Raw genomic sequence first — 142,062 nt, 5'->3', positions numbered from 1 at the left:
ACTTTGCACTACAGTCACTACTTGACTGTAAGTCGATGACAAGTACAGTGTGGTTTTGTGGTTTTCTCTGACAGTAGCAGGTCACATTGGATGACTTGAGTTTTCATGTTGTTGCAGTATGTCTCCTTCTCCCTAAATAGACAATAATTTGCATTTCTCTCAGTTTCCCTATGCAGCATGCCTGTCTCTCCGTCTGTCTCTCTGAGCTCACCAGGCAATGTGCTCGTGAGCTCGTGCATGTGTCATCTTATTCCGCCTAAAACACCAAGAGGCACTTGCGGATCAAGAAAATTGTATTGGAACAATACTCCATAATAGACTTTAGCTGCATGCTGCCTGTGGTGTGACACCCCTATTATACAGACAAGTGGAGCAAGTCGCAGAGCTGTGTCAGCACAGCAACACCGCTTCGAAGTATAGACCCGCCGCCAAAAACAGAAATGGAGGTGCCATGTGCAAAGATGTGGAATGGAATATGTATTTTCTCGGGTGCAGTGCGAGTCCAGAATGTGTCATATTTAGTTTTCTCCTGCAGATGCTGAAACGTGTAAATGAAACTACATTCCTCTTTTTTTTTTTCTTCTTTTTTTTTTTTGTAACATTCAAAATGTTTGGTACTTAGATGTTAATAATAATACAAACAATCTTAATTTTATTGTTGCACTGAATACAAATAACCAGAATTTCAGTGATGAGTGTTATTTGAAAGGTTTGAATATTTCTGTTCTGTTACTCAGTTATAGCTTTAATTACTTTATTGCAAATGTAATTGCATCAGTAATGTCTTAAATTGCATCTATGCGTTAATAGGATAAGCGCCAGTCTTCGGTGACCTTGAACATGATAAACAGGTCAGAAAAACTGATAAATGGATGGGTATGCTATCTTGTATTTAACTTCTTGCATTTTAATCCACATTTCTCATCTGCATACATTATAATGCAAAGCATCAAATTAATCCAAATCCATGATTTGTTTTTTAATTGTGCATGAAAACAGCCTTGATGGTTTTTGATTGTAGGAGCTTTCAGTCGTAATGATGGATGATAACCACACATTTTTTGATTTAATGTGATGATGGGTAGCATATGTGAGTAATAATTACCCAATAAACTCTGAACAAAAACATCCGACAAAACAATTTCATGCCCAGTCTTGTAGTAGTTCTGGAGCTTTTGCTGATATTATAGATATAAATTGACAAAAAGTAATTGTGTAATAAATCATGTGAGATGACTGAAAGCTCCCAGAACAGCTACTGAAGGAACCTGATGGTGAGACTGTTTTCTCAACTCCTGTGTCCAGGCTTAAAAATAAAATAAACTTGGTTGAAGTAAACAAAACTAAAATCATGATCAAAAAGTTCTGAGACTACTCCTGCACCGTGACATGCACTGAAAAGGGGAGCGCTATAACCCTCTTTAACAAGTATTTCAAGTTTCTGTCTGGCATGACACCATAATGACTGGTGAAAAAATGTATTTATGTAGAATTTCATGAGGCCAGTTGAGGCTTTTTGAAAGGGTTCCTGTTGGAGCCGGAGTTTTTTTTTTTTTTAGCCAGCCCCCAGTGGCCCTCAATGTTAGGAGGTCCATTTTTATCTCTATGGAGGCATCCCAGATGCTGTGTTGGTTATCTTCCACAATGGCATACTGCACAGGTTAAAATGAAAAGGTATGGTTCCACCGTATTTTTTGTATTCCCGACACCCCTTGTCTGTCAGCTCGTGTTAAAATTAGGCTGACATCATGCTGTCTGATTTCGGGTGAAGCCATATATTGTGGTTATGGGTCTGGTCGTGATGGGTGGTCATGACGCTAGATAGTGTTTTTTTTCTTGTATTTTCAATATGTGTGGCACCAGATTCTGCAAATTCTCGTTCCAGGTACTCAAACTATTGGTCTCTAGCATTTATTCAAACCAGTAATGGTATTGAAGCAGGATTTTCTACTCAGACAAAGGAGAACTTACACAACACCAGACCTCCTCATGAAAGATGTAGGAAGAGAAGGAGCCTCATTGTGAAGGCAAACGCCTCAACACTTTCAGAGCCGCTGAGCCAAGTTGGAACCGTGAAAAAGATTTAAGCCAATCCCAATAAGAAAATGCTTTAACGTCCCTCAGCTGAAATGGGAATGTTTTCCAAAAGCGGTGGAGTGCAAATCAAATTGTAGGAGGACAATATTTGCATCGATGACAGGCTTGAAACAGATTACTGTACAAGTGTTGCCAGACAAATTATGATGAAAGAAAAAACGAAGGCTGTAATCGTTACATTTATCACATAAAACCATGGTAGTGTATTGAATAATGTGTCTTGAAATAAAAAGTGTTTGATTGTGCATTTTTGCATATTAAACATCCGTGTATGAGTGCGCGCGTTTGGGCGTTTGTTTATCGACGGCCATCCAACACAGTTATGCCGTCCCTCACAGGATTCGTGGCACTGCTGCACCTCAAATGCTATTAACTCCCTCTGAGCACAGCTATTCATCATTTGTAAGATTTCCACGGGGTGTTTTCTTTTTACTTTTTAATCAGGGTTGGATCCCATGCTGAGAGGATTATTCAGCTGTGAAACAAGGCCCTGTCGTCCCCAGCTAACGATACGCATCCTTAACGGAGTGAGCTGCCTGCTGACAAATGAACTCTGCCTGCACACCAACAGGATAGGCCGCTGAGAAATGAACGCAGGGACAGAAATTAAAAGGAGAAACAAATCTTGATGGACAAACACCACCACGGTCCTTCATCTTTTTCCATCCACCAGTCTTTTTATGTACCACTGTGACTGCAGGAACTTTTGATTGTACTTGTAATGCAGCAAAGTAGCAAGGCTTAGAAATGACACTCTTTTGTGGGTCTATGTTCTGCTTAATGAGTATTGTAATGAAGGCTGTGGCTAAAGATTATTTTCCTGATTTATTAATATGGCTTGTCTTGTTACAAATAAGTGTCCAAAGCCTTAAGATATCATTTATATAAAATCTGAAAAAATAGGAATTATTAGCCTCACTTGGGCCGTGTTTCTGGAGATTGTGTCGGTTCACCTCTTTGGTCCAAACTGAGACTGACTTGCAACTTAAAAATGACTCCCTATTTCTCCAGCACTAAATTGATAATGTCCTAAGCTGTATTTTAACCATCAAATGTTTGCAGATGGTGAGCATGGTAAACATAAACATTGTTATGTTAGAGGGCTAACATGTGGTCAAAGCGCAACTATTAGAAAATCTCAACATCACAGAGTCACTAGTGTGACTGTGGATTGTTAATCTTGTCTCTTCATAATTTAAAGAAATAAAAAGGTCCCAAATTGTTTCAGTACTTTATTAAATAAAACACACAATCTGTTTGTGTTACATGTGACGTTCGACAGTGTGTGTGTTCAAAGTCGCTTTTCTGCTATGACCTTGTTTGCATTAATTAGCATTAATACGAATAGTAAGTTAATCAATTCAATACATTTAGTGAGTTTTATATTACTTTTTTTTAAACATCTTTATCTTATCATTAGCTCACACCTATAGTTAATCATTTTGTCTATTGCCACTGTGGTGTTTAATCCAGTGTTTCCCCGGTTCAAGTAATTATAAGAAAATCTAAGATAGGCAGGGGAGCCGTGTCATGTTGAGGGATGAAGAAGGAGTCCAGGCATTAGTTATTTTCTGTGGCAGGTTTGTCATGCCAGACTGAAGTTTTGAACTGCTAGTCAGTACGTGTTACTGATTCACTGAACGAGGACGTCTCAATACGTCACCAAGTTTTGTAGCAGAGCAACCAGCAGTGGCTTGAAATTTTTGACACTTGAGAGAAACGAAGGTCTCCGCCGTTCTTCACTGACTGACTGCACAATTTTAAATGATCTGATATTTTTCACGTTGTCCGTTAACCCAGTAACAAGATGATGAACTGTAATAGCACTAAAAATAACACTCAGCTATTTTTTTTTTATATTGTTCCCTCTAAGAATGAAAAGGAAAAAAATATTGTTCAGGAACTAGTATATAAGTATAAAAGTCAAGGTATGGTCAGTTATATGGTCAATTTCTTGCCCTAAATAAAACAATGACATTCATTTACGTCAGGTACTAGGCATCATTTCTTCAAATCAAATGATGGAAATTTTGGATAGCCTAATGTGTTCTGAAAAAAAACCACAGATATAGACTGAGATATAAGTATAAAAATGAAGGTAGTGAAATTACCCTAAAAATAGCCTTGGGTTCATAGTGTTAAATAATATCCATAAACCAACAGTATATTAAAGCTTTTAGATAATCTTCTCCTCAGCCAACTACCACATTAAAATTCTACTCACATTAGCATGAACAATCATTTTTATGAAATAACTAATAACTATGCATAATACATACTCCTAATTAGTAAAACTTACAGTTTTTTTTAACTTCAGTACATTTCAATGATAATAAATTCAGGGCTTTTACTTTTAATAGATACGTTAAGTTATTATAATATACTCATGTAATAGCAGCAGATAGAAACTGAACACACCACTGACACTGATAGACCATCACATAAGTTGATGTGGAAAACCTAGCAAACAATTTCCCATTTATACATCCAGCAGTCCCTGAGCTGCATTATCATTATTTGGAGTCATGTTTGTGTCCACCTGCCAAACACAAGTCCAATATTTTCTCTCGTTCTTAAGGTCTGTTTTTGGTTTCTATCTGACTCTTCGGTGGCTTAATTTGACACCATGTGTTAACAAGCCAGTTAACTCTGTCGTCTGAACCAGAACAGTAAAGTTGCTGGTTGTAAAGTCAAAACATTGGGCCTCATTCACCAACCGTTCCTAAGAAGAAATTTCATCTTAAACTCCACTTACGCAGTTTTTACGAAGATTCTGGCATTCACCAATGTTTTCTTATTTGGGATTTCTTCTTGGGTAAGAACAAAATTAAGAGCACTCTTAAGCACCTCTGAGTGCTGAAATGTTTGTGCTATAAATTGGTTAATGAGTTTTCTTAAATTCAACAGTTGTATGATGTTATAGTATTTCACCTCCAATTATATTTCTTGATAATTCAACATTTTAATAATTATTTCCATTACTTTACAAAGTCCCATGGTTCTGAATTATCCCAACGCTAACACTTTGAGGACCGGTCAGCAGATTTGCTGGCCAGGTTTGACAGCAGTGAATTGCTTGTTTGTAAATTAAAATGTATTTGACTTTTACAGTGTGATACTAAATACAGCACAGCCTTCAGTGAACGAGCAATAATCACATGCATCTTTTTTTGTTTTAAATCTTACATCCAGAACTTACGCTACGCTATTAAATATGGCCGCGTTTTTACTGTTCACTCCCTGCAGCAGCACCTCCGTTTCAGAACTGCTGAAGTTGTTCTTCCGCTTGGAGTCCGCTGCTCCACCAGCATTATTTATGTTTCTCTCAACTTTTCTCTTCTCCCTGACTTTCTGTGACTCTGTCATGCATATGAGGCATCAGGCTGTCCAAATTGTTGTTTTATTTCTCTCTTAAAATCTAAAGCTGAAATGAGGACCAGGTTGCAGCTGCAGTAAAAGCAGGACTCCAAAAAGGTATTCTCTGACTTTTCTGCACCTCAGGCTTTTTTTTGCCCATTTTACCTTGTGAAATATTCATGAACTCCAAAACAGCAAGCATGCTTCGCACTTGACTTGATATAAGCAAATTCCAAATGTGTGCTTTGCACAGTATCATCCTGCTGTTCCAGATGTCAGCATGCAACATTTAGGGCAGTTAAAAAAAACAAAACTGAAATGTCATTCCAGTATCTTCAGTTGTAGTTGGAACTAGAGTATATAAAAAGTGTTATTACGTAAAGCCAAAAATATAATCACTTTGGTCCATTTCCTGTCTGTCTATATTTTATTTAACAACTGAAAGTACAAAGTAAAGCCTCCTACTGTTTACACAAAAACATGCGTGGCTTTATGGCAACTGAATAATACTTCTTGAATCAGGGTTAACTCAAAAGCAATATTTTATTAGGTTTTTAGATGCAGGCACTTTAACTTTTGCTGAGACGTTTCTTACCTACTGTACACTTTATCTATTAATGTGTGGACGGAATTGTGGTCTCTAACCTTTGTTTGAACCTATTTGTGGGCGACACCCTTCATGTTTTGTTTGAGTTGTATAAACCACACGTTATTCAACACTGTTAATTATATGAAATTAGTGATATTACAGAAGGTCTTCATTCAAACATAATGGTGCTGGAATTGTTGACATTTAGGCTGAACTCTATTTTTCACTCTCGTTTTCACACACCCTCAGTTGCACCCAAACCCTTCCAACAGTTTTCCGTCCTACTAGTGTTGTTGCTTCTCTGAAACAAAACATGTGGTCATATATTACAGTATCTAACCAAATTATAATTTAAAAAAAAAATGTCTAACTAGCTGACCTATCCCGCTGTCTTTCCATTTACCACTTTCCATACAACGAAGATAAAGTTGTTCAGCGATGCAAGTGCCAGCTTTTGGCACTGCTACTGTTCCACGTGAAACGAGGGCAGCACCGTGATGTTCACACAGCAGGGGGAAGCTATGAGTTAGTATTACAGTAAAATAAAATTACATTTTTAAGGACTATAGGCCAGTTGGAGTGCAATTGTAAGGCCTTTCAATGAGTATTTGTCTACCACCAGTGGAGCTTCGTGTACCGACAGTGGTACAGGAACCAAAGTTCAGTCGGGATCACTTTTGTCAAAGAAGGCTTTTATTGCATGAGCAGTAATTTACATTTGGTGGTATGGCTCTGTTCTGGGACCTCCCCGTCCTTCCATGTGCCTACACGGAAGATTAAGGACCAACAGAGCAGAGCGGGCATCAATGACAACAGAAAAGACATTGATTAAATCCGACACAGGGCTAAGGGAGGAGCTGGGGTGGCAGTGGGTGGCTAGCAGAGGACTCAGAAAGAGTAGGCAGGCTGCAGCAGTTTAAATAAGGCGCCCTGTTTGAGATTTGCCAATGAATGCATGCGGGGAATCAGCTGGTCGTCAGCTGATGTGCGCCGGCCTCGGGATCAACTGATGTGGGCCGGCCTCGCTTTGCTCAATTTTAGGAATTACTGGGTGAGGTTAAAGACACTCACTAGTGAGTAGTTCCTCTGAGTATATTAAATAATTAAATATTTTCAGCATCATACTGCTGCAACATGAGTTTCTCCAAAGCGAGAGAGTTGCAGTGAGTTAATGAATTATTTATGATTATACATTATTCCAGACAGGTAGACAGGACTGGTCAGTATCTCATTATCTAATTCAGTATCTAATTCTAAATCATAACCTGTACTTTTCTATACTTCGGACAGGTGTGGTTTGGGCTGGTTGTTTGAATTTGGCAACCCTGGAAATGAAGCATAAACAAGAATTTGTCGATTTCTGGGCAACTACTTTTAATGTCAGTTTGACTTTTATCTGTATTTTCCCAAATGTTGGGATTCTAAAACTTACAGTAAGAAGAGATTCGTTGGATTGAGCTGAAGAGACCCTGTAACGAAGCACATTTCTGGAGCTGTAAGTGAAGTCAGCTGAGTGAAGGCAAATTGAGAGCAGATCTGGAAATGGAGAGGCCGTGAAAAATGTATGCAGGCATACATACTGTATTAGCACACGTCTTTGGTGATCCTTGAATCTAAAAGGTAAATACACTGCAAGGGGTTTTGCCTTTACTCAACTGACTTCATGTATTTTAGTATATATTATACAACTCAATGCTGCACATCAAAATTAGATGCCTTTTACAAAAATCAGCTCTACTTTGTGAAGAGAATTTTGATTTATTCTCTGAAAACCTTTTACAGGATTCATTTTCACTGTGTGTGTGTGTGTGTGTGTGTGTGTGTGTGTGTGTGTGTGTGTGTGTGTGTGTATAAAATGTGATCTTCTCTCGCTTTAAAAGCCAAACTTCACACAAAAAAACACCAGAGTGTGTGTGTGTGTGTGTGTGTGTGTGTGCGTGTGTGCGTGTGTGCGCACGTGCGTGCGTGCGTGCGTGTGTTTCTGTGTGTACGCGGATGTTGTGTGCTGTTTACCCCGCAACAAACAGGAAATTAACAGACTGGTGATCAGTGGACATCCAGGAACAGAAATGATGACTGTCTTATTAAAAATGTGTCAGATGCAGCTGGTGGCAGATTCAAAAACACATCAGACTGACTCTCTTGGCCACCATTTCTTTTTGAGTTTGAACATTTCAAATGATTGACACATTTTTCTCTTTTTTTTCTGGTTTTTTTTTTTTTTTTTTTGTATGTGCATGTGTTTGTGCACCAAACAGATGTGGTCTCCTGTAATCTGATTACCAACCAGAGCAGGAGTGATGTCACCCTGTCCGGGGAAAAATGAGTTCTGCAGCCTCATCTCACTGCTCTCCTTTGCCAAAAAGGACAGTTTTTGTTTTCATATTGAAAAATTATTTCTAATCAACAACTCCTGATTTTGTTAACGTATATTATATTTTGGTAGTTTTTCTTCCCCACAGCTGCATTAGGTAAAATCCTCTTGAAAGTATGCAGAAGTTAAAACAAACTCTGTTATTTTTAATGGTCAATTAAAACAGCCTTGCAGCACCCACAGCTCTAAAGAATCTAGAACAGCTTTACTTGCCATAAAGATTTCTTCTACAATTCTTTATTATCTTACTGTATCACAGAGTGGATTATTTGTTCTATATACAGTATGTTATAGATTGGCCCTCAAGGAAAAGGCTGTGTGCTTCTCTTTGAAGGAGATGGGGAAGTTTACCAGAAGTACATTTGCAAAACCAGCCAGTTAGGTCTCCCTCTTGAAGTATTTTCAAAGAAAATAGTTTGTTGTGTTGTTTGTTGTGATGAAGCATATATATCTCACTCTTGTGCAGCCTGTCTGAGTCCATCGTTGTCATTAATAGTTGGTGTTTTCTTCCCTAACAGCCACAAGGTGAAGCAATGATCCCATTACACACTCAAAAACAAACTTTTTCATTCTTATTGTCATTATATATATTTTTATTATGAATTGTTTTGTTTTTTTTGTCTGAGGTGGTGTCGAATCACTTCAGATTGTGGTTTGTCGGCTGAAGAGGTCGAGGGTCACCGCGGAGAGGAACGCCGGGGTGCTCTTCTGGTGCTCTTCTGGTGATGCATGACAGAGAATGAAAAAACAAACAGACAAACTAGTCCTGCAACACAAAATGTCCACATACTGACACAAGAGGAATAGATCTATTTCCAATTATTCCCAAAATGGCATTCAGCATATGCCCTCAGCACCCTCTACAGAACCAACACGTCCTCATACCTTGACGAGAACTAGTGTTTTGCCAAAACAATTTACAATATATGACCACTGGTTGCAGTTTGGTTTGTGTTTTACTTACATCCATTAAAATAAGTTAACGTACTTTTGTTTTCATACGGGATACAAACAGTGGTCTCCTAGGTGAAAGTCTTGTTTGATCCATCCACCACCACCTTCCTCTGAACTTTGTCACTCTTCACCTGAGTTCCTCCTTCGTTCTCATCATAAGTAACACCGACTCTAGAAGTCGCAATAACTGTAAATATGGGTGCAATTAAGTGGCAGGCATGCACAGACGACCTATAAGGCTAACAGCCAAGAAACGGAGATAGAGAACAAACCACGGCGCAGGCTAAATAAAATTGGCTGAACTAACGCACGTTTTTTTCTGATTTGAAATATGAGATAGCATTAATCAACGTTAGTAGTTGTGTTTGTTATACCACAAATGAAAATATCAAAATCTAATTAGAGAAGAAAGATCACTGAACTCATCCCGCTAAAAGCGAATTAGCATATTTTAGATAACTTACAAATTGTCCAAACACAATTCTGATTCTTTTCCACGCTTCTTCTTTTTTTTTTTTTTTCTTTTACAATTGATACATAAGTAAGGCAGCTTTAGAACTGACAGTGCAGTTTCTATGGACTGTAAGGCAGAGGAGATCATTCTGCAAATGAAAATATATATTCTTATTATAAAGCTGAAGCCATCTAAGTGTTATCCAAAGGCAACTGGATTTATTTGACTGAGGAGATAGGCAAGGTGAATCTTTCCAAAAGACTTTAGAGCACTGTGATCATATCATACTAACAGAACATTCATGTCGTGTGTTTGAACTTTTCCTCTTTCTCCTTCTCAAACCTCAAAGCTGCCCCAGGCCTGAACCTCTCTGACTGCACATCTTTGATAGCTGTATAATACTTGGTGTAGTTAACCTTGTGCACCATGAAATGAGAGCACCCTAAGGAGATAGAAATGCTGGAGAATTCTAATGTTCACCTCAATGCCCAAAATGTTGTACTTAAAAAAAATACTTGAAATAAATTAACTGTTATTTTTCCAAATCATAAAATATGAAAAATGACTGCATAATGGTGCACCAAGTGCCTCATTTTTTTTTCTTTAACTCCTCGGCATATTTGTTATTTTGTTGTGTGTAGATGTGATGCCTCACACAGGGAAAACAATGATGACCCCAGTCATCACTTTCTGTAGCATCATTATTAATTACTTGGTAAACAATCCAGGGCAGCTTCTAAATCGCAGGAAAATAAAGTGCACTTACAACATGATCATTTTACACTTAAACAAGATGTTTTAGATTTAATGCCAACTTCTACTTTGTATGAAAGACCTCATCGGCCTGCCAATCACTTCCTACTCTGGAAACTGCAAAACTTTTGAAAAAGACAGTTATGTAACAGCTGTCTATGGTCACCACAGAGGTCAATGTAGGCTGCTTCTGCCTCCCACACTTCTTATGCACCTGATTATTTGGCCACCACGATGACTCAAACCTTGTTGTATGGCGACTTGGCATGCTATCACACCCACGCTGCTGTCAGAAGAAAGCTTTGTCCTCTGTTGTCAAACTGTAAACCTCTGAGGAATTTGGAAAAAAACAAAAATTGGAAATCCACCTTATTTCGGTCAGGTTGGCTCCAACAGCCATGAGCATTCTTGCAGCAAGACTTCAACGCTTTGAGGGCCAACATGAGACTGATGCAATCTGTGAAACACACGACTTGGCTACTCTGTTTCCTTCACACGTACAAGCAAGAGACTTTGTTAAATTCACCTTAATGAAATGTGAAATAAAAAAGCAGGTTCGACAGCAAATGGCTGCTCTGTTTCTAAAAACATCAAAGTGGTGGACTTATACTTTACGTCTCAGGGATTTTAGAAAAAGAAATGGCTTTTTAAACCTTTTATATTGATCAGTAAGATTAACCGGGCAAAGGATCACAGGGAGACGAGAACTAGAAATAGCATTTTCCTGTCTTTGTCATTGAAGATCAGGAGGGCACTTTGTTTCACGACCTCTCGACGTAAAAAGAAGAAACAAATATCTTCGAGAAAACCAAACAAACCTGCGGAAGTGAGAGTTTACATTCATGTTTTATCTGTATTTTCAGTAATAAGAGCAAAAACCTGCAATTCCTTTCCAAAAGCAGAGTAGATGGATACACGGTTGAAATTACTGGCACAAGCAAAGATGCAGGTGCCAATCGTTTGTGCTTTGCGGCAACCCACAGAAGCAGCTGTTATGTAAAACAGTCAGGAACTGCAGAGTATTTAATGCAGCTTCTGATTTTGCCCTCCCGTTCACGACCCCATGGCATCCGGGCCTCCAGTTTAGTTTTGAAAGTTTGGTGTTAGGGGATGGATATTTTTAAGCCATGGCTTGAAGGATGTAAAAATTTCTCATTGCCCAGAACTTTGATCAATTACCTGTAAAATTAACAACATTTGCATTGCTCACAGTTTCATGTTGTGTTTATTTGGTAAATAATGGCAGGCTAACACACTGAGATAAAAACGGTAGTTGCTGCTGCAATGGCCGTTATCCACTTACCTGTCAACCACTCAGGGTGCCAAAGAAAGAAAAGAAAAATATATTCAATTTTTCAAATGCGTGGTGACATTTTCTGTAAAATTGTCTCAGAGACAAAAATGGGAATCATAAACAAGAGAGTTAGAGTGACAAATCCATTAATCTGCTGTCATAATTATGACAAGGATAAAAAATAAATAAATAATGGTTCCCACAACGGCTCACAAGGAGTTTAAACAAACAGAACGAGAACACTGCTGGAGCCTCTTGTTGTTTGTACTTTAAGACACTGGAAAATGTCCTCAGGCTGTTGAAAGCTCAGTTAAAAATTCTCAAATGTATCAGGCATTTAGAATTTTTTCACCCACTTGTTGCATTGGCATGTAGTAAATATTGACGGAAGTCAGGATATCGTGATAATAAGGAGCAAATTTCTCAACTATCTAACAGTGTGAATATTACCCCTCTTGTTCATCCGTTAAGATAATTAAAAATATGCTATGAACAAATACAAATTGTGCTATTACCGTAGATGCTTTACACTTCGAGAGTAACTTAATGACAAAATAGGAAAAATAAACATCGCTCATACCTCTGATATTATAGCACAGTTTTATAGGGTAATGTGGTAGCCTACTACAAATAGAGCCACACCACATCACTGCTGAGCCTGTTGTAGAAAAAGACAATCAATAACGAGAATGAGAGTTTCTTAATTATTGATACAAATCATGCTGTTGAAGTTTAGCACTACCAGACTATGTTTAGCTGTTATTTAAGTTTTACCATTCATTTTCAGGATACCGCAACGATCAAGTGTGACTGAGGAAACTGCATCAGTTATTGAATGAACCTCTCATTTTTACACCCATTCAGATACATTACCAGGGTGAGAGTGGTTGATATTAAATCTCAGTCTCTCTGAGGAGGCTGACAAAAAGCGATGAGTTTGAAATATCCTGACACCAAATCCAGATACAGGTAAGAACCTGGAAAATGATGAAAATACCTATTCTCAGACCCATAAATCAGCTTCTGCATTGAATTAAAAGTCATTTAATGAGCACTACTTGCATTATCAACATTATTCTCAAGTTCAATGGTAAAAAAAAATGACACGACAATGATTCAACTCATTCAGAAGCATACACCTTACTGGAATAACCTTTAATTTGTAATTAAATATATATGTAAACATAAATGTTGACATTGAATGTTTTTTCCACTGTTAGGTCAGGGTGCAGTCAGACACTGTATGTTAACAAGTCATCATACTGTACCCATCTTTGAATTCATGCATTCTTCTGATTATGTTTATGTCATCGCTCCTTGTTCTCTTCCCGGGTGCTCAAAGGTTATAAAACATCTCTCATCACTCAGCCAGTTTCACACTGCAGGTCTGATTGGCACCCTCTCTCTTAATTGCTCCTACAGTTCCACAGCTCCAGCATTAGCAGAACTGGTGGTGTGAAAATACCTGAAGGCTCAGACAATTTGAATGACTGATATCCTGCTGATTGAGCCTGTCATACATGACACACATGCAACCAAGGTTATTAAGGCTGCCATTCATTCATTTTCCCACACACACTGGTTATGAAATTCATTCAATTCAATTCACTGAAAACTAGGTCCTGGATACTTAATCAAAGTATTTTGGTCACCAGCGGCTGTAAGAACACGTCCCATCCTCCCACTATTCAATGTCAGCCCACTGCCTGCAGCCTCCACTGTCTCCTCTTTCATGATGCAGAAGCACATTTCTCCTCCCTTCACACGAGGAGGACATGATTTACATTTTAGCACATGCTCATTTCACGATATTTCATGAGTCTACAGGCTGTCTGGAGCTTAGCAAAGAGGAAGACTCTTTGCCGTGCAAGCTGGGCAGAGACAGTCATTTTTTTATTATTATTATTATTCTCATCAACCTTTCTCAATTTAGTGTTTTTAGTTAGTTTCGTTTTTTTAAGTTGAAGTTTATGATAGTTGCAACTGGCTGTCATGCGAACTCGTGCGAGACGCGCAGCGAGTCGATCTTTACCGATGTCCTCGAAAAGCCTCGCATGCTGTAACCCTAACCCTGCATTATGAATTGTTATGTCGCAGTGTGCGCTTGTTTGGGATGTATATGAGTAAAATTCAACCACCTGGAAACTTTTCCCCTCTGCGGTTGTGATACAAAAAGCTGCATTGCTTTGTCTTTTTTTTTTCTATTCTCCTCAGTTTGTCCTTTGTTGCTGCTTCCATTTTTTAAATTGTCAGATGAGATATGAGAACACATTTCCAAGATATGTGTTCTTTGTAAGACAAGCCTCTACGCAGGATGGTGACTGTAGAAGTAAAGTGATTCACAGTGGGGGGTCCATGTATCCCAGGCACGTTCTAATACACAGTACAAGTCATCCTGAGCATTATTTATTAAACCCTGATATAAAGCAATCGGGGAAAACAATAATAGTCGGGATACAGCTCGTGCATTTCTTGGTTTTTCACTTTCAGACCCATTTAAGTTTTGTAGTTAACTTTTTACTTTGTTGCTTTAGTACTTGTGCTCTATCAGAACAAAATTGTAGTTTCTGTCAAGTCTATGAGATACTAAGAGGAGTCCTCAATCTTACGGTGCATTTGCGTGCTGTGATTTTTGTTCGCATTGTGTTGCACTGAGAGATACTACTCTCAAATCATGAGATGCAGGCAGCCTGTAGTAAATTAAAGTAAAGCTTTACCTTCTAAACTAAAGCAAATTCATAGGAAAAAATTGCATTGTGGTGTCAGGAAGTTTAGTCTCAAGGTGAGGAGAAATGTGTGTGAAAGGGAAGATCGTTGTTGACTCAAACAGTGACTCAGGGTGACGAGGAGGCTTAATAAACAGGGCTGTAAAGTGCTCTGCGCAATATCAAAGACTGTTGTATATTCACAAACCATTGTCATTCCGGGAACGTCTGCATGTGCCGCTAACATAAACACACGCAACATCCCTGCATGACTCGCAAATTGACTGCGCTTAAACAATGATGAATGGACATGACGTGTTTCTGTCACCAATTGTTATGTATGTGTGAGCCATGCACACAAATTGAAACTGTTAAATACATCTGGGGTGGGGGTCACTTTCGTCTTGGCTCTTTAAAATGTCTGAAGCCTTTACATGTTGAGGGGAGCTGGTCTGATTTGTTATTCTTCAAGGTCACCCAGATGTTGATACTCTATTCCTCCCGCTAACAATTTATTGACCCGGCTTCTATTTCTTCTCCACTTTGCGCCAATCCGCGTCTAGATTTGGGACCGCAATTACAAAAAAATGTGTCGGTCAAACAGGTAATTATCCCTTCAGATTAAATCTGTTTTCGCACAATTCATGAGAAAGTGAATCGATTCCCATTTTATTTTCTTTACATGCACTCAGTCCCTGAATTTACCTGCAGTAAATCGCTGTGTTTATGTAATACCTACCTTTGTCTTGCTCCAGGCTATCCAGCGTGTGGTTCAGCAAGTTTTTGTCTCGTTGACACCTGCTGTAGCTTCAGAGGTCGAGTCTCTTATCATTTACACTGATGTAGATGACATCCAAAGTCCTCCCTGCATGTGCAATTACTGCGTTATTGACAGTGACTTACTGTATTTTGTTCTTTTTCTACTTTAAGAAACAGATATTCAGGCTCGCTGTCACTGTTGCTTCTAAAGTCCCGTCACATACAGAAGAAGAAAGAGGGCGGGACAGAGACAGACAGAGGAGAGCAGCGCTAATGAGAATGTCAAAGACAGCAAAGCAATTTGCAACGTTCGAATCGCAGACCACAATCAGCTGTGCTGACTAATGGTCTGGATTTGCTTTTCTTTCACCTCGTGGCGCTTCATTTTTAACTCCTCTCTTTCTACAGCTCAAAGAAAAAAAGTTTGATCGCAAGAGCGCTGCAACACAGGAGCTCGTCCACACGCCAATCCAGCAGCACACATAAAACTCAGCGCCAGGAACCGGGCAAAGTACAGAAAGACTGTGGCTACATCCACACTGATACCGTTTTATTTTAAGACTCTGTAACTTTGGCTTTGTTAACATTTTCTCGTAAACTTGCACCAGACAGAGGGTATGCCATAATGCTAAGGAGAAATTACCTGCACACACAAGTAAAACAGCGAAATCCACCGACTAGCCTAGATCAACAGAAAGGGGAAATATTCTTGGAATGCAAAAGCATTGTGTGAATACTGTTTCATGGACAACAAAGGTCAAATTATAAGCTCTTTCAGGCGTGTTAGTACGGACAGAGTTAGTTCTGATACTTTGCTTAACGCGTGGATACATAAAATGCAAAACCTTTATGACATACTTTTATGACTGACTTTTGTGACACAAATGCAGGATTTCTTTAACTCAGTATTTTTTTTTTTTTGTCTTCTCATCTCTGAAAGATAACTTGTTCCGTTGCTCATCATATGCCACTTCTAGAGCAGTTGTAAATGTTATTACCACATATTTCCTCTGTCTTCTTCAATATGGTACACCTGCATTTCTAGAAGACTTCACTGTGAATTTCCAGGTTTTTTATTAATTTTGTTGGCTCAAATTTATGGGCCGGCACAAACAAACTCGATATTGATCTGCACGCTACGCTGAAACAACCGTGAAACCACGAAGCAACACCTTAAAAACAATGAAGCAACACTGTCTGAACCAACCAGTTCTCACTTCTCTCTCACTTCTGTCTCTCCGGGCCAGGAATGAAAACCAAACATGGAACCGCAACATCAGTTTTCCCTACTTCTTCCCTCACCGCAGTTTCCAGATGTCTTTCTGTGAGACCAAAGAAAAGACTTGTTATTTTTCTGACCACGAGGGGGATTTCACGTCATTTAATCTGACCGTGGATTACAGCTTTAAATGGGGCTCGCCTCCTCCAAACACTGTCAAGTTTTAACAGCCGAGGGAGAGGAACTACACTCTAGCTGTTCGTATTTTGTATTTCAGGATTTAGCCAAAAGCAAACGATAAAGACATCAGGAGGAATTCACTTTAATATTTCCATTGAAGTATGAGCTTTTCAGTGAGAACAAACAAAATAAATCTGTCCGTTGTTTTGCAGCAATGGTTCATTTAGCGAGCAGTGAGTATCTGGTCGGAAGCCGTCACTCATCAGTGCTCCTGTGTATGTGCAGTCAGATAGAAGGAGAGGAGAGAGACAGTGTGATTAGCTGCACCTCTCATCATATTCTTGTTTGTTGAGACGAACACTCGATTTGTACAAGGCCATCCCAACATTCCTCACCTCACAGCCAATGATTAAAGCCTTATCTGATGCCCAGAGCACCCTGCTTTCTCCCTTTAGCTCTGCTTCCACAAATATAATTTCACCCAACATTTATGTCCCACTTCTCCTTCTTGAGGTAGCTCTTTCACCTAAAAATTGTATTTCTTTGTGGGCCTTTTACACTGAACTGAGGCAAAAGGGAAAAAAAAAAAAGAGACACATCCATAGCTCCAGTGGAAGAAGCGAGAGAGCGAACAAGCTGCAGTTCAGTTTTAAGTTACAGTAAAAGCAAAGGAGGTGATTCAATGTCATGCCTCCGGAGCTCACCTCGACTCTGCAGAGAGAGAAGTTTGAGATGAGGTTCATTCATAACATGCTGCTGCGGCTGCTACTGCTGATGGGTTATTCATGGAGAGTTTATTCAAGATGAGTTGTTGACTTGCAAGCAACTCATATCATTGAACTCCCACGGGTTATGTCAACTTCTCAGCGAGTGTGGTGATGCTAGTCAGCAGTTTCCACCTTGCACTTGAGCAGTGTTTGTAAATAGAAAAAAAACTCCTATTTTAATCTGATGGCACTTCAGTATGCCAGTCTCATGGTCGAAAAGGCACCCAGATTACTTTTATATCGAGGTCTTTAAGGGTATTTAGAGCCGGCATGAACATACGTACTGCGTGATCCAATCACAAGTTGGTCAGCTCTAAGTACGACAGTTCACACTTGGCGTTATCATGCGTCTCAAGTGACCACTTGTGACAGGACCCCACTTCCACATGGAAATATAGAAGTGAATAAACACGTGAAAATGTGGAAGAAATGGAGGAAAGAGGAGTGGGACACACCGATCAGGGATCATGGTTGGAATATATGAGGTACATTTGGTCAAGTAAAATTTCCAGTAATGGTGTTTTACGTGAATGGAATATGAACATCATTCAGCACAAAATACTATAGTTTTGAATTTATTACTTTGATTAATCAGTTATATTTATCAGTGATCATTTAGGTTTGTAGGTTATCCAAGTGGAAAGAATAAAGAATGCGAAGTTTATCCTGGTAAGCGTGGTCAATAGGAGACCATATAGTTACATTTTCCGGACATTTTGGACCTCATGCGATACAAAGACTTTATTATGACATTTTCAACGACATACTAAACTATGAAACTTTTTTGTTACGTTTTGAACGACATGATATAGTATGACTTTTTTTATCATGTTTCGGACGACATGTTATAGTTTGACTTTTTTATCATATTTTGGACGACATGCTACAGTATGACTTTTTGGTCATATTTTGGACGACATGCTATAAGTATGACTTCCGTTGAAGTTATGTCATGCAACACAATGGTGCAGTTGTCAGTGTCGTCGTCTCACAATCTTGAAGTCCCCGGTTCGATCCCGGCCTGGGACTTTCTATGTGGAATTTGCATGTTCCTGCATAAGTAATAATGTAAAGTATGTCGTCCAAAATGTGGACGACTAACTTATGCATGTAGTCCATGATGTAAAACAAACATCATGCATCTAGTCGTAAATGTGACAAAGTCACGCTCCAAGCAAGAACATGCAATCCACCACAGACAGAGTTCCAAGCCCCTGATCGAAACGAGTACTTCCTGATAGTGAGACGACGACACGAGCAACTGCGGAGTTGTGTGGCCTTTATTGCATGTTTGTCTGACTTACATAACTTATATGACTTTCAAACATTTTACGGAAGAAGGTACTGTGGTGGAGTGGTTAGTGTTGTCCCCTTCCGGTCAGAAGGTTCCAGGTTCGATTCTTGCCCTTGACGTGACTTTCCATCTTGCATGTTAATGTCATGCTTTCCAGAGCGAGTTTCGAACCGGGAACCTTCTGACTGGGAGGCAACCATGCCAACCACTGCACTGTCGATCGCTCTTCCCTAACATGTTTAAAAGTCATATAAGTCAGGCAAGAATGCAATAAAGGCAGCAAAATAGTGCAGTTCCAAGCCAGTGCTGACAGGGGGTCTGGATCCATGTTATGGACGATAAACTGGACTTTTAAGTTATTAGTTTTGCAGAAAGATGCAAATTCAACAAAGACTGTCAGAGGCCGGAATTGAACCAACGACCTTCAGAATGTGAGACAGTAACGCTGACAGCTGCGCCACTCTCCTGGCTACCATAACTTTAACGAAAGTCATACTTATAGCATGTCGTCAGAAATAGCACGTATATCATATTTCTTTAATGTTGTCCAAAATGTGATAAAAAGTCATACTATAGCATGTTGTCCAAAGTATGACATCATATTTTGGATGACATACTATATATAGCTTGACTTTTTTGTCATATTTTGGACGACATGCTACAGTATGACTTTTTGGTCATATTTTGGACGACATGCTATAAGTATGACTTCCGTTGAAGTTATGTCATGCAACACAATGGTGCAGTTGTCAGTGTCGTCGTCTCACAATCTTGAAGTCCCCGGTTCGATCCCGGCCTGGGACTTTCTATGTGGAATTTGCATGTTCCTGCATAAGTAATAATGTAAAGTATGTCGTCCAAAATGTGGACGACTAACTTATGCATGTAGTCCATGATGTAAAACAAACATCATGCATCTAGTCGTAAATGTGACAAAGTCACACTCCAAGCAAGAACATGCAATCCACCACAGACAGAGTTCCAAGCCCCTGATCGAAACGAGTACTTCCTGATAGTGAGACGACGACACGAGCAACTGCGGAGTTGTGTGGCCTTTATTGCATGTTTGTCTGACTTACATAACTTATATGACTTTTAAACATTTTACGGAAGAAGGTACTGTGGTGGAGTGGTTAGTGTTGTCGCCTTCCGGTCAGAAGGTTCCAGGTTCGATTCTTGCCCTTGACGTGACTTTCCATCTTGCATGTTAATGTCATGCTTTCCAGAGCGAGTTTCGAACCAGGAACCTTCTGACTGGGAGGCAACCATGCCAACCACTGCACTGTCGATCGCTCTTCCCTAACATGTTTAAAAGTCATATAAGTCAGGCAAGAATGCAATAAAGGCAGCAAAATAGTGCAGTTCCAAGCCAGTGCTGACAGGGGGTCTGGATCCATGTTATGGACGATAAACTGGACTTTTAAGTTATTAGTTTTGCAGAAAGATGCAAATTCAACACAGACTGTCAGAGGCCGGAATTGAACCAACGACCTTCAGACTGTGAGACAGTAACGCTGACAGCTGCGCCACTCTCCTGGCTACCATAACTTTAACGAAAGTCATACTTATAGCATGTCGTCAGAAATAGCACGTATATCATATTTCTTTAATGTTGTCCAAAATGTGATAAAAAGTCATACTATAGCATGTTGTCCAAAGTATGACATCATATTTTGGATGACATACTATATATAGCTTGACTTTTTTGTCATATTTTGGACGACATGCTACAGTATGACTTTTTGGTCATATTTTGGACGACATGCTATAAGTATGACTTCCGTTGAAGTTATGTCATGCAACACAATGGTGCAGTTGTCAGTGTCGTCGTCTCACAATCTTGAAGTCCCCGGTTCGATCCCGGCCTGGGACTTTCTATGTGGAATTTGCATGTTCCTGCATAAGTAATAATGTAAAGTATGTCGTCCAAAATGTGGACGACTAACTTATGCATGTAGTCCATGATGTAAAACAAACATCATGCATCTAGTCGTAAATGTGACAAAGTCACGCTCCAAGCAAGAACATGCAATCCACCACAGACAGAGTTCCAAGCCCCTGATCGAAACGAGTACTTCCTGATAGTGAGACGACGACACGAGCAACTGCGGAGTTGTGTGGCCTTTATTGCATGTTTGTCTGACTTACATAACTTATATGACTTTTAAACATTTTACGGAAGAAGGTACTGTGGTGGAGTGGTTAGTGTTGTCGCCTTCCAGTCAGAAGGTTCGAGGTTCGATTCTTGCCCTTGACGTGACTTTCCATCTTGCATGTTAATGTCATGCTTTCCAGAGCGAGTTTCGAACCGGGAACCTTCTGACTGGGAGGCAACCATGCCAACCACTGCACTGTCGATCGCTCTTCCCTAACATGTTTAAAAGTCATATAAGTCAGGCAAGCATGCAATAAAGGCAGCAAAATGGTGCAGTTCCAAGTCAGCGCTGACAGGGGGCCTGGAACTTTGTGTGTGGAGGATCCTTGTTGAATGAAATGTTTTACATTATGGGCTACAGGCATAAGTTAGTCATCCATGTTATGGACGATAAACTGGACTTTTAAGTTATTAGTTTTGCAGAAAGATGCAAATTCAACATAGACTGTCAGAGGCCGGAATTGAACCAATGACCTTCGGACTGCGAGACAGCAATGCTGACAGCTGCGCCACTCTCCTGGCTACCATAACTTTAACGAAAGTCATACTTATAGCATGTCGTCAGAAATAGCACGTATATCATATTTCTTTAATGTTGTCCAAAATGTGATAAAAAGTCATACTATAGCATGTTGTCCAAAGTATGACATCATATTTTGGATGACATACTATATATAGCTTGACTTTTTTGTCATATTTTGGACGACATGCTACAGTATGACTTTTTGGTCATATTTTGGACGACATGCTATAAGTATGACTTCCGTTGAAGTTATGTCATGCAACACAATGGTGCAGTTGTCAGTGTCGTCGTCTCACAATCTTGAAGTCCCCGGTTCGATCCCGGCCTGGGACTTTCTATGTGGAATTTGCATGTTCCTGCATAAGTAATAATGTAAAGTATGTCGTCCAAAATGTGGACGACTAACTTATGCATGTAGTCCATGATGTAAAACAAACATCATGCATCTAGTCGTAAATGTGACAAAGTCACGCTCCAAGCGAGAACATGCAATCCACCACAGACAGAGTTCCAAGCCCCTGATCGAAACGAGTACTTCCTGATAGTGAGACGACGACACGAGCAACTGCGGAGTTGTGTGGCCTTTATTGCATGTTTGTCTGACTTACATAACTTATATGACTTTCAAACATTTTACGGAAGAAGGTACTGTGGTGGAGTGGTTAGTGTTGTCCCCTTCCGGTCAGAAGGTTCCAGGTTCGATTCTTGCCCTTGACGTGACTTTCCATCTTGCATGTTAATGTCATGCTTTCCAGAGCGAGTTTCGAACCGGGAACCTTCTGACTGGGAGGCAACCATGCCAACCACTGCACTGTCGATCGCTCTTCCCTAACATGTTTAAAAGTCATATAAGTCAGGCAAGAATGCAATAAAGGCAGCAAAATAGTGCAGTTCCAAGCCAGTGCTGACAGGGGGTCTGGATCCATGTTATGGACGATAAACTGGACTTTTAAGTTATTAGTTTTGCAGAAAGATGCAAATTCAACAAAGACTGTCAGAGGCCGGAATTGAACCAACGACCTTCAGACTGTGAGACAGTAACGCTGACAGCTGCGCCACTCTCCTGGCTACCATAACTTTAACGAAAGTCATACTTATAGCATGTCGTCAGAAATAGCACGTATATCATATTTCTTTAATGTTGTCCAAAATGTGATAAAAAGTCATACTATAGCATGTTGTCCAAAGTATGACATCATATTTTGGATGACATACTATATATAGCTTGACTTTTTTGTCATATTTTGGACGACATGCTACAGTATGACTTTTTGGTCATATTTTGGACGACATGCTATAAGTATGACTTCCGTTGAAGTTATGTCATGCAACACAATGGTGCAGTTGTCAGTGTCGTCGTCTCACAATCTTGAAGTCCCCGGTTCGATCCCGGCCTGGGACTTTCTATGTGGAATTTGCATGTTCCTGCATAAGTAATAATGTAAAGTATGTCGTCCAAAATGTGGACGACTAACTTATGCATGTAGTCCATGATGTAAAACAAACATCATGCATCTAGTCGTAAATGTGACAAAGTCACGCTCCAAGCAAGAACATGCAATCCACCACAGACAGAGTTCCAAGCCCCTGATCGAAACGAGTACTTCCTGATAGTGAGACGACGACACGAGCAACTGCGGAGTTGTGTGGCCTTTATTGCATGTTTGTCTGACTTACATAACTTATATGACTTTTAAACATTTTACGGAAGAAGGTACTGTGGTGGAGTGGTTAGTGTTGTCGCCTTCCGGTCAGAAGGTTCCAGGTTCGATTCTTGCCCATGACGTGACTTTCCATCTTGCATGTTAATGTCATGCTTTCCAGAGCGAGTTTCGAACCGGTAACCTTCTGACTGGGAGGCAACCATGCCAACCACTGCACTGTCGATCGCTCTTCCCTAACATGTTTAAAAGTCATATAAGTCAGGCAAGCATGCAATAAAGGCAGCAAAATGGTGCAGTTCCAAGTCAGCGCTGACAGGGGGCCTGGAACTTTGTGTGTGGAGGATCCTTGTTGAATGAAATGTTTTACATTATGGGCTACAGGCATAAGTTAGTCATCCATGTTATGGACGATAAACTGGACTTTTAAGTTATTAGTTTTGCAGAAAGATGCAAATTCAACATAGACTGTCAGAGGCCGGAATTGAACCAATGACCTTCGGACTGCGAGACAGCAATGCTGACAGCTGCGCCACTCTCCTGGCTACCATAACTTTAACGAAAGTCATACTTATAGCATGTCGTCAGAAATAGCACGTATATCATATTTCTTTAATGTTGTCCAAAATGTGATAAAAAGTCATACTATAGCATGTTGTCCAAAGTATGACATCATATTTTGGATGACATACTATATATAGCTTGACTTTTTTGTCATATTTTGGACGACATGCTACAGTATGACTTTTTGGTCATATTTTGGACGACATGCTATAAGTATGACTTCCGTTGAAGTTATGTCATGCAACACAATGGTGCAGTTGTCAGTGTCGTCGTCTCACAATCTTGAAGTCCCCGGTTCGATCCCGGCCTGGGACTTTCTATGTGGAATTTGCATGTTCCTGCATAAGTAATAATGTAAAGTATGTCGTCCAAAATGTGGACGACTAACTTATGCATGTAGTCCATGATGTAAAACAAACATCATGCATCTAGTCGTAAATGTGACAAAGTCACGCTCCAAGCAAGAACATGCAATCCACCACAGACAGAGTTCCAAGCCCCTGATCGAAACGAGTACTTCCTGATAGTGAGACGACGACACGAGCAACTGCGGAGTTGTGTGGCCTTTATTGCATGTTTGTCTGACTTACATAACTTATATGACTTTTAAACATTTTACGGAAGAAGGTACTGTGGTGGAGTGGTTAGTGTTGTCGCCTTCCAGTCAGAAGGTTCGAGGTTCGATTCTTGCCCTTGACGTGACTTTCCATCTTGCATGGTAATTTCATGCTTTCCAGAGCGAGTTTCGAACCGGGAACCTTCTGACTGGGAGGCAACCATGCCAACCACTGCACTGTCGATCGCTCTTCCCTAACATGTTTAAAAGTCATATAAGTCAGGCAAGAATGCAATAAAGGCAGCAAAATAGTGCAGTTCCAAGCCAGTGCTGACAGGGGGTCTGGATCCATGTTATGGACGATAAACTGGACTTTTAAGTTATTAGTTTTGCAGAAAGATGCAAATTCAACAAAGACTGTCAGAGGCCGGAATTGAACCAACGACCTTCAGACTGTGAGACAGTAACGCTGACAGCTGCGCCACTCTCCTGGCTGCCATAACTTTAACGAAAGTCATACTTATAGCATGTCGTCAGAAATAGCACGTATATCATATTTCTTTAATGTTGTCCAAAATGTGATAAAAAGTCATACTATAGCATGTTGTCCAAAGTATGACATCATATTTTGGATGACATACTATATATAGCTTGACTTTTTTGTCATATTTTGGACGACATGCTACAGTATGACTTTTTGGTCATATTTTGGACGACATGCTATAAGTATGACTTCCGTTGAAGTTATGTCATGCAACACAATGGTGCAGTTGTCAGTGTCGTCGTCTCACAATCTTGAAGTCCCCGGTTCGATCCCGGCCTGGGACTTTCTATGTGAAATTTGCATGTTCCTGCATAAGTAATAATGTAAAGTATGTCGTCCAAAATGTGGACGACTAACTTATGCATGTAGTCCATGATGTAAAACAAACATCATGCATCTAGTCGTAAATGTGACAAAGTCACGCTCCAAGCGAGAACATGCAATCCTCCACAGACAGAGTTCCAAGCCCCTGATCGAAACGAGTACTTCCTGATAGTGAGACGACGACACGAGCAACTGCGGAGTTGTGTGGCCTTTATTGCATGTTTGTCTGACTTACATAACTTATATGACTTTTAAACATTTTATGGAAGAAGGTACTGTGGTGGAGTGGTTAGTGTTGTCGCCTTCTGGTCAGAAGGTTCCAGGTTTGATTCTTGCCCTTGACGTGACTTTCCATCTTGCATGTTAATGTCATGCTTTCCAGAGCGAGTTTCGAACCGGGAACCTTCTGACTGGGAGGCAACCATGCCAACCACTGCACTGTCGATCGCTCTTCCCTAACATGTTTAAAAGTCATATAAGTCAGGCAAGCATGCAATAAAGGCAGCAAAATGGTGCAGTTCCAAGCCAGCGCTGACAGGGGGCCTGGAACTTTGTGTGTGGAGGATCCTTGTTGAATGAAATGTTTTACATTATGGGCTGCAGGCATAAGTTAGTCATCCATGTTATGGACGATAAATATTTTAGACGACATGCTATAGTATGACTTTTTTGTCATATATTAGACGACATGCTATAGTATGACTTTTTTGTCATATTTTAGACGACATGCTATAGTATGACCTTTTTGTCATAGTTTAGACGACATGCTATAGTATGACTTTTTTGTCATATTTTAGACGACATGCTATAGTATGACTTTTTTGTCATATTTTAGACGACATGCTATAGTATGACTTTTTGATCATATTTTAGACGACATGCTATAGTATGACTTTTTTGTCATAGTTTAGACGACATGCTATAGTATGACTTTTTGGTCATATTTTAGACGACATGCTATAGTATGACTTTTTGATCATATTTTAGACGACATGCTATAGTATGACCTTTTTGTCATAGTTTAGACGACATGCTATAGTATGACTTTTTTGTCATAGTTTAGACGACATGCTATAGTATGACTTTTTTATCATATTTTAGACGACATGCTATAGTATGACTTTTTTGTCATATGTTAGACGACATGCTATATTATGACTTTTTTGTCATATTTTAGACGACATGCTATAGTATGACTTTTTTGTCATATGTTAGACGACATGCTATAGTATGACTTTTTTGTCATATAATATGACTAACAAAACAGCAACTGTGCAACAACATTAACCACACGTTTATTACTGTTATGGAATGACAAAGGTCCTATCTCTGTTTAACTGTCAGATATGGTGTTACTAACGGTCCAATGGCTTTAATAGGCCCGTACTAGCTCATGTCATGACAGATTTGTGGCAATGACCACCTATTCAATAGTCTGTCAGTCAAAATAGGTCAAGTAAACACAGTATCTCCTGTGTTTTGTCTATTTGCATGTTTTCTTTAGTAACAGTGAGTTGATCTCTTTGGGAAAAATTATAGAAATGCTCTCGCTGATTAAAGCAGATTGAAAATGAAAAAGAAATACAACATAGAGTATGTAATAGGAGAAAAAAAAATGCAGGAGAAGACTTGGTTGGCAAAACATTTTGTGTAGATTATATTGTCCGTAAAATCTGGTATAGCGGAAACATAAAGACGAGAAAAACATCCGTATTGTCTCAAAATCCACTGAACAATTTCAAAGGTGAAACCACCGAAACAGTTTGATGTTGAGAGGTAATTGACTTTCTCGATGATTCACTCAAGTAGTCCCAATTATTTTTGACTTGGTGTTTCACATCCGTTGCCTGTGCTGACAGTCTGTATGTCTGTCCTCATGACATGAAGGGGGACCGATGTTACGTCTCTGTAAATACAGAACAGAGGAGATTTAATGATGCTTAAAGAAACTCACAGTACAATCTCGGCAGCCACATCAAAGGATGAATGAGAGAGGGACAGAGAAAAGTCATGCTACGTGTCTTTTTTTTGTCTCGAGTGAAACAAAATCTAATTTCCAATAAACTTCACTTTTCAGTGTTCAAAGCAGCCCCTCCTGCTCTTTTCAAATCTAGTGGTATACGAGTTATCACAAAGTTTGAACAAAAAGTTTTTAAAAACAGTTTTAATGTTAATTAATTTTTTTTTCTTCCAAATCTTCCTCGGAGCTGCTCTCACTGCCCTCCACACACAGTACACATCGGATTAAAGAGCTTCGGGCGGCCTGCAGTGCAGCCTCCCTCAAGCGTGCTTCAGAGCGTTTTATCCGCGATGGTGTTTCATCGCAGATGTAATCAAGACAAGATCAGCGACAGAATTCAGCAGTTTTCGACACTTTTGGAAAGTGGTGTCAAATAAAAATAACAAAATGATCATTCAAAATTGGAGACGATGATAAAAAAAAAAAAAAGAAAACACTTCTGGCTCCATAAAGGCCAATGCGTGAGAGGCTTAATTATGCTACTGTAAAGCACAGCAAAGACTGTTTTGACAACAAGACTAATAATCTACCCATGCTTAGTGGCTCTATGAGTCCAAGGCAAAGTGATGCTTTGGATATCGGTATGTCATCATGCGCACAATGACATGCTGACATTTAGCAAGTATAATGTTTCGTGTTGATCTCTTAGTTTAGCATATTAGCCTATCAACATTTTTTGTTTCAAAATGCATTAAAATGTACTTTGTGTTGTTATTCTGGATTATGTAATCCAATTTACATTTTCAGGAAAACAGGCTCTCAGTTGGACAGAAGCAGAATGTATCCATGAACTCTGGGTATAGAGCTAAAACTATCTTTCATTAAAGGACAGCCTGCAGTGCTATGTTAACAAATGAAGACTGGAACAGCATTTCAGTCCATCATGGATCTTCTTCAGGTCAGTGTAAATGGCCACGCTGTCCTCACTTTAATAGTAAATGATCATAAAGAGCTTTTACACCATGTGGGGAACGTCCGTGGTTTTACTTGTACAGCGAACACAGAAATTACACCCCAGTGTCAAATGAGTCAGCGCTGTACTTTTTTTTTTCTCCCCAAAAAGTTTAATCATTAAAAAAAGAGGAAAAAGTGAGGAAAAGAACATGAGGGGGGAAAAAAATAACACTCAGTAAAAAGGAAAACTAAAGAGAACTGAACTGAGAGAAAAGAAGTAGATCCTGATGGCTGTTGCAAGACAGGCCCTGTGCTTATTGGAGAATTGATTAATGGCACTACAGTGAGAACATGGAAAAAGTAGAGGATCCCCTGTGGCTACACTGCAGCACACACTGGCGATAGAGACACTTCTTATTCGCTCATGCAACCCTCCATGATTGTCAGGGAGAGGCTTAAATAAGTCTGGAGACGAAAGACGAGAAAAAAATCAATACTGAACGTACAACTCGGTCAGTTTCATTACTGCTTATCAAGATCAACTTATAATTCTGGGAGTCCTCCTCCGCTCTTCCCTGTCTGTTCTTGTGGATATCATGTTCCTTCATGTTACAAATGAGGAAACGTATCCTGGAAAACGTTCCTTCAAAACTATTTTCTCCAGCTCACAGGTGGGCACGTGGGTGAGTGCAGCGTTTTGCTCCAAGTAAAAGGATACACCGCTGTTCTCAAACAAACCAGCTTGAAAGCCAAAAGAAAGAAGTTTTCATGACCGTGTGGGTGTTTGTATGCAAACATGTTTCTCACTCTCTGCATGTGTCTTCTGAGATTCCCTGAGCTTCATCCAGTGAACAGAAATAAAACCCAGTTTGTCTGCAGCTTGAAGTCTGTTAAACTCTTCTCATTAAAAAATCCTGCCAAAGCTCTTGCTGCTTTTTTCTGTTTCTTAATGAAATGTGCCTCTTCTGCTGCTGTTTATGCATCTAATATAATTAAAACGCTGGAGAGATTTTGAATACATTTCAAGGACGGGTGAGTTTTTGAAATTTTAAAGCTAAGCTGAAACAGTTATGGTGTCAACATCGCTTCTGTAAGTGAATACAGACGCTCATTCATAACTTCTTCCATCAGTATTTCAAATCTGAATCCACTGTAGCGGTTGCTCTAAGACGCTTTGATATTTTCACAAAGTTCAACAACATTTACTTTGTTAGCAGGGCAAACATGCAACAAATACGGGGCAATATGTAGAGTTTAAAGAGTTGTATTTTTTTGAATTTGTTTCAAAATTAATCTTTGAACTATGTGACCCAGTTGTATGAATGAAGTAAACCTCAACCAGATTCTCTGGAAATATTTAAACTGGAATTACTGCCTTGCGGTTGCATGCCCTTGCCAACAAGTCAAGATGCAGTTTGCATTCATGTCAAGACCAAACGATATCAATAGTGACATCCCCCGTCGGTTTGGGAAACGTCGTTATGAAGCCTCAGGTTTGGCCGTTGGCATTTAGACAAAATATATATATATATATTTAATGAGAGAAGTTGAATGGGAGTCTATTTGGTGGTATTGAAGTTTCAAAAGCTACGTCCACTTTTATATACAGATGGTCCAGACTGGTAAGACTTTGAAGGAATCCTTGTAGCCATGAATGTAGACAATACTTCAAATACGAAGGTTGCAAAGCTACAAATTCTGAAAAAAGACCAGACAGCACATGTGAGCTCGGGTATGAATTCTCAAGCTATGGCCGCAAACGTGTTTGTTGATGTCCCACTGACCTTTGATCATCAAAATCGAATCATTTCATCTTTGAGTCCAAGTGAACATTTGTGCCAAATTCAAAAAAAAAAATCGCTCAAGCCATTTCCGACAAATTGTGAATATGAGCATTGGACAGATGGGCTGGCAATCTAAAAACATGATGTCTTCGGCCACCGCTGTCACAAGCACAGTGGATGTTGTACTTGATGATGGTTGGTAACATAAGTGGGGATTCTCAAGAGGCATAACCAAAACACACATATTGTCAGTTAATTTGCTAAACTCTCTTCTGTGGAACTGACTAACATTACAACAAAAAACAACAACAGAAATCACGACAAAGACATCGAAAGGGGAAAGTGGCTCAGGCAGGTCAGGTAATTAAAGTCCTCTTAACAAACACCTGTGTGAGCAGAAGGACTAAACACCATGAACAAGCATTTTTCCAAACATCAAACGTTCTCAACTCATACAAATGTATATCAAATGATTTCGAGGAATGTGCATCATACATACCAACATACAGCTGATGTGTAAACCGCCTACTATGTTTTGCTCTGCAGTCATGTGTGGCTTTAAATGGCGGCTGGATGGTTAGTCGCCCGAAATCACATTTTGTGTAACCACCCTAAAGTCTAAATAAGTCATGAAAAATGTTTTTATATTTTTCAGGGAGAGAAAAGAGGAGAATTTTTTTTGTATCTGAAACTGCTCAGAAATTATTTTGAACAGTTTATGCAGGGTCACAGGATCCTCTTGGAAAATATATTTTTATTTTCACATTTTCGAGAGACCCTTTTATTCTTCCTGTTATATTTTTGTATATAAAAAAATAAAAATATATATATATTGTAAGCTCCTCAGAATGCACAAAATATATCAAACACCACTGCAAATTATTTAACAACAAACCGCTGCCGGGGTCCATCACACATACGGCATGTTATGCAAATGTAATTCTTCAAATAGTGTTGAGCTTCTGAGGGACTGAGCTTCTATCAACTTCTGTCATATGGACTAATGTGAGTGCAGAAATATCCGAAGCCCACATCTCAATCAGTTTAGACAGAAACACACTGCTTGAGTATAAAACACAGATGGCAGACAGTTATAGAGAAGATCATTACGTTTAAGGGTGTTTTTTTTTGGTGGCTTATCATGACCTCGGTGAGCATGGGATATATAAAAAGAGCTGGCACAGGGATTGTCTGCACTCCGGCACAGCTGCTGAATAACCAGCCCACTCGGGGAGATTCTGTAATTGACAGGTTTCTTTACAGCAGTTCCATATCTTGCACAGAGCAGTATATTCCCAAGTGTGTGCATGTATGTTAAGCAGTTGGTAGGTGGGGGAGATGAATACATATTTATGCTTTCTCAAGGAATTTGTCAGGACGCCGACAGAAAGCATGTGTCCCCTGAAAATACCGCACATGCAGGAAGGTGACTGGTGTTTTTCTCAGCTTGTTGCCTCAGCCTTTCTGCATGAAAGTTTATGTGAGCAGTGGTTGTTGACATATTAGTTAGAAATGCGTGTGACATCAACAACCGTACTCAATTTCTGACTCATTACAGGTAATTTCACACAAGCTAAGCGGCCTCCTCAAAAATGCGACAACAGAAACATAATTTATCATTTTACGGCTCACAGTGCAGGGTTCAGATTGATTCATTAGAGATGGAATTTGTTCTGGATGAGCTCCGTCAGTCGAGGTGGTTTGTGTGTGTGCGTGCGCGTGCGTGTGTGTGTGTGTGTGTGTGTGTGTGTGTGTGTGTGTGTGTGCGCGCGTGAGTGCGCTCTTCAGAGGTGCATGGCTGCATCTGAAGCCTTAATGGCTTGCATGCTGTGCTGCTGAGAGGTCTGCCGAGCAGCAGGAAAGAACACATACCTATGTACTTGTTCAAATCCCAGTTTTAAAGTCCCGGTCCTGCTGTCAGAGACAGAGAAAAGGCAGCAGGAAAGCCTTCTAGATGCCTCGGGCAAAAGCCTTAACTCCACGTGAAATACGTTTGTTTCAGATAGCTTCGTGGTAAATGTGACGAGCATATGCCAGAGGAAAGCCACTGAAAGAATCACTTCTTTTAGATGTAGTGTAACATTACACCTCGATTTGCCATCATGTACGCCACCCTGTAAATTCACAACCGAGAAAGGATAGACAGAAATTGTTTATTGTTCCTCAAGAGACCGATACTGAAAATAGTTTCTGTATTTCAGCTTTGATAACCCTGCATGGTTACTGTTCTTTACCCCTCTGTGTAAAGTCCGGTTGTGTAATCACTGGAGCTGCAGAGCAACTCAAGGGGGGAAAAAAATTTAAAAAAATCAATGACGCCAAATGATGAGAGGAGAATGCAAAAGCAATTAAGGCCTCTTTTTCCTTTTCTGCTTGTAACAATATTGCAGCGCTGACAAAGGTGCTCCTTCATTCCTCGTACCTATTCTCATTTACTCTCTTATCAATAATGATCCTCTCTTCACTTTCACAGTCCAGATTGGCAGCTGTACTGCTGAGAGTGTCTTTGTTCTTGCCTTTGCATGCAATGGTCAGTCAGAGTGGGAGTCAAGTGCAGGTTGACCTTTTGTACAGTGGCATGATCTCATGTTGGTTGAAACTTTGGGTTACTACAATGTGACCTTGAGCAGCTGTTTTCTCTGTTTTTCCATCTAAAAGTGATTTCTATTTCTATTCTGTGCCAACATTGCTTTGCTCTTCTTTCTGTTGAATTATCAATAAAGAATGTTTACAGTTGCCCTTGTGGCTTCTTGTGACCCATATTCTTTCCTGGAGTGTAAACCTCTTTTACCTTTTACTATGAATATAAGGCTAAGTGATAGATGTATTCAAGAGCGTATTATGTGAATTATTAACCCTGTGAGGAATATGATTAATAAGGGGTAATTGTTTTAAGAAAATGATCGCTTACAGAGATGTTCATGCAGGAACTCACGCAATAAGAAGGGGATAGTGTAACCCAGGCTATTTTCTGTCACTACAATTTACAAAGGTCCCCCCCCCCCCCCGCCCCAAATGTGTCACATTCAGTAGACACTACAATTTACAGATGTCCCCTAAATACTTTACACACAGACTCAAGAGATGCCACAATTTACCACGTTCCATAAAACTTCACATGGAGACTACTGGTAGATGCCAGTCGGTGGCTGGAGAGAAGCCTCGAGTCGCCAATCAGTAACTGCAGCGCACACAACTTTTATGTCGCCGAAATAGTTTGAAAAAAATTAAACACAAGACTGAACCAATTATATGGACGATGTGGGAAATGCTTGACAGCTTTCAATTTGAAATAAGGACTTTTAATTTGAAACAGATGCAGGAATGCGTGGCATTCGGCTGACTCACTCTGTGATGGACATTTGCTTAAAAGGGGCTGGTCCAGCCAAAAATATTTTATTCATGTTATTTGCAAAATTTATATTCACTCGTTTCTTTTTTAGCTCAGTGTGAGAGTCTGTAACTGAAAAATGTGATCTCGGTGGGGAGCCCGCCCGGTAAAGCCTCTTCAAGTAATCAAAACCAAAGTCCACGTTTTCTTTGAATGGATTAAATATCTCGTGCATTTACGTTCTCCAAAATTCAGTTTGACATGGACGTCATCGGAGGCTTGGGCTCTCCGTTAGAAATTAAAATCCAGTTCTGTAGATTTCATTAATATTTGGTTGTCCTGGATCATCAATATTCAGTTGCCTCCCCTCGAGGAACGCTGCTAGTTAAGCTGATAACTCGGCAAACGTCCTGTTGTCATCATGGATTTCAATCAAAATCTACAGCAGCTGTACGACATGGACCTTGTGTTGAGATTACTTAATCAATTATTAATCAACTTTTCCACGTTTTTATATCCCCAGCGTTTCACTCTTAATATCTTCTGTTACAGTCACCTTTTGCAAACTGGTCCCCAGCGACACCCCGTTCTCCCCCGAGATCATATCTGGTCCATTAGTGCATCCGCATGTGTGTTTACATGAGACATTGACTGCACTGACTAATATACTGCATGCTTAAATGATGCAAGCGCAATCTACGAAGCCCCACGACTCCTACAGGCGGTTGACTCCGGAGCATCTGACATTTGCTTCCTAGACGGCAACGCATAGTTCATTCACATGCAGAAGGCCGCGCGTTCAGTTCAGCATGTCATTAATTAGATGTTATTAAAAAGCTGCACGACCTTAGAATTAGTGTGTATAAAAATTTTTTTTTTAAAAATAAATAAAAATGATTTACTTTGTTGCACCAGCTCACACACTGTTTTGATTTATTTTTCTTGTGCTTTCCCATGAGACAATTGTCCACGTATGTCTTGCCACACAGAAGAAGTGCAGGGGGGGGGGGGGGGGGGGGGGGCGACCATTTGCACCTACTGAAGGGTTTCATTTTGCTCAAGGACCCAACTAACGCGTGTGCTGTCCGTGTTTTAGCGTAAAAGGCGCTTCATTACAGTGGAGCCGATGAAGTCTTCTGCGATCGGTTGCTTTCTCTCCCCGGTTCTCAATTTCTGAATCTAATTTGTGACTCTGTGAGCTCCGTCTCTTGTCTGAATTTTTACAGCTGCTCTTGTCCGCAAATGGATATAATGACTTCAGCGTGACTGAATGAATCGAGCTGCACCGCTGTCCTTCTAAATCATTTCAATTACACTCGGAGGTCAGCGGATGATAAACAAGGCATGGACATGCCCCGCTGCAACTCGTGTTTCTAAAAATGCATTACATGCCACACACCTAGCGCATACATCATGTAAAAAAGAAAAAAAGAGGCTTTTTGAAAGCTGCTGATGACCTGCCATCAAAGGCTTTGTGTGGGTTGAAAACTGTGTGTCTGTGTATTGCAGTGAGCTCTGTCTCCACATGCGTCTGTCTGTACATACGGGTCAACGTGTGGACAATTCTCAGCAGGTCAGAAGGTCATTGACTCGACAGCAATACCGTGAATGCGTTTTACAAATTCTGAGAAGAGCGGAAACAATTAGCCTGAGAAATGGCAACCAGTCTATCGGTGGACAAATATTATGACTTCCAGTCAATTACTCTTTTTTTTCTTAAAGCAACCTTTGAGACTTAAAAAAAACATAGAAGTTTGTCCCCGTTCAAGGGTGACAAACTGGGAAAAAAACAACAACTTCAGCTTCGTGGTTCAAAGAGCACTTCTGTAGAGACCCACATCCTAAAACTGAATAAGTTTTCATCAAGAATAAATTAGATGTGTTATTCAGACTGTGCCCCCCAGACATGCTGCTCTTTTGCTAATCTGATTTTAAAGCTATCTTTGGTTCAAACATGATTCAACAGCATAAGCTTGAGACAGACTCAGAAGAAATGAGACATTACCGAAACATCAAATAGAGGCTTAATCAGGTCTTGCTGGCATGTAAAGCCTTTTTTTTTTTTTTTTTTATCGTTCTCATTACTCACATGCTGTGTGTGTCTTGAATGCACAGGCGTTTAAAAAAAAAAAAAAAAAACATCTGCTATATGAGGTGACTGTGTGTCACTCCGACAAATCAACTGGATAAAGGTTAATACGGTCACACGCGCATATTTTAGAGACTTAAAAGTCAAACCGAAGCTCGATTTAATGTTTGCCGGGAAACCAGACGTGGAAAAATGTACACGACAGCGGCGGTGTCGTGCTGCGCTTCCCAAAAAAGCGAGGAGAATGTAAATTTCCATTCAACTTGAAATGCCATCGTTAGCCCAGACTGTACAGCTCCAACGCTGCCACTCTAAGACTGAACGCCAAACGCACCAGCCAGTAAGGGGATATAGGGGGGGGCGGGGGGTGTCTATAATTGTTGGAGCCCGTAATAGGCCGGGCCTGCAGGAGCAGATTCAGACAATCATGGTCTTTTCAATCTGTTTCAGATGGTGTGATTAGAGAATGATCTACTGCAGGCAGCGGCGTCCAAATATCTCATTTTTTGGAGCCGTCACAGGGATTTCTCCATCTGTTTCGGGGAGGTGTGGGAGGGGGGGCGACCCGAAGTCCCTCCGTACCGCAGGTAGACGGGCACCAGATTGGCCTCCCGCCTGATCCCTCAGCGGGCCAGCTTTCGTGGAGGGCGTGTGCGTTTATGGTGCACGTCCATGAGACGGAGACAGAGGAGACAAAACACAGAAATGACGGCGCGCGTCTTGCCAGCTTTTGGTAACATGAGAGATCCTCCGCAGACCGCGTGCTTTAATCAGGAGGATAAGGACGTTTCGCCTCAGTTGGAGTCACTCAACATTAGAAACGCCGTATGACGCAAATGCAATGCCCACACACGCGCAACTAATCACTTTAAGGCTCGGAGCAAGCACCGGGACGGGCGCGTGGACAGGTTTTTGTTGAAGGATGTCCGTCGGAATCCATCTGCAGCAAATAGACATGAGCTACGCGGGGCTAAAAGCATGACAGCTTTAAGTATATTAAAAAAAATAAAATCTGCACCACACATGTTCTTTTATGCCGTGATGAGATTAAAATGAAGCACCAAACAGGGAAAGAGAGGAGGCGACCTCACAATCCCAGATTATCAACTCAACTCAAAAAAAAAAAAAAAAGTCAAAGCCAACTCCCACTGGCACACTAAAACGGGTTTAGAGGACTCTGGAGCTGCAGACAAACGACACAAATCTCAAGACGTTCCCAAACTTTTAAAACCACGCGGTATTCGCGCACGCAGGCAGTTTGGAATTGGGAAAGTTCCCATTTGGGAATGTCCCAGTTCCCGGTTGAAAGCGTTCTCACAGGGACCCAAAAAAAACAAAACAAAACAAAAAAATCAGCCAACACGGCCGATCCAATCAAGAGTACAGAAAAGTGACCGACAACCTCGTCATCACTCACAGGAATGAAATAAAAGCTCAGCAGGTCAATATTATCTGTTTTTACTATATTTCTACACGTTTAGGTGTACTTGTAGTTTTTTTTTGGAGTTAACACAGGCTAACCAAGTCTGACTAGTTACCCTGACTGTGCGCAGAGCGAATACATTTCGGATCTTTTACTTTAACACCACCGTGTCAAGTAAAGTCAAACCTACATCTCGGAGCTCTCGCAGAATCTCACACTTTCCTCGTGGGAGATTCTCAACGGCGGGAACTTTTCATGAGCTCTTCCTAAGGAAGGCACCACATGTACCCGACCAGATTTCCCACCGCTGATGCTAAAAAGAATTGTATTCAATTAAATTCACTGATTTAACCGCGCAGTACAACCTCAGAAACGCTGAATAACAACACTGCTATTTTTTTTAACTTTTTTTTTTCTTTCACAATTCAAGAATACATTTGAGATCTCTTTATTGAATTAGTGGGGCCCGTCAGTGGCTTCACCGTCGACTCTTAAGACCTCTTCAGCATGGAAAGGTTCATCCGACCTGTCAAGTCGGACAAACAAGTTTCCTATCGACTGTTTTCTGAACCTCGCAGCCATTTAAACTTCCACTCCCTCCTCTTACTACGATCAACGACTGAGGAGTCCAAATCCGATTGCATCAACATCATCCTAAAAACTTCCTTTCTAAAATATTCAAATGATTAACAACACTTTTTTTTTTTTTACATCATTCTAATCAAATGAAATGACAGTTTTTGGGACTTGGGCCGGTTGGAGTACAGCTGTTGGACCTTTCAGAAAGTCTCTCGGTACAACGGTATGCACTGAATTATTTCAAGCATTTTTTTTTTACAGACCAAAAAAAAGCAAATTAAGTTCTGTTCGATAAACTTTTGTTGGCACGGGCAATATTATAACCACTAAGGTTACTGAGACAGCGGTTCCCAACCAGATGATCACAACAACAAACATCATTAAAGAACCCACCAGGCGTTCCCGAGGCCTCTCGAGGGATCCCAGAATCAATCTCAGGGGTCAGATGAAGCTGAGGAACTCTGAAAGATGGTTCCGTTTCTCTTTTCTCGCTTATTTTGTAAGAAACACTTGACTTTTATTTATTTGTTTTCTCTTTAGGTCTAAAAATCCTTCAGATGAAACCATGTAAGAAAAACAAAAAAATCCCTAAGGGGTTTCAAATCTCAAAGGCTGTAAACAAGTGTCCTACATTATGAAAGTAAACCAGCAGCCATTTCCTGCTGAGAGATCTATTTAATTGAGTACTACCTGTAAAAGATGATGTGATGACTGACTGAGAGGACGTGACAAGAGCAAGACAGGTCCACACGGTCCTATCCACGGCAACGCAATTCACCCGTCAATCATCAACAGGTATTTTCAGCCCCACTAAAGTCCCTCTCTTTTTATAGATTGAATTATGAACGAATTTATTTATTTTTATTTTGTTTATGCGCTGTTGAAAACAGCAGCTGAACTGGTTGGCAGTGACCTGACAGTCTGTCCTATTTTAAGTGGAGAAGGTACAGAAACCCCAACAAAAGGGTACACAGAGTGCGACGGTTCCTTCCCCGGAGAGTCGCTTGTTTCAGTACAGAAGTTCTGCTAAATTTTGAGCTGCCGGGGACGAATCGCACTTCTGAAAAACCCAACAACCATCTTGTGTACAGATTACTTCCTGTATAGAATTAGCCGGATTGTATTTTCTGCGGGGCAAATCGTTTTTAAACCACGTTGCAGTTAAAACACTTTGGTGAGAAACCTGCAAAGTCCACTTTTACTTTGCTCCTTTGCTATCCACTATTACATCAGCCTCAAAGTGAATGACTGAAGACACATTTAATCCTGTTGGACTGTCCACATCAAGTTTTAGGACTACTTCAGTACATTTTTAATATATTGTCAGATAGTCTACATAAACATTAAAGTCTATATCTTTAATTAGATTTAAATAATGCTTTTGCAATTACTAGAGGATTTCTACTCATGTCCCCTCATGAAGTTTAGCATCACACTGCTCCCTGCTGGTACAGCGGTCCAACTGCAGCATAAAAAATGTCAGCTCCTCAACGCTAGTCACCCTGCAAATGAATGAATGGTGTATTTATACTGTCATAACATAAAATAAGAAAAAAAAAAACAGGGAGCACGTGTATAAGACCCAAATATCTTCATTAGTTTGAAGTAGATATTTGTAACACTGTGTTACTCCTCCCTCTTCTGCAGGAAGGACAGTTGAAACATTTGGACACCGAGGACAATATACCATCATGAGAAATAATTGTTTTTATCGTGCAAAAAAAAACTTTTGAATATCATTCGCAATCATTTGCTTCCATATCATAAAAAATACACAATCTTACCTCTGTTTCTATTGTAGATCGCTTTCATTGTTCTATTAGGCACTGGTGGTAGAATTGATTCCTTAGACCCTTTTTAAACAATAATTTCCTTTGTGATTAATAGAGCTCCACTTTATCTGATCTTAAATGTATGTTACCCAAAAAAAATTTTTACATTCAAGTGTTACATTTATTCATCTGATCCAGCCGTCAACTTTCCCCATCTTGCTTTTCCAGAAGTGACACAACGTCCAAGTAATAATCAAACTGATTTCTGAAGAGCATGTACTGATCTTTCCGATACCTGGAATTTCCCCCCCCCCTCATGCTCATTTTCTGATGATGTAATATTTCGGAGATGGAAATGCTTCTGGCTGGTTCACTGTTCTTAAGTTTTAAGGTCAGAACCAAAGACTCTGCTCAGCAGTTTTGCGCGTGTACAAAGCAGGTAGTGTTTTTCAGTCACACGTTAAATCAGTTTAGGTCTGAAATTAATGACGCGCATGACACTTTACAAAGAAAAATCCATGTGTGCAATATTTGGTTCTGCTAAAATGTAGTGCTTTCAAATAAAACTGGTGTATGCAACTGGTTCTGCCCTCAAGTGCGAATTCTACAAATACATTAGTCTGCAGTCTAATTAAAAAAACAAAAAACATGCTTGTGACGTTCTCTCCACTGACAACGTAGCCTCTAGTAGTCATATTGCAAAATATTTTATTTCATTTCACCTTCAGTGCAATCCTAAATGATTTGAAGAAATAAAAAAAAAAAAAAGTCAATACACTTTCTATAAACAGTTATTTATCTTTATTGGCCAGAGGAAACCAGCTCAGACAAGGACTCCATATTGTTTCAGAACGTCTGTGTATTTTGCAATTTTGCTCTCTACGTTCTTTTCTGCCTGCTTAGTCAGCTTGATTATTGTCTTTTTCTTGCCGTAGCGGAGCTTGGCCTTCTCCTTTCTCTTCTCCTCCAGAGTGGCTGTGATAGCCTGGTACTTCCAGCCAACCTCATGTGCCAGACGGCCAAGAAGGGCGAACTGAGGGAGAAGAGAAAAAAAAAAAGTGAAATAAATCTGTCAGAATTCATCCCTGGCAAATTTAGATCAATGTTCCACAAGTGTTTGTAGTTATACCCGCTAAAAAAACAAAAACAAAAAAAAAACACTGACAGATTCTTGTTGGGATTTCAGACTATAACCTACATTTTGTCTTGGATGCAATTTATTTTTGAAGGACAGGAGTTTTTAAAGCTTCTAGATTAGGGACAACTTGTCCATGACGCAACTCGGCAATCGGATCTGAGATCCAAGTTTTTCTGTTCAACAGATGATCAGCTTCAGGAAATAGAACCGTCGAGTAAGCACTGTTTTTTTTTTTTTTTTTTAAAGTCCCACTGAAACATTGATTTACATCGGCCCTGATCATTTCTCTTTAGGGAACACATCAACATTGAAGTCACCTTAAGCGTGACCCACTTCCCTTAAACTGACAATTTGAGGCTCACCTTGCGAGTGGGCTTCAGACGCACGATCTTCAGAGCGGCGGGGACGACCATGCGCTTCCTCTGTAGATTAAAATCCAAAATAAGATCGGGAAGAAAAACGGCACGTCCAAACAAAAGTGGGACAGCGTCGTCTCAGAGGTTGTTTCTTTTCAAAGTCATTACTCAAACAAGGGTAGGTAAATGTATGACATCACAGACGGCTTTGTGTGTGGGCCCGAAAGAATTCAAACTCAAAATGTCTGCACACCTTGTCATAGGGAGGGGGGATCCCGTCGAACACCTTCAGCCTCTCCAGAGCAGCCTGGCCTCTTTTGGTTTTGTGGGGCAACATGCCTGGTCAGCAGAGAAAATTCTTCAGTTCAACACATTTTCAAGAAGAAACCACTGCGGCCATCTTAAACATCTAATTATTCAGCACAAAAGAACGCCCTTGCTCAACTCAGACCAATCCGTAAAGTTTTTTCATCAAAGGAAGATCAGCTTCGGGAAAAAGAATCCATCACTGTCAAGCAAAGACCAAAATTGTGCTGGTTCAAACAACGCATGCATGACGACTTAAAAAAAAAAGACCCAGAGTGCTACGGTCACTTAATTTGGTTCTTGTGGTTCACAGGAGACCCACAACAACAAAGATGCGGTATCACATTTAAACACGTTACTTAAATGTGCACCATGTCCACGAGTGGAAACTAATCATTTCGGTGAGAAGAGAATGAAGCTCATGCAACATTCTCCGCATAAGAATCTGTTGTTACTGGAACAAATTCATGTGTCGAGCACGTTTTTGCTTCCTTCTTCGTGCCTCATTCTCACCTCTGACCGTCCTCCAGAAAATCCTGCTGGGAGCTCTGAAGTGGTACGGCCCACGAGAGGGGTTGGTGTTCATCCTCTTGCGCAGGAACGCCAGGTACTTCACTATAGACGTGGACACGACACAGAAATAAAAAATGTTTTTTAAGCGATTTAAATATACTTTCAGGACAGCGGACGCTGGCAAACCATTACTTCGGTGCCTAATGCTGATGTCTCAGATGGTAGTGCATGTAAGCTTGTCTCATGGTCATTTAAACTCGAAACAAAAAGTGGTAAAACATCACCGACAACGAGCACGTCACAATGTTAAATAAAAAAAAAAACGAGACATGTACTCTACTCACACTTGTTACGGTAGAAGTTTCCAGAGATGTTGATGCCTTCACATCTCACCACCACCACTTTGTGTCCTTATAGAAGGGGAAAAAATTAAAAAAAAGTCAGTGAAGAATGTATAAATGTAAAATAAATAAATAATCTGTGGTAATAAATCTTTTGCTTCCCGTCTCAGATGGTAGTGCATGTAAGTTTTCTCATGGTCGTTAAACTCAACCAAGGAGGATAATGGAATCATCATCGACAGAGGGAGGTGACTATTCAATATATATATATATATATAATGTTATAGAGGCCACAGGTTATTGGAAAAACTTCTCCAAACTTACCCAGAAGAACCTGTTTAGCCACAAGGGCAGCAAGTCTACCGAGTAGATGGCCCCTGCCATCAAGCAGCAGAACCTGCAGGTTTAAAAAAGAAAGAAAGAAGGAAAAAAAAAAAAAAAAAAAAAAAGGGATTATTTACTGCTTTGTTGTTCACATTTCTCCCCACTCCCTTTGCACGGTTTAGTCGGGCGGATCCTTCGCGTTTTAAATACTTCCGTCGAAACATTTTAAAGAAAATTACATTTCCCCCCCCAATCTTCATAAATGCACACATTTAAATCCGTCATCGCCGATTGTGAACGCGTCACGGAGAACTTAAAAAGAGAAAAATGTGCTTTTGCCTCGGACCGACCGCCACATGGACAATCGTGATTTACCGGTGGAGATAGCAACGTTAGCTTAGCATGGTCGTCTCAAGCACGCCGACGCGTCCGCTTTTACTTTAGTTAGGTCACGACGGACCGGCACCCGCGTGTAAACAAGCCGTAAGCCACCTATAATATAAAATATAAAATGCTCATTTTACCCCTCCGATATTTACGTGTAACTGACACACACGTTAAAACCAGCACGCTGTAACGGCTCGTCGGGGGAAGCTGCCATGATGAAGGCATGTTCGCTCAAGGTTTTTAAAACTAGGTCTTCCAGAAATCGCAGAAGAAAATAAAAATGACCCTGAGAAGTCACACACAATCACATAATGATTTACTGTATAAAAAAACACGATCTAACTGGCGCTAAAATGCCAAAACACGACAATATTCCTACGGAGCATTTGCCTACCTTATTGAACCGGTCCGCCATGATGCGCGAAAAGAAAGACAAACGGGGTTGCTCGCTCTAAAAGGCAGGGGTGGGCGGAAGTGACGATCTCTGAGATTTCTTTCTCGTGGGATGTGTTCAAATTCAAAATCTCCAGCGCCGCCGTCGTACGGAGGACGTTAGTTCACTGCTTTGATTGTCAGCAATTTCCATAGTACGTTTTGTTATTCGCAGTAAGTCTATATCTAATTTTCATTTGATAATTAATAAAAGATTTGAACCAACAAGACGTTAACTTAAAAAAAAAAAAAAAAAAAAAAAAAAAAAAAAAAAAAAAAGCCTAATACGTTATTTAGGTTAATAGGTTATTTCATCATTTTTTTGGGCACGTGCACCACCCAAAACAGACCATCTGATATGATGGGAGCCTTAAAGAGCAACTTAACACATTGGCTTATATTGTAGAGCTGCATGTAAAAATATACAATATTTTTTCATATGCTCTGTGTGAATTATATTTGCTGCCATAAGTCATGTCATAGTTTCGATTTTATACACTTTATTAATCCCCGAGGGGAAATTTCTCCACTACAGCAGGGGGGCTCTCAGGGGGGAGATGCTGCAGCAGGCTGCCACTAGCGTGGCGCCAGGTAACCTGACCTGAGGTGCATGTTTTTGGATGATGGGAGGAAGCCGGAGAACCCGGAGAGAACCCACGCAAGCACAGGGAGAACATGCAAACTCCGCACAGAAAGGCCCAGGACCGGATTCAAACCCGGAACCTTTTTTGCTGTGAGGTGACAGTGCTAACCACTGCACCACTGTGCCGCCCTCAATTTGTGCCGCCCTCAATTTGTACCGTAATTTGGGTTGAATGTGAAAAATTTGGATCATGGGTTTCCTCACTATATTGACATAGAACAGTAAAAAGCAGTAAATCCCCACATTTAAGAAGTTGAAATTTGACATTTGGTAATTTTTTTTTCTCAATAAATTACTTTCCAAAACAGTTCGTCATCAAAACTATTTTATTTTCTGTTCATCAAGTAATTGTTACAGCACCTAGGACTGCCAATTAATGCCATTTACATTTCTGAAAATGTATTTATACATCACAAACATAAAGCTGATGTTGCTATATGAAGCGCTGACTATATTTGAGTGTTTCCACTTTGGCACTTTGCCCGCAGCATGCAGCACACCGACGGAGCTACGCAAGAGGGGAAAAGGCTGAACAAGCTGCACAACTTGTCACAACATGCTACGGACACAATCATCATTTTACAGCTTTAATAACTTTTCGAGCATTTACAGAACAACAATCACCCACACATTCTTGACTGTCAGTGACACAGTGCATGCAGCGATCCGTGTAATTTATTTCAAGGTGTCTGGGACGGCGAGGACATTTGACGGTTTTTTTTTTTGTGAAGGTTTCATTCAGTCGTCGTGCTTCAGCTTCCTGATCTTTCCCTTGTGGCGGTCAATCTCGCGCTGCAGACGTTCGACCTCCTTTTTGTGGTGATCAATTTCTTCTTGGTGGTGCTGCTTCAAAGCAGTCAGCTGCTCCTGCTCCTTCCGCCTTATGTGCAGGTAGAAAGATATCAGACAGGGCCAGTGAGACACAAAGTAAGGGAGAAGATAAAAAGCAATAAAGTCAGCGTTCTGTGTTGGATAATAATAATAATAAAAAAAAAAAATACATAGCTATTGTTCAAGTCCACGCTTGGTTGGTTGTAGAATATATGAATACATACTTGAAGTACATTTCCTCCTCAGCAGCCTGCTTTTTCCCCATGGCTCCACCGGCCTCTCTGATGGAGCCTCCACCTCCACCGCCTTTCCCTGCACCTTTACCCAGCTCACCCAACTGAGATGAGGCAGGGGAACAGTTTAAAAGGGGGGAAAAAAAAAAAGTTTGGTAAATTCATTCAGCAAAACAAATCAAATAAATTCGAGTTGGAGACATATGTTCTGGAGAAATTACACAATGTCAAAGCAACTTTCTCTGAAGGTGGACTTTGTGAAAACCTGCTTGTGTTGAAGGTCGAGATTCATTCTAGGCTGTTTTACAAAAGGAGGGAAACAGGCTTTTTGTTTGCCAGGTGACAACAGGGGTATTTGTAACAGACCAGAAACTCTTTGTGCAATAACACAAAAACAGACAAACAAACAAAAAACAACAACAAAAAACAATGCACCTACAATCTGAGAGGACAGAAGTACAATTTTTGTTGTTGTTGTGATGTGACCTGCACCTGAACACTAAACCACAAGATCATTTTTGATCTGTTCCATTGACCAGTTTCCCCTTAATTGAATTCCAACTTAATCTGACCTATAATCACACACACCTATATGTACCACTACACAATCCTAAATTATTACTACTAATAACTGTGTTATGACTAAATTACCTGGCTAATTAAAATGATGAGCACACAACGACATAACGGTTACAAAAAGCAAGGTTTTAAATCAAGCGATGCGTTTGCAGGACGCGTTTACCTGGTCGGACGCACTTCTCAGCTGTGAGGTGACAAAACTCCTGATGTTAGGCCTCAAAAACCTCGCCATGTTTGAGTCTCATGAAACAACACGGTCAGTGACAGTGACACCTTGCCCTTGTCCTTAAAAATACGCAACAAACGGGACTGAGCCATTATTAGCAAAATGGGGGAGGGGGGGGGCGACGACACGAGTCGCGTTGCTCTACTGTAGAAGAAACATTTAAACAGCAATTCATGTGCGGATGCATTATTTACAGTAAGATGGTAAATGTATTTAAAATGCGTAACAGATGATGGAATTTAGTTGTTTTTTTAGGGGGGGGAAATAAAAAATCCCGTGCGCCATTTCCTTAATGGTGCAGTCTCAAAAATGGGCAACGTGATACTTACGTTCGTTACGTAGCTGCTGACCCAATGTTGATATCGGACGATTCATTTATTTTTACATTTTTAATTCCTGCACATATAACTATATTTTTTTTAGCCAAATAGCGTAAATGCAAAGAGATATGTTCTGCTACGTATGTTTTATACACATACATATATATATATATATATACACATACATATATATAATTAAAATATTGTGTAACAGTTCAACTATTAAAACAAACTACAGCTGATTAATGACAACACATACATAAGAAAATAATATATTATATATTAATAAAACTAGTTACTAAATCATCGGGGCATTACACTGAACTTGTGACGGTGTATTATTAGAAATCCACGCAGCGAAACCCATGCAAAGATGCAGCCTTGCTGTCATGACTCCTGTGTATAAAATTGGAAGCACAATTTCATTTAAACCGAAAAAAGTAAAACCACCAAAATAAGATAAATGCTTTGAAGAGTTTTATTCAACGCGGCACAGAAAGCATACAGTACCCTCTTCGAACAAACCAAACTCAGGCTCATGTGGTCAAAAGAACCAGGCAGACACCCTCTCATACCCCCCCCCCCCCCCAAGTCCTCCATAAATACTTTGCTTGCCAGGCAACACCTCCCCAAAATCAAGAGAAGAAACTAAGAAACATTGTGTCAACTTAAAATTTGAAATCACATTCAACATTTTTCACAATTCACTTCATACACTATTACTCTAATTACCAAAGTTACATATATACAGGTATGGTTGGACCCATGACGGCAAGCAAGTGCTTTAGAAAACAGAAAATAAGATTCTCCCGTTGCAGGTAGAAAATAAAAATCACAACTTTAACTGAAATTTTCTGCACTGCTCTGTAGACAATGTGTCCGCCTTCAGAACAAAAACAGGGAAAATTAGAGGCACTCACATTTTGTCAATGTGATAAAGCATCGATAGAGGTCCTCTAACAAAATTTTGATTTGAAGTTGGTGACTACATTAATTGATGACTAAAAGTATTGCTAAAGAAGCAACTGTTGCACTTGAGGGACAAATCCAATCCTGGCCTGTGTGTCCATAAAAAGCATTGACACAAGTACAGCTGTTTTTTTTTGTTTTTTTTTTTGTTTTTTTTTAATGCTCAACCAATAAAATTCACAACATACTGTAGAACTAACAACTTGATATTGATTAGAAATGATTCCAATGCATTTACTAGTTGGATGCCAAGTCTGCATCACAACAGTAAAGTATATAGTCCCAAAATGTTTTTGTAAATTATCTTTGTTACTTTTACTTTTAGAGAAAAGACAAAAGAACAAAATCAAAAGTAAATTGTGCAGAAATAAAATAATTTCTAAAACAAAACTATCAGGTCAATCTGCAAAATCTGACCTTTGCCAATAGCTGTTTTACAACACACATTGTCCAGATGTATTGCTCTTAGCAAGTGTGTAACGGGTGTCTCTAGAGGGAGAGAGACAGTACAGGCTTTCAAGCTTTAGGCTGCCCTGTGCTGATATGTTTTGGTTTTGTTTAAAACAACATTTCAAAGGGAACAAAATAGAATGTATGGCAAGTGAGAAAGAAGCTAAAATAAGATATAACTAGATGGGGAGTTGGGGGCAGATAGAAGAAAAACGAGCAGGGTGCATCACAGGGCCAGGAGCGGTCTGCGGAGGCCTTTCGGAGGAGGCAGCGATGGCCGCTCCTCCTTCCGGCCCTGTCAGTCTTGCTTGTCGTTGCCCAGCGCTCTGAGGCGCTCGAGGAGAGGAGGGTGGGAATAGTGCCACATGGAGAACAGCCAGTCGGCCACGGGGAAGCCCAGGTTGTCCTTGTTGAGTTTGGTGAGGGCAGAGTAGAGCGCTGAGGCTTTGCCCATAGCGCGAGCAAAGGCATCTGCCTGGAACTCAAACCTGCGACTCAGGACTGTCAGACAGAAGGACAGCAGCTGTAAAGGGGGAGAGAGAGAGAGAAGGGAAATATCTAACCAACTCCAAACAATGCAATTTAATGATTCAGTGTTCGGTGCTCGTAATCACCTCATTGTAAGGAGAAAAGATGAACTGGAAGATAATCATCAAGCCTATTAATGTGGGTTGGCTGTCGATGAAGCCAAAAGCTACGAACAGCTCCTTACGTCCAATCAGAACAGCAAATAGGGAGAAGCACAGGAAGGAATTCATCTGCAGAGAGAAAAGTCAGCACGTTACATATTAACTCAAGTAGATATAATAATTTGTTTGTTTCGAAAAATATCAAGACGGTCACAGGGCCACTCGGTCACCTGACTGATGACGATGTTCTTTACAGTGTGGCCAAGCTTCCAGTGGCCAAGCTCATGACCCAAGACTGCAAGGATCTCTGGGTTGTTGCATCCTTGTTTCTTGTTCTGAGAGGATTCAAGACAATAATGCTGCTGAATCAAACAATTCAAAATCAATCATCTACAGTCGCCCAAGACATCCAGTTTGAATGCTAATAGCCTCGTGTACCTTTGGGGCGAGATACTTAAGACTTCCCTCACTGTGAGGCACTTTTAATAGAACGTTGCTTGATGTCTTCCCACCTACGGGCCGCTTTCAAAAACTTTGAAACCATTGAAAGTGCAATAAGAGCTAAATATATGGCTTAGCAACCTTGGGCTTGGCTTTTGACTCGCTGGACGCCTCGTCACTCTCCGGCTGCTCGGGCTGTGGCTCTCCAGCCTTGTTGAGAGGCGAGTAGTCTTCCAACAGAGTGTCAAACAGCACAATGCGTTTGTTCTTGAAGAACCCATAGAAGTACGCATTGCTGTGTGACGAACGCTTGGAGCCTGGAAATATGGGAAACATTCAAGACAACAAAGGAGCGGTGAAAATGTGGGCAGAACATTTTTATTTGAATCATTTATATTTGAATAACTCAACTTTAAGCATTAAACATTTGAATCACATAATTTGAATTTGTACAATTGAATAAATGCATTGAAAAGTTGAATTTGAAAAGAATAATTTTCAATAGAATTTACAGGCTTGAAACCAAATTTCAATCAACTTGAAACTGAGTGTAAACATGAACACAAAACATTGATGGTTAAATGGAGCCTTGCAGGCCTTACCTTCAACTACATAGACTTTAGTGAGGGGGAAGCTTATACTCTTGGCCATAGCCTCAATCTCTGTCTTTAACTCTCCTTCTGGCAACGGGGTGAACTTGTCAAACAGGGGAGCAATGTAATCAGCATAGATGGTTACAAGTACCTAAGAACATAGGGGAAAAAAAGAAAAAGAGGGCATGTAATGATGAACTTAAAATACCAGATAATCAGCAATAACCGACGTAATTCTCACAAGAGCGAGATGAATGCAGCACGAACCAGAGAAACAGCCAGGGTGAAGAGCCAAGCGTAGATGAAGAAGTAGTCTCCACCAATCTTGATGATGTACAGGAGCAGCGAGGTGACGGGCAGCAGGATACACTGGGTCACCGCAAACTTCTTCACAGCATCTTTGAAGAAGAACCCCAACGTCTGAGAGGTAGGCCAGACGTTGATACAGATAGAAGGCAACACACAGAGAGAGAGAGAGACCCGTCATGATGTGTGACCAACAGTAGTTTAAGACTTTAATTAGTGATAGTTGTGAGTGTCCAGTAATGCCCGTAGACTTCCGATGTGTTTTGGCAAGAATTTTACAAACCATACTTCTTCCACGACAGCTGTCGAGCCTGTCAGAGGGTGATCGTGTGACACTTTAATTAACGCTGGTTGTAATCCACTGTAATCATCATTGGGGCTTTCACATTCGGTCAATCATAGTTGACGATTAACTATCGTACAAATAATTGTGATTAATGACTTAATTGTCTTTTTTTATGTTCATCATATGCCACGATTATTGTATAAAGGATAATCATAGTTTAATAATACACCTGAAGAAGAAGAAGAGCCAGTGTACCTGCTGATTGAAGCCGTGCTTCTCCTCAATGACGAATGTGTTGTACAGGCTCCAGGGAAGTCCAGTTAAAGCACTGAACAGGGTGGCCAGCGTCAGAAACACGAGGGACTGGGTGATCTCGTATTCTGGACGGAATCCCAAGCGAGCCGTCGCAGAGCCGGCGACGTCCCACAGAAAAGGGATTCCACCCAGCAGCAGGATCAACTAAAAAGGTAAATAACATTTTAACGTGTGTCATAAATATACAGAATGAAACTGACTGTGTTAAACCAAGTATTTGTGGTAAAAAAAAAAAAATAAACTCCTGGAATTATGGAATAACAATTACATGTACCCGCCCCAAGTCCCTTTAAAAAGCCACAAGTTCAGCAAAGACATTTTGACACCAGTGTCCCAATTTTCACAATAACATTTACTCATTCACGAGACTTACTGCGAACGCCGATACTTTTTTTTAAAATTTACATTAAGAAAATCAACACCTTTTATATTCACGAGTTGTCTTACCGTTCCTTCGCTCTCAGAATAGAGTCCAGACCAAAAGCTGAAGTTGCTTTTATCCAGCTGATAAAGACGGGACTTCTCAAATGTGTCAGAATCCATGATCCTGCCCAGCTCCTGTGGTACATGAGTAGTTGATCTATATATCCTCCTCTGCGGGGGGTTGTGGGGAGAGAGAGAGATGAGCACGTTAAAAGTGAATCCATGACTGATGAAAATGCACATATTTGACATGTATTAAGAGACTGTTTGATTCAAACGGTGTCAAATGTCACCCAACAAATGTGTCAAACACTTCTCCAAGATAGCACTTTATGCAACAAAAATAAATGCACTGCAGATACAACACGTTGTGTATGAAAAGTATTGTAGCTATACGATTTGATTAAATTATAAGTAAGCTTTATAACAAAGCCCTAAATTGTCATTTACTTTTCCAAAGTTGGTTAAAAAAAAAAAAAAAAAAAAGGATTTAACGTGTTTTCACGTTTCAAACGTGCCAATTTTTTTGGCTCCGTATATAAACAACTGGTCGGCTTTGTTCCGTTAAATGATTTCGGTTTAATTTAGCTCCGGTTTGAAAGACCTGTCCACGACACGCCGGGTCTAATTCAGACGACATTAAAAGATCACAAATCACAGCAGGTCCACGGAATCACACGTTTCGAGTTTCCTTTCAATGATTTCGTTTTTTTTTTGTTTTTGTTTAATTTCTATTAAAACAGCCAGCGGAGTTTTGACACTGCAACACGACGGACTTACCTGTCTGTAAGAAAGGTACGCCTCCCAAAGGTACACCGTCCACGAAAATCCTAAAACAGCGTAAAATATCTGCTTTTCCACCGGGAGGTCAAAAATACTTTCGACCATCTTTGCTCCGTTTTTAGCCGTGTTGTCAGCGGACTGGTAGTTTTAGGCCAGCGGTTAACTTTTAGCTTCCGCTCGACGCGCAAAGACGAGACAACTCTTTAAACTTGAATCGTGAACAAACCGCTCCCGCATCAAATCGACGGATACCAGACGAAAAAAAAAAAGAAAAGAAAAAAAAAAGAAACAAGAGTTAATATCTGCTATCGGTTTCCATTCCCCAATTCAAGGCTTTTACAGTTAGTATCATCCCATTCATGCGAGAAGAAAAAGCCTGTCGGCGAACCGTGTCAACGAATTCTGCACCCCCCCGGAAACGGCGACTGTAACTTGGTTCCGCGCTGGTTTATTATCCATTTTTGACGACCTCGCCGAGTTGGAATCGTACAAACAAATACGTCGAGGTAACATACCAAACAAGGTCAAGTGCAAAATGTAGTTTACGCAGTTGCTTGAAGATTGAAGTAGTTTGAAGCACCTATCATTTAAAAAAACAACAACAACAACACAGATTGTAGGAACTGATGCAAAGATGAAAACATGTTTTTGCGGTTTAATTCTTCGTCTTCCTCCGAAGACTCAACGTTCACTTTTAAGAAAATTTGAACGCAATCAACATCTATTAAAGTAACTATGATAAAGCGCAGTGGCCATTACTAAAACAAAGATTTAGGCCCGCAGAGGGCGCAAGAAACTTGTCTGTTTTATATACGGATTATGGCCACACCTCAATTTCTACAGAATAACTAGGAAACTACAAACAAATAATAAGTGTGCAAATGAGCACTGGGTCTGTTGTTTTGTATTTAATTATGAGAATTTACAGCAAATCATTGGTGGAAGAAGTATCCGGATCCTTTACTTAAATCAAACACAATAAATGAACTAATGAAACATATTAAAACTAGATTCTGGCAGAACCTCTTCCAGTGAGACACATCCGAAAGCCCATATTTGCGTGTGATATTGTGCTTCAGTGACGAGTATTCCCGTATTTCAAAACGTAGTTGGATAAATAACTGCAAAATAATTGCTGCACATTGCTCTGTGGGCTCTTTGGACTTCAGGGACCTTTGGAGCCAAAAGCAGGAAGCCACTTTGCAGGCTGATAATTCAGACTTGACTACATAATTAAAAGGCCATTATAAATATAAAAACTGCCATCTGAGATGAATTATGAAAAAGTCACGCTAAACTAATAGTCATGATGATCACTTAAAAAAAATTGTTTTTAAACTAACAAAAAAAAAAAAAAAAGGCCCATTTTTCTTTAACATATTATCCAGTTATTTTGTACCATTAACTTAAATAGTCACATTACACAAGACACTTTCAATGTACGGAGTTGGGTCTTATTTATCACGCAGCTTCTAGAATTCCATTTAGTTTGGAAAGTAAAGGCTCTGTATTAATTTCCACATTTATTTGTTTTATTAGAAAGTGTTACATACATGTCTATCCACATCTGTCCACTGCATCCCAACACTGATTTATTATAAACTGAGGTGGAAAAAATGACCAAACATCTTCCTCGAGAACTTTGTGGTAAGGAAATATCTTTAGTCACATTTTCACAAAAGTGAAAAGGCCTTGCAATACGCTACTGACCATTTCTAACAATCTGAAAAGCTGTACATTTATCCTGGGAGAGCGAAATATATACACGTGTGATCATGATTAACATAACAGGGGTTATCTGAATAATTTCATAATAAAAAAAAAAAAACCAACAACAATCAAACTGGACCTGTTGTGCACTGTTTAGCGTAAGATAGATACAAGCTTATTTCTACAACTCTTCAGTTTGGCAACTTAAAAAAAACCCCAAAAAACAGCAAAAAACTTAACACCCTCGATGTTGGGAGTGAAATAAAAAAATACGCATACATAGATTGTGACAATACAAAGTTAAATGCCGCAGCCATGTTGAGACAGTTCTTTGTTAAACTAACTTCCAAGAAGCAGGTTGCTGCTGTTGGTGTCTGATGGGAAGAGGTCAGGCAGGGTGGTGGTGCACACGGGTCTCCCCAGGACCACTACGGGTCTGAGGTACTGAAGCTGCTTAATGGCCAGGTCCCCACAACCAGCCAGGGCTTTGTCCAGGATGGACTTCAAGTTTTGGACCGATGTGAAATCCCCAGCCATAGCGTGGGGCTTCAGCAGTGGGGAATGAGTGCGTTTGCTGCGGTTGTGCGAGATTCCCAGCTGGTTGTTCTCCTTGACGGAGCAGCTGTGTCTGAAAGCGTCGCGCCGTTTCACCGCTGCAGAGTTTTTGTCTTTTGGGGATGCGTCTTGTATGAACTTGAGGAACGACGACTCGAAGCCCATTGGGTGGTAGCCGGCGATGTCGTAGGCCCGTGGAGAAGGGCTACAAGGCTGAGGGTCTTTTAAGTTTAAAGGCTGTTCAGACAGTTCATTTTTGCGCTTCAGCGGCTGGCGAATGGGGGGAGTAAGCAACGAAGCTGACCCGTTTAATATTTTCGCACCATCCTTGATGCTTGACACGTCTTGGAAGCCCTCTTCAGTAGTAAAGCGCAGTGAACAAGGGGGTGAGAGGTCGACAGTGAGCGGGCGAAGAAGGGGTTTGATTTTATCCAGGCTTAATCTCTCCTCCTGTTTGGGACTATTCTGTGTTCCCACAGCTGCGTCCTCGGTGTGCCCACCGGTGCTCGCCTCACCGTAAAGCACCTCATCTGCACCGACGAGGACCCCGTTTCTCTCAACGGGTGGCAGCTCCTCCTCTTTCTCCTCTGGGAACCCCAGCGGATCGTGATCGTCTTCGTCCTGTGGTTCCACCTTGATGGAGTGCAGGCTCATGGGCGCAGGCAGCCCCCCCTCTGTGTTTTCCAGCTCCGCCTCGTACTCCATTTTGAAAACCCCGTTAGGAGCACACGCCCCTGCAGCGGTTGACCTGGCCGACTTCCTTTGAATCAGTTCCTCGAGCTGCTCGGCCGTGAAAACGAGCTCGTTCTTGGCGAGATACTCTCGACACATGCGGTGCACCGTCAGGTAGTGGCGGGACAAGCTGCGCATGTACGTGACGACAGTATCGCAGTCCTGAACCATGCACGGATAGGTCACAGGCAAGCAGCGGTCTTGGCACATCTGGAGTGCTTCTTCATGAGACCTAAAGACATAACGCTTGACAGAGTTTTTTTTCCCCCTTTTTTTTTTTTCTCCCGACACCTTTTTTTCTACAGCACCTTCGTCACAGATTTCTTCAGACTGGGCCACCACTTCAGGCACCGGGCTCGATCTCTCGGCCTGTGCGGTGGGTGAAGCGGGCTCTTCTTTCGGAGGACTCTGCGGTGCGACTATAAGCTTCTTTTGGCATCCAGTAATTGACTTTTTGTGAGTGCTTTGCAGACGTACCACCAGTGAATCGTAATACTCAAAGTGACTATAAAGTGTATGTTTTTTGAGCGCTTCGTCATGACTGAAGACTTTTGTGCAGCCGTCGTATTTACACCTTATTAGCTCAGGTGGTTGAGAGTGGCAATCACGAGTGTGACGCACTAGGCTACTTTTAAGGTGGTAGGAGGCACCGCAGTTTGCAAAGTGACATTTGTACTGGGGCTGAGGTTCGTCCGAGTTTGGGGAAGGCCTCTTCTTGGCAGGCTCTTTTCTAACTTCTGGACTTTGGTGCACATCGAAGTCTTTTTCCAACAGGAGCTGAGAGCGATTGTAATGATGTATCAACTGCAGATGGCGCACAAGGCCTCCCTGGGTGGAAAACGCAGCATCACAGTTTTTTGCCACACAATGAAAGGGTTTGCTGAACTTATCCAGTATGTAGCACAGATTACTTTTCGCTACTAAACGCCTTGTCGTTCGGACCTGTTGCGTGGTCTTATCCTCACCCTCCTCCGTCTTCTGCTCACCGTCTTCCTCTCTACACTCGGCTTCATCCTCTCCTTCCTCCTCAGACAGGGAGTGGTTGGGGGAGCTCTGTCTGTTTTCACTTATATTAGTTAAGTTTTTTGACTCCTGTTGGCACTGCAACGTAGGGATCTCTTTCTTCACTTTTATACTGGGGTTCGTCAACGGCGGCGATGTTTGCGTTGTATGAGACGTGGGCTCTCTGCTTCCCTCGCACCGCACAGTCGCGCAGTTTATTTTTTCGACAAAGGCCTGACTCATGCTGTGGATCTGCATATAGTGGGCTTTCAGCACGTGCTTTTCTCTGTGACTCTTGGAACAAATCTGGCACACGTAAGGCTTGAAAGAGGTGGTTTTCAAAGAAGTCAACCTTTTGGCCTGTTCAACGGTGCGGCCGTGTTTGGTGTTATAGTGACGCAGTAAGCTGTAACTTTGAGCAGTCCTGAAGCCACACCCTTTCATCTCACAGATATATGGCTTCAGAGTGGCCAACGACTCAACACTGCCTTCTTCATTCGTTACGGACTCTTCTTCAGTTTGGACATTTACCGTTTCCTCGGACAGATGTGGTCTCTTCTGAAGCACCACAACAGGAGGCTTTGCCATTATTGCCTCATGAAGAGACAGTTGTGAAGCATCCGAGTCTGGGTTGGACTGAGGAGGTTCGCTTGGCAAACTGTGAGGCGATGAGGAATTCAGGTCCAGTTTACTCAGCCCAATAAGAATTTCTTTTAAAGCATCGTTTTTTGTTTGAAGGCTTAAAGAGCTCGTTTCATTGGTTTTGGGATGAGCGGGAGCTTTTTTGTCGTTGCCAGCTTCCCCCGTTTGAAATGGAGTCGAGGGCTCATTTTTCCCCTTTTCCTCACTGTCTGGCTCAGGTTCAGTCTTTATCCCTTTGGACTTGGAGCCCTGCTCTTTGTCGTGTTTGTGTTCTTTGTTCTCCAGCTTAAGGTGTTCGGGGTGAGCACATTTCAGATGTCTCTGAACATCTCTGGCTCTGGAGAAAGTCATGCCACACTTCTCGAAACCACAAGTAAACTTACTTCCATCAAAACACACAGCCACCGAGGTCATTGTAGCTTTGGGCTCCTTACTGTCGGATTCTTGCAAAGAGGAGGCGCAACTCGCCGACGAAGAGTTTAGGAGATCTCCATTGACGGTGTCTTCCGAATCAACTGACTTAGTAAGGCGGGCTGTCGGTTCAGTAGCGTCCTTAAAACGTTTCCGCTTCGCCTTCCTCTGAGTCTCGAAATCCTCTTCCGAGAAAGCGATGTTGTGTGTAGATAAATGCTTTACAAATTCCTTTTTGGAAAAGTAGTATTTTCTACATTCAGCGCTAGAGCAGGTAAATGCAGCGTCTCTGAAATGCTGTGCTTCGTGGTGATATATCTGTCCCAAGTCAGAGTAAGTGACGTAACAGCCTTTGAGCTCACACTGGTAGTTGAGCTGATAGCCGTGGGTCTGCTTGTGTGTGACAAGTTCGTTGGAAGTGCTAAACATTGCGCCGCAACCCATAACCACACACGAGTACGGCTGATCGCCGTAGTGAACCCTTCTATGTTTGCGGTGATGGAAAGCGGAGACAAAATGACGTCGACAAAAGACACACTTCTCCCGCTTGTCTCTCATCTGATGAAAATACTTCACGTTCTCGTCACCTTTGTGCTCCGACTTCAGGTGGACATACAAGTACTTGGAATGTTTAAAAGTCCGAGTGCATTCGGTTCCCGGACACGGATACTCATCCCGATTCTGCAATTTGAAGTGTTGGTCGATGTAATCGAATGTCACATGCTCGTCATCGTCCACGCACTTCTCTTTCACAGTTTTGGCTTGTTGCACGATGTGCTGCAACACGTCCGGATCGTGTGTGGATTTGTAATAGAGCATTAAGGAAGGGTCAATGGTGATCTCACCTGGTTCAACGTCGTCGTCGTCATCTATCGGTTTCTGCACGTCTTCTTTCTTTACGTTCTCCGTCTTTATGTTATTTTTTGACAGATGCGTTTCACTTTGAATGTGTTTTTTCAAGTGAGGAACGAGTTCCTTTCTGCTCTTGAACTTTTCCAAGCAAACAGGGCAGGGGTGGCTCCTCTCCTCTGCGTGTCTTTTTGAGTGGTGAATGATCTGAGTGTCAGTGACTGACCTCTTACAAATCTGACAGGAGAACTTGTGTTTCTTTGCCTCAGATTCTCCTCTGATTTCGGTTTGGTTTGTAGGCGGCTTTTTGTCCTGCTGCTCATGACCATCCAGATCTCCATTCATCCTATTTTGGTGCTCAGATTCTACTTTCATTGTGAATGCCTGTAGCTCATGTTGTTTAACCCTCTCTTGTTTATCTACCGAGTCTTCCTCTTCCCCTTCTGACTCGGGCCTAAACCCTAGAAGGGAGGTGCAGTGATACCTCAGAGTTTTCCAGTCCCAGAATTCAGGGTCGAAAGGCCAGTATGCTTTCAGTGCAAGTAGCAACTCACAGCGTAGTGAGTTGGGAATGACCTCGTTTTCCTGGTCGTACTTTTGGTCTGGGCGTAGATTGAGCTCCTCAAGACAGCCAAAAGCTTCCTGGCTGGGGCCGAGCAGGAACTCTGTGAGCTGGCAGGCACGTAACACTTCAAGGTCGTCTGGAAGGAGGCAGGAAACTGTCCTACAGACAGAGATCCGTGGTTCTGAGTCGTCCTGCTTTGGAAGTTGAAGGGCTTTGACACTAAGTTCTACTGAGGCTGGGATCCCCAGTTCCTCGGCCTGAAAACAAAAAAGAGGAATATATTACCATTAAACAGTGCCGGAAAAATCAACACAAAACCAATTTTACACTTCCCATCGAAACTAATTTAGACTCCGCTACATATGAGTCTCTGTTGGCCACACCTGATTACAATCTGTACTTGTTTGCATGCAAATCAGGGCCGGCCGGCCCTCCTCCAGTACAGAGGGATGTGGTAATGCATTTAAAGCTGCTTGTGCTAAAAATACTACAAGATGATTAACTTCAGCTCTATAGTCTCAAAAGTGGACAGGAAAGCTGTTTGGACTCACCTCTGTCTGAATCACACGGACCAGGTAAAGCAAATGGTTGACCGTTTTAGCAATGGCGCCAAGCTGAAGGCATCGTTCCAAAAGGGACAGCAGCGAGGGCTCAAGCCTCTTCTGAAGCTTACTCCACAATAGCGTCAACTCCCTTTCAATAGAAAGAGACAAGAAAATCCAGACATCGCACTTGAGTCTACGCAGACCACAATAACAAGATAAAAAATAAAATAAAATACATATTTGATTGCAGATTTAAGATTTAAACATCCGGACTGATTGCTGCAAACAGTTTCAGAATAATCATTGAACTTTGACTGCAGACTACTCACCAGGAGCAGTAGAGAGTCTGCTGCTGCAGCTGCTGGGTCAGGAAAGTTGTGCACAAGATGAAAGCTGTATTCTCCTCCCCCTCCGTCTCCAGATTACATGTGATCTCAAGTACATCCTTACAGTCCAGTCTGGATATCTGTCGGAGAATAAATACAACGCTGACTGCTTAGAAAACAATACAAGCGACGACACATCTCTTCTTATAGCTTAGATAACGGAAACATGGATTGATAATTCTCTCCTCTCGTGGAATATGAACTTGTTCCACTTGATGGACAATTGCTCTACAAGAATTAAGCATGTGTGGATGGACATTTTGTCATCAGCGTAGACCCAAGACACACCAGCAAGCTCGCATTTTATGACACATCTCATGTTTGTTGTTGTTTGATTAGAGCCAGGGACCATACTATTTTCAACTGTCTCATTGACAGACATTAAATGCCTGTCTTAAAAAGCAAAGGACCAACAGCAGATTAGTCACAACATATTTGTTGCCTGGGGTAAAAAAAAAAAAAAACAACAACATTAAATTCCAGGCAATAAATAATTGCAATGAAAGAATGCTTGTGCGTTAATGTGCATTCTACTTGAAGTAGAAAGGTCCAAAGCTATATAGCTCGATATACGCTATTTATCCAGAACTGAAAATAGGCCACTGAGCACTAAGTGCACACATTTTCTATCTTGCACAAGCTGAAGGTTTTTTTGAGTCTTCAAACAGAAAGCTCAATTTGCATGTGGATTTGAGGCTCTATTTTTGGAGACGGCGCATATATTTTATAAATAGTTACATTTTTTTCCTATTTATTATAATGCTTATGACTTGCAAATATGTCCTCATTTTTATTTATCAGCTAATATAAATTATATATTGCCTGGACAGAGAGAAATGCTGTGCGTGAGAGACTGTGTGTATGTGTTACTAAAGACTAAGAATAGAAGTGGTTCTTATTTGAACTCTGAAAGCTCTGGGGCACCCCGGCTTTCTGTGGCCCTTCAACACATCCAGTCAGTACCATCTGTCTCCTACTATGGAAACGGTGTGTTTTAAAGTGTATACATACACTTTATATAATCACCTGCTTTTGTAGAAGCCTTCCTGGCTGTCGAAGTTATTTCAGAAAGTAGTACTTTTAGAAAATTCGACGGGCAAAAACGAGAGAAGTTACACATGTTTGAAGTAACTAAAGAGTATGCTATCAAGTGAAAGTTTAGTCAAAGTCTTCCCATGCCCGTTTCACAAAAAACAAAGTTTGGTAATACCTCCATTATGGCTTCTTCATTGGGCAGCAGGTGACACAGCAGCGACACGTAGGTTTGACGAAACATAGCTTGATTGGAAATGAAGCTGCATTCAGTGCAAGCTTTGGCCAACACCACGGCCTTGGCCAATTCACCCATCTTCTCCAGATGTTTCACCCGCATCTCCATGAAGCCCTCGCCCTCCAAGTTGATGTACGCATTTACTAAAAACAGAATTCAAGCAAAATTGGGAGTAATCACCTACCAAGAAAAGGGACATGGTCGCAATAATCTTGTGCCATCACTTCCAAATAAAAATTTCTGCAAAAATGAAGTAGTTAGGTAGATCCTGACCTTCCTCTGGGTTGGTGACCTGGCCGGTGAGGAGGGAAGTTAAGACCGGGTTGCTCCACGCCCCTCCTTCTCCTGTGATCTGCAGTAAAGCTTGAAGGTCTGTGCTTCCAAACTGCAGCAAGGTGTCGTGGGCAATCTGCAACAAACACAAGCATGTTACATCTAAATACAGTCAATAAAACTATTTGTTCAGCACCTTCTTGAAAATTAGATTTGAAACTGACAAAACAAACCCTCTCGTACATTGAGCTGCATCTTTTTTCTATCATGTGATAACATCTTCACAAATAACGGACTTCAATTTATTCATTTATCCCCTCTACACAAAGCAAAACATTTGTCTTTTGAACACCGCTGTTCATATCTGAAAAGGAAACTTGATGACAACCCAGCACAAGCTTTATATTTACTTTTCCTTTGCTGACAAAAAATAAATAAATAATAATAATAAAAAAAAAAATCAACATTTTCTTATTTGAAAGGACATCAAACCATATAAAACAATAAAAGTAAATATAACTCTGTGCTTGATGCGCTGTAGTGACTGAGCTGGGCACAAATCTCTCAGCAAACAAAATGACAGTGCCTTTTTAAAAATAACTGTATTCGACTGTACATACTACTGAAACTGCAGTGTGGTAACAAGTTCCCCTTACTCCTCCCAGTAAATCGGTTCTGCTCAACTTGGACATATTGAACCAATTTAACAGAAAGTACTGCAAACACTTGAAAGCACATTAGCCACAAGAAATGAAGTCTTTAGCCACACGAGCCACCCAACGAGGGTGAAATCATAATCGGGAAACAAAATTGTTGAATGTATGAAAGGCATACAGACTCGGGTTTTTTTTTTTATTTGTATTTTTTTTTTTTTTTTTCGGGTGCTTTCACATGTTCCTTGTTTGGTCTAGACCTTTGGACTTTACAGTTAGGTTTGGACCAATATGGCAGGTGTGAATGGCGCTCTGGATCACGGGTCGGACCACAGTTTGGTTCGACCAAAAGAGGTGCTTTCCGTCCGGATCAAACCGCACAATGGTTGGGTTAGTTTGCTGTGTGAAAACACTTTTAAGAGGGTGCGGTCTTTTGGACAAATTACAAGAAATAAAGGCAAGATATTGTCATCCGTTAAAGAACAGACGAAAGAAAAAGTACCAGAACAGAAGTAGAAATGAGCCTTGCTAGCACATTGGGAGAGGAGGAGACAATGTCATTGTATTTTGGTTTGACGAAGAAATGTAAAGTCCACACATAACAATACAGAAACTTAAAACTTATTTTCTAAAAGGAACATAGGTGCAGCTAGTAATGGCAGATTAATAATATCACATTTACAAGAAAATTAATCTGGTTATTCATATTCCTCGCAATCAATGTCATATAGGGAGACGCTGCCCACGTACATGATGACAACAGGATGCAAGTACGTTATGCAAAGTGCATCCGTTTCATATTGAGGAACACGACCGACACCCACTGCAAGAGTTATTGGTTATGAACATTGCTGCACTGCTGTCGATACCAATTTGAGGCATCTTTTCTCAGGCTTCACTGTCACAAGGACTTTAACAACACAGAGAAACTTTCTCACACACAGCTGAATTTATTTGGGTAGTAAAATTGATTAAAGACATCCAAAATGTACTTTTTCCTCTTTGAAACAGAAAACAGTGTCTTGAAAAGGTCCTCTACCTGAACCGAGTGGTGGAATTGAACCCAGGCTTCATATGGGATTTCATTCTCAGGCACTGACAGCAGCAGTTCAAAACAGCTCCTGCAAGAAAGAAAAACAAGATGATTTCATTAAACTCTCATCAAACTGCAAAACAGAAGCTACTCGAGTACAAAGTCTGCACAATGTAATTTAAACTACCCACTTCCTTTTCTAGCACTGCGATATCACCGAAATTTTAATACGTGTGAACAGAAATTGTCCTGAGGGCCGAGGAAAGCCTTCTGTAGCTCTGCACTGTTTAACAAGCAGCAGCTTTACACCTTTTCTATATGAAACATGCAAGAAGGCTCATCTGAAAACAAAATGAACAGTGGTGAAATGTTTTGGAGGTAAGCTCTTGTACAAATACGTTTCACATCTATCAGTTAAATTTTGTTGTAAAAAACAAAAAAAAACATATCCGACTGATAACACTGAAACGACTCCATTCACCTGCGATCGGATCTCAACCGTTCTGATTAGAGCTGCAGTGTGTTGGCTCAACAATTAACAGAAAGAGAGAAGATGAATCTCCGATCGACTTTATTTAAATCACGTCATTATGTTGAATAAATGTCTTCAGACTGGTTGTCATTTGCAGCATGAGCCCTTTAATGTCCATCATGAATCACATCTAATCCCGAGTAACAACCGCTCGCTGTCAGCCGGTGTGAGCCTGTGTCATTTAGCTGGATTTATTTTAAGATTGAGTTATTTAACTTGGAATTGATATGGAATTGTTACCGGTGATAAAAAAAAAACTGTAGAGGACACCGTGCAGCTTATATTAAACAAGGGAGATAACAGTGGCTGTAAACAAACCTCCCCCACAACCTGACAAAATAGCCTTTCATGATAAAAGTGTCAAAACAGACATTAACCAAACAAGAAACCAACCCTTTGAAAGCCAGTAGAGGCGGATGTTTTGACAATACGCTAGCAGCAGGGCACCAACCTCACAACCATACGAGAGACTCATTGGCTGTTTACTCCAGAAAAACCACAATAAGCATCGAGTAACACAGACAGAGAAGTCATTTAACAAACTAAAATATGTTTCAGTTCAGACAATCATCACATTTAAAAACACAATGACCTGCAGTCTTCTTTCCCTCCTTGATGCACATGCGCACAGACACACTGTCCCCCTTTCTCTCTCCTTCACACTCTACGTGACCCCGAGATAACAAGCAACAGGTCGTAAATTAAAAGAAATTCCTGAGGCGATCTGGACTGTTAATTTCCTTTTAAAGGAAAATTCGACCCTTTTCATGTGAATAACCAATCACTGGTGATCGTTAATGAAGTCAATTGAAGCAATAAATTCCTCAAAACATTCCTCTCAGGGACACAGCTCCAAAATCTGTTGTTCTTCCAGCGACGGAATAACAACAGGCTGTTTGAGGTGCCCGGTTAGCCGCGGGGGTGCTCTCGAGATCACATCAAAACAAAACAAAAACCTTGGCTTTCTTTTGTCACTGATGTCGGCGCTGGTGGACGGAAGATCAAGAGAAGCAACGTTGCATTAATTGATGACATGTACCATCAACAGTGACTGGACGTCCACATAGTTTCGCTAAGATTTAAGTCAGGAAGGACGGCAACAGAGATCATGAGCACGAGGCGAGACTCGCCCAACCAAACAGCAAACTACATTTAAGGGTTTTGAGGACAATGGTGCTCTCTGTCTGTCAAAGCCCCTCAAAAATGATTTTAACCAGATGGTATGGATTACTGCATATTGTGCTTCACAGATACTGAATTAGTGGTTTGTGGAGGGAAAATCCAACATTTACACAGCAGTAACGATCAAGAACCAGTTCGAGAAAGGAAAGGTGCGCAGTGATACCTCCGTGATGAATACAACATCTGCTGCGTAGCAGGGTCGTCTGTGATTGACCTGAATTTTGCTTCCTTCTATCAATTAATATTATGATCATAAAAGAATACATTTGCAGCAAAAGCCTGGCTCTCCCTTCCTCTGTCGGTTTATGTACGCGTTTGCCTTCTCTCTAATTGCACACACAAACAAATATTTATGCCGCGCCAGACAAAAGTAAGTAACAAATTAAACCTAAAAATTGAAATTGTAATTTAAATTGAGTCGGGCAGAAAAAGACTTGACACGTAAAGATAACAGAGCGGAGAAAAGAGCCGGGGTCACGAGTGCCTCAAGAGCTCGGTGGACACGCGTACACGCCCTCTAGAATCAAGCCATATCAGCTGGCATATGGAAACAGAGATACAGGGTTTAGTGAGACTCGCCAGAATTGGCTGATGGAAAAGGGAGCGCAAACAGGTTGTGCGCAGTCACCTTTGGTGATTGACGGTTATTATCGCAGCTCGGGAAAAAAACAACAACGAAATAACCACACAGACACAGCCAGTGTTGGTGCCTTCAATTGTCAAGTCTGATTGCCAATGCGCACAAACCTGCTGTTTATATGTGAAGTAGCTTCAGTCCAGAGGAAATGCCGAAATTAGGGCTACTTTAGGCAAAGTGCAATTTGTATGAGGCTATTACTGACTTAATAAACAACTGAAGAAGCTGACCTCGTCACCTTAAATCCATGTAGCGGCCAATAAAAGGGTTCATTAACACAAACTGCCGAGGGTTCACTCAAGATAAACTCACTTGAATTAAAATAAGCACATGAACCAGGGAACATTTCAAATTACTCTTGTTTCTTTGACAGACCTCCCGTATTATGTGTATTTTCACAGAAATATTTCTCAGTACTCACAAAGCTAGTCTCTTCAAAACAAGGGCCACTCTGTCCGACTCTGCTGTGAGGTGGGATCGGGCTGCAGCAAAGCAGTTTATGGACAGGCAGTAGACCTCCAGCAGAGGCAGACCATGCTCTATGGAGTTCCTGCTCCCAGCATAGTGCATCAGTGCCTGTAAAACACACACACATACACACACATAGAAACAATAAAATGTGAAAATAGAGATAAGATCAACCATAAATGTGTTCAGAAACTGCCATCAGGTCTGACAGGAGACATTTGTCTGGATAAACAGGTGTTTTTTTTTTCCCACATGGGGGATATACCAGTTTATATCTGATTGATCCCAGCTGACACCTTCTGGTGTGGGGTGCTCCTGATTGGGCCTGGGGGGACTTGAAAGTGCATCATGACAATCCTAAATGTGCACTAGAAAACCTGACTCAAGGAAGGACCCATGTACTATACCATGATATCTTTTTACAACACTTTATTGGTATTTTTTACAGTTAAAACAATGATTTCACCTATATACATAATCTTTCACGAAGAGACAAGATCCCCACTTTTCATTTCACCAAACAATACTAAAACACAAATAATAACACTGATGAAACGCGCAAAAATACCGAAACATGAAACAGGTCCGCTCTCTCGTTCATTCCTCACCTTACACGGAGAACAAGGTTGTTTTTAGTAAATGCTGTCAACTGAATGTAGGTGTCAAGCACAGACATTGAACCATCTCAGTACTATTAACATCCCAAGAGTCTCATTTGCCAAACAGCAACAACCGTGCTGTTTTGTGTTTGTGTCCACAGAGGTACTGAATTAATTCCCCAGTCTAAATATACTGCACCTCCCTCACGAGGAGCCACGAATAACTCTTGACCCCAGAGACCTAAATCAGTGTGCTAATTACATCTGGACTACTTCCGAATGAAACAGAGTCACACACAATTTTTTTTTTTTGTCTTCAATATTAACCTTAAAAAAAAAACTAAAAAAAAAACACTGGTTAATCAAGAGTGGAAACGTGTTTTAGGACAAAAACTATTTTATCAAGCAGTTTTAGGTGCAGCCCCATATGCACATATGGCTGGACATCTTTTTTAATTTAAACAATAATGACACAAAATCATGAATCTGTTATCAAAATTGATGGAGATTAAATTTCTGTTACTCAACCAGTTGATTCATCAACCGCAGCAAACTCCTTGGACAGCAGCAAGAACTCGTACAGATCTACTATCAGGGAGAGACGGTTCAGAAATTGTAGTCGTCTGGCTGTTACCAAGTTTCACTGAAAGCTCTTCTATTATTGAAAGAAATTGTCCCGGGACTTTAAAATAAAAAAAATAAATAAAAAAACGACAACTAGTTACAAGTTTTTACATCTCTGGACTCTGGAAAGTGGAAACCTTGCTTCCCCCCCCCCCCTAACATTAGTGCATAGTTGTGTTAAGATTTGTTCTCTGTTATGATTGCAGTTGTTCATAAAGGGAAACATGCAACATGACAGCTGAGCATTGCTGATTAATTTGAGTATAACACACACACAAAAAGTACTGCACAGGTTTTGACAGGTGCAAGGATAACCTGGATTGTGGTCGCTCGTAAATGTGGGTAAACATACCGCCCCGCCCCACACACATGTAGGAATACGCGACATGCACACTGGCGATGTCATGTGCGTGCAAACATCTGTTACAGATTTCCTTCATTTGCTGGTGTGTTCAGATGCCGATATTAGACGAAGCTAAAAGGAGGTATATCAATAATAATAATAATAATTTAAAAAAAAATAATAAAAAAAAAGGTGAGACGAGATAACCGTAATAACTTCCAACCAGAAAACCAGGCAACACGTCGCTGAGCTACAAATGCAATTAGTGAGTTGTTGTTTTGCAGTGAAATTTATTACGAATACGAGCCCCCCCCCCCCCTCTCCTGCCCCCCCCCCCCCTAAAAAAAATAAATAAAAATAAAATAGGCACCGTGCGATTGCTACCAAGGATATAATCCAAACCCCAAAAAAACAAAAAAAAAAACGTAGCTGGCGGGTGAGCAGCCGTCCGCATTTTAAAATTTATCTTTGCGGGCTGCGAGAGGAAGGAAAAAAAAAAAAAAAAAAAAAAAAAAAAAAAAAAAAACAATCCCGGGTGAGCTTTAGCTGCCGTGAGGCTAATGGGTAGCTTCGAGGTTTTTGCATGTACACATTACCTGGCAGAAGTTGTCGCAGTACTCCGTGGAGGATGCGGTGCATATTTCCTGCTGCCTCAGTACGTCCTCGAAAGCTCTCAGCGTGGCCAGCAGCGTTTCCATCGCCACCAGGGTGTCCTCGGCCGTGTCCAGGCCCCGGTCGCTCCATTCGTGCTCCGGTTCGACGTTATTCTCCGCCATCTTCGCTCTCCGCCACGGCGCGTATGCAGTGCAGCCCGACGCCGCCTTCAAGTGCGGTCGGAATATTGAGACGCGTCAAGCTTTGTACTTTCACCTGAAACGGCTCTGAAAAAGCAAGCCGTGGAAAAAAGTGGGTTACTCGGAGAACTGGCATGTAGTGTGTTTGTATTTATATTTGCAGGTAACTTGCTGTTATTCTTAATAAACTTGATTTTTTTTTTATATATATATATTGTATATATCGTTTCGATTGTTTGAACATCTTTTAAATTGTCCTTTTTTTTTTTTTAACTTCCTCTTATTTTCCTGTCTCATCTTTAAGTTTATATACAGCTTTTAAACAACTACAGTTAGAGGTTTCATTTAGTCATTTTATTGCAATCTATAACTATTTGTGACGCCTCAGTTGAGGTGACTTTGAAATTGGAAAGTTACGAAAAGCTCCGTAAAGCAACTAAAAATTCCAATTTATTTTGAGCAAACATGATTAAACTTTGACATCAAATTGACCGTTTTTACTTAATGTGTGCAACATTTATGTGAGTGAGAAATTGGGTCAGTAAAAAAAAAAAAAAAAGATAGACAAAATCTCATACAAATTTAATGTATGTTTGCTCGCCGTTTTATTGTCAATATTATTGTTTAATATTCATTTTCTCCATTTTCTCTTAGCTTTCTATTACCTTGTGTTTGGCGCCCTCTGCAGGAGAACATTAACATTTCACTCTTCTGTTGACCCGGAAATACATGTTACAGCTCTCGGCTACATGTGCGGAAGGTAAGCAAAGTCTGAAAATAAATCTCCGAAGGATTTTAGAGGCAGATCTACCACTTTGTTTATCCTGTAAGATCTCAATTAGTGGCAGTGAGACGAAATAGCTGAGTTGGTTTCAAAGGACCCGATTGCAAAACAATCTTAAGAGGAAAAAAAAAAAAGGTAAACGTGGGCTTTAATAGGCGCTATTTAATGACCGATCCATGCGGTCGTTAACCCGAGGAAAAGTATTAAAACTCTAATCGACAAACGTTGTTTTCACCAAGTCTTGCAGGATCTACCATGGGGAAGTCCCAACAAATTGGAAACCACAAGAGTGACAAGAAGAAGAACATCGCGAAGACGTGGAAGACAAAGCGCAGGACCAAAGACCTGGACCAGATCCACTCGGACATGAAGCCCGAGACTGCAGCCAAACTGCTGCATCAGGAGGTGGACTACGACGTGACAGGATGTGCACAGCACTACTGCTTACACTGCGCGTAAGTGTTTCTTCCATTTACCTGGACACAGCTGATGGTTGTCTGAGGAAGTCACAAAGAGGGCAAATGTTTTTTGTTTTTTTCTCCAACTCCATTAACCATTTCCTAATTTTTGATAGCCAGTGAAATAAATGGAAATGTTTAAAGATAATCTGTCCCAGCTCTTGCCGTTTATAATCTCCTATAGTTCCAGAAACTGCAAATATGAATATGAATTTACTATCAGATTAGACAAAGAAAAGAAAGACCTCTCTTACAATTTAGGAGCTGGAACTTTTCCAGAGAAATTCAGCAATTTTGCAAGTAAACAAATGATGCCATGTCAAAAAAACAACAACTCATGTCTTGCAGGAGATATTTTGTGGACATGCACTCCTTGAAAGAGCACTTCAAAACTAAAGTGCACAAAAGACGGTAAGACACTATTATCCCAGCTGTGATATTGAATATTCAGTCACATATTTGGACTCGCAATTCTTTATCCCAAGTCAGGAGATCTTGTGAGTTTCATAGCTTGTCTGTCTTTCTCCATCCAGGTTGAAACAGCTGCGAGATGAGCCCTACACCCAGGCAGAGGCTGAGAGAGCAGCAGGGATGGGCTCCTACATCCCTCACAAGACTGTCGAAGTGAAGACGCAGCCACTGGAAGAGGACATGGACTAAGAACTGCCCACTTTGTCTCACGGACTGATTAACTCAATAACTGAAGCGTTACCTATTATGGATTATGCTTTTGTTTTGTATTATTGTCACGAATTCCAGAAGTATTGCTAAATACTTCTTGTGACAATCAATGTTTGTTCTTCAGCCAGCTGTGTACCTCTGGTTGCTTAATTTGGATCAGCAGAATGATGAAGAGCTTTCCTTATACTGGGTTATGTAATGCAACATGTTACAGTACAGTAACTGTGGAATGACGGTAAACGATGAATTGAATTCAGTCAGATTTCACATTAGAGCAGTAATTCTCAACCTGTAAGAAACAAAAACAAATGGAAAAAATATATTTCTGCATGTAAAATGTGATTTTTCTTTTTCTGACTTTTTCCTGATCATTTCTATTGTATTCATTTGAAGTGAGGAAACGGGTGATTAAGAGGTCTGCAACCAGGCTAACATTTACCTCTTCATACCTCCTAAAAGGTATTAAGAGTAGGTTGTTTGTGATTTGAAACGAGGGCTCACACACTGAAATGGCTTCATTTCCGCCGGCCACTAAAGAGGCATTGGGTTTGTGTCTCTGTGTTGACAACATCAGAGTTTGATTAAATTATTATCTCTGGAGCCCGAATGCTTCAGATAACGTCTGTTCTGGATATGGCTGGGTAACCCTTCTTGTCTATCTTCCCATGTTTCGTGTCTGCTTTGAACTCACCACGACAATAATAATAAAGGAAAAGAGAAAAAAAAAAAAAAAAAGTTGAAATGTTTTCAAGTTTTTGTCAAAGTCTGCACAATTTTACGTGGCTTGTTCTTTACGATTCAACTTGTACTCCATTTTATTTCACAAATAAACTACTATTCAGATGAATATCTTTCATATTAACAAACCTTTGATACTTAATATTAAAAGTTAGTGCATTGTGCATTAGATATAGTTGTATGTATAATGGTGTGATATTCACACTGGGTTGTTGTTTTTTATTGGAAGTTTCTTCCACTCGTAAATACATCACCCCATTGCAGGCATGTGATAAAAACGTTGAGGGGTAGTTGAGCATAAACAGTGTTCACGTCTCCTGCAAGCACAAATTGCAAATAATGATTCCCTTGGCAGAGAAACATATAATTGAAGCTTGTTAGCAGACATTCCTCGCATGAACAAGGCAACCCTGCCCCTTTAAATGTACCTACAACGTCCATGTACCACGATGAAGGGAATGCAAGCTGAGAGTTCCGGTCACTACTTTCAAAATAAATGCGTTAGCAGGTAAATAAATGGTATTACAAGCCTATATTTGCACAATACGAGAATAATTATTTTTTTGGACATCTTTCCTAATATTTCCAAGTCGCTCAGTGGGTGGTAAAGTCAACTAGCGAGGCTTGGGCAAATATTTGCACTTTTATTTTGAATCCACAAACTAGATATTTCCGGTTTTTTCCCGTGCGTAAAACCAAGGAGACTGACGCATTTTAACCACGTCCATATGTTTCCAGATTAGATGTGTGGAAATAAGAAATCTGTGCTGCTAGCTGTTGCCAGCGAGGGTAACGGCCGGGAAAGACGCGCGATCCCCGGCAACACAAAAAACAGATCTGTCGGTGGATTCTTCACACTTTAAACAGAAAGTTTGTACTGAAGGATCACTTGCTGGTAGACTGTTTCTTTTTTTCTTTTCTTTTTTTTTTTTTACGTTATCAGCCGACCATGCCCTCATCTAAATAGCTGTGGTGGAGGTCGAGGATGGCCGCAGACGTGGATAAAACAATCCCCGAGGGAGGGAGCAAGATTTCGCCGCAGAATGGGCACCGGACCCCGGGTTCTGGATCCTGGATCTCCGGGAGGATGTGGACCTTGCTGATGGTCTGCGCCGTCCCGCTTCTCGCTTTTGGTATCAAGTACTACCAAGATGCCCAGCTGCTCAAACGTCACGTGAGCTCCACATCTGTAATGTTACACACCTCTCATAGTTTAGGGATCTTAGTGACCTCCGTTGTATTAAAAGAAACTTTACGCGAACCTTATGGTGCATTTAATGACCTACGTGTAGCGTAGGGATATATTAGTCTTATCTTTCAGTAGTATTCTACCAAGAGGGTGTTTACAGTAACCTTCCGTCAGCCATCTGCAGTTTTCCACCCCATGGTGTTTAATTAGGGGGGGGGGGGGGGGGGTTATTTCAGGTGGTAAAAACTCAACCTCTTGTTTAAACCCTTTCTTGTTTGGCAGCAGACGGTCTCCGATTTGTTCTTGTACCAACCCCCTCCTCCTCCTCCATCTCCTCCCCCCTCTTTCCCTCCATTGTACAGGGTTTGGTAGGCACGCATCTGTCTGGAGTACATGCCAGGAATCTGTGGCCTCTGGGCTGATCTTTTATCCAGACAAGACTGCTCAGACACCAGGGATCATAGTACTGCAATATGCTTTAGAAACTTTGTGCTCACGGCAGTGCTTTTGTCATCCATCTTATTTGTCTTATTCCAAAATGTTTTTTGTTGTTGTTTTTTTTTAAGTGCCGTGTAGGCTCACTGTCCTAGTTTTGATGCTGCATTGAAAATCCCTGAAGCATGTACGATGACAATAAGGGTCAGTCTAACGTGTGTCTCGTGTCTCTCCAATAGGAAGAGAGCATTCGAACTCTGGGTGCCGAGGGGCTTTTCCTCTTCTCCTCCTTAGACACCAACCGTGACCTCTATCTCAGTCCGGAGGAGTTTAAACCCATTGCAGAGAAGCTCACGGGTGCGTCATGTTGTCTTTCTTTCTGCCTTCCTCATGTGCTCATTCATGTATGAACCCCTCACTCACTGGGATTCCTGTGGTTTCCTCACAGGGATTACACCCCCAGTGGATTTTGAGGAGGAAGTGATCCATGACCCCAACGGAGAGACGCTGATCTTGGAGGCCAAAATGCAGCCTCTGCTGCTTGAGTCCATGACGAAAAGCAAGGATGGTTTCCTTGGGGTGAGATAATATCAAACTCTTTGCGTTTTCTTTACTGTCGCACCGGCTGGCTCTGCAGAGGACTGATGCAGAGTCACACCACTGCAACAAAAATAGGAAAAATTTGTCACAGCATTATATTCGAGATTAAGTCATTAATCGAATTATTGGTAAATGTTGCAATACACTCTCTGACTGTCTGACTCTGCTCTTTGCGAACACAGTTTCCTTAAAATTTGTAAGCAATGAAGAACTGAAACAACAATGAAACAGCAGAGACTTTGTGATAATCACTGCTCTATTTGTTGTCTGAGAAAGAATTTGCTGCCGCTGTCTCTTTCAGGTGTCTCACAGCTCCCTGAGTGGACTTCGGTCATGGAAGAGTCCAGCCGTGCCTTCTTCGTCGTTCTCCGCTGGCCAGTTCAGGGTGTTCCTGCCCCCGAAGAACAAGGTAGAAGTGGGAGACACATGGTGGGTGATTCCCAGCGAGCTCAACATCTTCACCGGATACCTGCCCAACAATCGTTACCACCCTCCCACGCCAAAGGGCAAAGAGGTACCCTAAAAACCCATCTCGGTTTGGACTCTGATCAGAACTGTGACTCTTACACTTTACACTGATGGTTGTCTGTTTCCTCCTGCAGGTTCTCATCCACTCCTTGCTGAGCATGTTCCACCCTCGGCCCTTCATCAAATCCCGTTTTGCTCCGCAAGGCGCCGTCGCCTGCATTCGTGCCAGCAACGACTTTTATTATGACATTGTCTTCAGGTGAGCAGCGAGTCATGAAAAGACATAATATACCATAGTCGTGCTTTTTCATCTTTTAGCCAATCAAACTTTAAAAAATTAGGTGTCCTTAAGTGGCATTGTTGCTAATTTGATCTGGGTCCAGATCTTAATTTGCTTTGTTCAGCAGTAAGGTGAAGTAGGCAGGACTTGTATAAAGACCTTTAAGCACTGGCTATGTCTTCTAAGTGTCTTCTACTGAGACTTTCGCGCTACAAACTCGGCTCCTCATTCTGCTCACCCCTCAGGATTCATGCAGAGTTCCAGCTCAATGACATCCCGGACTTTCCCTTCTGGTTCACCCCGGGTCAGTTCACTGGCAACATCGTCCTCTCTAAAGACGCATCGCACGTCCGCCACTTCCACTTCTATGTGCCCAATGACAGGTAATTCCCCCTCAGAGTGTGCCGTGTTGTCAGCTAGTAAAGTTCCAGCGTGACTCGTTCTGCTGTGTCGCAGGTCTCTGAATGTGGACATGGAGTGGCTCTACGGAGCCAGCGAGAGCAGCAACATGGAGGTGGACATCGGATACCTGCCGCAGGTACAGCTGCAGTGACGCTGTTACACTTTGGAAAGGACAAGTGTCTTGATTATTGTGTTTACCGTCTGTGATATTTGCACCAACAAGAAGGTGTATCTTTGGTAATAGGTTTTTATTTCACACTCATTTAGTTGTAGGCAGTTCAAGTCACATTAAACTAACCGTTACTCTCTAATTGGGTTTTTTGGTTCAGGATTTTTGTGTTGTTAAATGTTTGTTGTTACACAGTATGTTTTGATATTGGACTGTGACTGATATTAATTTAATATCAGTCTGGTTTTGTTCCTCTTATTTTAAAAATGATGGTTCATGGACTTGAACAGCATTTTCTTATCAGAGCCTCCTGCTGCTAGAAATCAATATCTGTTTTTAATTTAGTTATTCAATTTCCATGTAATGTTCAAGCTACATCACTGTAATGTTAAACTCCCATTTTTACTTAAGTCCTTTACATATCTAAAATACACTTGATTGTATTTTCAGGCATTAAGTACTTTCAAGAATTTAAGCATTTTCACTTTAGGGCTTTTTGTCAGTGCACTATTACCTAAAACCGATCAAATTTCACTCATTAAGCCCTAAAGTTTTTCATGAATTTGGTAAATGTCAATGGATTTTCCAGCAATAAAAAAAACAAAACAACGAATAAGGTACGTCATGTGTCTAATGAGAAACTGTGTTTACAGTTAGAGCTGCAGTCGACAGGCCCATCCACCCCCTCCATCATCGTGGATGAGGAGGGCAACATCATCGACAGCCGAGACGGCAGCAGTGAGCCGATACAATTCATCTTTGAGGAGATCCACTGGGCCTCAGAGATCAGTCGGCATGAAGCCGCTCTGCGCCTGGAGGTCACCCTCTACCCCTTTAAGAAGGTAACCATTCATGAATGAATAAATCATCCCTGTGCTGTCCAACACACCATTGGTGCGATCCGCAGTGGTTTCACAAATGTTTCACTGCTGTCCCTGGGCACAGGTGTCCTACCTGTCTTTTTCAGAGGCTTTTGAGCGAGCTGAAGCAGAGAAGAAGCTGGTGCATTCCATTCTGCTTTGGGGAGCTTTAGACGACCAGTCCTGCTGAGGTGAGGTCATGAACAATTGGCTAATTTGGCATGGAATTCTTTCCTTTCAAAAGGCAATAAATTCAAGTTTCAAGCCAGTGGATTTGTATTGGAGCACAGACCTCGGATACTTCAAAGAAATACAATTTACCTTTGAAAAGAAGAAATAACACAATCTTCCTCTTTCATATTAAAAGTTGAGTGCATTTGGAGAGCACAGCTCTCTGCCAACACTAGCAGTCCACTCTTTTCTGAAATGTAACCTCATCTACTATAGTTATATATCTGGATGCATTTACAATTGTGGTGATTACTTTTCCTAAAAACATAAAACCTGCTAAACAGGGGGTTGCTAGTTAGGAAACTAACAAGAAGTACTGCAGGTGACATGAAAAAAAAAAAGCTACAAAGCAATAAAGGAGGCCCCTTTGGCTACTGGAAAGGAGACGGTGGAAGTACATCCCCCCACAGCCTGCTAAGTCTATCAAAATGACAGAAAAACAAAAGAACTGGACCCAAACTAACACAAATCGGGACTCACCGGGAAAGGGAACAGAATATGAATGAGGTAGGTTGAAGATAGCAACCTTCCACAGCACTGCAATAATTACATTTAAAAAAAAAAAAAAAAAAAAAAATCAATACTTCAAACACACAATCGATCAAAAAAAAACAAAAACACAGCAAACTAGACAGCCAACTGAAGGTGTTGACACTCTGGAGAAACACGCACACACACACACACACACACACACACACACACACACAAACAACTGGGCACCGAACCAACCTCTACATGTAATCTCCCAATCAGGCTGATATCCACCAGTTGAACATCTCAGGTGCAACAAACAGCTCCTGATGAGCAGGTGGGATGTGTGACATTTAGTAGGCAAAATCACTCTTTGCATTTTAGCAAACTTATTGTTTAGCATGTAGCATCGTTCCGTTACTGTGGATTATAGCCCCTTTGTTCACTATTTAATAAGTGTTAGGAGTGTATTTTATGGTGTATAAAGTGGTGTATTTTTATGACTCATCGTTTTTTTATTTTTATTTTTTTCATTATTTTCTTCTCACCACTACTCCGCAGGTTCAGGGCGAACTCTCCGGGAGACAGTCCTGGAAAGTTCGCCCGTCCTGGCCCTGCTCAACCAGAGCTTCATAAGCAGCTGGTCTCTGGTCAAAGAGCTGGAAACCATGCAGGTGAGAGGTCACTACAGTGAAAAGCCCAAGAGATGCATGCAGTTACCAGTTAAGGGAAACATTCCTAGAAGTAAAGCTGTGTATTATTTTGTGGCATACGTCCTGTTTCCTCTTTTATCAGGCTGATGAGCAGAACCTTGCGTTGAGCAAAAAGGCCCGCTTACACCTTGAAAAGTACAATTTCCCTGTGGAGATGATGGTGGCCCTGCCCAATGGAACCATTGTAAGCACGTTGATAATCAGTATTAAGAAAAAAATGCAATGTGAACTAGTAATATGCAGTATTATGAATTTTACATTAGCGGTGAAAAGTGAATTGTGAGGCTGATATCAATCAAATAGAATCATGTATATGCAGTCATCCCTTCCCTATGAGTGCCTAGTACATCGGCATGGGTGTGGCAGACTCCTTAACAATCCATGACTACTATTTTATAGAGACATAATTACAGACTGTAAATCAGCAGAAAAACAACCATTAACTGTGTCAATCTAAAGGATTCAAAATCACCTATTAACCCTGACTTGAACAAGCAGTGACAGAAGTCCCATAAAAAGCTTTCATCTATCTCTTGTTTGATGGTTTTAGGTCCACCACATAAATGCCAACTTCTTCTTGGACCAAACATCCATGAAACCAGAAGAGGAAGGAGCAACTTTCAGCTTCTCCGCCGGGTTCGAGGACCCCTCCACATCCACTTATATCAACTTCCTGAAAGAGGGGTTGGAGAAGGGCAAGGAGTACCTGGCACACTAGAGAGAGAGAGAGAGTGTGTGTGTGTGTGTGTGTGTGTGTGTGTGTGTGTGTGTGTGTGTGTGTGTGCGCTTGTGCGATGGAGCCTGAGAAATTAAACTGGAGGAAATGGCATCATTCGTCTGGGTAATGATCCAAGATAACAAAAAAAAACAACAACAACCCAACGATTATGTCGAGAAGCTTTTTCATCAGTGTTGGCAGCTGAAAAACATTTTTGACTTCTATCCTCTTTGTAACTATTTATTTGGATGTCTCTCTTTTTTATATAGTGTTTGTATTGGGAATGTAAATGAGCCACAGGGAATATAGTCGTCTTGTGCATATTTTAATGAAATACAAAGACCTTGCACACTGAGCAGAAACTAATACACATGTAGTCCTGCTCTCTCTGCTTGTAGCTGCTGATATAAAATGTAGACGGAGGCCTGCCAAGTCGCTCCTTAGACGAAGCCTAAGTGCATAACAACGCAGTATAATAGTCAATATTTTTTACTTTACGTCGTGGTTTTGCATGTGCAGTATTTAATAGCTGGGTGAGTTTTCCTGCTGCTGAGTGTACCCAGAGACAGGGTGGGGGCAGCTGTCGCCTCCAGTGGTGCTTCAGCAGTTAGTGAAGACTTTGCCTGAAAGCTCTCTCCGAGCTGGGTAACGCCTGATGATTCGTGCCGAGGGCTGCTGGAGGCAACACCCTTCTCTGACTCGGGGGACAATGGCAGCAGGAAGAACTAAACTGGACCACAGCACATAAAGTGTTTAATTCAGTTGTTTTCTTATCGTTTAAGTTTGAAACCAAATGTTCGAAATATTTTACTTTTTTTTTTTTCTGTTCAAAGGAAGATGTCACCACACCAAAGAACACAGTTTTTAAAATGTGCACAGATACATTCACTAGATTGGTTCATATTTATGTAGATCTGAGGATTTTTTTTAATTATTCTTGAACTGAAAGACACACGATGCCATCTACTATGTTTATCATCTTTTAGGCTCCAGACAAAATAATGTATTTGCTTGTGTCTTTAGCTAGAAAAGACAGTCTTTGAGGTTTTAACCAAAAAGGACGACAATCTGGACCTGCCATGAGATATTTTTCCCCTTATGTGTCACTCTCCCCTTTTCCAGTTATACCGAGACATGTTTGTATCTTGATTATGAAACGCAAGAACCCAGCGATCACGAAAACTGATGTAAATTGGTAACTCTTGAGTTTTGCACTTTGAAGGTAAACAATAACTTGTCCATGGGAAATATCCGCCGCCTGCTTGGAGCCTTTAGAGGAAAAACACTGTTATTCTGTAACCTACCAGTGCCATTTTTTCACAAGGTGAAATAAAACCGTTTTGGTTTTTTTACAAAAGTCTATTCTGCCTGACAAATCTCAGTAACGTGTAACAATAAGTCATACAAAAGTTTGAATTCACATTGTGCTGATTTTTATTAACTATTCTACAATATTGTACAATGTAAGCAAAGAGTGAGAGCATGTTCCGGATACAGCCGAATGAGGAAACTGCATTAATCTGAAGTAATTGTCATGTTTTACTTTCCTGTTGAGAAACCACAGTGGTGAAAGAGTCGGCACTTGAAACGAATCAAATACAAGAGTCATTAATGATGCTCTTAAGAACAGTAGTGAGTACAAATGTTCTTGGATTGAGAAGCTTTTCTCAAAGTGGAGCTCCAAGCGTTCACCATTAATTTAAACTGTCTGTGACTCTGGTGGAGAAAACAAAACCATAAAAATGTGTGGTTGAGAAAAGGAAGCAAGTATTTGTGAGCCTGGTGGCTGTACACGTGCAGTTTAGAAATCCATTCAAAGGTCTTCCAGCATCAACGGAACAGTTACATAAGAGCAGGGACATGCATTATCTAATGAAGACAGGTGTACCATCATTTATCAGGATAAATAATGAAGTATCATGAGGTTGCCGATTCACATTAAAAGAGCAAAGTCCGGTGTCTGAGACTTGTAATGCACTCCATTCAAAAGTGAGGATTCAAAGAATCCAGTTTCGTAACAGTTCAGCTAAGCTCACTACAGCAGATGGCAGCTTGGCTGCCAAACCCACAGGAATGAGTCGACCACGAGACGGTCCGCAAAACCGAACGTGCTCTGGGACAGCGAGTTGTTCAAGATCAGCTTTTTTCAGTTCACTAAAACCCGCAGCACTGAATCGCACGGATAAATCCAGCAGTTTGTGGGTAATTCTTTTATATGGATGTTACCGTTAAATGAAGGAGCAGCTGCATGTTTTCGCTCGGTGACAAATGCTGTCTTTAATGAAGCAGCGACGAGGTGAATCAAGGTGAAACTCAGAAGTCATCTCTTCAGCTGAACGTCCACACCTCCAGCTCCATGACCCGGAAGTCGTCGGTCTCTGCGAGGCAGCAGTTATTAAAAGTGTAGCAGGGGCTGCTGCGGCCCAGATACAGGTTCTCATCCACCCATAGACCGAAGTGACCGCTGTGCAAAAACAAACGGCAGTTAGGAAGAGGAAACTGATCGGTTCAGTGCGGTTTAAAAGGAATGTCATTTTTTTACATCACATGCTCGTATAAAATATGCAAGAAAAGGCAGTTAAAGCATTACCTGCCTCCACCAATAGCAAAGCAGTCCAAGTCTCCTTTAATAAAAAAGGAGTTCTCTCCAGTCCATCTGAAACACTGAAGAGACGATACAGTCACCACAAAACTGAAGTAAAGACAATTCTCAAATTTTCATCTCTTCATATTCACAAATACAGGGTGTAATCCTCTTTTATCAATTCAGTGTTCTTTTTTTTTTTTTTTTTTTTAAGGAAGCATGACAAATACTGAAGTTGTGGAAATTTTGTCACATGACATACGTATCCATACTTTCATTCTTTAGTGTAGTTCAATTATTTATCATTTTCAAACAAAATGCAGAATTTGCAAAGTTTTAGAGTTATTTAACACATTGGCTGAACGAACAGAGGAACAGCAGCACACTCCGGGTGGTTATTGGTCTTCTTACCTTGAAGCGAGGATGCAACATGAAGAGAAATGTTTCTCCTGTGCCGTAGAACGTCTCACTGGGCCTCAGAGGGTGAGAGAGGAAGGCCCCGAATATCTGGTGAAAAAAAGGTCACAACAGACGGCCACAACAACAAAACAAAGCAATTAAGAATAAAAGATACATCTATGATTTATATATTAAAAAACAAAACTGGCATACAGTGTCTTTACCTCATCCAGTGCATCCTTAATGACAATAAGCACAGGGGAGTCTGTGGCTCTGAGTTTTCTGTACAGAGACTTGAGGCTGGCGCCGTGACGGGATGTGCTGTAAGCCAGCTGCCACATGTAGCCAACTGTCCTGGGGGGAAGCTCCTTGCACAGCTGGAGGAAGATAAAAGGAGGGGAGGAAAACAAATGAAATGGAAATGAACAAAGGAAGCGTGACATCTGAATGCTCGGCACACACGGTAGAAGCCATCTGGGTGCACATTAAAAGGTTACTCGGGTAAGCTGCACCATGCAAACTTGTTCAATTGTAGAGTTTAGTTGTTAAATATTTACATGCAGCTACTCCCAGGTGTGACAGCTGTGTAACTAAACCAAGTGATGCAACCAGCGTGTTAATAAATGACCCATTTATTGTAAAGAGAAGAGGGAATAATGAATATGATCCACGTATTTGACATATCACCGTGTTCAGATGCAGTTTAATAATCATGTCAATTGTTTTTAAGGTCAAATATAAGTACATGTGTATGAAAACAATTATCAAACTTAGCTTTAATTAACCATTATTGATTATATTATTTATCGATTATATTAAGATATATCTTTAATGTTAGACACTAAGAAGTTGGAGTTACTAATACAGCAAGTCTATGTAGCGTAGCGTAAAACCCGCTGATGTCACCGCTGCACAGCACTTCAGATGTTTCCTCGCAACCAATGGGTTCATTTTGAAGGGCCTTACTGGTTGAGACATTACTTAAGTGTCTCAGTTAAGTAGCCACTTACTTTTGCAGTGATTTTCTCACAAAATCTCTAAACAGTGTCTTCTGACCGTCCAGCTGCTGTCAGGTCACCAGGAAGCGGTGTAGTTGTCATTTTTTGCACTTTGTTTTGCCTCTCTGTCTCAAACTAAACGTGTCCCTCGGTCTTGGTTGTGTTAATGGAAATCACCATTTTGAAATTTGCCAGAAGGACTTCACTTACCAACTATTAGATTTAACAAGCAGCTGGAGTAACCTGATCCACAGCATGCAGGTTATTGACGCTGGGTATGAGAAGGTTGTGTTTGCCATCCGTGTGTCACTCACCTCTCTGACATGCGAGGCCTCTAAAATTTGGCTGTTCTGTACAATATTGCCGAGTCCATCAGGGTCCCTGTCGGTGACCGGGGTCGGCTTGTCCCTGCTCTCCTCCATCAACACCATCTGCAACAATATATAAGGTTTGAAAAAAAACAAACAAACAAACAAACCTGTTTGTTCTAGAACATCCAGAAACACAATAATAGAATTTGGTCTTCATCGGGCATCGAACATTTCAGTCTGCAGTGACTGTTCACAAATGAACACGCCATTTATTCTCTATTATTTATTACACTCTCTATTACTTAGTCTGTGTGACACCAGTCGCTTGTTGTCTGCACTTCTGTGAGACCAAAAAGAACCCACTCACCTCCCAGTCGTCCCCTGAGCTGCGGTGCCTCTGGAACATCTCTTCTTCATCATCATCCTCCTCCTCCTCCTCTTCTTCTTCTTCTTCTTCCTCCCCCTTGTCCTCAATGAGTACAAATTCCTCTTCGTCACGGTCCGCCTCCCCCTCCTCCTCCTCTCCTGCTTCGACTATGCACACGTCTGGCCGAGACTGTTGTAAGTAGGCGTGCAGCTCGTCGGCGCTGCAGCGGGAGGAGAACGCAGTCACACACAAATGTTGAAATGACACCAGCAGCTGCGTCAACATGGTGAGAAACACAACCGTGAGCAAACTGAGGCGCTTTTGTTGTCATATAATATATTGTCAACTCACCTTTTACTGGAGACGGATTTTTGATGACATATTGCACTAAACAGTATTTGTGTGGAATAGTTGAGAGCTATAGAGCAGCAGGTCCCAGATATTGCACACAAGTTTCTTGAAAATCTTTAACCTCAAAAGAAAGGCTTCTTTGTTTTTGGTCACCCATGTTAACGGAGTTAAAGAGTAACTCCTTCTTGGGACGGATGGATGGATGGATGTCATATTTAAGTATTGGTGGTAAAAGTAACAATAGCACACTAGAAATAGAGATAGAGAAGTAGAGATATATATATTTTTTAAGGGACAGTGCACGATTAAAAGTCATTGCAGCAGAGTTATCTAGCAGCTAATTTGCCTCTGCTGTTCCTGGGCAAGTAGACACAAAATGTTTTCATTGAATTAAAAGTGCAAATACAAAGTCTAAAGTTGCATAACATATAAATACTTAATACTAGTGCTGTATATTATAGTGTAGTATAGCATTGAATTTTAAGTATCTCCATAATACCTACAATTTTGACTTTGAGTACTTTAGCATTTGTAGTCTCCCACCACTGTTAAACATGAATTGTTTGCATCCTACTGGCCCTTTCACAGCAATCATTCATCTGCAACTAACTACAGACCGACTGAATTCTTTTGCAGTTTTACTGAGGTCAGTGTTTGTGTGTTGATAACGGTTACTGACTGACAAGTACAGAGGAGACAGAAAAAGTAAACGATCAACCAAAGTGACTAGTTTGAGCATCACACCGAGATGGATATGTTAATATTAAGTTGAACTCGTTCTTTTTGTGCAAAACTAAGATGGTGAATTTGAAAAAAGTAATGTCTCCCGTAGACCTGGAGGAGCTTTCTAAAGTTATATTACAGTTTGACCAATCTAAAGGTCAACAAATATTTAAGCTTCTGCTACACAGAACAATTTTTCTGTTTCATCTGGGTACTTAACTGTTGGAGTGTCCCTTTGAATCTCTGATCTTTGTACAGGAGACACGTTACTCTGCCATTAGTTACCTTTCTTGGGAGAGGGCAAGCCAGGCAAGCCAGGCATGCCGTTTGGCCAAAGTTTTGGCTGTTCCCAGCTGAACGCCGACACCCTTTTTCTTTCCTGCCGATGGACGAGCCCGCAGCCGCACAAACATCAAACCGCCAGGACTGCCTGCCGAGGCCCTCCGGGGCACTGGGAGATAAACAAGAGGACAACAATGGATTTAAGGTAAAGGAAATGCTGAAAAGAAAATAACACATCTGTCAGACAGAGTCTGACGGAGCGCGTACACACACCTGCACTCCATACAGATTAACTACATCGGACCTGGGGAAACTTCACCGTTAATTGGCCTGCCAGTAGATTATCAAGGGTGCACACGTATGAGTTCCATCATAACTTCACACCGCTGGTCACTTACTGCAGGTCGGCTCTCCTCTCAGCCTGTTCCCGGGGCGTCCAGTTCAAACTGAGGCGGAGGCGAATCAGCTGTTTAATACGCCTGTAGCGACGCGCAGTTGTGTGACGTCATCGGTATATGTCACAGTTTTTTTTTTTTTTTTAATCATAAAAGACAGGTTTATCTGTGAGCTATTTGTTGGGCTCAGTGAAGGATTTTTTTTTTTTTTTTTTTTTTTTTCCTGTTTTGTTTTCTGCAGTAAGCAGTAGAATAATAACCTCTAGGTTAAGATAATTGCTTTTTTGTATGTTTTCTTATAATCGATTAGCCTGATGGGAGGGGCTTACTGCGTTTAAAGGGGCATCCTCAGGATGGAGGGTCAACGTGGGCCAAGTTACAGAGAAGTTAACGGCAACTTTGATTGAGACACTGGTGACTTTTGTAACTCTTTGGTTTAGATTCATTTTTGCAAACATTTTTGTTGTTTGCTGATACCGGTTTTCTACTTGCAAATATATTTTTGCCACCAGTCTCCACTTCTGGGAGACGAGCACAATAAGTTGCAACATCACTCTACCTACGACTACGCCATGTTTTGTGTTATCTGAGGTTGAACCCCATCACACAGATCATAAATTGCATTCATACCTGCAGTCTGACTCTTCACAGAAGACTTTGTCTCTGTCCCATCACCGTGCAGCAAGTCTGTCTTCACTTTCCCTGGCGCCTCTTGACCTCCACAGCAGAAGGTGGCAGCACTGCTCAGCACAGCCACTCCCAGGCCGCCCACAGACTCCTCCGACAGCACCTCCAGAGGGCTGCCGTCCAGCTCCCGCTCAGCCGCCGCCATGTCTCTGCTCTCCGCCTGCTCGTTTTCAGAAACCTCTTTGGTCAGGCTCAGAGCCAGACTGGACAAATCTGATGGAGCAGCGGACACCAGAGCTGGAACTGACTCCCCTTTGTGGTTTGGGAGGCTGCCTGCTCGGGTTTTAGTGGTTTTCAACTTCTGGAAAAGGTTCTTACCTTTTCTCCTAAAATTAATAAGGACAAAAAAAAAAAGTTGCTGTACTTGCATTTCATGTAATCTGAGTCTGTGTTGTGCATTTAGTGACAGTGAATGACTGCTGACCTCTGCTGGGAGGTGTTGAAGTGAACATGTGAGATGTCAGAGAAGAAGGAGACGGATGCCAGATTGTCAACAGAACAAGACAGAAGGTATTCCTCGCAGCCATGTTCCTTCACCAGAGGATGCGTCTTGCACGGATCAAAGAAGATCTTATTAGAAGTCACCAGCAGGATGCCTGAAACCACACCCTGATAGAGAGAGAGAGAGAGAAAGACAAAAATTCTTGATGTTTGCCGACTAATGTTTGCATAACTGAGATTAAATCAGTGCTCTTCGACCCCACCTTGCGATCAGTGATGTAGCGGCAGAACAGTTTAAGGTAGGGCATGGCCTCTGGTCCCTCCCCCTGACAGCACTCTGGTGGTAGAGCCAATAAGCAGAGCTGTCCGTCAGGCATCGGCACCGCCTCCACATCCTGTTAGCATCCATGTTAACAACAAAATATGGCTTTAAAAAGACAACGAGCACAACAAAAATTACAAAGACGTACAGACTCTAGCTTTACAAATGTAAACATTTCCCGCTTTTCTCTGTTTATATGGTAATAAACTGGACATAACTGGGTTTTGACCTGTTGGCTCAGACAAAACATGACATTTAAATATGTATCTTGGATTTTTTTTTTTTTTTTTTAATTTTAACTGACATTTTCTTTTCCTAATTTTTGACATTTTATAGACTGGCATTTTGGTCCTGGATACAACTGCAGTGCACAACTCAAGCGAGTCAACCAACTAAAGCCCAGAAATAAAGTAAAATATCTAATTTTCTGAAATCTTTTACAATATGTTTGTGGGTTTTTTTTTTTGTGCCAGATTTTCTGTGCGTTGAAAACACTTGCCTTAGTTTGTAAAGACCTCTAATTCCATGCATGTGTGCAGAAAAGACTCGAAAACACAGCTAAAGTCGGTGCATTTTATTTCTGGGATTGAAGTCCTTAACATAATTTTCAAGAGTCCGAATTTGATGTTTGCTTGCTGCCCGCATAGTTTTGGAAACAAAAAGCCTTTCAGACATAAAAAAAACCCAAAGAATCGTATTTTTGTCTCTCTTCCTAAATTCTGTCTGTGCTCAGTGCTGTTGTGTGTGTGTGTGTGTGTGTGTTGTTGCTCGTTTCCATGGTAACATGTTCATTCGATCCATTATAAAACCTCCTCGCCTCATATTATTCTCACCATGGCTAACAGCTGGAAAAAATGCATGGTGATCCAATTAAGATAAAGAGCTAGCAATGTCATTAAATTGGATTTATTATAATTGCATTATCTTCTGCCGCTTTGCAATAAATCTACCTTCTTTTCATACACTAATTTGTTGTATTGGTTGTGGCTATAGCACTGTATATTTTCAACATTTTCAAAAGTATTCCATTGAAAATAACAGGATTGAAAATCTGTAAAACGTAAAAATACAAAATTATTAGCAGCAAAATGTACCTTATTAATTAGTGTAAAACTTACTCTTTATGCAGAAAATTTCCCCTGTGAGTAATACATTATTTGTATATATGGCTGGGCAATATGCTCAATAATATATATTTTTTTTTACTGTACATAAGTACAGTGCATGTACTTGGTTACTTTCCACAACTGTCCTTCAGTTCAATGACAGGCATTTTTTTTTAACACCGTGAAATGTGCGCTTTTTAAATTCCCGACACACACAATGCATGCAGTTGTTTTTTTCTGCTTACCAGCAGTTTGTCATATTCTGCCTCTGGTGAGGGGGACTGAGGCTGAGCAACGAGTCGATCCAAATGCTCCCGATCCGCTTCCACCTCTGGTTTCTCTTTAGGATCCAGTTGTGAGTGAGCTGATCCTTGACTTAGGGATGTGTTTTTTCCCTTCGGGATGACCAGCTGCTTCAGAAGAGAAGCCATTATAAGAATAGCTCTGACATTGACATGGACACATTCGCACAAGAGTGATCACTTCCTCTTTCTACAGGCCTGCACTTCCCCTCCTCTCTGTTTGTAGTCACAACTTAGTCCCACAGGACTTATGAGGGTTGTAGTTTAACAGCTACAATACCCCAGTTTATAACATTAAAATGACTAAAGAGAAAAATCAAACCGCCTGCTCTTCACCAGAAAAGAGGTTTTGGGTGCAGTATTGATTACATGAATGGGTTTAAGCAACACAGTTCCTGCCTTGACCTGTCATGCTTGAGGTCATAAGGCAGATAAGGCCTTGTTTTGCATTTCAAATCAACAGCAGCAGTCGTGTCATTTCCTTCTTTTTACACGCACTCACGCAGTGAGTGTGTGAGTCACATGTCAGGAGCTCTCGTGTGCTCACAGTTGACTCTTACCTCTCTGGGGATGAGGGCAGCAGACGAGGAGAATGGTTGCGTGGAGGTATGGGAGGGGCGTTGGCTCATTTTGCTCTTCTCTGCTGAGGATGCACCGTTACCGTTGAACTTAGAAGAGACGCTGAACACCGTGTCCCCGGGGAGAGCCTATAAAGGGAAACACGGCAACACAAGAAAATGGCTGAATGGCCTTTTTCAGAAGAAGTTCAAAGCTGATTACACACCAGCGATATTCTTTATTCATGCGTGAGATAACCGAGTTTGTTTAGGGATGAAGGAAAATATTGTGCATCTATCTTCAAAACTCCAATTTGTCTGTCATTCCAGTGGGAAAAATATGAAGGAGGAAAAAAACCGCAGCAAAGGGCATTAAATGTATTATCACAGAGCTCAACTCACCACGAGTTTAATATAATTACAGACTCAAATACCCCCTGCTTTCTCTCTAAAACAGTTCAGTTCAGTGCAGTTTAATGTGAACCTGAATATAAAATGTATATATGATTGTCTGCAAGTAAGCGCATCTATTTAAAACTGTGGGAGTCGAAGCATCATAACTGTCATCCACCGACAGATGGATCCATTGACCTAAATTAGATTACTGGCGCCTGACAGATGATATGACTGCAGAAAATCACTCGTGTGGGTGAGAGCCTGTAGATGTGTGGGGGGACGGGTGCATATCCACATTTTAAGGCATTAATTATATTTGTGTACAAGTACATGTCTTTTTTTTTAGCAGTAGCAGGATGAAAAATAGCTTTTTTGTTAAATTTTAACATCCACTATAATGTGTTTCCAATATTTAGATGTGAAAACATCTGAAATACAGTCGAATATAATTCAATGGCATCTTAAATGGTTGTAATTCACCCTCCGATATAACATATACATACACTACATCTGATTTTTTCCAATAAAACAACAAAGATGTATACATATAGAGGAAGAAAAAAAGAATCAGAAAACGATTAGGATGAGCATGGACTATACAGTGAAATATAAAGCAAAGCAAGAGTACATGTACGAACTAATAAGCACTAATGCCCTTCCCTGATGCGTGATAACACAGAGCCGATCACAGCGGACAGAAAATCAACAATTGTTCTCTTTTTAGCCTGTAATTACAAGCTTACTATTAAATTAAAATTCCAGCTAACAAATACCTTAGAATAAATGTCTGAAAATACATTCCTTTGTCTGTATTTGCTGCAGAGTCGCTGAAACAAACTCTGTTTCCCCATGATGTCGGAGAACCGCCGAAACAGCTCCGACAACTCATCGCTGAACTTTGGATGCTCTTTATCAAACTCTTTCAAGACCATAAATTGTGACACCAATTACCGGCCGCACAGCTCTTTCTCTTGCTTACCTAATCAGACAATACAGAAATGCAGCCATACCTTTTCCCACAGCTGTGCTCCTCACTGAAGCGTAGAAAGTCACAAACAGAACAATGTGACTCACCCTGCTGCTTGTGCTGTCATCAGAAAGTCCACCCACATGCTCTTTTATCACTGCAGTATTGTTTAGATCCGATGAAGTCCCTGTGAGGGGAAAAAAAAACAAAAAAAAAAAAAACATTTCTGTCATGCCTTATGGCAAAAACACACTGAGCACAGCACGAAGTATCGGGAAGCGGTGCCTCATCGCGACCCCCTTACACGATCACTGCAAGTCACTGCCAGTCCTGTCACTATGGAAATAACTTCATGCATAGACATTAAATTGCCAACCGGCCGCATTTTCTCACTCAGCTATTTTGCATGATGCAAGCAGTTTGAGGAGTACCTTGAAGGTAGTACTGCCGCAGCTTGGGGTTTCTGATGTGAGGGATGTGGTTGAGAGGCCGGCCCTCAACGGGCTGGTGCCGGCGCTGGCTGCCGGCTGTGGCCTCTTGCATCCCTCGGGTTTGCGGTTGCGTCTCCGAGGGCCGCTTCGCAAACTGTGGAGGCTGAGAGACACCGGCAGGTAGCTTGGATCCCAGCCTGACAGATGAAGCGGCAAAAAAACAGAGCGGATACTATTACATTATCACAAGGCAATATTTACACACAAAAGCTCATGAGAACAATATCAGGCCCCTTGATCCACTGCTAATAAAAAAATATTGATTAGTGCGGCTTTAAAAAGGAAAAATCCGCTTGACAACAGAACTCACATTGTGTTGTCATAAAAAAAATCAATAACTATAAACACACAAATGGAAAGCAAAATCTGAAGACTTGCTGTAAGTTACGAATGTCATGTGCTGACCTTTTGCTCCTCGACACAGAATTAGTGACTGAATCAAAAAATATCTTTATCCCGTTAAGTTTGACTTATGGTAACAGTATCATAGGAATTATTCCTTTATTTGCTATCTGTAAAGCCGATGACACAGTAGAGAGAAGTTCACACATCTGAAAGATAGAAGAGATTATTTCAATTATCAAGATAGTCATTTCATTTTATGTGTATGTTTACGTTTGCGTATTATGTAGCTCGTCCTCGTATGACCAACGCTGAGCACACATTGCAAATAGCCCCTTTCGATCCAATTACAACACTGAAAAAAAATAAACCTCTACACCCCAGCGTAGTATTGTTGCGCCCTCTTTGACACTTAATGCAAGAGCACCCATTGCGCTGGGGGGGATATGGCCTTGAGCATCTAGGTAAACTTAAAGAATCATATTATTGGCCTGCAATATCAGCAGAAACATTTAAAGTTGTTATTGGACGATACTGATGATTTGCTTATGTTTTTGTGCTAATTCTAACTAACAAAGTGAAAAATGCAAAGATATACAATTTAGTATCATAAAAGACAGAGAAGCAGATGCACACATTTAAAAAAATATATATTTTTATGTTTTGCTTAAAAAAAGATGAATGACTTCTTATAATTTTCTGTCATTCCACCAATCAGTAGTTTAGGTTCAAGTGTCCACTTCCTAATCTTTGGCATCTTATTCAGTCTTAATTTAGACTTCAACCATCAACATGAGATTTTTTTTGTTATATATGCAGCACCCACAGGCCAAGGATCCAAGTCCACACCTAAATATAAATAGTGTTTCAGGGTGGACTTTCCCTTTAAAAACTGGGATAAGAGGATTTTGTAGTTCATAGAATTTGAAGTGTGAATAACAGAACCAAGCAGTGTTCACAGTCACAGCTGAGATATTTATAGGGGAGTAGGTGTTGTCTGTGCATCTGCTGGAGAGAGAGCCGGAGTGGCTGGCGAGATGCTGCGGTTCTCCCCTACATGATGCTGTCAGTGTGGAATCCTTCAGTGATGGTGTATGAAATCACCACATTTAATCTAAAATGATATCACCTTCTGGAGAAACACTGGATTGTAGCTGAAATCTGAGAGGCAAAAGCACCAGCCAAATGTGTCACACTTCTCCTATGCTGTTTTCACAGTAATCCACATATTTAGGGGCCTGACCTGGTCTTCACGTTGCCAAAGTAGCTCGTCCTGGTCTTGTCCCTCTGGGGCTCGTGGTCCATGGCTCCTAAAGTCCCGGGCCTCCTCACAGACTGAGCCATTTTCGGTTTTCTGTTTTTCTTTATTCTGATGTTGGCAGCGGTGGCAGATGCAGAGACATGAGGGGCTCAGCTGGCATCCTTCCTCCTCCTTTTACTTCCCATGCCTACTTTCTGCCCCAGTTACAGCACCTACACAGGACAGCAACGAAAGTCATAACATGTGGGCTGATTTTTTTAAAAAAAAACATCCACTAGACATAGGAAGGGGGGGGGGGAAGAGAGGGTGGAGAAACACACTGTATCTGCAGCTACATGACCCCCATAAGGAGCCAGACCCCCCTGCAGAATAATGGAGTCTGGTTTCTAATTCGATAAAACTGTCAATAAACCCATATCATTAGTGTGCTAGAAGCACTTGAGATCAATGAGGTTGTGACGCCAGGGTGCTGACCAGGTGGGACGAATTAGGTACATTTTGAACTCATTTCTGTCATCACGTTAAGTGGCATATCTTAACAGTACACAGCTGCATTTAGAAATGACCAAAAAAAAAAAAAAAAAAAAACTCCCTTCAATATCACAGGAATGCATCCTGCATCCATCCTGCAGGAGCCCCATTTCTGCAACTCATACGGCATTCCCAGGGCTCACTTCCCTCTGGGTGGTGATATATGTCTGTCATGTCTGAATTAGCAGGAACAACAGGGTTAGCTCAGCTTTGTCCTGCACACTTCAGGAGCTCCTAACATTTCTTGAGGAAACGGTAAAGAAAACACAACAAATTTGCTTCTTGCTCGTTGCTCAGGGTGCTATCATCATCATCATCATCATCATGGGGGAAGTAAGCATTTCAGACGACATGCCAGAATGACGGAGACAGCAGCTATGGCAGAAATAAAATGACTTTCAGCAGCAAATGTAACAAGAGATAGAGGGATTTGGAGGATCTGCAGGTGAGTATTACTGCTACTGACCTGTGTCTTGCCCGGAGATGGAGACGGGTGGCGGTTATACGAGCGTGTCTTCATATTGCAGTGTTATGATATCACTGCAGACAACAGTAGCAAGTTCAATATTCATGCTCCGCCCTGAGCTTTCAGAGCTACCTGTCAAGATAGTTCCTTCCCTGCCGGCAGACAACTCGCAAAGGCGGAAGTAGGTGACAGATATATATCTTGAGTTTTCACACATCTCTGCGCTCTGCAAAGAAAAAAGTGTATTTGCCATAGGTCCAGAAGAATTATTTGCCAGTGAGACATTTCCCTTTCATTTATTTAACTATCCTAGAGTTGTTTATCTATATAACATTTTTTTTATTATTATTATTATTAAAACAATAGATCCTTCAAGCAAAACATAAAAATTCGATTTTACGGCAGGGCAATAACCGACATTTTAGTGCTAAAAATTTCAATAAAATATGATGCTGTTTGATAAACAAACAACCTCTGTCGCTGTTTTTCTGATGGAGCCGTGGTGATTTTTCATAAAAACAATTTAATGGACTTTATCTAACAATACATAATGCAAGCAGCCAACAATAAAAATGTGTGTACAGCTGGTGTGCATAGACATGGCAGGGATATTACAATAACATAAAAGGTATTACAGGCTACTCAGTGGCCTTTTTAGTATTATTTTTTTTTTAAATGCACTGTTTTTTTTTAAATTTAATTAAATTTTCTATCTATCTATCTATTAGGCATCCACGTAAAATCTAAGGCGTGTATGTTTCAACCGTAGACTGTAGTTTCAACACCATTTTTATTGGTTAATTCAGGCTGCATGACAAAAATAATCAACATGGATAAGCTTGGCTTCCTGCTTGTAAGATTTGCTTTATAGATATAAAATAAAGATAGATAACAACAACAACAACAACAAAATCTTGTAGGAATGTCTGTCGTATTGAGTAGGTCCACGTAATTTAATTTTCAAAGAAGGGGAAGATATTAGTCAGCAATAAATCGTGCCAGTTTAATGAATAGAGCTGCAGTGCTCATCCCCGCCGGTAGGAGGCGGTCTCGTACCAGTTCTGATAAAGGAACCTCGAAGGCTCCAGCCAATCAGATCACAGGACTCGGAGGCACAAGTTTCCGGCCTTAGCGATCGACAACACAACAACCTCACACGTAACGTGGAAGCTGCGGCTCGCTGACGCCGTCACATTTGAGCTCTCCGTCGTTCAAGCTTTGTAAGTTACTCTTCTGCCGCGTTCATTGTGACTTTCTACGAAGATGAGTGAAACATTATAGAAAAAAAATGTCGGTCAAGTAATGCGTTTGAGGGTCAACCAAAGGAGGGAGGGGAGCTTTTTGTAAGCTGCCGCTAAAGCTAGTTAGCTACCCGCTAATGACATACAGAGCTGCGCTTTGACCAAATCTCTGCAGCCAAGGTGAACTTCGTGGCGTTCATCCTCTTCTTTCATCCACAGAAACACCGATCAAAGCGTCACGCAGCGTTAACTTTGACCTAATTAGCGTTTTTTTCAGCTGGCACTCCGCTTCATCATATGTTGGATCTTTGCACAGTGAGATGACAAAGTTGTTCAAACTGTTTTTTTTTTTTAAATGCCCATAAATTCATAGTTTATTTTTTTTTTCAGATTGTTTCGCCAAAGAAGTGCAGATTACTAAGAATAGCCATCTTCTTCTGATTTTTTTTTAATTTTTTTTTATATATATTTGATTGTTTTCGATGCTTTTTGAAAGTACGTGTTTGCATGTGACAGGCGGTGTTTGTCCAAAACAAGATCTTATTGATCTCACTGTTCCTCTTAATAATCAATTATCGGTACACTAAGCATAAAAAAAAAAACATCAGAAAACTCGAGCTATTTTTTTTTAATAAATTCAGAAGCTGTCGTCATCATATTTACTTTAGAAATGACTAAAACAAATATCCTAGTCTCGTTTTAAAATTAAAATAAAAAATTATGATTGGTTTCAAGCTGCAAGTTATTTTTTAATAACGGTTAATCCGTCAATTATTTTCTGGATTAATGCATCTGTAAAATCAGACAGAAATATTCAGATTATTTTATCAAAGAAGACGAAAGGAAACAGAAAATATTCAAGCTGGAATCAGAGAATTTCAGCATTATTCAACAATTTTTTTTGATTGTCAATCAATTTATCGTTGCAGCTTTAGATTGATCCCTCTTCTAATTATTTAAGTAACAACTTGCCTGAAGTTGTTGGTGAAGTAAAAGTTTTGCTTAAGTTGTCCTCCTGCTCGTTTCTCTCAACAGATGCTCTCACTAATCACTAATTTATATCCAGAGAATTGGCAGTCGCACTAACATGGCATCTGTTTACTGAACTGCTCCGTTTTCAGACAGCGCTAGCACCAAGCATTGGTGTGTAACTTCCCAACGAATGAGACAGACCCACCATCACCATGGACACGGAAACGGTAAGCTTGCTCTCTTGCTGTTCACGGGTCCGTGCTGTTACCATACGGTTTACTCAACACGGTCTTTTACCCTCCAGGATTGTTCGGGAGTGCAAATTGTTGCAGAGACCACTCGTATTATTCCTCTGGAGAGCCTGAGGGTGTTTTTTTTTTTTTTTTTTAAATGTTTTGCAGGAAGTTATACCCATCTGGCAGAATAAGCCTCATGGATCCACCCGCAGTGTGGTCAGAAGAATAGGTTCCACTCTCCCACTCAAACCTCCACAAAGGGCATGTTTCCAGGTACATGCAATATCCTTATGACATCCCTCCATATAAAATACCCCTTTACACAGCATTGACTTTTGTCCTTGTGGATTAGGAGCTACCGGGCATGCCCACTCTTCGCCCTATGGACGGCCCCATGGTTCCTACCTTGGCAGACATAGCCTGGATTGTTGCAGATGAAGAGGAGACATATGCCAGAGTGAGGTAAATCTGCATTTAAGCCCCGAGAGACTATTAGTCAACTAGTCGGTGCTCTTTAAGTCCATTACACCAGACTCTGATTTTGCAGCTTAATAGATGCACACATGCAGCCTAAAGGACTGCTGTACGGTCCTATAACAACCGTGTCCCGTCAGAGAAGTGTTGGTATACGTCTGTGGTGGTTTTTGCTTTATATTTGTATTGCATTTATAAACTTGACAAAGCAGGATTTATGAAGTTTCTATTGTACTGGATTACATCAGATTGGACAGTTGTGCCTATTAAACTCATGCATAGATCAGTTATAGGACATTTTCTGGCCAGTAGGTAAAGGAAAAGAAAGATATCAGATAATGTGCCAGCACACGGTAAAAGAGAAACTCGACCCCGTTCAAATTTACATGATAAATGCTGCTGTTTGGTGACGGCAATCATCCCCTCTCGTGTGTTTTTTTTTTAGGAGTGACGCACGTCCTCTGAAACATGAATGGCGGCCCACACCACTCCTGGTGCTCCACAGGAACTCATCTGTGCCCAACTTTCGCCGCGAGGGCAAGAGGATGGAGGGGCTAAGGAAGCCTGGTGTGACGGCAATGAACCGGACCACCGCCCTGCAGGACGAGCTCAGCAGACTCCGCGCTCAGATCGCCAAGATTGTGTCCAGTGATTCCGGTGGGTAACCCAGCCAGAGATGGACCACCGTGCATCTTAGTTTTGAAACGTGAACATTGCGGCCCTGTCGATTTTTAAGATTGCTCTGTTGACCCGACGTTCAGCGTTTTCACCACAGAGTTACTGTCTTGATGTGACTGTGATTCTTTCGTCGCCAAGTCGGCTGCCCTGATTCTCCTAAATCTCTTTGGTACTAAAATGTCTTGGCGTCAGATTGTAGGTCAGCGGCTAAAGATAATCTCTGCTGTTCTGTGGCAGATGGGCGTCACCCTTTTAAACAATTCAACAGGGATGCTGTGGGAAAGTGTCTTGTATACACTTGTATTGTGTTCCTGTTAATTTAACAAACAAACAAAAAAAACACAACGTCACAAATCGGTAAATATGCCGTGGTTAATTGGACAGTGTTCAGACAAACAAACCTCCCTTAACTAAAACCACTGTGCAGACCAGCTCATTTCTCTACACTGCTTTCATTCGTGCTTCCAGGCTCCAACCCGCTGACTCCCGACCTGCTCTCCCCCGACGACACAAGCATGAGCTTTTCCATGGCGCCTTTCGAGACGGCGTCCTACCAGCCGGCCGCCACGGCCGCTGCCTCCTTCGTCATCAGCGATGTCACGGAGGAGGAAGAGGAGGAGGAAGACGAGAAGGATGTTGTCTCCGTGGTGTCAGAGTTGGTCCCCGACCCTCTGCCGCCTATTTCCATGACGGCGTCTGCGACCTTTGACCTGGACAGGCCCAGCATGGACTTCCGGGAGGCAGAGGAGGATACAGTGTCACTATCGAAGTCCACCAGTTTCGCTGATGTCATGGACATCTTGAAGGACATGAACCGCATGAAGATGAGCAAAGATAGGTCAGACATGTTAGAGTACTAAAAGCCTCAAAGTTTGCTCTATGTTTGTCATTTGTAGTGATTGCTTCTATGTTTTGTGTTTGTTTGTTTTTTTTGCCACGTATCATTACAGGTACAACAGAGGCTGTACGTCCCTCAGAGAGGAGGACTCGGCCACACTGATTTCAGAAGCTCTGAGGAAAAAGTTTGTCTTGAAGGATGAAGATACTGCCACTGTGAAAAGGAAGTAGCCCAATCTCGTGTTCAACATCAATACCCGATCCTGCTGCTCCATGTAAGTCAGGAGAGAGGAATACAGTTTTTGTCGTTCTCGTTGTCTTGGTTGTTTTTTGTTTTTGTTTTTTTAAAAGCATTTTATATCATAAACCTTTGATGGGGAGTAGTAGGTTAAAGGTACAATATCCGAAGATTGTTGGTTCAAAACATTCAAAAATGAACAACAGAAAGTGGGGAAAAAAAAAAATAACCATTTTGACGTGATGTCAGACATTTACTTATTGTGTTACACCGAAATACCGAAGTTAGCATCCTAACCAGCCAGCTCTGGTCCTTCCTGTTTCACAATACCACCCCGCTCTTCTGACTGTCACTCCAGCGTCTTGTCGGCCCTCGGTTTGACAAGAAAAGCACTGCGTATTGATAACCTCTTGTTAGAATGAATGAAACGGTGAACCCTTCACGATCGATGGCTAAAACTGCAAATTAGAAGCAACGCAAGAGTAAACATCGGCTTTGATCTCCACCGCTGGAGATGTTAATGTTGAACTCGCGTTTCTTCAGGAACACAAACCGAATGGAAAAACAGTGCAAATGCCGTCAATATGCGGCTTCGCGGTGGCTGTTAAGAAAGCTATTAAGTAAACTCTTGGCCATTTTTTTTTTTTAAGTCAGTCCACTGCTGGGTCTATACAATCTCACTTTACAATCAATAGTTATAAAAAGAAACGCAGAGCATGAATATGCAAGAAGTGTGTGCTGGACTGAGGGCAGCCTGGATCTCACCATCGCCTCCATTACAAGACGGGACAAAAATCTTCCATATTGCACCCTTAATATTTTCAGTGGCAAAATGTTTTTGCTTAGTTATTTTTTTTTTTCTTTCTCTCATTGTTTTTAGGCCTCGGCCTGTGGAATATGTACCCATGGATCCACAACCTTTCTCCTCCTCAGACCCGAGGCAATAGCTGTCTGCCCGAGTTCAAACAAATAAACAGTTCAGAACACAAATGTGAACTTCACCGTGCTGATGCAGTTTGAGGGGGAACAACCAGCTCTTGGTAACAATAATCAGTTTAAGCACTGCATCCCATTTTACATTCAGTGATTTTTCTCCCTCCTTTGTTTAAATTTCTTTCAATGAGGACACAACAGACTTGATTCCATAAATACACGTTTCTTTACAGTTGTGCAAAGACACATACTTGACATACTTGAAGATATTTTAATGTACAGGTGAAACGACTCCAGTGTACATGCAGAGATTTGCTGTAGCGCATTGTGTATGGGGGGAGGGGGGGGAGATATAACTTTTGCTGTTCATATTTGCATTACAATTTGCAAATGTGCACGGCATCAACTACTGCAGTGTTGCTTGCTCCGCTGCACCTCTATGCCCGTCCTTCTGTGTGTGATTAACATATAGATTGATAGCCACTGAGCCACAGGACACCGGTTTTGAAACTCAAACTGAAAGGAGTCACAGTGCATAAATAATCCAGTCTGAAGAGTGAACTGTTTGATGTGTAAATCAGAAGGACATGAGAGTGAAGTCTGCAGCCGTCGCAACACATACAAGCGTCTGCAGGTCTTCTTAGAGGCACATTTCTGTGAGCTACCTGGTGGAGGACACCACCTGTATAAAGCAGCGACTTTACTCTGGGCAGATACAGCTGAGCGTGCGTGTGTGTGTGTGTATAAAAGAGCTTTTACATCATTCTGGATGCAGACTTTTGACAAAACTATGGGTAAACTCTTTAGGAGTCCAGATTGTAATGATGCATATTGTCATTGACGCCTTACCGCCGATCTATTCCCTGTTTTAATGCCCAATTTCATTCCCATATTAGTTTAAAGTGCCATGGTTTTTGTTTAAATCAGCCCATCCCTCATTGCCTGCCCTCCGTTTGTCCTCCATTCTTTACTTTAATAATAACAATACCCCCAAACATACAGTCACTATGCGTGTGATCCTGACTGTTTGATTAACAATAAGCCCTCACAAGAAAATACTTTTACTTCTATATATCTCACTGCTACTCTTTTGTTAACCGCCATGCGTATGCGTCTTTGAGTGGGAATCCTGTAGTGTAGTTTTGCTGTGTGAAAAGTTACTGCTAAGCTGTTTGAACTGAACAAGAATGTGCCCATGTCCGTGTTGTTGTATGCAGTGAAGTGTTTTTTTTTGTTTTGTTTTTTGCTGGAACTGGCCCACAACTTGTAATTCATTCCCTCGTTGGTCAAAGTGGCAAAATGCAGAGGTAAATACTATATGCAAGTGTAAATGTCAGTGACTGTAACTCTGTGCTTGAGATGGTGAACCTTTACACCGCATTCACCACCATCTGCATCGTAAGTCCTGATGATCCGTGGAGGGGACGTTTTAATTTAGAGTCCTTGTTTTGAATTTCTGCTTTTGTCTGTCACCATAACTACCACGTGTATGTTTTTTTTTGTCATTTAAGAACTTGTAAATGTAAATAAAGAATGTGCTGATGTTTTGAAACTAATTAATTTTTTTCTTTTTTTTCACGTGATTACCATGCGGTGACAAATGTTACCACATGGAGGCAGTGCAGGTGAACAAAAGTAGGGATTTGTTTTATTTTTTTCTATGTGAAGGTGATCATCTTAATTCTCTTACAGACACAATTTACCAGACATCACTTAAAGAAGGTCATCTACGATCAGTATGGATGAGTAGTAGTGGTGGAAAGTTAGTTTGAGCTTCCTGTACTTGAATATCTAAATTGTTCACTGCTTTAAACTTTTACTCCACTTCATATGGAAATATTGTATTTTCCATTTGACATTTTTCAGCCTTTTTTACATACAAAAATATATATGTTTATAAAATACGATTCATTATAGATGAATCCACCCAAATGTACAAACTGACTTTAGATACTTTAACTAAAGTAAATGATCTGAATTATACCTCCAACACTGATGAGGAGTTACAAAGAAAGAAGGCTGGAGGTATTTATTTACATTATAAATCAGTAGTGTCAGTACTCGGATCTTTTACGCAGATAAAATGAGATTTACTCAATACAAAAGTATTCCAGTGCAACTACTATATTTACTATCTACAAGACTTATTGTTGAAACGTTATTATTCATTCATTCGCATCTAAGCAGGACTTTAATGGGGCTAGTTTTATCTTAAAAAGCTGGTGGGTTTTCAAATCTGTAAAAAAAATGTGTACTGCTTCATAGGTCTGTTTTTTATTACGTAAAATCCTCCACAGGAAATAGTAAGTACAGTTTAACTCTGCCCTCATATCGATGTCCCTGGAATATTATACCTCCCATATTTCCAACCGAATAAAAGCTGACAGACAGTCCTAACGCGCAGAACCTCTTAACGTGATTACTCCACGTGTGTCTGCACTCATACGCCTGTAATTTCCAGGATTATTGTTAACCCACATTCTTTCCCATTTCCTGTTCGTTCTCAGGATGATCCGCCCCCCCCTCTGTGAGTCACAGTCTATTTTCTGTGAGAGTCCTTGGCCTACTTTGTCCCTCTTCACCTCCACGGTGGACTTCCTACCTATTTTAGATACAGGGAGATGTCTGTGGAGAGCTCAATTAATAGGGCTCAGTGTCAAAATGAGGCGCTGTTAAACCTATAAATACAGTCCTTTAGTTCAAAGTGACATTGACACATTTTCGTCACTTCTTGTGAGAAGAATTTCAAAGCAGGCTAGTGAACTCTTGAATGAGCAGATGCCGGATGTTCCCTGCAACTGTTTCAAGTCACGAATCTCATAACTTTACACTTCACAAAATAATTTTTTTTAAAAAAGGACTTGCAATCCAACTTAAAATTTCACACCACTGAATGTCTTTATTTAGACTTTGGTTTTATGACTTACAATGACTTGATTACCTCCCCAAAATTAAATTACAAGTCCTTGTCTTAACTCGTTATAGTGTATTTCTGTCATCAAATTTACTTCGACAGCGCAGCAGCTTATCAGACAAACAGGCAATACCTCATACGATCACATTTGGAGGCTTTACGCAGAACATTTGGTCCAGAAATTACAAACCAGTCAGAGGAACGTAAATAAAGAGCCTTCACCATTCTGGCAAACCAACTGTTAAACCATCATTGCCTTCAGCAGAAAATAATTACTTCTGTACTTTTCCAATACATTCTAATGCGTTTATTAAAATTTCAGCGAAGGCCTCACGGTGACCTGAAACACAAATTTAAGGACTTCGTCTTGACTTGATTAAACGGCAACCCATAAGGGGATGTGTTCAGCAGTGACTGTAGTTTGGAGAGCTCCCATCCGACACACAGAGCTGTAGCTCCAGCAGAGTTCCCACTCTGCAGCCAAGCACCAGTCGTGCCAACAGGTAGAGAGAATCAGTCATCCTGACGGGTCAGCACGGCTCCTCCGTCTCCCTGAGCCTCAGAGCTTTTTGTCAATGTCTCCTTACGTTGCTGGAACCTCTTCATAAGGAGGCCTGTCACTGGAAACAAGAAACATCCCTCCAATGTACCAGATGTTCTCTCATGCTGCACGGAGGCATTTGTTACTTTCAAGCACAAGATGATTGGAGGAATTGCTTTTTGTGCCCCTTCATGGTGAGAGAATTGGAGTTTGACTTTTCAGAAAACATTTGTAGACAGCTGAATTGTAGAAAAGCAATGGGAAGACTGATGAGTTCAACAACCAATCGCTCACATAGCTCAGGTGTAACGGAGAACGAGACGCATTTTACTGGCACGGCACCTTTCTGGGACTCGCAAGCGACGCTTTCCACGTTTCACGTTTTGAAATGCTGAGTTTCGGTTTCAAAGTAAGTCTGTTTATTTGTAGCATGTTTATCCACAACATATATTGACCAAAATGCTGCACAACAGAATAAAAAAAAAATATATGAAACAATTAAGCCATCAAGAAAATAAATTTAACAATAAAACAATTTTTTTTTCAAAATGTTATAAATGTATATATTTTTAGCCAAACACATGTTGATATGAGCAGTAAACAATAATGACAATAGAAATAAATCTAAAACCAGGGCCCAATCTGGAAATGCCAGGTAGAATAAATATGTAAAGTAAAGTGCTGAGGTTGAAAGAAAATGGTTTTGTAGTGAGACATGAGATTATTTAAAGTGGTCTTTATGTTTATTGTTGAATATGAGTTGTCACTGACAAGGAACAGATGTGGACTCCCCCAGTCTCTTTAAAAGGGTGGCTGCGATTGAATTTTAGTCGATTTTGATACGTTTAAACAAAGTTACAGTAATCAAACTATAAGGACTTTTTCTTTACTACAAAATTTGTAAAACATTTGCCATTTTCCCTCCAAAACAGACTTTATGTTCTTCAATTTATGACATACAATGAGAATATTTTGGGGAGATCAGCAGTGTTGTGTGCTATGAAACGATATTGACTAAATGCATTTTAATGTTGAGCACATGACCTTGATTATGATTTGATTGATTTTTTTTTTTTTAATATAAAGCAGGATGACAGTTAATCACGAGATTCATCAACCTCAACCACACAGCACTGTTTGTGACCATATCTCAACACTGAATTCACACATTTTAGCATCTGGGTACAAGTTTTTTTATTTTTTTTTAAATCTAAGGAGTTTAGAAAATACTCCCTTCCTTGTGGTTTTGAAGCTGTTCTCTATTCTGCATATAAAGCCTGGTTTTCTTAGACTAAATGGCATTCAACTTTGGAAATGAGAGAGGAAATACCAGAGGCAGTGTATTGAGCTTCCTGATGATCAAAACAGATCCACACAAGAGAGAAAGTATAACCTGTGGGAACACGAGTGTTTCAGTGTTTCATCCAAATGCTCTCAGAGTGGGCTTTCAATTGGCTGAAAATAACACTGGAATCCCATCAAGCACGTCAAACATAGTTGATGTGGTATTGATGTTAACTGTGGCAGCAATATGCAAATCAATCTTGGTCTGGCTTCACACCGACTTGATGTGGGCAAGACGTTTCAAATGTCTCCGTCTGAAATAGAAAACAAATCCCAGAATACGCAAGAACGTAACAGCTTTTGTGTTTGTCTGCGAGTTCGAGTGTCATCTTCCGTGTTGTATCGTAGCAACAACCGTCTGAATGAAGCGGGGACTGAGTGGATGACAAGGGGGTCTGGGGTAACTGGAGCGCTTGCATCTTCTGCTCCCACCCGTCCACCCTCCCCGACTGTCACCCACGCATCCGCCCGCGTCATCAAGACACAAAACTAACACTTATGACTCAGAACGGCAACAGCTCAACAAGAGCGTCTGCAGCGCCATCGAGTTCACTCCATTGTTTCTATTTTTGGGCCTTTGTAGTGTTTCTATCTTATTAGAGGGGTTTACCCTCTGGACATGATTGCATTGTGATGCAAAGTAAATTGTGTCTATAAGTAGGACTGGTGATGGCCCTTAAGAGCGGCGTTGCCTCCCACTTCAACACTGTGGTGAACCTGTTGCTGCTTTTTCAGTGCCGTGTTGAAGTCCATTGTCCTCCCATAACGGCAAACTAAAAATATCTGTGGGGTGTAAAATTAACTCCAATAGCTGTAACCAGCAGCTGGTTAGCATAGCAACAAAAAGTTATCATCATTATCAATTAACCTGTCAATTATTTTCTTCATTTGGTCTTTAAAATGCTGGAAAATGGTGAAAAATGTCAACTCGTAACTCCAAAAGTCCAAGGTGCCACCTAAAGTTATAACATTTTAAAAGAAGTGAGCAGTGTAATGGGGCAGGATTGCAGGCGAGGCTGATTGGATCTGTTTGAGGACAGCAGAGCACCCAGATATCTGCGATATGTTTAAATCCATCATTTTACATCGTTAATTGGAGTAACTCATCATCATGGCCTTGTTTCAGCGCGCCAGCTCCTCGTGGATGACAACTGGCATTCATCAGCTGACTTTGTAGGCAAATATCTTGAAAACATCTCTAAGACTGCGTCAGCTCACCAAGCTGTTTTAACAGTGTATTAATATATCACTCCTTAGAGTTGACATTTTTTTCTTACCTAAATCCAATTATCTAAAAAAAAAGTCTTCCCACATTTATATAGTTGTCAAATTTGACTCGGCAGATAGAGCAGCGCTTGAAAGATTCAAATTGTCTGTATTTCTGCATAGCTAGAACCTTCACCAGAATTTCACAAAAGTCTTAAAAGTAAATAAAGAAAAACAAATGAAATCTCAAAAATCCCCTTTGTTTATACAAAAATACACTTTCAAAAAAAAGTGTGTTGTGACGATCGATCGCTGCCTGTTTTTAAAAAAAAAATAAAACAGGGCGCCCGCTCACACCTGATTGTCATCCCATTGATTGAAAACACCTGTATCTAATTTAACATTCAAAATGAATCGCAAACCCCAGAGATTCACATACTGACAGAGGTAATATTGGATTATTTTCTTTAATAAATCAATGATGAAGCGCAACATTTAGTCTTATTTATTTAATTGGGTTCTAATATATATATATACAACCACACTTGCTAAATCAAATAAAGAAATTGGCCAAAGACTGTTGGAAACAGACAGTAGGTGTGGGGTGGAAACTATGCTCATCCTTCTCTCCCGTCTGTCTTCCTCATCCTCTTGCCCCACAACTCTGAGTCACGTTTTGATAAGGAATTGATGAGGGCCAGTTTGTGAGTCCCAGATGGTACCCCAGTATCATGGCCTGCGTGGCAGTCATTTATAAATAACGAGATATCTGTAGAAAAAAGAAATTCATAGATCTCTCCAAGCTCTGTACATATACAGTATTTATGATCAACTATATTCACAGTGGTTGTATCACATGTTGATTTCCAAATACGGTTATATTTCTGTGCCACGGGTGACACAACGATGAGGATGTCTACTTAACACTTTGGTTAAAACTAAACGTCGATATACATTAAATTAACTCACATGACAAGAATGATTGGCATTAAACAAGAGTTTTCTTGAATTGTCTTGTTCCTGGGGAATTCATTGAATAGAATAAAATAAATACAAAAAAAATACAAAAGTATGGGTCACTACATTTAGGTCAATTTTGTTAATGAGATAATATGGCTGATTTTTAAACTGTAAGCTTTTTTTCTAAGGTTTTGTTCAGATCTCTTTACCTGTCCCATTTAGACCAAATTACACACATATGAGCAACAAACTGTGAGCACTCAGATTAACCTGGTCTTTGACCCCTTATTAAGTCCCCACTTACACAGTTCAGTTTTTATTGTGCTTTAGTTGTGATTACCAAACAATAATCAAATACCCACCCCAAAGACAACCTGGGGCCTGCGGTTGCCTACTTTGCCTGGCTGGTAGTCCAGCCTTGAATGTCTTAACTTTAATAAACCATTTTAAAAGTTAACGTAGTTCATATTTGCGGTCTATCGAAACACCGATCCTCAGTATCTCACGTTCTAACATTAACCAAATGTGAAACGTGGCGCTTGAATGGCTACAACTAGAGATGAATCGACTGCTACAAAAGAAATCGTTAAAAACTGGAAAATCATTAAAAGACACGACTTGAGTATGTGCTCATCTCAGAGCGTGTCAACATCATTAACACAGTTCTCTTTAAAAAAAAAACAACTGAGGTGATGGGTATTGCATCCATGTTGCATCTGACTAGCAGTGCTGAAGTGTTCATCAGGGAATGTCCCCAAGCTGAAATATCCTCAGAAACAGATCAAAGGCAGAAGAGAACCGGAGACAGCTAACTAGGTCCCTTATTACCACAGGAATTGCCATAGCAACCAATAAAGCCCAGATAGCCATGTTTTACAGGGATTAACAGCACGGTTGGAACCCGTCTTTAACAAATCAGATTGCTTGGCTGAACTAAGTTCCCAGAGTATAAATAAAACATCTCACTTCAGGCCAACTGTGTAAATAAAAGACTAGTGATTCTGCTGGCATGTATAAGGAAGTGTGCACCCAGGGATACAATTTTAGTGAAAATACAACAGTCAGATAACAATTTATGGTCCAGTAATCCAAACACACCATTCTGTCAACAAGCCAGAAAATGTCTTTGAGGGATATCGCCAGCATTTAAATCCTAGAGCGTCATATTCATACCACATTAATCGACAAACATTATCTCAGAAACTCCCTTTTCTGTGGGTGGTCCTCTGTCTTTCAAGATTTCTATGAAACCTGAAGAAGAACACTGTGGCTATATTCTGTATTTTTATTACAACAAAGACAGGACAAAAACAAGACAAAATCCAACTCATAAATATTATTTCTGTCGCTAAAGATTTATGTCTATTCTCTTTTGTTGTCCAAAAAGATAAATGTGCCACACTGTTGCACTGAGTGACATACTCCTTTACTCGCATTTAACATGGCAAATATTATTTTTTCTTGCCTTCGTACACCAGTACTCACTGGCACTTTTAAATATGTATCAATTCACAGCTGAAAATAGTTCCCAATCAATGCATTGTTACTATGGGGTCCTGCTGTTTGAAGAAATGACTTAGCCATTTTAGAAACATTGTACTTTGTATTTTGTGAGCCATTTAAAAAAAATAAAATAAAATGATATCTTCTGTAGGAACAAATGAACCTGGGATGCAGAGACGCAGAGGAAAAAAAATAGTGATGTAAGTTCATTTTTGAACGTGAAAAATTTCTGAATGATGTTAAACACTTACATATTGTGACTCCGACGGTAGTTGAACCTGCTTCCCTCTTCCTCTCACAGAGATGTGATACTCGCAGTGAGGCAGAGGATCAGGTGCTGTTCTGAGCTGCTTTTAGCCTCTGTTGTCTCATTAGCTCTGAATGGCACATACCCAGACTCAGAAATAACCAGCTGGAGACCCGTTATAAGCTCATAGGGGGTCAGTAGCACGTCACTGGATCAGATACAGTGAGGAAAGATACATGTCTCAAACTGAACAGCAGCACTCTCACTTCAATCAGTGAGGAAAACGAACAGAATGTTCAATATCTCAATCGGCCAAGTTTTACACCTCTGAAGTGTGAGATCCTGTGAGGTGCTGGAGATTCACGAATCAGCAGACAGATGAGGCAAAGTTGGCGTTTCTTTAAAAACTGGCATTGAAACATCAACCTGCTATGTTCAAAAAAACGTGTATGCATGCTTACAATCACATGCACGCACACACGCGCACACACATGCACACACACACACACTGCTCCTGCATTCCTTCTGAGGTTTAGGAGAGAAGCTCGATACCACTCTTAGCAGAGTTTTGTCGTCATCATGAGGTTGCCAGGCAACCAGCTGAGTCTCCAGGAAGTCTTTTAAGTTTGACGAAGCAATAGCAGCATATTACTTTTCATAGAGCCACAACAAACTGATTTGACCTTTTTTTTAAAAAGTATCCAAAAGCAATAATGAGTGAGCTTAAGATGCGATCATTTTAACTTTGGTCAACTTTGGCCTTTAGGCGAAGCAGGTCACTTCCTGCTCTTTCTTTTGGCATACACATACAAAGATACCAGCTCTAAAAGGTCAAAAACAAACACGTTAGCCTCTTGTTTGTGCAAGAAATAAATGTAAAAACAATATTTGGGGTATTATGGTGGGTTAAACATCTCTAAAGTTATGTGGATCTCAGTGCGGATTGAACTAATGTAATAGTCAGTTTGTCAATACAGTAACTGTCATTTTGTGTGTGTGTGTGTGTGTGTGTGTAGGGGTGTCATGATGGAATTCAACTTTTCAACTGAATTTAGTCTTTTTCAATTTATTGTGTGGATGAGGACACAAAATCAAAGAGTGAAATATTATGACTTCAATCAAAATGGTTCTGTTGCCATAAATCATCACGCACGTCATAATTTGTCTTTTTAGCCATTAGTCATTATTGTCAAGTCTCTGAACACCATAAAGCAGTTATATTTCTCTAAACTGAAATCTCTCTCTCTCTCACACACACACACACACACACACACACACACACACACACACACACACACACACACACGTTCGGCTCCTGTCTCCTGTCTCCTGTCTCTCATCACGTTGCTGTACCCTACAGAGACTGCTCCTTGGGTGGGTCATAATAAGATAGACTAATTAGCCTTGGCTCTTTGGGAATCCATTTGCCCATTACTGTATCACATACTGCGGCATATGTGTGTGTCTGCATGTATGCGTGTGTGTTGTATAATGTGAGACACTGGTAATTGCCAACATTTTCAGTTTTGCTTTGAGCTGAGGACATAGATAATGAATTGAGGGTGTTCATTTTTATATGACAGGTGTTAAAGGGCCATTTCAACCATTATTGATAGTCCAATCACATAATGTGATTGTATGCTGGCCTTGCAGTGAATACAGATCTAATTAGAACTTTCAGTGCTGTGCTTCACATATTTGCTGTTTGTACTGAAATTATTTCATTTGCAGACGTCTACAGAAAAGCTTTGCCTTATGATCCATATAAATAATAGGACTGCTGTAGTGTTAAATTAGAAAGCACTCATTGTACAGAAGAAGCTCCACTGATACAATGATGATAATAACCTCCCATCTCGAGAGCCACCTTCTCATCAATTTCCCAGCGTGTACTTAGAAAGTAAGAGTTGTAATAAATCTTGAGAAGAGCAGTAATGATAAAATAAATGGATCATCATGATAACTTATGATACATCGATATGCTACTTCTAACAACCCTTTACCTCGGCCCTGAATGTGATAACACTGATGACAGGATTCAACACTGATCATGTCTTCTTGGCACCAAAAACAGATGCAAACGCCGTGTGCGTTAGCAGGAGACACTCCAAGAATAGCTTGGTGTCACGTAGAGTCTCCCAGAGAAGCTGAGAACTCTCAAGAAAGAGGCAAAATGTGGAGTTTGCTATATGTAAAGGTAAAAAAGTCCGAGTCTTAACTGCATCAGTGGATCAGACAGGGAAAAGTAACCTGTTTAAGACATATGTAAATGGAAATTATCCTGATTTAACAACAAGTAATCTGTATTATTACCATTATTATCAATTTAAGTTGTTTTTATGTGTTTGTTTATTTTAGGATAGTAGGGTCACAGTAACTACCACTGAGGACACTGAATATGGAAGGTATTTGCAACTTGTTACAACTTTCAGTCTTTGTGGAAATGGGGAGTTGAAATATTTTGCCAGGATAATGATTTGTGGTGCATCTTTGCTTAAACAATTGTAGTTATGTTTTTCAGTGACATTACCTTAAAACAAACGACTCATTTTCTCGGTTAGATGTTTGATGCAGTAGGTTCAGTCAGTTCAATCAGAAACAGTTCAGACATCTGTCCATCCTCATGATCTTCCAAAGCTGCAGTGACAGTTCTTTTTTTAAACAAATACAACACATTTATGTGTGAAATCATTAAATATGCAGTGAGGTCCTATAACAGTTTAATTTACAACTGGCTGCCACCTGGAGAACGCTGGTGAGGCAGTTACACCACACCCAGATGCACACACACTTTCAGCAAATCCTAAAATACACTCCCTCATCAACGAGTCTGCCACACACGTTCAAAGCCAAGTGTGATGAAGTAATGGTTCACTGAAGAGAACTGAACTTGTATTTGTATGATGTGACATTTGCGCACTATTATATTATCATTTTGATCATCAAAATCAGTTTCTGCATTAATATGAGAATAATAACAAGCTTCAAATAAAGAAATCTGTAGATATGTTATGCGTCTTAAAAAGCGGAGTGCACTGAAATAAAGTCTTAGTGGCAATGAGATCACATTTTTGGAGTATCATGCGACTTTAACCAGATGTTTTCTGTATTTAAATGTCAAATAGGTACATTCCCTGAGGAAGTGAAAAGAAGCCAGTGAAATGGATAAATAATGACCGGCACAAGCTCCGAAAACAAAACTCAGAATTATTTCTGGAAAGTTTGACCACAAACTGGAGGGAATGTACTTTCTGATGTCATCTACTAAACAATTCAAATATTGTTTTATATGCGGTCTCATCTGGTTACAGGTAGACAAGCGGTAGTACAGTAGTAAAGATGCCAGAATGAACTCTTTGATTTCAAAGAGTTCATTCTGGCATCTTTAATAGTCATATTTATTTATTTTATAATACACATGAAAGCACTTAGGCTTCTTATATATATAAAAAAAGGAATCATACAGTAATTCTAAGAAAGAAAAATAGAAGTTTATCAGAAAAAATAGAGGCAGCAACAGTGAGCCATGAAATTGTATAACTTGGCTCTCTACATTGCCTTAATGACACCTTTCATTTGGAATAATTAACCCCTCTGGCTCCAGTCCTAGATCCTATCCTCCTCCATCGCTCCGTCTTCCTCTCTCATCTTTTCACGCCCTCCTTCCACTATGATGGTCCGGCAGCTGCCACCAGGCACAACTGGTCATGCATTTGGTTCTTTGTGCCGACATGATTCATGAGCACATGGGCATAACATTGACTCGTGGTCTGGTTGACTAACTCCGAGAGGACCGTCTTGTGCTCTCCCCAGGTGGTGGGCTATCGTGTGAAAGCGCAAGACCTCATCTCATTTGTGGTCTCCAATGAGAGACTTCCACTCATTTGTGGTCTTCAGTGAGCTGAGGTTTCATCTTAACGCCGTTATACTGAGAAAATTCCAAAGTTGTACCCTGTCACAAATCAAAAATACCAGGATGAGTCTTTTTGCGGAGACTTTTGGGGGCTTTCACTGCTTCTTTGGCAGTGGTTCACAACTCGAGGCAAGCTGCGTACAAATAACACCTTCACACTTTCTAAACTGAACAAACACAATGTAAACAACCTGAAGCCTCAACTCAATCAGTGATTTACTGCAGGTATGTATAGGCCATTGCCCAGGCAGTTATTACCACTCGTACATCTCTGCCCGTCTTTCATTCTGCAGTGCTTTTTTTGGATGCATATCTCTTTAACACTGGATGCCTTCTCAATGGCTGAATATGCTTTGTAAGTATACTGGACATTGTCACAAATAGGATTTTTCTTGATATTTGAAACCCTTCAAGAGGCTCAGTTTGACAATGTGCTGCAGCTGAGTTTTTAGGGAGGGAATCCCTTCAGATCTCCAAGAGAAAATTGAGCTGCTTGTGTGGACCCGCTCCTCGGGACTGTGTTGGTGTTTGCATTCCTGTCAGAGAGAGGAGGCTGCAGTCTAGCGCCTGCCTCCTTCGTCCTATAATATGACTTCAAGGACATCACATCACAAGGGAGCCTGGAGGGAGGCAGCATGATGCATCACCATGGCGAGCATCACACCTATCCCGACTGAGGCAGATGAGATGCCTCGTATTGTACAGCAAAAAGTTGAAATGTCATAATACTGTTTATAATAATGTGTAAGCAGAGATGGATAGTGTCGGTGTCGTCTTGAGTACATTCTCTCTGAAAAGTTGATTTCAACAGATGGAGCTTTATGCATATTTACTCTGAATAATAGCCTGACATTTAAGGAGATAGACTCATTCACTCTCTTCTGCTGAGAGTTAGAAGAAGACTGACACAGCTGCATGACAGCAAACATCTAGCAGTTGATTACTAGCTTAGTCTACAATTAGGACTGAAAACAGTTCACCTGCCTCTGTTGAAAAGCAGCAAAATCTGCCTGCCAGCACCTTTACATTTCATTAATAAGCAGTGTTTAACCCGTACAATAACAAAAGTGTTAAAACCATTCTCTTTGATTTGGGGGTTATGGGGCTTAATTTGTTGGACTCTGACAACTTCTATGAAACTGGGACTTTCTTCTTTGATTTACACTTTGGATTTTGTAGATGTTAAACTGAAATGGAGCAATCGTTATATGAAGTGTTTACGAGTGAGATTTACAGGGGCTGGTAAACAGATTACCTCAGGAAAGAACCAGGTTAACAAAAGTCTTGTCGCGCTAATTCGGGCTGCTTGATGTAACAAACAAACATAGAATAGTTACCAATCTTTTCATTTAATGGCCACATGAGATGTTGCATTATTCCTTTAACATTTCAGTATCACATTTGTCAAAAAAAGTACCTTTTATTTTTTAGATATAATATTTTCAAATCCCCTCCTTCCCACTCAAAAATGTGTTTTTAATTGTGTTTGACCTTCACTGTACTGAATATTGTGTGTTCATATTGACACTGGAAGACTTGTTTAAAATCCCCTCAGCTGAAAGTGGAAAGCTGAAATCTGGACAGTATTTACATATTCACAGACTCTGGATTTTTCAGTGAAAGAGGAAAACTATTTCAAGGATCTCAATTTAACTTTATTATGGAAAACCCATATCAGATTTTTTATTAATAGCGGGACATTTTTAATCTCATCTTCAAACATGACTGGTGGGGATCTTTAAACATGAGGCCTACTAAGGTGAAGTCAGTGAAGTGAGATACATCCGGTGTCCAGAGAGTTGTTTTGTTTAAAAGGAACATTTTCTGACAAAATCAATTAGTCAAAACAAGGAAGTTGAAGCCATTAAAATACCAGAAATCCATTTAAATAGGCTAAATAAGAATTAATAATAACTTCGAGAATCACATGTAATTTTACGACAAGATATCGTTTTACTTCTTTTCAGAAAAGTGTGATTAACATTTGTGGGCGTTTCTCTATGAGTGCGTCTTGCATCTCAATTTAGGCAAGACAGCGTCATTGCTCCGTATCTCCCCCCCCTTCCCCATCTTTCCCGGTCCTTCCCTCCCTTCATCGCTCGCAGCTCTCCGCCCATCACAGTATTGGCAATGTGAAGCGCACTGTGCACAGCGTGGACTTGGAGATGTCTTGGCAGCGTTACGCACGACGCTACGATAAACGCGAAAAGCTACTCTAGACGGACAGGACCTTTTCAAGCCGAACTGGGATGACTTTCAAGTTTTGATTCGGAAAATACTTCTTTCCAGCTTCCTCAAGACGGTTTTCTCATCTTTCCATCTCGGTACTTCTCTTCACAGCAGCAACAGCGAGTCTGGATGATTTCTCCTCTTATCATCGGGTCACGGTGACTATTCGAGGAATGGAAACGATGTAAAAAGCTAGAGGCGGAAACAAACTCTGTAGAGAAACAGTTTTTTTTTTTTTTTTTTTTTTGGCGAGATCACAGAAAGGGACGATGATCCCGCCGGCCAACATGATTCAGGACGAAAGTGGGGGCAAAGAGGACGACCGGGACCAGAATGAGACTCCCACATCCCCAACGGCGAACGTCAGCCAGCAGGAAACCAAGGTAGGACTGTTCTCTTTTTATGTCTTTGACGGATTTACTGCGGGATTGCAATAGACATCAGTCCAACTCTTAGAAATACATAGCAGGGTAAACGAACTTCAATCAAAATTAAATTTAAAAAAGGACTCAAGGGATCAGTTCCCCCCCAAAAACACACATTGAAATTATTTTTTTACAACTGACTTTCGCACTGATTTACGTTTTAAAACAGTTTCAACAACCTGGTTGATCCTGATCCTGATTGATTTCAGGAATATCACCAGCTATAGGCTACAAATGGGATATAAAAAAACATTAACATAACATGGTTAAACAACCTTTATGTGAAGATGAGAGAAGTTTAACCTCAAAACAGAGTACCATACATACACAGCATTGGCCATATAGAGAAATTGTACTCTTTAGGTAAAGACGATGTAGAATCTCCTGTGCAAGTCCAGCTCATGTTTAAACTCTTGACTCTTTTCAGCTGCATTGTTGCTAGAATAACTTCTACGGAAAGGCTAAAGACCTTGATTCCTCTAAAAACAGGTTCACGGTATGGCAAAAGAGACAATATGGTGCTAATAATACGCGTGCTTTCCTAAACAAGTGGCAGATGGTTTTGTACTTTCTACTTGTGGCTGATGTTGACACTGATCCACTGCTGCCTCAGGCGTTTCACCAACTATGTGGGTCACATGTTGCCCAGATTACTACAATTAGCAATCCAATATCTGACTAATCATCATGGTAGTGGATGGCTGCAGCAGCTCTCCTCTTATGTCCCCAAAAACTCCCAGATGAGGCTCACAGCTCTCCTTCTGACATATTTGAAATTACACTTTGTTAGGTGTGAGGCTTTTGTAACATCAGTCATTTTTTCTGAGTTGCAGCTGAGGTGTCAGAGAACACATGTGCATGCGATCTCTTACTTCGTATCACTCGGTATTTCAAGAGGCTCCTGTTCTGGCTGACTTTCCATAATTTCAAAGCTTCTGCCAAACAACCACACCCACTTACAATATGTCAGGCAACAAGTCAACGAGCAAAAAAAAAAAAAAGCCATTAAAGAAAGTGTTTGATCATTCTTACAGACAGGAGAATTTCCTCAGTAGGGTGAACAAGTTCAAGTAAAGTTATGTTTGTGTTTTGATTCCTCCTTTAAGAATACTGTGAGGCCTGAACATCACAAGCGCAAGGTGAGCCTCCACTTATGTGCTGACTGGAGCCTACTGCTGATTTCAGTAATAGCATAACTGCATGTACATAAAAGATAAAAGTAGTTTTACATTACATCTTTTACTGCTTGTTAAGATACTGTAGATAACTTCACAACGTCAGTCCCAAACTAAGTTAAATCCATCATCACCCATGTTTCTAGAGGGCACTCTTTGCTCCATTCAAGAATATCATCCAAGAATCTCATGCAATAACTGGCTTTTGCAGTTTGTTTTGCAGTGCTGCTCCCGGTCCACCCATTAACGCTCCCCGCTTTGAGAGAGAAAATAGCTCCTATAGATTTGGCGCCATCAAACACAGCATGAGCTCCTCGATGCATGCACACGTTCCCCCACTGTGCTTTATTTATTAAGTTTCTTTTTTCTTTTTTATTCTATGCACTTAAAACCACAATACAGGAAAAGATGGCAGTGTCCCTTATTGTTACAGCCTCTGGAAATATGTGCAACACACAAAGAAATTATTGAATAAAAGAATTCAATTATCTGGAATCTATAGCATCATTTTGTCCAACCACTTTTCTTCTTTTCAGGATGTGTAAAAGCCATGCAGATGAATAACTCTAATAGGTTGCAGGAGAATGCATTTGTGCTGTATGTTCATGTTCGGTTTCTGTGTGAAAGTGTGTGTCCATGCGTGTGGGCGGTAATGGCAGAGAAAGGGTCCAAATTGATTGTTTCCAGAGTGACCCGTGGAATTGATCCATCTTCACCAACCCAAAGCGACAGTGAAAAGCTCTCTGAACAATTTGGGATGTTAATCAAAGTGACATTCGCAAACAAAATATGCATGTTTTTTTTTTTTTTTTTTTTTTTTTAACCTGATAGTGCTGTAGTTTAAGTCGAGCATTCAAAAATCTGTTGATGTGAACTGTGTCTGTGTACTTTATAATAAACCCGGAAGAGGAAATAAAAGGTTTTTATCTGTTTACGATTGTAAAGACAAGCCTATAGGGTCTAATGAATCATTAAAAGTCCTTCCCTGCCAATCAAAAACATAATTTATTTCTTCAATCAGACACCTGCAGACGCACCAGAGCCCTAAAAAAAAAAAATCACATTACAGTAGCTTAGAGATCCTTCATTACGTGTTTGAGACTAGATTTAAGTGGGTTTCACAGGGGAGCAGGTACACACTGAGGGGTTAAATGAGGAGTTGTCAGTGTGGAGCGTTATGAATAGTGTTACTGTAAAAGAGAGGCCTAATGAGATTGATAGAAGCTGTAGCCAGAAACAGCAGCACAGTGTGTGAGAAATAGTGTTAATGTGATGCATCGGCCCAATCTGGAAATCATATTACTTTCCCAGGTAGGGAACCTCGAAGATTTCACACCGAACAGTGATACGTCGGCCTCAGTAATAGTCTTTTTATCGACCGCTGGACACTGAGAGAATCGCCTGAAGGTTTTAGAGACTACACTTGTGATTTATTTTTCTCTTTACACAAATTGATCTGCTTCATATCTGACTCCGTGGCTCTAAATTTTTCTCCTCACTGTCTTTTTCTCCCCTTTGCCTCATTTCTCTTCAACTCTTCTTCTCTCTTCTCAGCTGCAGAAACTCAAACGCTCCCTGTCCTTCAAGACCAAGAGCATCCGCAGCAAGAGCGCCGACAACTTCTTCCGAACCAGCAACGAAAACAAGACGGAGCTGCTCTCCGACGTGAGCAGCAGCACGGGCCATCTCTGCAACATCGGGATGGCCCCGCCGCACACCACCAACCTCCCCATTCCTCCGGTGCCTCCGGCCATCCCCTGCGCTCCTCCTCCCACGTCACGCTCCCAGTCGCGCAACCCGCTGCAGGTAGACTCGGCAGGACACTGCTTCATGGAGCACATCTTCAAGAAGCCCACGTTCTGCGACGTCTGCAACCACATGATTGTAGGTACGGTTGAAACACCGCTCTCACTCATTAGTGTGATCGGAACATCAAAAAAGAAAAAAAAAAAAGCACACCAACACGATTACAGGCGAAAGCAAAGAAAATCCAATGAACTTTGCATTGAGAAACACCTTTCAGTAATGGAGACCTCCACCACGTTTTCCGTCACCAAAATTAAAACGAGAGTCATAAACATGTGTATAAGGCAGAGCACCACATGAGAAATTTGTAGCCCCTCCCTTAACACTTAAATAAGCGGTGTAGGAATAGTTTGAGAGCACTGTAACGCACACTTCTTGTATCGAAACACTGAAAGACAATCAGGGGACACTGAGCATCCGCCTCGACCTGCTGACATGTGACGGAAGGATCACCATTCACACACTAAAACCCAGTCCCTCCATCTGTCTGCTGGAGATGTGAGATAGCCAACAACAGCCGTGCTGGCTCCTCTACCTGTTCTCCCCTTGCCAGATGTTCCCGTTTCTCTGGCTGCCTTGTTAACCGTCAGTACTGAGGGACCCCTAAGTCTTTGTGTCTCAGGGCCTCAGCAGCATGATAATGACCGGGGCTCCCCAGACCATCTGCTCAACAAGCCCCCGATATCACATCTAGTAGCAAATAGAAGACGTGAGGCTGTAAAGGGAAGGTGACGTGCATGCAAATGTCATCAACTTCTTTTGCGATGGTGCAAATGAAAGAAATTAGAAGTGTCCAAACATTCGTGTTCGTTGGGAGATCAACTAAAAAAAAACTCCCTGGCAAAACTGAAATGAAACAAACATGACTTCACACATTGAACTATTGTAAATATAAGAAAGTCAAAACTGGAATTACCAATATTTTATATACACAACAAAATAACTCACCGTCAGCAATGTGAACATGAAGACTATCTGCATTGTTCGTCACAAAAGGAAAACCGTTTTAAATGGAAAACCACAGAATAAAGACTTGTCGTAGGCTCATTACACCGGAAGACATGGTGGTACGTGGTTATGATCATTTACACTGGCCTGGTTTATGTGGCGCGGTCAGTGAGGCGCGTCCAGTGGCCGCAGGTTTGACTGGACCTCAGAAGATACGTTGGGTGATGAAAGTGTGATGTCAGCCGTGCCTGGCCCTGTGATAGTTGCTGTGCCCTCTGGTCCACAGTCATGAAAAAAAGATGCAGCCCTCTTCTTCATTTGTTCTGCTTTAATGAGAACACAGTGTGGTTGGGGGACAGAGAGGAAGAAAAAGAGAGTTGAGGATGGTTTTCTTCATGTGTGGGGTTGGTTGTGTGTGTGTGTGTGTGTGTGTGTGTGTTTAATGCAATGGTGCTGTCAAAATCAGACTGTTTCAGGTTCAATGAGCAGCACAAAGGAGACAGAATGAGAGATAGTGGAGGAGGAGGAGGCTGGACTCAAACTAATAGTACAAGTATGTTGTGATTATTTAATCCTAATTCACAGAGTCTAAACAGTACAGAAATTATTTATACTTTTTTTTAAAATTATTTTTAAACTTGACACATTAGTACATTTTTGTAAAGTAAAAGACGCATTTATCTGAACGTTGATTGATGACAACTAAATTCCCATTTCTGTGCTCATATTTCCAGTGTGTTGGATCTCTCAAATAGAAAACTGGAGTTGAATTCAACTTTGTAACTTCATAATCAGACGTGATAGAAATAGACCACTTAATGATATACGAGGTGATCGAACTGAAAAATGCACTCATTCGACTCAATCTTTATTCTCAGTTATTATTCCTGTAAAAATGTGTTTAAACCGCCAAAACTAGTATATTTATGATCCACCCTACACTATTAAACTCTCCCTAAATCAATACCTGTATGATAACAGAGCAAAAGGCAGACAGAAAATATTAAACACCCACCTTCCTCTTTCAGAAGGGTCCTTTATTATATAAACGCCTGTTCAGATTTAATGTATCATCTATAAGAAAAAAAAGGCTGAATTATATTACAGCACACACGGACTCATTTATTAGGTTTACTATGAAGGCACTGTAAAATACATTAGTAAATATTTAATGAAGTCATAAACATATTACAAATTTTCTGTTGCTGTTCATTTGTTTTTTAAATGACCTGTATGTGAAATGACAGCTCATTTTTTTCATGTAGTGAAATTTGGAACATTCACGAACACATAAATTATTAACTGCATTACATAATTAGTCACAAAAACAACCAAGAACTGTTTCACAACAACAACGTGATTGTCTGTCTTTTTAACATAGTATGTTTCAACAAGCATTATTCGCTGGTTAAAAATGACCTGTAATTTTAGTGATAAGCAAGAATCTTTCAAGAAAACAATTTTTCTCAATCTCTTTTTTTTTTTCTTTCTATTCATTACAGTCTAAATGGTGTGTGCAGTACTTTAATGTTGATCATGAAACAAGTTTATGATGATGGTGATGGTTATGAGGCACGCAGTAAACTAGTTTCACTGGAACATAAGAATGGTCCTACTGAATGCAGACTGATGTTAATATGTTGATTGCAAATCTATTTCAGACTGAATTATAATTTACATGTTAAATTTAGATCAAAATAAATAATCCACAGCTTTTAGGTCACAAATTTGAACCAAAGAGCTTGAAATGTTATGATCTTGTAACCTCCTGGTAAGAGCATTTGCGTTACAGAAAAACAACATAAATTTCACATGTATATAAAAACTCGTAATCACATGTGACCACATTGCACGTGAAACATGTATTTTGCCCATGGGAAACATTTGGTTTTGGACCATTTTCATGGCGTAATGTGTGAAGCCCACGTAGATTCCCATGGAGAAAACCTTTCCACATATTTTCCATTTGATCATATGTTGCAACATGCGGTAAACATGTGTCAAACACTTTTTATTTTTTTCTGTAATAGGATAAATGCAGATGAAATGTGCAGAAAATGAAGTTGCTATTACAAATGATCACTGTCAATCAAAAGGATTGAACGGTAATTTACTTTTAAAATCCCGGAAAAGACTCAAATCAAACCATCCAATGTGCTGGGATTAACAAGACGAGTTAAGAGAGTAATGTCACCTGATTACCAGGCACTAATCTGTGTGATGAAATCCCTTAAATACACATGACAGGTTTGGTTGAAGCAACATGGAAATTAATCAGGGGGGTGGGGGGGGGGGGTCAGACGTCAAGGTCAGCCAGTGGACAGTTGCAGTATGACGTTTTACAACCCTCCCTGCAATAAACTAACATCACCCAGGTCAGGCAGACACACTCTTACTATGTGAGAGGTGTATAGTGTGTCATTGATGACATTGCACTTCCATCGATCCTGCATTTATCCATTGGTGTTAAATTTGACAGCTGACATTGTCTCTTCAAAATGTCTCTCATACCAGTAGACGTACAAAAATAAAAAAGCCTTTTAAAATGTCAAACTGCGCGGGTGCTGCCAGGGAAAATGTCAACTAAAGAAAGTGAGTTTATGAAAAGTTTAAAGAGGAGGCAGGCTGATGTAATCGAGTTTGAGCCTCGACTCAAACTGATATTTTTTATTTTGCAGTGTGGTACAAGCGATGGGACTGGCTGTCTGTCTGTTTATCTGTTGGTTGATCCACTACTTTGGTCCAAACGCAAATGTCTATTGGATGGATTAACACGACATTTTGTAGACACAGTCATGTTCCCAGAGGATGAATCGTGCAGACTTTGGTGCCTCTCATATTTAGAAAGGTCTTGAAAATAAATTGATCCTCATACAAACAGACATTTCTGAAGGCTTCCTCATTGCTCCAAGTAAATTTAATATCTAAAAATGGGACATCTTTACTTTCAGAAGACCCCTGATTACAGATGAATACATTAAAAAACAGCTATTCTCCACTTACTGTCTGGCACTAAGCCTTCTAAATCATATGAAATGGGCTTTTTAGTGTTAAAAAGGCTGTGGGAGAAATTAACAAACCTCTGCAAGTACACAAAAGGAAGCTACTTAGGTGAGTGTTTTGGAGGAGCTTAAGATGAAGAGGAGGTGGAGGGGTTGTTGTCACAATAAAGGTTATTTGCTCAGGAAACCCGGAGGCGTGAATTAAGAACGCCAGCTTAATGGATCAATGTATGGCTATTGTGTGGAGCGAGTGAGCGTGAGAGATACCGTAGGGGAGGACAGAGGAGGAAATGGAAGGAGAAAGACTGTGGGAAAAATAAGAGGCGAGATGAAGACAGTATGGAAAATCTGGCAGGAGTCTTGTCCTTCAATGCAAGTGAATAACAGGCTTTATTGGCAGAGGAGCAAATACACAAGAGAGCAGCACAGCTGTAACGGCTGTAATGCTTTTATGCCCTCCAGGAAAAAGCACCTCAACACACACTCAAAAATTATTACCCAACCGTTATCAAAGGAGTATGACAATGTCCGCTTCTTATATGTGCCTGCTGAAACACAGTTGTTTAATTGTTTCCTTCTAAATTAACATTATTCTCAATGTTGGAATGAGTCGGCTCAAAACAAGCTGATCAGCAACAGCTTGACAAGAGCTTCAATTGCTTCCTGTCCCAGTGCATCCGCAGAGATGCACAATTAGTCTAACCACAGTTTGCTGACCTGAAGGGGGGAATGAAACTCAAAGTGCTCATTAAGCAACAGAATCAAGTGATCTGATTCAGTGACCTAAACATCGGCGCAGGTCGTGCTCCACTGCTGCCATTGTTGTGGCGGTGATCAGGCCGGGATCACCTTTCTCGCCCTTTCTGTCTCAGCATGGCTAACTCCCCGCAGCTCCAGCCAAGCAACACAACCGCTTTAAATGGGGACTACAGATCCAGTTTTCCACCCATAAATGAGTTTCAAGATCCCGTCACTGCTGCCCAGACCCACATAGCCTTGACACCAGTTTACGTTACAGCACGAGAAGAGCCAGCAGAGATTTTTTTTTTCTTTCTTCCCCTTGTTGGCTAAGTAAACTAGACATGAGGGGCTTTGTACCTGAAGTAAACACCATCTTCTATTTCCTGTCTTGTTCGGGGATCAGGTGTTCTGCTTGGTTTCACATTTAACAGTGCAGGATTACATCTGCCCGCTGACCCTCGTCAACCTGCTCATCAAGCTGAACATGCTGCATTTATGATGATAATCTGGACTGAAATCGTTGGCTTGTCACCGTAGACCTCCGCAATAAACTAAAACTACACACACACTGACAATTTTTCAGAGACAAAACTCAGAATGGATGAATCATCTTATGTCCTCTCTGCTTTCCAAGTAGATTGATGGTTCCTTTGCATGTCCATATTTCCATACGCGCACACGGGGAGTGTGGGCCTGAGCAGGGCACGTGCTTATTGATTAATCAGTAAAGAGCCGGAGGTGCATAGTGGCCAGACTATAACTAATAACAGCACGGAGACATGGTAACATTTCCCTCTCTTGTTAATGTGGAATGGCGCTCGGGTGTGCTGTTTTTTGTCATGCCAAGTATAACTCACAATGGTTTAGAGATAATTTGTCTCCTTTCCATGTTCACTTGACTGAACTTTCACATTTTATTACATTTGGCATTTTATCACCAGATTGCTCAAAAGTGAGTAACGGCAAGATGTTATTTTAAGAATTCAAATTTAGCTCCATCAGCAATTACAGCGAGACTGATTATTATATTTATTGCAGAATACATAGAGCGGTAATATTTGACATCAAGGCTTTGGCCACCTCACATCTCACACAATCTCAATGGAGCAGAGATTGGGGGACGATAAGATCCCTCAGGGGAATTTAGACTCTGACCCTACAGGTGAATATCGGGGTTTATGAAATGAAATGTAATATTTTCCTCAGCCAAACTGACTTTTTCTTGCCCTCAGCAGGAATATAGTCTGTGACACTGCAGAAGTCCAGACAGTAATATCAGGATCTTGTAAATCTTTTAGTTGAGGAAGTTAAGGAAGCTGACTTTTTTACCATAAGGTGAGATTGAGTCGTGTTAAATCTTCCTTCTCGGTTATCAAGCACACATTTACTAAATTAAAATCTGTAAAATGATCTCTAGTATTCCCCCCTTTAACTCCCAAAACATGCCAGTATTACCCACTTACTACTGCACAATGCGTACCTGTCTGTTCATCTCTGAACTTTTGTTGTCTTTCTTTATCTCTTCCAAACACACAGCGCGGTGATCTTTATTAAATACTGAGCTGCAGTGAAACAGTCCGTTATTGCTGCACATTATCTGACACTTTTCTCGTTACGGTGTCTCGACTTCATCCTAAACAAGGTTATCGTTCTTGTTTTTCTCTCTCCTCTGTCTTAGTGGTTATTAATTTGTTGCTCATTCACACACCTCTATGCACAAAATGCACACATGCTAAATGATTGCACTTGCAATGTTGCATAACTTTGGCCCAGAGAAGGTCGATTCATCTTCATTTATTTCATCACCTGTGAGTCATGTATTAACAAGTGAGAGCGAACCGCACACAGGCAGCACTTTGGATTGTTAAAGTAAGAGATAGCACTGGCTCGGTTTGGTCAAAACTGTTTTGCAGAAGTGAACATCATGACTTGGAGTTGGTAAATTTTGTCCCTGTTAAAATGTTCCACATGTCATTTCACAGTTTTTTTCCCAGTGCATGCTGGGAAGTGCTCCAGAAACTCTGGCTTGGAATAGGCGTGTAGAGACAATGCATAAATGAACAATATTTTCCATTTCCTCTGCTTTCTTGTGTGTAATTTGCTGTTCACTCAGGAACATCATTTGTTTCCAGATTCCTGACATGTCGGACTTGAACCTGTTGCCTCTTTTTCTCCGCGTGTGTGTGTGTGTGTGCGTGTGTGCGTATCAGGTACAACAGCCAAGCACGTGGTGTTCCTGGCAGGCAACACTGCGAAGCACGGCCTCCGCTGCAAAGCCTGCAAGATGAGCCTCCACCACAAATGCGAGAACGGAGTTGGGCAGCAGCGCTGCATGGGAAAACTAGTAAGACACATGACACGGCACAACACAAGGCACCAGAACACGATATAGACAGACTCCTCACTTCGTTGTAAACAGTTTGGGAGAATCTGAGCCTCAGGAGTACGATTACTGATGTCCTTATGATAGCAACCAAAACAGACATCAGAGTTGGCTGTCTGAGCGTTTCCCACCAGAATGTGCTTATTCAGAATTCACACTCTATGTGTGAGTGTGCCGGTACATCTGTGATTACCGTCCGTCCTCGTCATCGTCCTCATCATCGTTATATCATCACTGTGTCTGTGTTAGATAATAGTAAAGCAGCTCTGATGCTGACCTCCTCACCTCCGTCAAGTTCTGCCTGCGCTGCCGTCGGCATAAATCATTACATACAAATATGTTCGCCCCGAGGTAACTTTATGACCCCTACTGAAGAAGTCACGTGTGGCAGTTTTATGAGGCGTTTGACAGCTTACATTCAGGGCTTGGTCTTTTGTAGAGTTACAGGGTGTAGATTAATTATCACATTGTGAATAAATGAGATAAATTACAGCCTCAATAGAGGTAGTAAGATTATGAAAAGTTTTCAGTGTCACAAAAGCGGGAAAGTTGGCGATACTTATTGGTGATAATTACACTGTGAAAAACATTATGTCTCTGACATATTCTATTGATACCAGCCTTGCTCTCGAGGCATCAGGCATTGTGTAAGCACGAAAACTTCACAAAGCGACAGGTATGATTTGAACCTCTTTTCAAAATTGTGCAAAGCCAGAATAGAGACAGCGAGAAAATGTGAAACCCCATCAGGTCTCATCTGTCTTTATAACAACAGGTTTTTCAGCCCATCTTCACTTCTGCCTTTAGATGTGGCAGGGAGCACTTTGCACAAACTATTTTGTTTGAAACATGCTTCCTTTAAAAAGGTTCAGACAAGATTTTGACCTCTCGTCTCAATCTTGTTTTCTTTAGTTTGAGAAAAGCCAGGAGTGAAACGCATTTGAAACTCATTTTCTGCAAAAAAAAATTTTTTTTAAATCCATGAGTTACTTTAATGTCAGCACCTCTGATGTTTCATATGGAGCGGTTTCTCTGCTTATGCGCTCTAAATGAGAGCCATAACGGAGGCAAAAAAAAAAAAGAGTCAAAACTATAGCTGATTGGCCGATTTAAAAAAACTGCCATATTGAGCAGTGGTGCTTGTCTGATGGTTGATATGGTCAATAAGTCAGCATTTTAGTGTTATTACTTCCCAGATCAGAGGTAATGACCAGAGACTAAGAGCTCAACCAATGTTGTTGTGACTGTATATCTCCATGAAACACACTTCCTTGGACTCTGTCCTCATTTTTAAGGTGATAACAACTGTGATCGGAGGCTAGAGTGTGATTCACAAGCGTTATTACCCCGCATCATCTGCGGACCACGGTGGTCTGGGTGTTTTTATTGGGGAGGGTTCGGCCACACTAGTAAAAGCCACTGCCAAGAAGCATTTTCATTTCCACAGGAGTCCAGCAAACTGGCAGAAAAGGACTGAAGTGGGACTCTTTAGTCATGTGTGCACGTCCCACACTGAAAACAAAGAGAGACTGTAGCACTGTGAGGTCATAATGCATGATTTTTCTTTCGCAGTATGTGGCGACACCTGCATTGAGGAAATTTGGCAGGAATTCATAAAAGAAATATGGAATAAGTTGAGTGAAGCTTGTCTGGAAATGTGGAAGCAACAGGATAGGCCGTCTTTCTCCTTTTCCTCTGTGACGTCTTTCCACTGGATGCCAGGAGGATGAAGCTTGAAGATATGACCGGCTCTCAGGAGTGGAAAATGAGGTTGAGAGGTCAAGCATAAAAAGGGAAGTTTCCCCAGTGGAGTACAGCTCTAAATTCAACCAACTCTAAACTTGGACACTTCTGCTGCCATGCTTGTTTCTCTTGGCTTGAGAAACCCTCAGAAAGACAGCAAGTTACCTCATGTTTGAGTCTTTTTAAGCATGAAACCAGTGTATTTTCATGGTTTCTGAACTTAAATGACAACAATAATGACTTTAAAAAAAAAAAATTAAAAAAAAGTTATATTAAACATGTAGGGCTTTGTAGTGCACATATTTGGTTACATAATAGTGCTTCACTTGAACGTTTTACTTCAGCTCAGCTGGACACTAGCAGGAAGCTCAAATCTGTGATTTCCAATGTTGTTGACAATCAGTTGATATTACCGGTTTTTTTTTTTTTTTATAGGAAAAGGAATAGTTTTAAGTGAACTATTGTTACTCCAATGGAGTCAAACACACACTGCAGTTTGGAGTTATAGTGTGTGCACTAAACATCCTGCATGAAAACATTTTAAAACAACAATATCATATTTGTATAGGTTTAAAAGACAAATAAGAAAGTCATTTCAGAATTTTGCCATGTCCCAAAAGCCAAACTGCCTGCAAATACTGCTGTCACACCATCAGCGTAGTAAATGAAGTCACTGACAGCGATAGTGAGTCGTGTCTTTTATTTGTAGCCACAAGAAGCAGGTGGGCTCCAACAAGTGGGCTCTTTCAACCTTTCCTCTAATTAGTTTGCCCCATCTGACACATCTCACTGGTTGAAATGGGTTGCTTATTTCAGCCGTCTCATCATGAGAAGGGTCGAACAAAAGAATTAATCAGGACTGATTAGCGATGCAGATTTACATACATGAAATGTAAACAATGTGGGGGGGGGGGGGGGGGGGGGAGAGAAAGGCAGTTCTGTGAGGGAGAAGTAGAGTAGGTCTCCAGACCTGAGACACACATCCAGTTAAGAACAGAGATTGCTTTAATCAAGGAATATTAATCTTGTCAAAAACAGCATCTGAACAGTATGTGGATGTTTACAGGAAATAAATGACATACATTAATCATTACTGTATGTGCGCTGCAGATGACAATGTCTCCAGGGATCAAGGAGAGTTTCAATCTTCTGTGTACTAAGGATTCAGACCTGATGGGGAACTATTGATTTGATGGGGGGGGCGGTAATAGATATATAAATGCTGAATGTTTGAGGGCCTTTGGAGATCGGAGGAGCACACGACAGGCAGACAAATTAAGATAGGAACTTTGAGACAAAGTTTTTCTAGTTGGGCGGTGAACTACTTCAGTCAGAGTCAGTGTTGTATTGGATCAGTTTCTGCCCCTGCAGGTTGGGATTTCAGCTCTGTAATAAATCAGCTATTCATTCATGTTGGTCATGCTCAATTTAAAACCGTAAACATCAATATTTTTTCATTCAGGGAATAATGTGCCGAGGGTAAAAATGGGTGCAACTGATAGTTAGTTACTCTACAGTTATGTTGTGTGATGGATGTCGTCAACATGTTTCTCTTCTGTCCTGGATCGAATCATTTTGTTTGTTGTAGGAAAAAAAGCGTTTTATTCGCACTTGAATAGCTTTGTAGTTTTATTTTCCTCTCACAGGTTGCTAAAATGCATTGCAGATGCAGAAAACCACTATTCATGGCAAAATGATCTTGTAACATCTCGGTCTTATTGTTGAGACACACACAAGCATGAAACAACTTATCGATGTTTCTATAAATACATTTCTCACCCACCCTCAAACAAATGAGACACTCAGCTCAGATAGGTGCATTCAGTTCTGTGTTGCCATGTTTACATTATATCCACAACATAGTAGTACATTATTGGCAGAATGTGCAAAGCTCAGTTTTTATGTTTTTTCAGAAGCCTTTACAGCCATGCTCTTTGCAACCCAAGTTATTGTACCATTTATAACGATTAATTCACTAATGATAGTAGTGAAGGGATAATGTATTAACTAATAGCTTTTAAAGGTGATACACAGCAAGTTTGTGTTGTATCCAATATTAAATCATTAGTCTCTTAAAACCATCTATCTATTTCCATCCATTTTCTTCCACTTAGCCGGGATCGGGTCGCAGTGGTAGCAGACCAAGCAAATTTTTTTTTTTTTTTTTTTTTTTTAAACTTCCTAACTTAAAACCTAATGCATAATATTACATAAAACATGATATTACACGAGTTGTTGATTAGTTTATCTTTTGTATGATTAACAACTTAAAATAGTTATTGTTTTTTTATTGCCCCAATTTCTTTTGGCACTTGTGACTCCCATTCTGTATAAACTTTATTCTATATTTTTCCGCCTGGTACAGAATAACTTTGTTTTGCCGGGATGTACTGATCTGTCCTAACAGCCTGACATCTGGTGTGACGTAACTTCATCTGATCACTTTATCTCTGAGGTCATCTGTTCTCCAGATTCGTAGAGTTATGTGCAGTGCTTTGGTGTCGGGGTCCTGCTCTGCCTGCGCCGCTGCATATCGATTTGCCTCTAATGTCTGTGGCCTCTCTCTCCCCTCACCCTCTCTCCCTTTTCAGCCAAAAGGCTTTCGGCGATACTACAGTTCTCCATTACTGATCCAGGAACAGTATGGCTGCATCAAAGAAGTCATGCCCATTGGTGAGTAGCCTACATGTCCGAAATGATTGCAGTCTCAAGCAAAACCTTAAGTCCAGTCCTCTTGGCCCACTTTTCCACTTGAGCCGTTTTACAAGACGTGCATACATGACTATGATAAAAGCTTAACATTTATTTGTTGCGAGCTTTTTTTTTAAATTTTTTTAAATGCTTGGTATTGTTCTTTTCTGAAGCCTGTGGCAATAAGGTGGACCCCGTGTATGAAGCCCTGAGGTTTGGGACCTCACTGGCACAAAAGGCCAAGAGGGCCAGCGGCTCCGAGTCTCCACACAGAAACTCGGTAAGAGTCGCTGTTTAAATTCGAATGCAGAAACGTGTTGCATTTTTTTTTTTTTTTATTTGTCCCATTTTGTGTTTCATGTCTCCTCATTGTCAAACCACACGCAGACACATAAGGACCTCAGTTCAGGTTTTCTACCTTGTATTTTGTCCCATTGCCCCTCAGACATTATGAAACTGATGGTCTTAATAGATACTGCCTCTGCAGGGCTGTAAACACTACCAATAAAGGTAGTCTGGTCCAGGCAGTCATCATTGGAGATGTCCGAGTAACTGCTCATGTTACAGCTCTGAAGATGAACTAGTGTGATTGTAGAGCTGTCCTGCTTCAGCCTCCTTCCCGTCTGCATGTGTAGCACTCAGAGAAAATCTCCTAATATAAGCTAAACTGTTTGTGCAGTGTGGATAGGGGCCTTTGTATGTATGAGGACATCTAAGAGCGGCTGGGTTTGGGCCATCCTGTCCTGTGCAGCTGTTAGTGAGTGGGTGTGTTTGTCAGTGGAGGTTTGCAGAGACAATGTGATCTCAACAGGGGTTCTGATAATAGTTTCCAAATGCAACCAATGAAACAGCATGTTTACTGCACTCTAGATTTCCAGATAGCTGGTTAGTCTGTGAAAGGAGGTGGATTTTTAGCTATTTTTGTGCAAAGAAAATGGACTTGTCCATCTAGTATTTGTCTACCCGTCTATTTCTTTATTCGTTTATCTACATCCACGTTTTTCTATCCAATCATTTCCATCCGGTCTATCTAAATCTCCACAGACCAGTGACTTGGACAAGGTTCCAGAGGAAGTTGTGGCTCATAGCAGTAGGCAGGAGCTGTCGCGAAAACACAGCGATGACGGTGAGTATCCACTGCAGTACACTGTGTGCATCTGGATTAAAGCCATGTAGTGACACAGGGGAACAACACATTGCTGATGCTCTACCCACAAAAGAGTCAGAGAAGTTTGCAGCATCGAATTCCCCATCGAAGATACCCAGTTTTCCACTAAGCTGAACTCTTTACTGTGTTACTGACTCTGCGATAGACACTGGACAAAAAGAAACATTTGAGCACCTCTTTCTTCCTGACCTGAATTGTGTGTAGCTCTTGATGACGCGGTGACTGCGGTTTTCAGTTGTACAAAAGTCTCCGTGGTAAAAGGGCACGGTACTGACCCTTTACACTCCGAACAGTGAAGGCAGAACAACAAGGAGAATAGTGGAACACACCGAAGTCCATTAGAAATCACTAAACGATTCCCTTCAGACAAAAGCAGCTGACCCTACAAAAAATAAATAAATAAATTTTTAGCCCGTGCCATGAGCTGGCCTTGAAACCGCTCCAGATAGTTCTTGGGTGAATGGGGGAAAAAAAGACAGCTATGTTGAATAAAAACTATGTATTGATACAGTATGTACTACCCAGAAGAAGAGTCATAATGATGATGACACTTTTGATCTCGTGCCACCATCAGGCCAATGTTTTCCACTGAAGAAAAGACATCTTTTAATTAAACTACTGAACTTTATGATCTTTCCACAGAGAACAAAAAGGGCTCCAAAAACATGACTTTAGATTCATTCAGACGGTTTGTTTTCTCAGTCTTCACAGTCATCGAGAACGGGACCGAGCTTTACCACCAGCCAGAGAGAAAACCTGACGACTTGCCGGTGAGAAACTAATTCATTATGCAAAACTTTTTGTGTGTGTATTTGCAGCATTGTGTTTAAATTTTTACCTTGTGTGTTTTTGCTTCCCACATGTACTTGAATAGATTTTTAAGGCAACCATGCTGCCAAAAAAAAACCCCGTTGGACAAAAATCAAATGTCAGTGAAATATATTTGGCAAACAATAGTTGATCCAAAACTTGTAGAGAAAGTCACACAATTCTTTTGTTCCTCAGACAAAATGAGAGTCTTCAATTCAGCCTAAAACACAAACATTTTCACCTCTACAGATAATTGCTGCCACTTTTGTAAATAAAAAACAAACATTTTAGCAGCAAAGTGATAAACTGGTAATTATAGGGAGGCACAGGAAGTAAATTAAATGCACTATTTTAGAGGAACTGCAAGTTTCAGCTGTATTTTCAGCAGTTTCACAAGTCAGCGCTTTTCAGTTTCCTTCTTTTCCCCCTTTGCAGTTTTAGTTATTCTGCAGCTCAGTCTTACTGTCACACACATTATTTCCAAAACTTCTGAGAACCAACTTTGTTCTCTGACCAGCGCCTGAACTCTGCACAGTTCATCTGAGAACTGATACCCAGCCAGCCTGTTCTGCGTCCATTAAGCACTCTGACCCCACCCCATCGCCGTCGTCGCCACTGAATTTCCCAGGACTTTGGGGAGAAAACTGTCTTTTTCTTCTTCCTGATGTAACAAATCAAACCCGAACTGACACCACAGGCCTGCACTGATATGGGCAAGTCTTGACCGTCGCGTTTGGCTCAGCAGCTCTTGGGTCCGAGCTGCTGTATTTATCCTCTACAGTGCAGATGCAGTGCTGATGGTGCAAAATTCATGCCAGAGAAAGAAAAAGGTTAAACCTCTGTGAATATCTTATCACCCCCCGCGGAGCAACAATGAATATTTCATGGCCAGATTTCAAAACTGTTCCCTTCCTCTCCATCTCCTCCTTCCATGATGGGTTTTGTGGTGCTCTCGGTATCACTGTTCTTTATTTTCCTATGTGCAGCCATCTTGCCCGTTTACTTTTATCGTTTAACATGTTTAGCTCCGTTGTCAACAATGGAAAAAGACCACAGATACTTGAGACAAACACAAAAATAAACAAATAACCATACAAGGCGAACACGCACATGTACTCCAAAACAATCTAGCAGTCCAGTCATCCATTTCAGGGAAGAGGGTTGAAGTGCGTTGAGCAGTGTTATCAGGCTGGACCGAGCACAGCTGGCAGCGGGCTGTTTGTCTGTCAGCCGACAGGTCCATTAGCTGAGGCTGGCAGACAGACAGATGGAGGCTCTGCAGGGTAATGAGCAGAGAAAACTGCTTCTTCACCAGAGAAGGAGCCTCCAAATTAAGATGAGAGGGACTCATACGCACAAATGGGAACACGCACACGCACAGGATTGCCATCTGTTCACACTTTTCAGGTTTAGTGTTAAACTCTCTGGAGATCAATTGACGGTAAAATAGCCTGGTTCATACATTGGTTTCTTCTTGGAAAGTTTTGATTTTGTGAGGTGGCACTCTTTTATTTTTCCATTACTTTGCGGTGGATTGTGTTCTTTCAAAACAAACTTTGCTTCTGCTGGGGACATGAAATGGATCACTTCCCATCACAAAATTATTTTCTTGGAAAGAAAATGGTCTCTTAAAGCTACACTGATCAATATTTATATATTTATAGTGACTGAAATTAATATGTGTATTGTGAAAACACAAAGTTATCCCCAGATCTGTGGAGCCCTTTCAGCTCATTGTTTGTTTTGGTTTTTTTATTACTGTTTTTTTTTCCAGCTGAGATCAGCTGTTTTAAAAGGAGCAGTTTTAGAGTAGAATTTAGTTGCAGCTAGTGGTGAGCAGCAGATTGCAACAGCTGAATACCCATAACCTCAGCCTGTGTTTGCAAACGTGAAGGAGAGTCTTTGGTGGTCATGACACTCATGAAAGGCCCTCTTTAGAGCCAGGGTTCGGTCTGTCCCTTCTGGGCTTCTGCAGAAACATGGTCATGCAACATAGGACCCAGCATGTTACTCTCAATTTAACTTCAAGGGGGAAACTAAACAAATTGACCTGACAACTTTGCAGCAAATGAGCCCACAATGCTAAGAGAAGGTTGCAGTTGGTGTTTCACAGCAACAAAACTAAAAGTGGAGAAATGGAAGCAAATATAAATGTCTGGGTCTCAAAGGCCAAAATAAACAACAACAAAAAAAGCACCGTTACTAGAAAAGAAAAAACTCAATTGCCTCACAAGAAAAAGACACCACTGAGTTCCCCATAGCCACAAAACAGGAGAGTTGAACACAAGCACTTCTACCAACTAGTCAGCCACAAAGAGTCTCACCAGTGGCATGAAGCTAAACTACAGCAGCACCAGCCCAACACTGATGGCTGAATGAAGTTCAGGTGTGGGTGAGGCGAGCACACCCTTAAAAAGTATCTACTGTTGCATGTAGTATGTGTACAATTGGGACATACTACATCATCATAAAAATGGGTCTTGAACTTTGACCCACTTTGCGATTTGGAATGAGTAGGCTTCCTTTTAATGCCTCTTCTGCTTCCTACTCTTCTTCCTTTTGCGGGCGGACCATCAGCGCCACCAACTGTCTCGGTGGGTCAGTCGATGATGTGACGCATCTTCCACTGCGCAAAAGATTGGGGGTCACAACAGCTCGAGTAGCATGCTGGCCTGCATACTGCAAAAATACAACCGGATGTAGTAGGACGTCCTGGTACTTTTGGCATCTTATGTCTAACGTACCAAGTATTGGGACATACCAAATCTTTTTTTGGCATACTAAATAGTATGGTAGTGTGGATACTGGAATGCAGGGAGAGTTCGCTTTGTTTGATAACTCGGTAAAAAGGAGTTTGTTATCTTGGCCAGCCTGGTTCTTGTCATCCACCGTTCCAGGCTGTCGCAGCATCAAAAGCCTCCCAAGGCCAGTGAGCAACTCTGGCTGTAATGGATCACCACTGCTTGATGTTGTTGTTGTTCCCCCACCCTTCCCTCCCACTCCCCCGAGGCCACAGAGGCAGTTTGCCTCATAGCTGCAGTTAACTCCACTCATCCATCAGCACACATTTCCAGTCCACATGGGTGACGCTCAGGGAGCCACAGAGGACCACAATCGCTTCTCTTCATTACTATACCGCCCCCCAAAGATGGAAAAGTCTCCCACAAAAACAGCCGCCGTCATATCTTTTAACGCAAGGTTCCCTCCTGTTGCCATGCAGGAAGAGGACGAGTTATCGCATGGATGGATTTCAGGGACACAGCAGGCATAATGGGGGCTCAAGGTATTAGCTGGTGAAACAGGAAAACGCACCCACCGCTTTTCTGAGCAGGTGCGAAGAGCGGCAGAATGGCGCCACGTCGGCCCACTAATTGTGCTAACACTTCTCCGAGAACTTCCTCGCCACCCACAGTACTGTCCTGTTTTAACTTCATGAAAACCTGATCCTGCTTCTCCCACTCATGTTGACGCAGGATCAAAAGAAACAGATTGCAGAAGAACTTAAGCAGCTCCTCGTTCTATCAGCGTGTTGTAAACAAGGGCTTCTCCTGATAATGTGAAAGCCAAAAGACTATTTTAAGATGCGACTGCAAAAAGAGACAATAGAAAATATAGTGTTGCATTTGTTTGCATGCAAGCTTACGGTTTTTTCTGTGTGTGTGTTTGTTTGTTGTGTAGTTGGAGCAGAGCCAGCTAGAGAAAGATGTCCTCAACACGTACGTGGCCTTGTACAGCTTCGCCGCCCAAGAGAGCCACGACCTGGAGATGAGGTTGGCTCACACACACACACACACACACACACACACACACACACACACACACACACACACACACACACACACACACGTCCAGGGACTGACTGATCGACTCCGACGTGCCCGCAGTCGCTTCTTTTGATCCGTTTTTCTGTTGTCCAAAATGGCAAACAAAGCTGGCCGAGGCTCGCACACTGAAATTTCGCATTCTCATGAGCACGGTTCAACTTCACTGGTGAAATTTGATTTGAATCTTCTGAATGACTGAGTGAATGCAGCCGTTATTAATTCATACACCAGAGGTCACCTGCCAGGAAAAATCTTTGAACCAAACAATCTGTTCCAGCTTCTCAATAATGCAAATACACTTTTTGATTATGATCATTAGTCTTAATTATTCAGAGAACTACTTTGTGCATCTTAAATCAGTAGTTTGACTCTTTCAATTGCACAGCCACAGAGCACGGGCTGTATTCCCTTATTTTTAATTAACACTATAATCATAATTTCTTGATTACTGCACAGGCCTGCCACGCACACACAGCAGCTAAGATGAAAACAGAGCCGCTGTGTGTTATGGACTCTTGCTGCTTGTCCTGATGCATTTTTCAATGACAATAATAATGAAAAAATACAATTTCTGTCTTAAAAAACAGTGCACTGCAATTAAATATCTTATCAAGCTGTGTTAGTGCTGTTCAAGAGTAGTCATTTACTTTTTCGTACCAGGAAATCAAGTAATCTCTAATTAATGCATCTTTGTTTTTTCTCTCTTATCTCATGTAATCACTTTATTCAGAGCAGAACGGGTTGAAATATACAAGAATAGATTTAAACAAACTCATTAGTGTCTGCTTTTTAGGTGATGTCCCTCAAAGATTTATTTCTCTGGAGTGGCCTCGTTAATGGCACCCGTGTGACTGCTGTGATTGTCTATTAATATCAGTGGGTCACATGTCTTTGATTTATCCTGAAAGAGATGGAGGATCTTTAAAAATTCTATTTACAGCTCCCATTAGACTCTTAGAGTGTGTCAGTAGCTACGATGGGATATGCCATTATTGAAAGCTAATACTGATTTCATTTATTTTGGTTAAAATGATGAGATGCTTTTTTTCTGGCCAGCACGGAAGTAGATACCTGCATGATTTAGAAGATGGACCGAAGACAAATGGAGTCTGAATCACAGAGCAGAAACCTGCTACTTTAAAGCTGTTCAAAATGTCTTGTTACACTTACAGTGAAAAGGTAAAATTATTAGTCACCGATGGTGGAAGTTTTTTTTTTGGGAGCACTGATAGTAAACTACAAAAAGTAAAATCTCTTCATTTCAAATTTGACTGAATTAAAAGAACACAAATACGAATAAAAGTAGGTCAGGACTTCCAGCAAGACGGTTCTGGGTTCGAACCTCAGCCGGGGAGTTTGCATGTCCTACCTGTGCCTGTGTGGGTTCTCTCCGGGTACTCCAGCTTCCTCCCACCATCCAAAGACATGCACGTCAGGTCAATTGGTGATTCTATAAATTGCCCATAGGTGTGAACGAGCGCGTGAATGAGCTGAGGTTGGGCTGGGAGGCGTTGCGGGTGTGGGATTAGCTAAGAAAACAATTCTACCACGCAGGGTAAACAACAATCAGCGGATTCAGGAGCTTGGTAGAAGCAGTGAAGCTTGACGAGTAGATGGACAACAGGTGTGCAGGCAATCAGCTGGTGATCAGCAGCCGGGGGGGGAGGCCATGCCCATTAAAAAAAAAAAAATCTAAAAGTTACTTTCAGAGTTAACTAGTTTACAGCTGCTTCAACTAGCTGTGCTTGAGTTGCTCTTGCTTTTTCTGTGGCTAAAAATATCTAACTATTCAACTCATTGTGCTATTATTTGCTTTCTTTTGATTTTACTTTGCTGGTCTGGAGGCATATTTATTTATATGAATTCAAATCCATCTTTTTTTACCCAATAAAGTATGACATATTTTATTGATACTTTTTTTTTGGAATAATCTACTTGTTGCAAAAAAAAAAAAAAAAAATTAGCCCAGGTGATGGAAATCTGGACTGTGGGTAATAGTGTCACTAACCACTAAGTGTTTCGGGCTGGGGTTAGATGAAGAAATATTGTATTAAATGTTTTGAGCACCCACTTTCATATAGTATTGACATCATGTAAAACATAAAGACTAACACACTGATCTGACACCATGAGCAATACAGGAATAAGACCAGCTGATCCTGATGATGGGAGAACTGTTCTATTTTGCTCCACTATGTAAACATAGCAGTTGATGATTGTCAGACTGCTGTATGAGTCTCATTTTCTCCCGCTCCGTTAGTCCTTCACACTAGAACTGTTATAGAGCCAGTCAGATATTTGACCAAATGTAGGTGATCACAAGCAGCACGTTGTAATTGGCACAAAAAAAATTATTAAAAAAAAGTCCACTCATGGTGTTAAGTTAAAATACAAAGTAAAAGAGTCTGAGCGCTGCCTTGTGGCTGATACACATACAGTCAATAAACACGGACTATGGGGGGGGGGTGTTAAAGCATGTTGTATTTCTGGCCACGCCCCAATCGCTTTTAATTTTAATTAACTAATTACTAATTGAAATCACAAGATGTGACACTGATTGGTCTGGGGCCAGCCCTGCTTTCATTTGCCCTTTAAACAGGCATATGTGCAAACTCAAATCAATAATTTTGCTAAATTATATTCTTGATTTACAGAAATAAAAAATAATGTGTGCGTGTGGGGGGTGTGGGGGGGGATATGTTAGGTATTTGACTGTCAGCTGACAGTGATTTTAATGCACATATATTGAAACGGTAATTTAAAGTAGACATGGCCCCCTGCATGTCTACTCTGTCTTGTTATCTGAGGATTTTTTTACATTCTGAAACCTAGAGTACAGATTTTATTGCCTGCTTCACCATAATTGATGGGGCATCATTTGTAACAGTTTGAAAGAGGCCCTCAGGAAAGAGAGAGCATTCATCACGAACAGTCCTTCAACCTAAGTGCCCATTTGTTTCTGGTTCTTGCGGAAATCCTCAGAGGATTTAAGGATGAGAGAGTGATCTTGTCTCCCCCCTACCCCCCCTCCACACACACACACACACACACACACACACACACACACACACACACACACACACAGACTCAGGGGTCCTTCCTCTGTATGTGGTTGTGAAAAACTTAAATCGTCAAACTTCATATGAAAATCATCGATTCTCCAGGACTCCCTGTCCACTGATACTTTTTTTTTTTCAAGTGTCTTCTCTTGTGAAAGCCTCCGGCTCACTGCAGACTGTAATCAATACATCAAACACAAACACATGACGCCAAAATAAGACAAAAATATTTTTTTTTAAAAACTTCATCAAATGCTTCAATTTTCATTTTAAGTGAGAAAATCAGGTTTGGGATTAGTTTCGGTTGCCACCACATGCTCTGATTACATGATTACCTTTGACTGCGTGGTGATTGTAATGATGATGAGTTCTGCATTTTTAAAGTAACAGATTCAGATAACCCCACTTCTCTTTTTTATCATTTTAATTTTCAGTGATTTTTACCAATCCTTTTCTCACTTTCACAGCTCACCTTTTTGTAATGACTTTCATTTTAAGACGGTGTTTGTTTGGAGCTCACTCAGTAAACTTCCTCTTCCTCTTACTGGAACATTTATCTTTGTTCTCATCAGCGTACAAGATTTTATAGTGTCAGGTGCTTTGCTTTTCTCACCCACAATAAACAGCTTGATTATTACCAGTCAAAGGCCAGCCAGTCCTGTAACTAACCACAAAAGGAAAAAAACAAAAAGGGGGAAATTACGTAAACCAACATTTGGCTCAACTGTGCTGATCCTTTTGATTTTTATTGGTCAAATGTAGCTGACGGCTCGGAGCAGATGTTCGTAATTATGTCACACGTGGTGCTGTGATACAATGATTCATGCATTTCCTGGATAAGGGGGAATTACCGCAAACAGGATTAGCTTGTATCACGTGTCATTTAAAACTGATTGTTCGTTCGGGCGGGCGAGAATTTTGACAGTTTTGGGAACCAATTTGGGAAGCAAGCAGTCAGCATGGCAGCCTCCAAGATGTGGGCTCCATTTCTGTTGTAAGAAACAGCCTCTTTACCATCCATATAAGCCAACATAGGAATAAAAGGGAGGTCAAAGTATTTTGTTGACTCCATTTAAATACATTTGATGTACTGCTGTTTTAACAATTCATTAACACAGCTGGTAAACTGGTAGGCAAGGCTAAGCAGGTCCGGTTAGCTTATCTATATTGCATCATGGCCTCTCACTTGTTTTGTCCGACCATGGTGATTGAAGAGAAAAAAATATATATATTTTTTACTTTGTTTTCATATTTTTTTTTACACAGTTTTATGTTTTTATCTATTGCAGAGCGGGAGACAGAATCCTATTGGCTGATGACTCCAATGATGACTGGTGGAAGGTAGATATGAAACCGAACTGATTTTTGTTCATGTTTTGTGAGCATAATAAACTTTCCAGTTTTCAAGTTGTTGGTTTTTCTATAAATTTGCATAATCCCTGTACCCCCCCCCTCCCAAAAAAAGTGCCCTAAAAAGAAATTATATCATAAATCACAGGAAGTTAAGCTGTAAATTATCGGAGCGAGGAAACAAGTCAGGACACAAATGCATGACAGATAAATTAGGGAGACAAAAGGGCCAAAACATGACTGCACAGACAGCCTGTTGCCACCAGACCATGAAGAAACTCATCACGCACTTTAACGCTGTTGTTCTCTGCAGGCTGTAGATACACGGAGACATCTGGCCTGTTCAGTCTTTGAACGACAGATAAATAAGTCAAGAGACAAAGATTAGCACCGGATGTAACACCTGCATGCAGCGTATATGTGCTCTGTGTGAACTCATACAGTGGTGTGAAAAAGTGTTAGCCCCCTTCCTGATTTCTTATTTTTTTGCATGTCTGTCACACTTAAATGTTTCAGATCATCAAACAAATTTAAATATTAGTCAAAGATAACAAGTAAACACAAAATACAGTTTATAAATGAAGGTTTTTATTATTAAGGGAGAAAAGAAAATCCAAACCCACATGGCCCTGTGTGAAAAAGTGTTTGCCCCCTAAACCTAATAACTGGTTAGTTATTACTGGTGGTTGGTTGCATCGTTAGCAGCAACAACTGCAATCAAGCGTTTGCGATAACTTGCAATGAGTCTTTTACAGCTGTGGAGGAATTTTGGCTCACTCATCTTTACAGAGTTGTTGTAATTCAGCCACATTGGAGGGTTTTCTAGCACAAACCGCCTTTTTAAAGTCATGCCACAGCATCTCAATAGGATTCAGGTCAGGACTTTGACCAGGCCACTCCAAAGTCTTCATTTTGTTTTTCTTCAGCCATTCAGAGGTGGACTTGCTGGTGTGTTTTGGATCATTGTCCTGCTGCAGAACCCAAGTTGGCTTCAGCTTGAGGTCACGAACAGATGGCCGGACATTCTCCTTCAGGATTTGTTGGTCGACAGTAGAATTCATGGTTCCATTTATCACAGCAAGTCTTCCAGGTCCTGAAGCAGCAAAACAGCCCCAGACCATCACACTACCACCACCAATATTTTACTGTTGGTGTGATGTTCTTTTTCTGAAATGCGGTGTTACTTTTACGCCAGATGTAACGGGACACACACCTTCCAAAAAGTTCAACTTTTGTCTCGTCAGTCCACAGAGTATTTTCCCAAAAGTCTTGGGGATCATCAAGATGTTTTCTGGCAAAAATGAGACGAGCCTTAATGTTCTCTTTGCTCAGCGGTGGTTTTCGTCTTGGAACTCTGCCATGCAGCCATTTCTGCCCCGTCTCTTTCTTATGGTGGAGTCATGAACACTGACCTTAACTGAGGCGAGTGAGGCCTGCAGTTCTTTGGATGTTGTTGTGGGGTCTTTTGTGACCTCTCGGATGAGTCGTCGCTGCGCTCTTGGGGTAATTTTGGTCGGCCGGCCACTCCTGGGAAGGTTCACCACTGTTCCATGTTTTCTCCATTTGTGGATAATGGCTCTCACTGTGGTTCTTTGGAGTCCCAAAGCTTTAGAAATGGCTTTATAACCTTTTCCAGACTGATAGATCTCAATTACTTTCTTTCTCATTTGTTCCTGAATTTCTTTGGATCTCGGCATGATGTCTAGCTTTTGAGGATCTTTTGGTCGACTTCACTTTGTCAGGCAGGTCCTATTTAAGTGATTTCTTGATTGAGAACAGGTGTGGCAGTAATCAGGCCTGGGTGTGGCTGGAGAAATTGAACTCAGGTGTGATAAACCACAGTTAAGTTATGTTCTAACAGGAGGGGGCAAACACTTTTTCACACAGGGCCATGTGGGTTTGGATTCTTTTTTCTCCCTTAATAATAAAAACCTTCATTTAAAAACTGCATTTTGTGTTTACTTGCGTTATCTTTGACTAATATTTAAATTTGTTTGATGATCTGAAACATTTAAGTGTGACAGACATGCAAAACAATTGGAAATCAGGAAGGGGGCAAACACTTTTTCACACCACTGTACATTAGCACCAGGCATACACTGTATATCATTGAATTATTTTAATCATACAGATGTATGTCCACCTGTTGTTTTTTCAAGGCTTTGATCTAATCATTTATGAAAACACTGCACTTGTAATCCTCTTACGTCCTGCCCTTCCATGTGTCGGCTGTTTTCATGTGTAATGATTATTTAATTTTTTTCAGGGGGTAATTGAGGACAGGATCGGTTTCTTCCCAGCAGCCTTTGCTCATCAGCTGCGGGCCGGGGACCAAGTGTTCAGGTGTAACAGGACCTTCATCGGCTGCAAGGAGCAAGGCCAGATCACCCTGAAGGAGGGACAGGTACTGTCCAATTTATCCTCTATAATGAGACTGATGATGATGAGTGACATTTATTCTACAGTTTCTGCTACTATTCAATGAAAACCTTGTATCCTGAATTGTTTTAGGTTGTTATGGGTTGTCAGTGTCCACATCTGCAACAGCTGTTGTGTTGTTGTGGGTATTTTGGGCCTTTTGGCAGAGGGTGTGTGAGCATGTCCTTCCGCTATGGAGACACTCAACAAAAAGACGCAACAGAAGGACACCCAGTAAATAGATACGGTGTAAAATGTATGTTTAATGTGTGATTATAGCATCTTTTAATAATTATGGTTAACTCATTTTCTTTTGTTTGTACAAAAAAAAAGAAGATAATCTTGATAAATTATGAATATAGATGACATTTATTTGCTGTTAAATACCCGTTCCTTTCAGGAGATGCATTGTCAACCACCATGAGAACCAACCATGACTGCAGTGAGGCTGGGTCCAAATTATAATTTACTAATCAGGTCGGGTGGGGGTGTGGGTGGGGGGTGGGGAGGGGGGTTGTATTGCCACAGATCTCAGGGATGTGTGTCAATATGATTAATATCAGAGTGGATTCAATCAGACTCAATTAAACAAGTGCTACATCACAGTCATCAAAACAGAAATGTAATTTAACATTATTGAACAACAGCTGCTTGTTAATTGCTTCATGCTGCTGATGTATTGGATGTAATTATGGGGTCTCTTTTGGTCAGTCTCTCTTTTGGAAAATTGATTCATGTAAGTCAGGTTAAGGTTTTTTTCAGGTCAGTTTTGGATTGGATGTCAAATATGTTGGACTTTTAGTGCACCGCTGTCAGCGGTCAACTGTGGCTTCACTTTAGAGGAATGTTTATTTGAAAGGACAAGAACACTACAGCATGGTGGTGAATAAAAACCTGCTGAATGAAATTAAAATTGCCTGAAAGTCAAGCTGAAAGGTCTTCTCGAGAAAAGTAGCGCTATGATTGCCGTTCGGGTTAATTGTGTGTCTTTGCGGCCAGAAAAATAGATCGCATGAATTTCACCTTAAGTATAAGGAGTCCGCCCAAACATTCACAGGTTGATTCAGAGAATATCATCCGGAGCAATGACCGTTATCGCGGACATTCACATTTCTACATTACACCTGATTCTGATTCATGATCACACCCCAGCCATTAGAGCACATCAGATTCACCTTACCCAGCAGCACTTCAGTCATCTTATCACCCTCCTGCAGCTCCCACGTCAGCTCTTACCTCCAGCGACTGTTCCCTCGCACACACTTATTCACTGAAAAGCAACTGTAGTTGGCAGTCGGAGGGTTCTTCTTATGAGTTACCATTAAATTAGCATTTTCGCATAATGGCTTCACTTAGATCAGGCCCCCTTTATTTTCCCACAATGCTTTCCAGGGCACGTTGGGACTCTGAGGAGACATAAAGTAAGCAACCCCCAGTGGAGTTGAAGCCGCAAAACACAAGATGAGAGAGTGACCCGCTGACTCTCTTTTCCCATCGCGCAAACACAGGGGAAGATGTTGTGGAGAGTTCAGGGCAAGCATGCAAACAAAGCGTGTTCTGAGTCGTTATGAGGGTCTGTGAGTGAAATTGAGTGAAACCTACACTGCTGTTGGTAATACTGTATATTGATACAGTCAGTGGAAACAATGATAAAAATGTAATTCAAATTTTTAAATCGAATGCACTTCTGTTACGAAGTAGTAAAAGGTCAGTCTAAAAAAACTGACTGGCAGCCAATGTAAAGTATCATACATTGAGGCTTAGGGACCTATAACCATGAAATACAGCTCCAGACTCCAGAAGTCCGCAAAAGAATGTGTTCACAAACATTTGGCCATATTTATTTCAGTCAAGGCGACATCATGTCTTCTAATGGTAAACTCGGTATGTGTTCGTATTTATAACATGTAATTTATGCGTCCCATAAATTACATGTTGGGTCTCTGCACAAACAAACCATCTTAAAGTCTACAATGCAGGGGTCTCTCTGTAGAATAGCTTTTGCCTTTTTGCCAACACACATCATAAAACAGTATTTTTGTCGCGTTCGATTTTGTGAGATTTCTGGATTTTCTGTTTATAATCGTTGAAGTAACATTTCTCTTCTGGATCTCAGATCTGTGTGAGCAGTGAGGAAGAACACAACGGCTTCATCAGAGTGGAGAGTGGAAAGAAGAGAGGCTTCGTGCCCTGTGACGTTTTGGAAATCATCTGAGACAAACGTTCTGAGAAATGAAGACAGAGACAGAAAGAGAGAGGTGGAAGGGGGAGGCAGCAGTGGGCCCCCTGGAGGTCAGAGGAGGGGGAAACAATTACAAGTGAGGGAGCTCCCCTCGGCAGAAACTGGGGTTTGAACTTGTACGAGTGGTGCTGGCTTTGTCACCGAGGACCACTTTGTTGCAGGTCAGAGTCTCCTTCTCAGCACAAAGAGAAAGAGACACTGAGACGACAAGGAGACAGGAGATCACTGTGTCACTGGATTTAATTTATAGAGTATATGTGTGTTGGTTTTTTTTTACTCTCCCCTTTATCTTTTTTCAGCCACAAGCTGTTTATTTTTTGAAAGTGGGGCTACCGACCGACTGTTTGAGCCTGATAAAAGGAAACAAACGCTTGCTAGAATAATTCTGTTTCAAGGTTTCAGTACATACATGAAATAAAATAGTTTAGTTTCTTATGTTTTCCTCATGCTTTTATATTATGTTCCAAGGAAATGTTGAGCTGATACTAAGTAATTAAAGCTAGCTCGGTAATGATTATGTTGGACGGCAAAATCCCTGGAATGGATTAGACCAAACAACATACACAATAAAATAATAACATTTAAGCCTCCAATTAGCCCTGAAAATCCGTAAAAATAATGAAACCAACAACTTTATATATAACTTGTGTAAAGTTTAAAAAAAGCTTTCCATATGTTTCTCTTGTAGCAGGTAAGAAACAGTAAAGCGTGAGGGATTTTTTTTTTTCAGAGGAGTGTGACACAATCAAAGGCTTTATACGTAACTCCTCAGTGGTCTTCCAGAACGATCGTCCTCACACTGCCCAGGTTCTGTCTTTTACTTAATGATGATGTTAAATACACGGCAGGTTGTTATCGACGCAGTAACAACTCGTGTCTAGAAATTGACGTCTTATTCACCAAATTTAATATTTTGTATTACCTCCAGGCTGCAGACTCTGCTCGATTTATCTTCCAAGGCTTAAAGAGATTTGTTCCTTCATTCATTTAATTACTTGCTTTAATTTGATCTTTTTTTTCTTTTTTTTTTTTTTTACAGTAAAGCTTCAATATAACAGAAGAGAGGCTGTTTGTCTTTTAATGATTTCATGATCAAATTTTTTTTCTGTCTGCTGGGAATGACCTGTGAACATAGAAGGGAAATGATTCATTTCCAGTAAGCGTGTTCACTGCAAATAATCACTTGTGGTTTTGTTCTTTCTCAGCACAGACTGTTCTGAGCAGGAGTAAATGCATTTATGGCAAGGTGTTGCATCGTAGTAGATATAGTAGATCTGTCAAAGGTTGTTCTGCACTGAAACTTGGCTTTATTGAATGTCCAAGAACTCTTTATTGTACATAATGTACCTACAAGATTAAAATTCCTTCTTTATCACAATAATCAAAACTGTATTATGTTGGATTTTTGTGGTGTTTCTGCAGCATTTCCTCACACAAAAGAAAAGTTGTATAAAAACATATACTAAACAAGTAAAACAGAGTGATTCATACAGTTCTGTTATGCTTCTCTTTCCGCTCATGAATTTGCGATAATGAGCTCATCATTTGCTCAAGTGGCTCCAAAAAATAATTAATTTTGTAATTATGCATACTGTGGTGTGATTTTACCGACAAAACAAATGGATAGTGACTCATATTATTCAGTGTCTAAAACAGAAAAAAAAAGTGTGGACTGGCTAAAGTTGAGAAGA

General features: G+C 40.9%; 9 protein-coding genes and 3 non-coding genes across 16 annotated transcripts; 4 read left to right on the top strand and 8 right to left on the bottom strand.

The window, feature by feature from the left end:
* Window positions 1-39,706: 39,706 nt before the first annotated feature.
* Window positions 39,707-42,829, bottom strand: rpl13a (ribosomal protein L13a). The gene is made up of 7 exons (XM_069152375.1): window positions 42,775-42,829; window positions 41,994-42,066; window positions 41,673-41,738; window positions 41,329-41,430; window positions 40,763-40,848; window positions 40,516-40,575; window positions 39,707-40,048 (listed from the first exon to the last, which is right to left on the bottom strand). The coding sequence occupies exons 1-7, from the start codon at window positions 42,793-42,795 to the stop codon at window positions 39,839-39,841; spliced, it is 618 nt and encodes a 205-aa protein (XP_069008476.1). The 5' UTR covers window positions 42,796-42,829; the 3' UTR covers window positions 39,707-39,838.
* LOC138200292 (small nucleolar RNA SNORD34) lies at window positions 40,641-40,717 on the bottom strand. Its single transcript, XR_011178394.1, has one exon. It is a non-coding gene; the product is annotated as a small nucleolar RNA SNORD34 (small nucleolar RNA).
* On the bottom strand, window positions 41,537-41,619 carry LOC138200291 (small nucleolar RNA Z195/SNORD33/SNORD32 family). The gene has a single exon (XR_011178393.1). It is a non-coding gene; the product is annotated as a small nucleolar RNA Z195/SNORD33/SNORD32 family (small nucleolar RNA).
* Window positions 41,830-41,912, bottom strand: LOC138200290 (small nucleolar RNA Z195/SNORD33/SNORD32 family). The gene has a single exon (XR_011178392.1). It is a non-coding gene; the product is annotated as a small nucleolar RNA Z195/SNORD33/SNORD32 family (small nucleolar RNA).
* A 934-nt stretch (window positions 42,830-43,763) lies between the features above and the next one.
* Window positions 43,764-45,388, bottom strand: atp5if1b (ATP synthase inhibitory factor subunit 1b). Its single transcript, XM_069152374.1, has 3 exons — window positions 45,262-45,388; window positions 44,511-44,623; window positions 43,764-44,335 (listed from the first exon to the last, which is right to left on the bottom strand). The coding sequence occupies exons 1-3, from the start codon at window positions 45,328-45,330 to the stop codon at window positions 44,194-44,196; spliced, it is 324 nt and encodes a 107-aa protein (XP_069008475.1). The 5' UTR covers window positions 45,331-45,388; the 3' UTR covers window positions 43,764-44,193.
* A 715-nt stretch (window positions 45,389-46,103) lies between these two features.
* Window positions 46,104-51,251, bottom strand: zmpste24 (zinc metallopeptidase, STE24 homolog). Its single transcript, XM_069152373.1, has 9 exons — window positions 50,837-51,251; window positions 50,081-50,227; window positions 49,574-49,777; window positions 48,994-49,146; window positions 48,736-48,877; window positions 48,275-48,450; window positions 47,923-48,027; window positions 47,678-47,821; window positions 46,104-47,586 (listed from the first exon to the last, which is right to left on the bottom strand). The coding sequence occupies exons 1-9, from the start codon at window positions 50,942-50,944 to the stop codon at window positions 47,362-47,364; spliced, it is 1,404 nt and encodes a 467-aa protein (XP_069008474.1). The 5' UTR covers window positions 50,945-51,251; the 3' UTR covers window positions 46,104-47,361.
* A 1,098-nt stretch (window positions 51,252-52,349) lies between these two features.
* rlf (RLF zinc finger) lies at window positions 52,350-66,637 on the bottom strand. Its single transcript, XM_069152369.1, has 8 exons — window positions 66,447-66,637; window positions 64,238-64,392; window positions 61,472-61,553; window positions 59,780-59,915; window positions 59,447-59,649; window positions 58,180-58,316; window positions 57,857-57,998; window positions 52,350-57,562 (listed from the first exon to the last, which is right to left on the bottom strand). The coding sequence occupies exons 1-8, from the start codon at window positions 66,624-66,626 to the stop codon at window positions 52,889-52,891; spliced, it is 5,709 nt and encodes a 1,902-aa protein (XP_069008470.1). The 5' UTR covers window positions 66,627-66,637; the 3' UTR covers window positions 52,350-52,888.
* Window positions 66,638-67,302: 665 nt separating this feature from the next.
* Window positions 67,303-69,414, top strand: znf593 (zinc finger protein 593). 2 transcript variants are annotated; one of them, XM_069152371.1, is made up of 4 exons: window positions 67,303-67,404; window positions 67,668-67,883; window positions 68,235-68,297; window positions 68,420-69,414. In XM_069152371.1, exons 1-4 carry the CDS (start codon window positions 67,394-67,396, stop codon window positions 68,544-68,546), a joined length of 417 nt encoding a protein of 138 aa, XP_069008472.1. In that variant the 5' UTR covers window positions 67,303-67,393; the 3' UTR covers window positions 68,547-69,414. The 2 variants fall into 2 exon arrangements, with proteins under 2 accessions (XP_069008472.1, XP_069008473.1); XM_069152372.1 differs by having other exon boundaries at window positions 67,345-67,563.
* Window positions 69,415-70,037: 623 nt separating this feature from the next.
* Window positions 70,038-77,201, top strand: selenon (selenoprotein N). Its single transcript, XM_069152366.1, has 12 exons — window positions 70,038-70,479; window positions 71,169-71,286; window positions 71,378-71,508; window positions 71,831-72,043; window positions 72,132-72,256; window positions 72,523-72,660; window positions 72,734-72,815; window positions 73,502-73,690; window positions 73,794-73,899; window positions 74,972-75,084; window positions 75,206-75,307; window positions 75,674-77,201. Exons 1-12 carry the CDS (start codon window positions 70,291-70,293, stop codon window positions 75,839-75,841), a joined length of 1,674 nt encoding a protein of 557 aa, XP_069008467.1. The 5' UTR covers window positions 70,038-70,290; the 3' UTR covers window positions 75,842-77,201.
* A 56-nt stretch (window positions 77,202-77,257) lies between these two features.
* Window positions 77,258-90,246, bottom strand: LOC138200003 (nuclear receptor coactivator 7). Of its 2 annotated transcripts, none has more exons than XM_069152364.1 (16): window positions 90,121-90,246; window positions 89,106-89,335; window positions 87,461-87,657; window positions 87,137-87,216; window positions 85,670-85,816; window positions 85,053-85,220; window positions 83,643-83,774; window positions 83,363-83,547; window positions 82,882-83,264; window positions 81,860-82,025; window positions 80,501-80,720; window positions 80,137-80,253; window positions 79,049-79,201; window positions 78,837-78,932; window positions 78,432-78,505; window positions 77,258-78,305 (listed from the first exon to the last, which is right to left on the bottom strand). In XM_069152364.1, exons 2-16 carry the CDS (start codon window positions 89,204-89,206, stop codon window positions 78,170-78,172), a joined length of 2,355 nt encoding a protein of 784 aa, XP_069008465.1. In that variant the 5' UTR covers window positions 89,207-89,335; window positions 90,121-90,246; the 3' UTR covers window positions 77,258-78,169. The 2 variants fall into 2 exon arrangements, with proteins under 2 accessions (XP_069008465.1, XP_069008466.1); XM_069152365.1 differs by having other exon boundaries at window positions 85,053-85,217.
* Window positions 90,081-97,285, top strand: mtfr1l (mitochondrial fission regulator 1-like). Of its 2 annotated transcripts, none has more exons than XM_069152368.1 (8): window positions 90,081-90,099; window positions 92,483-92,560; window positions 92,735-92,842; window positions 92,922-93,031; window positions 93,489-93,700; window positions 94,190-94,559; window positions 94,672-94,833; window positions 95,677-97,285. In XM_069152368.1, the coding sequence occupies exons 2-7, from the start codon at window positions 92,546-92,548 to the stop codon at window positions 94,787-94,789; spliced, it is 933 nt and encodes a 310-aa protein (XP_069008469.1). In that variant the 5' UTR covers window positions 90,081-90,099; window positions 92,483-92,545; the 3' UTR covers window positions 94,790-94,833; window positions 95,677-97,285. The 2 variants fall into 2 exon arrangements, with proteins under 2 accessions (XP_069008469.1, XP_069008468.1); XM_069152367.1 differs by lacking the exon at window positions 90,081-90,099 and adding an exon at window positions 91,254-91,340.
* A 13,180-nt stretch (window positions 97,286-110,465) lies between these two features.
* On the top strand, window positions 110,466-141,776 carry stac (SH3 and cysteine rich domain). Of its 2 annotated transcripts, XM_069152361.1 has the most exons (12): window positions 110,466-110,969; window positions 112,118-112,150; window positions 113,741-114,074; window positions 120,894-121,027; window positions 125,401-125,482; window positions 125,674-125,780; window positions 126,545-126,626; window positions 127,371-127,438; window positions 131,157-131,248; window positions 135,651-135,702; window positions 137,978-138,115; window positions 140,246-141,776. In XM_069152361.1, the coding sequence occupies exons 1-12, from the start codon at window positions 110,856-110,858 to the stop codon at window positions 140,342-140,344; spliced, it is 1,335 nt and encodes a 444-aa protein (XP_069008462.1). In that variant the 5' UTR covers window positions 110,466-110,855; the 3' UTR covers window positions 140,345-141,776. The 2 variants fall into 2 exon arrangements, with proteins under 2 accessions (XP_069008462.1, XP_069008463.1); XM_069152362.1 differs by lacking the exon at window positions 112,118-112,150 and having other exon boundaries at window positions 110,467-110,969.
* Window positions 141,777-142,062: the final 286 nt, after the last annotated feature.

The sequence above is a fragment of the Embiotoca jacksoni genome, unplaced genomic scaffold (genome assembly GCF_022577435.1).
Source record: "Embiotoca jacksoni isolate LCO1_2020_lvr unplaced genomic scaffold, fEmbJac1.0.p SCAF_18, whole genome shotgun sequence".
NCBI lineage: Eukaryota > Metazoa > Chordata > Actinopteri > Embiotocidae > Embiotoca > Embiotoca jacksoni.
This window is presented reverse-complemented; position numbering and strand designations above follow the sequence as displayed.

What these genes read in the sequence shown, in the direction of transcription:
- zmpste24 (XM_069152373.1), bottom strand. Translation starts at nt 50,944, where the DNA reads ATGGTCGAAAGTATTTTTGACCTCCCGGTGGAAAAGCAGATATTTTAC. An exon ending in CGTACCTTTCTTACAGACAG is followed by an intron (nt 50,228 to 50,836) that starts GTAAGTCCGTCG and finishes AACCCCCCGCAG; the next exon opens with AGGAGGATATATAGATCAAC. An exon ending in AGAACATCGTCATCAGTCAG is followed by an intron (nt 47,822 to 47,922) that starts GTGACCGAGTGG and finishes TTCTCTCTGCAG; the next exon opens with ATGAATTCCTTCCTGTGCTT.
- rlf (XM_069152369.1), bottom strand. Translation starts at nt 66,626, where the DNA reads ATGGCGGAGAATAACGTCGAACCGGAGCACGAATGGAGCGACCGGGGC. An exon ending in GTTTTGAAGAGACTAGCTTT is followed by an intron (nt 61,554 to 64,237) that starts GTGAGTACTGAG and finishes TCTTTCTTGCAG; the next exon opens with GAGCTGTTTTGAACTGCTGC. An exon ending in AATTCCACCACTCGGTTCAG is followed by an intron (nt 59,916 to 61,471) that starts GTAGAGGACCTT and finishes TGTTTGTTGCAG; the next exon opens with ATTGCCCACGACACCTTGCT.
- mtfr1l (XM_069152368.1), top strand. An exon ending in GAGACATATGCCAGAGTGAG is followed by an intron (nt 93,032 to 93,488) that starts GTAAATCTGCAT and finishes TTTTTTTTTTAG; the next exon opens with GAGTGACGCACGTCCTCTGA. An exon ending in GATTGTGTCCAGTGATTCCG is followed by an intron (nt 93,701 to 94,189) that starts GTGGGTAACCCA and finishes TCGTGCTTCCAG; the next exon opens with GCTCCAACCCGCTGACTCCC.
- atp5if1b (XM_069152374.1), bottom strand. Translation starts at nt 45,330, where the DNA reads ATGGCGAGGTTTTTGAGGCCTAACATCAGGAGTTTTGTCACCTCACAG. An exon ending in TGAGAAGTGCGTCCGACCAG is followed by an intron (nt 44,624 to 45,261) that starts GTAAACGCGTCC and finishes GCCTCATCTCAG; the next exon opens with TTGGGTGAGCTGGGTAAAGG. An exon ending in GAGGAGGAAATGTACTTCAA is followed by an intron (nt 44,336 to 44,510) that starts GTATGTATTCAT and finishes CCTGCACATAAG; the next exon opens with GCGGAAGGAGCAGGAGCAGC.
- znf593 (XM_069152371.1), top strand. An exon ending in CACTACTGCTTACACTGCGC is followed by an intron (nt 67,884 to 68,234) that starts GTAAGTGTTTCT and finishes CATGTCTTGCAG; the next exon opens with GAGATATTTTGTGGACATGC. An exon ending in ACTAAAGTGCACAAAAGACG is followed by an intron (nt 68,298 to 68,419) that starts GTAAGACACTAT and finishes TTCTCCATCCAG; the next exon opens with GTTGAAACAGCTGCGAGATG.
- stac (XM_069152361.1), top strand. Translation starts at nt 110,856, where the DNA reads ATGATCCCGCCGGCCAACATGATTCAGGACGAAAGTGGGGGCAAAGAG. An exon ending in CTGAACATCACAAGCGCAAG is followed by an intron (nt 112,151 to 113,740) that starts GTGAGCCTCCAC and finishes CTCTCTTCTCAG; the next exon opens with CTGCAGAAACTCAAACGCTC. An exon ending in TCACCCTGAAGGAGGGACAG is followed by an intron (nt 138,116 to 140,245) that starts GTACTGTCCAAT and finishes TCTGGATCTCAG; the next exon opens with ATCTGTGTGAGCAGTGAGGA.
- rpl13a (XM_069152375.1), bottom strand. Translation starts at nt 42,795, where the DNA reads ATGGCGGACCGGTTCAATAAG. An exon ending in TCCCCCCTCCCTATGACAAG is followed by an intron (nt 40,576 to 40,762) that starts GTGTGCAGACAT and finishes TTTAATCTACAG; the next exon opens with AGGAAGCGCATGGTCGTCCC. An exon ending in GTCTGAAGCCCACTCGCAAG is followed by an intron (nt 40,049 to 40,515) that starts GTGAGCCTCAAA and finishes CTTCTCCCTCAG; the next exon opens with TTCGCCCTTCTTGGCCGTCT.
- LOC138200003 (XM_069152364.1), bottom strand. Translation starts at nt 89,206, where the DNA reads ATGGCTCAGTCTGTGAGGAGGCCCGGGACTTTAGGAGCCATGGACCAC. An exon ending in CTGCCCTCATCCCCAGAGAG is followed by an intron (nt 85,221 to 85,669) that starts GTAAGAGTCAAC and finishes TCTCTTCTGAAG; the next exon opens with CAGCTGGTCATCCCGAAGGG. An exon ending in GCTACATCACTGATCGCAAG is followed by an intron (nt 83,548 to 83,642) that starts GTGGGGTCGAAG and finishes TCTCTCTATCAG; the next exon opens with GGTGTGGTTTCAGGCATCCT.